General features: G+C 39.1%; 1 protein-coding gene and 1 long non-coding RNA gene across 5 annotated transcripts; one reads left to right on the top strand and one right to left on the bottom strand.

Moving 5' to 3' along the window:
- The first annotated feature begins 11,755 nt into the window (after nucleotides 1-11,755).
- PCDH10 (protocadherin 10) lies at nucleotides 11,756-50,265 on the top strand. 4 transcript variants are annotated; one of them, XM_031588794.2, is made up of 5 exons: nucleotides 11,756-15,415; nucleotides 16,753-16,811; nucleotides 17,371-17,477; nucleotides 25,982-26,287; nucleotides 46,199-50,265. In XM_031588794.2, exons 1-5 carry the CDS (start codon nucleotides 12,812-12,814, stop codon nucleotides 46,279-46,281), a joined length of 3,159 nt encoding a protein of 1,052 aa, XP_031444654.2. In that variant the 5' UTR covers nucleotides 11,756-12,811; the 3' UTR covers nucleotides 46,282-50,265. The 4 variants fall into 4 exon arrangements, with proteins under 4 accessions (XP_031444654.2, XP_031444652.2, XP_089994788.1 ...); XM_031588792.2 differs by lacking the exon at nucleotides 46,199-50,265 and adding an exon at nucleotides 43,252-43,831; XM_090138662.1 differs by lacking the exon at nucleotides 46,199-50,265 and adding an exon at nucleotides 42,794-43,201.
- A 9-nt stretch (nucleotides 50,266-50,274) lies between these two features.
- LOC149918068 (uncharacterized) lies at nucleotides 50,275-56,736 on the bottom strand. The gene is made up of 3 exons (XR_016465829.1): nucleotides 56,414-56,736; nucleotides 54,629-54,774; nucleotides 50,275-52,055 (listed from the first exon to the last, which is right to left on the bottom strand). It is a non-coding gene; the product is annotated as an uncharacterized LOC149918068 (long non-coding RNA).
- Between the last annotated feature and the right edge of the window lie 48,979 nt (nucleotides 56,737-105,715).

Below are 105,715 nucleotides of genomic sequence, written 5' to 3'. Positions count from 1 at the left end.
ACCATGCAGAGATGTAATGTACTTTCATACAGACTTTAGTGCATCAACCCAGGATTGTACAGTTTGTACTACCTATGAGCTAGAAGACTACTAAAGACTATTTCACCACAATAGAACATAAATATTCAGATCACAAAACAAATAAGTAAATTCAGAAAGTTAAAAGTGGCAGAAAGTTAATCCTGATATCAAACCAGCCAGATAAACTGCATATTTGCTATACAACCACCATTAGGCAAGCCCTGCATTTTTCCAGATGTTTATTACAGGATATGCCTGGACAGATCTTTCATAAAATCCCTTTGACACAAAGACATTGAATTTTAAATACCTTAATACAAAAGCAGACCTTTTAAAGGGGATTCACTTAAACTTTTATTATGCAAAAACAGCTGGAAAGGGAATAGAATGAAAATGAAGTAAAACAATACTTACAGAAAATCTGTTAGTAAATGTCTTTCTTCTTCTCCATTAGACACAAACTCAAACTCCAAACTCCATATGCAGTCAGCACCACAAACACAATAGTCCTTTTAAGCCCAGTATTTTCTAGAAGATTAAGTGCCTGATCAAAAGAATACTGAAATTGCTGGAAATCTTGCTGTTTGCTTGAACAACTCTGGATCTGGTCCATACTTATTTTGTTAAGAATAAGTACTTGTGGCAACTCAGCTTAAAGCTATAAGAAAACAACTCTGGTTATAACCTCCATAAAAAGATAATAAAAAAGGAATGCATGCTTTCTTTTTACTTACTTTGCTTTCCATAATTAGTAAAATGAAAACTTCCAGCACTTTGTTCCAATCTCTAATCAAATTCATTTAGTCTGAGGAAGAGAAAGGAAAATAGAAGGCACAGAAGTTTGGTTCCCTGTTCCAAGATGTATCATTACTTGCAGTGAAACTAATTATTATTTTATTCCTCAGTTTGATTTCAACCCAAAATGTATTTGTCAAAAAATAGAGAAGACAGCATGACATACTTTTTCTTTTTAGAAAAGGCTCTCCATGTTTCTGGTTCTAGGATTCCAGCGTGTCCTAACTGCCTATGGGCTTTTCCTCAGAATTTCACGTGTTCATTAAATGCAAAGTCTGAGTTCTGCAACTAACAGTTTTATTTCCACTTGCATGTATGTGTGTGTATGCATGTATAGACTTTAGAGAGCCAAGTTAAAAATTGGATATAGCGTCAAATTATAAACACAAAAAATATGATTCCAAAACATTTTAGCTAAAACATATGTTGGTTGGATACAGAACATTCCCAATTTCAGGCAAAACTTCTTCTGTTTGCAGAGGGTGCCAGAGAAAATAACTTTATATTGTTCCTGTAGGAGAAAAACAAACAAATACACACAATGCCACAGCCAAAGAATTGCTGTCCACTGGCTGACAAACACAGATTTGAAGGACAAACGAAGCAGTGTCTTATCTTACTCCAAATAAAAATCAGTGCAAAAAACCTCCAGCTATTTAAATGGCAAAAGAACAGATGCATAAGTTATGATGCTCTTATTGCTGGAAAGGTTAAACCATTTTGTAAATCTTTTTCTACCACTCTCACAAACTGAGAGCTGTTATTGCCTAACGTCACATTTGGTGACCAGATGGTACCGAGGAAACCTCCGTTCTAATTCAGAGGGATTTTAATACTTCTGCTGGGATTATTAGATCATTAATATGTGATTAGCATCTTCTATACATGAGTGGATAGATCATATATGTGATATCTGATCATCCAGCAAGAACAAGCTGGATCAAATTCAGGTTAATCGTATAATCACAGTTGTAGCATATTAGACAAATCAAGCGATACAGAACATCAGCTGACTTCTTCCAAGTTAAGACAGATATTATAAATGATCTAGCATAGAGTGGACAACCAGTAAACCTTGCCACTGCAAAATTAGCCTATCTAAATATTTTGAAGGCCTTTGAATGAGCCAAACACTTTTATATCAGGCCATAACTCTTTTGATGCAGCACAGGAACCTCTAACATTGCCCTTTTCAAACTGCCAAACCACACTGAGTTCCTACAAAAAGTTCTCAGACTTCTGCGTTTAGAACATCCAAAGCAGACATTTGTACTTGTGCTTCATTTCAGTAGGCAGACTTCTGGAAAACCCTTCTCACATTAGGCTCACACATGACAGTAAAGTGCAGTTCCTGTATAGAACCGTTTTTACTCACTGATCTAATGAAGTGTTTCACAGAGGAGAAATAATATTATACCCATCATGTCATTTATATAGAGAGAGGATTCAGACAGACATAGATAGATATAAAAAGACTGAGGCACAGAGTATTAAAGCAGTTCTTCCACATCACCACCACTACCAAAGCAACAGTACAAGCTGCAATCTTTGGTAATACATCAAATGTCTGTGTTTGCCTTTTCCTGAAAACATATAAGATCTGGAAGCTGCTTTATTACAGCAGTCACTTCTAGAAATATTCAGAACCAAATTCTTATACAGAAAGGTCATTTTGGCAGGAGGAAAAAAATGTGGTTACTTGTTTTTTTTCCTAGCCAAATGTTTTGTGATATTTCAGATTAGAATACCAATCAGATATTATCCTTCATGCTCCTCCAGAGACCACAACACAAAGTGGTTAAGAATATGTACCACCTATTGAAATTTAGAAGAGGAGCATTAATATTTAGAAATTTATGTACACAATTCTGTAGATAAAGGCTTTTGATAATGTGAAAATCTTCCAAATTCTGCCCTGTAAGCCTACAGTTACACTGCAAAATCAATGTATACAACTATTATTTGGCTTTTCTATCTTCGGCTGCAATAAGAGCAGCATTTCTGAAGCTATTTATTGGCACTTTGGTAATATCATAAAGGTTACTTCTTCCTTCCTAATTATGTTATGTTCCTTTCTGTGCTAAGCAAAACATGGCAAAGGGTCAAAAGTGTGTATCCCCCCCCTCCCCTCCTCCTTCCTCCCCCCTGGGAAACTGAGCGTTACAGTTTCTGTTCACCTTCAGATTCTTCTTAGAAACTACGGTCAGACTAAAACTGTGGGACACCAGTGCTCCCTGGGTCCCTACTGCCAGACATTACAGCTCCAGGGGAGAGCTGCAGACAACCTTCTAATCCCTTATTACAGATGAGACTTTCCCAATTAAAGCCTCTGATAGAACACAACTAGTAATGGTGATAAATCATTACAAAAATATTCCCACTCTGCACTTGACCCCACTGTTTGCAGGAAACAATTCACTTTTACTGTGTCCTGCAGTAACGGGAATCTGTGATAATCAATGAAAGCCTGCAAACTCCTGAATGCTCTTCAAAGCTAAGAAAATCCGGGCTTTCCTACAACATGTCCAAGAACTTCCCACTCTACACTAAATCACATTTACATGCTTCATTCTTCCCATTTCACTCTTCCCTCTATTTGAGTCTTTCCTGTCTCAGCCCCTTTTCCCTTCTTTTTCTGCATACCCTTTTGCTTTCATGCCCAGCTTGTGCAGAGCTATCACAGTGCCTGAGTTACATTTTCCTCCACCAAACTGTCTCCTGCTCTGTGTTCGGGGGACAAAGAATCCTGTCGCAACTGTACAGCAGTGCAAATTACTATGCAACAGTGCGCTGCATCGCTGCTTTTATGGGCAGAGCTCTTTGCATGGCATTACGCCGATTGCTTACAATCCAGCTGCTGCCTCCCCCAGCTGCAAAATGTGCAGGATCATCCCCTGGAAGCAACAGCTGCTGGGAGAGATGCTGGTGACACACTGGTATTTGGTAGCAGTATCCAAGCTCGGACAGTACTGAGCTTTGCCTGTGTGGAACTCCAAGAGGTTGCCCTTGACTCAAGGCAGGGTCCTCTGCTCCTGCTGAACTCCATGACAGCTGCGCTCCCCTCTCCTACGCACACGCATCTTGCAGCATCTTTCCAAGCTCAACATCAAGGTCTGTGTAATTACATATAAGCATATGTACAGGATTGTATATGCATGTGGTACTTCAAAAAGATTTGCATAGTAAAGCCTGCAAAACAAGAAAACGCCAGAATTAAAGGAAGCAGGTGTGATTCAGCAGCTTGCTTGTGGGCATATTATGAGACAGTCACATGTGGCTGCAAGCTGCTTTGGTGCTAATCATGCCAGCCCCCCGCACCCCATAAAGCTGCAATCACCCCCTCAACTCACCCCAGTGCTTTGTTAGCATTTGTGTCAAAATACATGTGGTGATAGTGCTGCAGCCCCTCCCAAAAGTGGGGAGCTGGGGCACACTTTGCATACATTAACACACAACAGCATAGGGCATGCAAGACATTTAATTGTAAGATCATCTTTTCCTACTTGGTGCTGCGTGCCTTGTGCCATGCTACTGTACCCAGAGAGGCTGAAGTCCTGCAGGCACCAGCCAGCTCAGATCCAACACCCGCAGCACTGCTCGTCGTGCTCACTGATCCAACAGAAGCTGTCCTGAAAAAGACCCTATCCCAGAACAGACCTCTGGTACTGTCTGAGTGCCTCACTCCAGTGAACAAATTGCAGGACCGCTGGGCAGCGGGGAGAGATCTTTTAATAGCAGACAGCCACAAAGCATAGGCACACGAGGAGCAGCAACACGAGCAATTTGAAAATCAAGCATTTATTATGCGTCTTTCATACTTAGGGAATAACATTTCCCCAGCGCTGCTGAGCGAGGCACAGCACTCGATGCCCCTCGCTGCGAGGTTCTGCTGAGCAGGGCACAGCCCTGGGGTGCCCAGGGATTGCTGCTGGCACAGCCGTGGTCATGCTTTGATTTCTTAATTGAAAAGCTGAGGCTGTAGCAACACCAGGCCCCAACACCCGCAACAGCAGACTGCAGACCGTTGAGATCTATAGCATGGGCTACTCCTACTTCACCTAATTAAGCGATAGCTAGCAGTTCTGAGCTCTTCTGAGAAGCTTTAAAGCCTGTTGATAAAAGGGGGAAAGGGAACGCTAGCAGTTTTAGTTAGATTGCAATAGCTCAGGATGATAAAAAGCCTGGTAGGGTATTTACCTACGTTATTATGGTCTAGTTGCTTTTGTTTTCACGTCTAATTTGTTTGTTTGTTTGTTTGTATTTAATTTTTCTCTTGCTACTTCTGTTGCGTTGATATGTTTTTAGTTATTTTTCTGTGCCTTAGCTCTCTTGACTTTCCTTTCCTTCCACTCTACATGTTTTTCTCTGTATGTGCCATTTTTTTTCCCTACTTTCTCCTGTTCCCTGCCACCAATGGAAGTAGTAAATGTGTGGATAAGTGTACACATGCTTTGAATCTATATCCAGCTCTGCACAACCCCAGAAATAATTACTTTGAGAAAAATGGTGTTCATCCTCCACAGCAATTGTGTGGAACTTATGAACTCACACAGCTGTTGTCATGCAGGCTGCCCTCTAAGCAGGAGTTGTGAGAGAATCTGTCTAGCATAGATTCTTCAAGGACCAGCTTATAAACTTCAGAGTGTGTAAACTGAAGCATTTTAAGGACTTCCCACTCTTATGCATCTTCCTGACGATGGCAAAAACCACTTGAGGACTCCATCTGCTAAGATTCGCTCTTCCAAAAAGAAGAGTGAATGGCAAAAGTTTTGAATCGAGCACTAGTTTTTTTTTCTTACATAGGCAAATAACATATCTTCCCTGGTTATTCTTATACATTTCTGACCAGCTGGAACTTCCTCAAGGTTGAAACATTGAAACGGGGTCCCTTCCATAGCACTATGGGAAGGCCAACCCTGCCCACCTGCAACTTAAAGATGAAAGGCAAGCAGCTGAGCGTATGGTCTAATGGGAAGATTCATATAGAAAAAATGCAGGCTTACCCACTGGTAGTGCATGTAGCTTCACATAGAATAGTTATAAAAATACAGATGTGCACTCTATTCTTGAGTGATTAAATAACTTTAACATCGCTTTCCCCATCTTACTTCTTTCCCTTCCTAGTCAGTATTATTATTACCTGTTGTGTAGCTGGCAAGGTTACTCAGGAAAGAATTATGCTGATGGCTATACATGCAGAAAACTGAGGCCTACGAATGTAAATGCTCCTGGGGAACCTGCTTCTTTGTATTTATTCTGTCAAGCATCATAGGTACAATATTATAAGGATAAGAATAAAATTTCTATGTTCTTAAATACTGCTTTCAAGCTGAACCTCAAAACAAGCCATACTTTAGTTCAAGGCTTGAACTTTCTTTTGAAAAGAAAATCAACAGAACAAGTTTCTTTATCATGAGTAGCTATATTTACCTACAACTTCAAGTGTATAATAAGAAGCTTAACAGTATCCCAAGCTACCGGAGCTTTTCACTGTACTTTTGTCCTCGTTTGCACCAGTAATCATTCAAGCTTAGCAGAATTTGTTAAATTCAAATACACGTCAACTGGATTCCCATAAACTTAAAAAAAAATAAATAAAATGAGTGCGGCTGATTGAGCCATAGCAGAGAGACAGGGATGTATACAGAAAATAGTGGCTTGATGATGCCTGCCTTGATAAAGGGGATAATGTTTTGATTCTCAGCTGATGCGATACCTGGTTTCTACCCATGGACTAAACTATATTTCTGAAAATTCTAGTTAAATGTTAGATAATTTGCCTTATTGAAGAATGTTGTAAGAAACATCTTTATCAGGTAAGTTAGATGCAGGGACATCGTCTCCCTCCTGCAAGTAAATAGATGAATTAAAAGGAGTATGTGCTTTAAACTGATTGCCTTCTGTAATGTTATTTCCATGGGTTTAGAGTGAACCTGTAATGCTACCATAAAAATAAATTCAATATAGTCAGATTTCCCATCATGTAGAGAACAGATAAAAAATAACACAACATGAGGCAAGCTTATAGGAATTGGACCCCATGTATCTTAGTTAGCATAAGCCAGTCATGCAGAAGTGAGTGCTCTGAAGTGACCAGGACTTCAGGTGCTCTGATATGGTTGCTCTAATAATGCCTGGTGACAGGAAAATGTTGAGAGTTTAACTATAGAATATCAGAGGGTTTTTTTGTTTTGTTTTGTTTTGTTTTTGTTTTTGTAGTTATCTCAACACAGGTTTAAATCAGCTAAGACCACGAGTCATTAAAGCAGGCTGGCATTATTTCTAATAGACATTATAATGAAACTGTTTGAAAGCTGGAGAAAGTGAGATAGGAGAAATGGACTATACCCACTTACTGCATCATGCTGAGCAGCCTCTTGCTGCTTGAGCTGTCACCTTGAAATCTGTACGAATGCTTAGGGACAAAGAAAAGGAGGCAGAAGCTGGCCTTAAATCCCTAAAGGATGCACCCAGTGCAACTCCATTCCGGACAGCAGTGTATCCACTATAATCCTTACAAAAACTCCCAGCACCTTCTGGAGATCAGATCTGATCACTGGCACAGTACAGAGTGTGTAATGGAGTATACTTTTTCTTCATTTATTAAAACAGCTGTCTAAGGTCATAAATACAACAAGTTGTTTTTATCACCGGGAGTCCTCCCATAAGCATAAGGATGATGATTAACATCGTAGCTCCAATTCTGCTTACATCTACAAGCTTGCAGCAGATGCTTGGCTCTGGTGTTGTTTAAAAGCCATCAGAGAATGTCTCGATTGCTGGTGACCTCTGTGAGAACTTTGGTGGCTGTGTATTGATCTGACCCAAGGAGAGCTCCTCAGGCAAACATGAAGGCAGGCTTTTTTATTGATTAGCCAAATGGGGTAGCCTTCCTGTTTTGTCTCCTCATTGGCAATTAAGAAAGAAATCCATTGAGGGAGTGGTGGCAGTGAACCTTTCCCTCTGACACAAATAACCTTAATCAGGCCTCTTAGTTAATTTCTGAAATTGTGCAGTATCGACCTCTGTTTGAAGCAGAATTTTCATCCTATGGCCCTTTCAGTAACACATACACATCTTCCAGTTAGCAGAGCAGGCTTTTTCAAATGGTGACATCTTTTAGATCTTATTTACAGTCCTAATCACATCATTGATTCCAGTAATCTTTCTGGCACTAAGAGCTGTTATTAATTCTCTCAAAGGGGTCCTGGGTGGGGTTTGTATATATTTTTTAAAACCCAGATAATTCAAATTCCACCAAGCAACAGCAATCTAAGATTAGGGGTAGAAGAGAGAAGAGGGGGGAAAATCCACTATTCTCAGTGTTTTTAACACACAGACAGTAAAGAGGCCACAATGTTTCTCAGACAAAGGCCAATACCTGAAATTCGTTTTGGTAACTGAAATAAACAGTTGGGAGCAGCATTCTACTCCCCAAACCATGTTAGGAAAGCATTTGCTGAATCCAAAATACAGCACTTGGGTATTTCTGACCTATGTGACTCTTTCTGTTTTAAAACAACTGAAATACTGCAATTGGGTAATGAAAAATAATCGGTTAACCCCCAAATGAGCACAAAAATCCTCTACCTCATCTTCCCCAACTCTGTTTTAAACCAATTCAAACAAGTGCAGGTCTTGTTTGTCCTTAGTGTCGAGATTTTAGCCTAGGGACCACTGAAATAATTGGGAATATTCATTGCTCGTGTCGCTATGACTTCATCAATCACTGCCCTGTGTTGAAGGGCAAGAGAATGCGGCTACGAGGCTGGAAGCCTTGGGCTTGGGGCACTGTAATGAAGCTGAATCTGGGGCTCAGCCACCCCGTGAGTGACAGCTATTCTCACCCCTTGTACACATGCACTCATCTTTTCATGCTGCTTTACTCCCAGTGTGCATGAGTTAAATGAGAAGTTTCTTCTCTTTAAGAAATTCAGTGCAAGGAGATGCTAGCAAAGTCCTGGTTGAGCAAGAGCATTATTTATTTTATGTTCTCCTCACGAGAAAAATGCCCCCCCTGGCAGCCACAGCAGTTGGAGTGCCAAGGAGGCACCTGAGGATGCTGGCAGAGAGCAGGGCTTCCCAAGGTGCTACTATCCCTGCCTGCACCACAGGTATACAAACCTGATGCCATCTATTTACATCTCTGGACCGCAGCATGGGGTGAAGCGTGGCGATACGAGAGATATCTCTTCATTTGGTAAAGTAACTGCCAAATTAAGCGATGACAGATAGAAAAGCTGAAAGCCGCGGTGCCAGAGGTCCGGTGGCAGCCGTCTGTGTTAGCGATGGGTAAACACACAAACCTCGGCCGGTGCCTGCAGCAGATACGCACCCAGTTTAAAGATAGCCCTCTGAATTTTCATTTAATCAATACCCCCTATCGAAGAGAGCGGCGTAGAGCATTAGAACTAAAGCAGTGTTATTAGAAAATGATATACTGCACATTAGGATGTATAATTCACGTCGCCTTCATTTGCTCAGACCGTCGCGAAAATCCATAAATCATTTTCTCGTTCATGTTATCGCCCAAATGCAATTTGTCATTCCGCATTAGAGGGCTGCCTCAGATCAACGGCGCTTTTAATTCACCGCTCGGGGTTTAACACGGCGCAGCCCGACGAGCCACCAGCGGAGCGCACCCACAAAATGGAGGCGCCCGGGGAGCGGGCGGGGGTCTGAGCGCCGAGCCGCGGCCCCGCCCGGAGCCCCGCGGCAGCGCCCACTGGGGGCGGCGGGACCGGGACGGCTCGCACCGCGCATAGAGGCATAGATATGCATCTATCCGCGTTCCCGTGCGGGTTCTGCCCCGAGCATCGTGCCCTGCCGGCCGCCCTCACCTCGGCCGCCCCGCCGCTCCTCGGTCCCGATTTCCTCGACGGCCGCTGCCGGTCGAGTCCCGCCGCCCCCGCCCCACGCGTAGGTGACGCCCGGCCGCAGGGTGCCGGGGGCTCCGAGCCGCTCCCCCGTCTGCGGCTGCTGAGCGGCGGCCCCGCACCGCCCGCCCGCAGTCGCCGGCTTTTCCCGAGGAAAACCAATGTACGGCAAACGCCGGCCGGGGCTGCGGGGGCAGCGCGGCGCTCGGGGGCGCACCGCACCGACGGTTCCCCGCTCCCGGCCGCTGCCTTTCCGCACCCGCTTCACGCGGCCCCTTCATCACCGCGGGCCTGGAGTAGCGGCCGGCGCGGGGCCGCGCCTGACTGTCGGTAGAGCGACGTGCATCCCCCGCCCGCAGCGGGCAGGGAGGGGACGGGGCGAAGCGCCGCGGGGAACGAGAGGCCGAGCCCTCCGCTTCCCCCCGCGGGGCCGGCGGGCGGGGCTGGGAGGCGCAGTGCGGCGCTGCCGCCGCTGGGGGGCGCCCGACGCCCGCGATTGCGGCCGGGCCGGCGGCGGCGCGGGGGCGGCCGCTGGCCGCTGGGAGGGCTCCGCCAACGGCCGTCGCGCAGGACGCGGAGCCCTCCGCCCCCAACGCGCTGAGCCCCGCGGGAACCCGGAGGCCGTGAGCGGCTGTCATCGCCCCGCGCGTCCCGCTGCCAACCGCCGCGTCCTCGCGCCGGGCGTGACGCCGGGGTCGCGCAGCTGCCGGCGGCTGCTCTGACCGCGGCTCGCCTCCACGCGGCCCCATCGCTCCCCAGGGCGGCGGGGATGCGTCTGCTGTGCGGGGAGCGACGCGTTGCTGCGCGACCGCAACGGAAAGTGCGGAGAACAGCAGAGTGTGCGCGGAGAGCGCTCGCTGCCCGGCTGGGTCGGGGTCACCGCTCTGCGGTGCAGAAGCCGTTCCCACCTGCTGCGTGATGTCCTTTAGAAACAATAAAATAACATTTTTTGGGGGGGAGAGGGGGGGAAGTTATATTTAATCTTCTGTTCTCTTTTGTTATTTTGTAACGTTACAAGAGGTAACTTGAGCTGTACAAAACGCACGGTCCGGACCGTAACGGAACCCGTCAGGGCCGCCAGCACCGCCCCGCTCTGCCTCCTGCCCTCTGCCCGAACCCGGGCAGCCTCCGGTGGAAGGAGTGAGTTTATTTGGCGCTGTCTGGGTGCCAGGAGGAGGGCTGTGAGCCTTGGAGCACAGAACCGGAGCGTTCCCGTCCCGAGCCCTCGGCGGAATCCACGCAGCGGCACCGGGGAACGCCGAGGACAGCGCTGCCTGGGATGGAGCCCCTCGCTGGGAAACGAGCACATCGCAGCTCTCGGTTCGCCGCTTCTCGCTGCCCTACCGCGCACACGCAGAGCGAGGCGCTGCCCTTTCCCTGTGAGGCACGGGGCTCCTTTCCATCCCACCCGCACCCGTTTCTGTTCCGCGAGGGGAAATTCCAAAGATAAAGCGGGGGAAAAAGGCACGGAGCCGTGGCACCAGGGGTTGGACGGAGCTGGAAACACAGCGCGGATGGAAGGAAAGTCGCGCTTTTTCCACTGTCACACAAACTAATTAACTAAGGCAGCCCAAGGGGAGGGGAGGAGGGAGGAATTTTCTCAAGTTTCCCTTTGTTTACGGTTTTTCTAACAACGCTGCCGCGCTCGGTCTGGGAAAGGAAAGTTGGTGGCTGGTGGAAACTCCCTCTCTAAGGAGATGGCTGTTTACCATTAGCCGTGTGTGCGCGCTGATGACGAGCAGTGATTTCCCTTACTGCGCCAGGGGAATAGCTGCCTAGTTAGATAGATAGATGGATGGATAGATAGATAGATAGATAGATAGCTGCCTGCTTGCCTGCTCGTCCGTCCGCCCGCGCTGCCCGCCCTGTCTCCACTGCCTGCCTGCCTGCCTACGCTGCCCGCTTTGCCTGCGCTGCTTCGCCTGCCTGCCTGCCCGCCTCTGATGCAGCCAACCTGACGTGCAGCGCGGCCAATAGGGTGCCGCCCCCGGGGGCGTTGCTACCAGCCGATTGGTTGGCAGGAGCCGAGCGCTGCGCAAAAACAGCAAAGCCGAGCGCTCTGGGCTCAGAAACTGCCGGCAGAGATCAGAGGAGCGGAGCCGGGCTGGAGCCGGGACGGGAGGAGAGCGGCGGCGGCGGCGGCGGCAGCAGCAGCAGCAGCAGCAGCAGCAGCAGCAGCAGCAAGCAAAGAGAGGGGGTTAGGCGCAAAAGCAGCAAGAGAGGAGAGGAGAAAAAAAAAAAAAAAAAGCAAAACTGATCGGCACGTCCATAAAGCGCAGAGTGATGATGATGAACGTAATAATAGCAATAAAAGAAGAAAATGAAAGACTGTTGACAGAAGAGAGAAAAATCTAAGATCTTGAAATAAAAAGAGGAAATCCCAGAGAAATCAGGGAATGAAAGTTTGGGTAGAGAAGCTGCTCTCTGCCGTTTTTGATATCAAACGTTTTTGCGGGTTATAATTTTTTTTTTTTTTTTTTTTTTTTTTTTTTTTAATTTCGTGATTTTCTGCCTTTTTCTCGCCTCCGAAGAGGGCATGTCCACCGGCTCCGCCAGCAGCTTCTCCCCCTCCGGCTCCCACCAGGAAGACAAACCGAGGACAATCCTGAAATACAAAAATTTCTTCCCTGGGATTTGCTGCTGCTGCCGCTGTTGCTGCCGCGGTGCAGTGCCAAGACTCTCGGAATAAATAAAAGCGGGCTACTGTGTGTCTGTAGATGCGGGCAGCTAATAGCTATTATTAGTTGGCCATTGATTTCGAAGATCACAGATGAAGTGGGGACGCCTTTCTTCTTCATTTGGTCAGCGTGTGAAACAATAATACTCGTAACAAATAGGGGGGAGATGGGGGTGAAAAAAATCTTGACATGATTCAGAAGAAATAATACCTAGCGCACTCCCCCCTAAGCCGGAGCCCCCCTTCCTTCCCCCTCCCCGCTCCCTCTCTCGCCACACGCTCGCAGGCGCGGACACACACACACACACAGAGTCGCGCACACACATCCACACACAGGCGCACGCACTGTGCTGTGTGCTTTCGGAGGAGGAGGTGGTGGAGGCTTTTGGAAAAGGAGGAAGAGGTGGCGTTGGGGAGGGGGGGATCTCTTTCCCCGTTGGAGATGATCGTGCTATTCCTCTTTGCCTCGCTCTGGATGCTGGAGGGGGCCCTCGGCCAGCTCCATTACACGGTGCAGGAAGAACAGGAGCATGGCACGTTCGTGGGGAATATCGCCGAAGACCTGGGCTTGGACATTACAAAACTTTCGGCTCGCCGCTTCCAGACGGCGTCCAACTCCCGCAGCCCTTACCTGGAGCTCAACCTGGAAACCGGGGTGCTCTACGTGAACGAGAAGATCGACCGCGAGCAGATCTGCAAGCAGAGCCCCTCCTGCTTGCTGCACCTGGAGGTCTTCCTGGAGAACCCCCTTGAGCTGTTCCGGGTGGAGATCGAGGTGCTGGACATCAACGACAACCCACCCTCCTTTCCCGAGCCCGACCTCACCGTGGAGATCTCGGAGAGCGCCACGCCGGGCACCCGCTTCCCCCTGGAGAGCGCCTTCGACCCCGACGTGGGCACCAACTCTCTGCGCACCTACGAGATCACTCCCAACAGCTACTTCTCACTCGACGTGCAGACGCAGGGCGACGGCAACCGCTTCGCCGAGCTGGTGCTGGACAAGCCGCTGGACCGCGAGCAGCAGGCGGTGCACCGCTACGTGCTGACCGCTGTGGACGGCGGGCAGCCCCAGCAGCGCACCGGTACCGCCCTGCTCACCATCAGGGTGCTGGACTCCAACGACAACGTCCCCGCCTTCGAGCAGCCCGTCTATACCGTGTCGCTGCCGGAGGACTCGCCGCCGGGCACGTTGGTGCTGCAGCTCAACGCCAGCGACCCCGACGAGGGGCAGAACGGCGAGGTCATCTACTCCTTCAGCAGCCACATATCGGCCCGCGCACGGGAGCTCTTCGGCATCGCGCCGCGCACTGGGCGCCTGGAGGTAAGCGGCGAGCTGGACTACGAGGAGAGCAGCGTGTACCAGGTGTACGTGCAAGCGAAGGACCTGGGGCCCAACGCCGTACCGGCGCACTGTAAGGTGCTGGTGCGGGTGCTGGACGCCAACGACAACGCGCCCGAGATCAGCTTCTCCACCGTGAAGGAGGCGGTGAGCGAAGCGGCGGCGCCGGGCACCGTGGTGGCCCTCTTCAGCGTCTCGGACCGCGACTCGGAGGAGAACGGGCAGGTGCAGTGCGAGCTGCTGCAGGGCGACGCGCCCTTCCGCCTCAAGAGCTCGTTCAAAAACTACTACACCATCGTCACCGAGGGGCCGCTGGACCGCGAGCAGCCGGGAGGCGACGCCTACACGCTGACGGTGGTGGCTCGGGACCGCGGCGAACCGCCGCTCAGCACCAGCAAGTCCATCCAGGTGCGGGTGAGCGACGTGAACGACAACGCTCCGCGCTTCAGCCAGCCCGTCTACCAGGTGTACGTGAGCGAGAACAACGTGCCCGGCGCCTACATCTACGCCGTCAGCGCCACCGACCGGGACCAGGGCGCCAACGCCCAGCTCGCCTACTCCATCCTTGAGAGCCAGATCCAGGGCATGTCCGTCTTCACCTACGTCTCCATCAACTCCGAGAACGGCTTCCTCTACGCGCTCCGCTCCTTCGACTACGAGCAGCTCAAGGAGTTCAGCTTCCAAGTGGAGGCTCGCGACGCCGGCGAGGAGCCGCAGCCGCTGGCCGGCAACGCCACCGTCAATATCATCGTCGTGGACCAAAACGACAACGCTCCCGCCATCGTCAGTCCGCTGCCCGGCCGCAACGGCACCCCGGCGCGGGAGGTGCTGCCGCGCGGCGCCGAGCCGGGCTACCTGGTCAGCCGCGTGGCGGCGGTGGACGCCGACGACGGCGACAACGCCCGCCTCACCTACAGCATCGTGCGGGGCAACGAGGCCAGCCTCTTCCGCATGGACTGGCGAACGGGCGAGCTGCGTACGGCGCGCAGGGTGCCGGCCAAGCGCGACCCTCAGCGGCCCTACGAGCTGGTGGTCGAGGTGCGCGACCACGGGCAGCCGCCGCTCTCCTCCACCGCCGCCATTCAGGTGGTGCTGGTGGACGGCGCGGCCGAGCGGCCTGGCGGCGGCGGCGGCGGAGGAGCGCTGGGTGCGGGGGTGGGCGCGGGGGGCGGCGGAGGTGGCGGAGAGCATCGGCCCAGCCGCTCCGGGGGGGACACCTCGCTCGACCTCACCCTCATCCTCATCATCGCCCTGGGCTCCGTCTCGTTCATCTTCCTGCTGGCCATGATCGTGCTGGCCGTGCGCTGCCAGAAGGAGAAGAAGCTCAACATCTACACCTGCCTGGCCAGCGACTGCTGCCTGGGCTGCTGCTGCTGCTGCCCCTGCTGCAGCCGCCAAGCGCGGGCCCGCAAGAAGAAACTCAGCAAGTCGGACATCATGCTGGTGCAGAGCTCCAACGCGCCCAGCAACCCGGCGCAGGTGCCGGTGGAGGAGTCGGGCAGCTTCGGCTCCCACCACCACAACCAGAACTACTGCTACCAGGTCTGCCTCACTCCCGAGTCCGCCAAGACCGACCTGATGTTCCTCAAACCCTGCAGCCCCTCCCGCAGCACCGACGCCGAACACAACCCTTGCGGGGCCATCGTGACCGGCTACGCCGACCAGCAGCCCGACATCATCTCCAACGGCAGCATCCTGTCCAGCGAGGTAAGGCCGGGCCGCGCGCCAAGCCCTTGGTGGCCTTTGGGGGACCCTCGGGCACCGGCCGCACCGCTACCCCGCGCCGCTGCGCTCCCGCGTCGGCCAACGAAGCCGCTGCCCGGCGGGGAAGGCGCTTCGCCCGCCTCCCCGTTCTGATTCACCTGCCGGCTGCAGGAGTGGGAGGGGTGAGGGCTGGGAGCCCCCGCACCGAAGGGCGGCTCGGTCGGGCCGGCCCCCGCCCCTTTAGAGCAGCGCTGGGGCTCTCCGAGCCATTGGCTGCAAGCGCTTCTGAGTTTCTTAAAACTGCGCTTTCCTCCCACGCCTCCTCCCCCAGCACTCCCCCCTGGAACCTTAGCATGTGCGAGAAAGGCTATGGGGGAACCCCCTTCTGGGAGTGTGAAAATCTCTGCAGTTAGCAGGAGCTTTAATTAATGTGTGAATTAGGGCCTATTAATTGACTCTTCTTTCCTCTCTTGCTTTGTAACTCAAAGCCTTGTTTGCAAAGAAAAGCATCTTGAAAGACTTGCCATGAAATTATACTCAGAGATTTACAGTTTCCTCTCGTTAAACACGTTGTCTATGTTGTGTTGCCCAGTGTGTAGAGAATTTCTGTCCCAGCATATGGCTGTCATAATGCTCTCCTGTTAATCATTTTCTCTGTGTTAGCTCCTACATGCTATTGGTGGCTCTCTGCTTGTGTGCTGCGGGAAACAAAACTCTCTTAATGTGGATACTGAAACCTGAACTCTGTCCAGGCTGGCTGACGCGGTTTGCATGATATTTTCTAAAGCTGGACTAAGTTCTGCAGTGCAGTGTCTCGTATTGGCTTTTAACATTGACTTTCCCTCAAAATGTCTGTAAAGCTCTTCCTTCTGTTGCTGTTCTGAGGAGTCAAGGCCGTCTTGATGTATTTTCTTCCTTAGTGTGCAATAACGATATTGTCTCTCCCTATTTTTATACACTGGAATTGAAAATGGGCTGAAAATCAGATTACAATAAGTTTTGTCTCAGAGCAAGTGATACACAACTCTAGAAATAGTTTGGCTGATTTTTGTGGGAGTCCTTGTGATGCTTGACAGCATGCACTGTGAGAAAACGTGTCAGAATCTCATCCCAAAGAACTTGGGGGGAAAAAAATCCCTCACACTTTCCCATGTGTGTGAAGAAGAGTATTTGGCTGTTTTTATTTCTTCATACATCCCAGAAATAGATTGTGTAGGCCTACTTGCAGCTAAACATTACCATTTACAGTGAATATGAAGAGCTGCTCTTGTGCGTTTTCTGATGTTGGTTACAGAAATACCAAGTGTTCAAATATTTCTCAATATATTTTTTTCTCCTAGACGAAACATCAGCGTGCTGAGCTCAGTTATCTAGTTGACAGACCCCGACGGGTAAACAGGTATGAGCTCCTTAGTCATGTTTTCATAATGCATGCTTTAGCAAGTGTGAATGTGATGCAGAAATGTGTTCACTGCAGATGTAAAACAGTAGCAAAGCAGTGGGAAAATGGATGTATGTAGACATATGAAATAAAACGCTGTCAAGTAAATGAGTACGAATTACTGCTTTTTTGAATTGGTTTCAAAGTCATCTGAAAAGAAAACAAAATCTCATGTTTTATTAGTCTAAAACATCCTTTAAATACTTGTGAATCCTTCCATAGAGTCTTCCTTATAACATTGGCCTCTCTAAGTCAAAGTTTTGCCATCCAGCTTACATCAGTGATGCCCAATTTATACCAATTACATGAAAAACAGAGTGGCAATGCCTGCTTGGGCTAGGCTACCCATGTCTGAAAAAGAAGTTTTGTTCACGGTGGACAGAGCTGTGCTGCTCTGCAGTGGTACAAGGCAGGGGTGAGTGACTGCAGCACCTTGTTTGGCCATGTGATGGCAGAAGAATGTTTTACGAGTTCCTCTTTAATGTTTATTCTAATGTAAAGATGTTTCTGTGTCTAGTTCTGCATTCCAGGAAGCAGACATAGTAAGCTCTAAGGACAGTGGTCATGGAGACAGTGAGCAAGGAGACAGTGATCATGATGCCACTAATCGAGGTCAATCCTCTGGTAAGTCTGATAAGAAAGTGGAAATAGTCGATCTGTAAGTAGGGAGACTGGAAGGAAGAGTAACCTGTAGGAATGTAAAACATGAGTGGCACAAAATCATGTGAGCATATTGCATGGAAGGCTGGGTTGAGGTCAGCTTGCCATTATGGTGATCTAAACAAGGAGACAATTTTGAACACTGTGTATTCAAGGGGCAGAACTTAATTCTTTTGATCTTGGGGGTTTGGGGTGTGTTATTCTATGTCACTGGCTGTAGCAAAACTTCCTGCCTGTAAAAACAAAGTTCTTGTACATTTTATTATGGGTTGTTTTTTGTTTTTTGGGTTTTTTTCCCCTCAACTGTAGATTTCAATGCACTAGGCAACTCTGTTTAGTAGGCACTTCAGCTGGCATGGCAGCGTGAAGTGCAAGGGGAGTTCCCAGGGGAAAGAATGAACCAGCTGACTGAATGACAGCCAGACTCTGAGGATTTTTGCTCAGAGAAACTGGAGACACATTGGGTGTTCTGAATGTGTAATACCTTAGCATTTTTAGAGGACTGTTTTTTAATTCAAATTAATGAACCGTATAATATAAGTGATCTCCATGCTAATAAGGCCAGAGTATTCTTAAATACATTTCTTTCAATCCATACAAAGGAAATAAATGCTTTAAGAGATAATAATACAGCTGTGATTTGAACCATTTAGAAACTGTGTGTATTGCAGTGTTATTCCCGCGTGTATAGCTTGCTGTCTTTGCTCTCTTACTGTCAGATTTCCTTTGAAAGGGAAGTTTTTTGTTCAGAGCCTATGTACTGGAATTCATTCTTGCCCCCACACTGCATTTTGGCTACAAATGCTTTTCCTTTCCTCCCTACTGCAGCTTCCAAAGGTCTGGTATGTGTTGATTCAGTGATTCAATACAGTGATTCTTTCCCCTTATTTCTTCTATTCTCTGTCATGTGTCAGGATTTGCTACCAATATGTCATACAAAATACTGCCTGAGTTTCTCCAGTTTTCCTGTTTTTATTTATCTTTTTTGTTGGTGGTGGTGTTTTGTTTTTTCCTGACCCCTGTCTTAAAGATTTCAGGGCAAGGAACTCAGTGCTGTCATAGCAGTGCAGCATCTCCTGCATGTTAGTATCCTCTATTTTCCTTCTGCTATAGTCACTGTTCCCTTAATGATGGGAAACCCAGGAACCAGGGGGAAGAGGAGGCTGCTACAGGGCCCCTTTATATTGCTGCAAGTCATTAATATGCAGACCTAATGAGACTGAGAAGAGCCAAGAGTCTCCGGAGCTCCCTGCTTCTTGCAGGGCTTCATGCTAAATGAACAGAGTGCCTATTTTGTGTCTGGGAACCTGACAACAAACCATGTCTTGCCAGAAGTTTACATCTGAACACAGAGCCTCTTTCATTTTTGGCCTATATATGGCGTATGATTTATTGTTGTCTTAAAAAGCCATGCATTTAGCCTTCCCCACCCATTCTTTTGCACTGTTTCTGATACAGCAACCAGCTACTCCATGATAAAAAACTCCCTCTCCTCCTGCCCTCCCTGCATTCCATTTCTTTTTTCTTTTACGCATTTTACTGCAGCAGTCATCTCAATGAAATTTTCAATCAGTTTAGTCCCTCAACATAATGAACCATAATAACCAAACAGGAGAGAAAAGTACAAACATCTGCAGAAGGGATTGGATTTGACTGATGGTGGGAATATAATCATACAGTTGCACATCAACTGAAAGCTATTTTCTTTTAGTTCCATCCAGTACTGTTATTGTTGTGCCTCTGCTCTTTATTCTTTCTTCCAATTTTACAAGTAGTCTGTCTCAGATATGAACACTGCAACTATTGTCAGACTTGACATTTATTTCCTAAATGGCCAAATTCCTTATTTTTATTACTCCCATTTTACTAAATAGGGAGGAAAAAAAACTATATTTGCAAAATAACTTTAAATCATTTAAGATTATGGTGTGATTTATGAACTGTAACTTAAACGGTGAATACATATGAAGCAATGAAAGCTGACAGTCTTAGGCTGCTCACAATTAATAGTTTTAACTGAAACCTCAAATGTACAGAATTTCCAATTTAATATATTGGTGCTGTGCTTTTGGAGTAATTAGCATGAGGAATTTATAGAGTGCTGGTTCCAAGTAAATATTTAAATACAACCATCTGAAGAAACTGCTCTTATTTTCTATCAGCGTGTGATATAGTTTTTCTGTAAGTTTTGAGCTAAACTGTGCTGTCATGATTCAAAGAATGTGCCCTTTGACGTATGTGATGGCAAGATATTTTGATATCAAGACTTCAGTCTTGCTATTAGCTTTTAGTGATTAATGTTATTTAAAAAAAAAAAGCATACATCTTGTTTGATCTTGAATGTCTAGAGAAAATGTCTGAGGGAATCCCTTCTCAGTTTTTCAGTCATTGCTGTATAATCAATTCTATCTAAATTATTAAAAGAAAACACAGTTGTTGATAATTTTTTAAGTCACTAATACCATACAGAATAATGTTTGTTCTCAAAAGCGGTGTATATTCTTATCTGAAAATGTTTAGTTGGCAAGACCCATCAAACAATATAACTTCCTACCAATTTTTATTCAGCAATGTTTTAATCTCAAAACAAACTTTTCATCTCCTGTGCACTACTTCTGTTATTGTTACCAACGGACAGTCCTGTGGCATACACGTAGCTATTCCATAGTAGTCATTGCTAGGCAAGCTGACTGTCAAAAGCATGATGAATTATTAGCTGGAAAGGTAAACATGCAGGATGGAAATCTATCACAGTGTCATAGATGACTCTTACAAAATTATTGACAGAAATTCTGCACTAAGCTGATCTCTGTGTCATAAAATGCCCTATTATGTTTTGAAATAAGATTCTAGGTCACCTTTTGGCAGAGGATGTTTTCTTGATAGTGATTTAATCATGATTTAAAATGTTCTGAATGCTTGTAAGGGATTCATACTGTTCCCATCAAGGTAGCACTTGAATGCATTAATACTATCTACATTCTCAGCTACCTTCATATCCATGAACTAGGACAGGACTGTCGTCTGTGTTTAGCAGAGAATGCCATGTAATGGGATATTAAAAAATGGTCAAGAACCTCATTTTTCTGGTTTGAATAATCATTTCATTTAGGTAGGGTAAGAATCTGAGCTTGCTGGGGGGAAAAAAAATGGCTTTCCTAGGGTCATGCAACAAGTTTTGGCTACTGGAGTAAAGGTTTCTCTAACTCCAAATGAGTGTGCTAATTACTTGTGCTCTTCTTTTCTACCTGAAAATTGTTGAGACAAAAGCAGTTATTTTGTTGTGGAACAAATGCAACTAATGCAACACTGCTACCTATTATTAACACACAGTATTTCAATCGTGTTCTGTAGGAGTCATTTCTAAGCTTGAGGTTAGTTTATTTCCCATGGTTGATTAAATTCTTGGCCTCCCATGTGAAATTGCCGACTTGGGTGCCAATTAGTACTCTCTGTGTGTATGTTTAAATTGTGTGATTAGACACCTGTCCTGTAAGATCTGGACTTTTGCCATCAATTTATTTCGTTTGGTTGGTCAGTAGCTACTCAGCTTTCTCACATCAGACACACTGAGTTCTTTACAGTATTACCTTCATTTCCTTATTTTCACTGAATAGGCATGATCTCTGAGGTATACTTCAGGAAGGAATATCCAAGATGAGAAGCTAAGTATAGATTCTGTACGTTATGTATTAGGAAATGCATCAACTTTTTTTTTTTTTTTTTTTTTAACCATCTACTCAGTAGATAGTACTGCTCTGGGCAGTATGCATTGGTGATTGCCTGAGATCTGAAATCAGATCTCTGTTATTGAACTTTATGAAGAGAATTTTTAGGGGTCTAATGCAAGGACACAGAGTGAAACTTTAGCTCACACCTTTTCTGTCTAGACTTAGTAAACCTCGAGAGGGTTAGTAGGCATTACTGCTAGGATGTAGAATAGCTATGGTATTTCATTTTTCATGGAAACAAGAACTTGAGAAGTCTAAATGAGAATTTTGGTAGTAAAAGGACAGAAAAAAACAGCATTCCTTCGAAGTCTGTTCAGAGTGACAGGTAAATCCTGTTTTGAAGATCACTTGGGCTAACAGTCTGTCTTGGATAAAGTGAGAGTTAAACATTAAACATTAAGATGGCTTAGAAAAGTACTTTGACTTGAACTGAGGTGAGGGTTTTTGTTTTGTTTTGTTTTGTTTCTTTTTTTTCTTCTGCTTTCTTCGTGTTTCATGCTTAGTAATGTTCACATCTCAATGGTTCAGACAGGGCTTTGAAGTTGAGATTTAGAAGAGCTGAATATCGAAGATCTTTAAGTCTTTTTTTCATGTTCTCATGCAGATGAAGTCATCTTTATCCAAGGCAGCACACCAATTACTTATCAAGTAAGAATGATAATAACTGTGTTTCATGAAGTCAGCTTCTTCAGTGGAGAGAGTCTTCCACAAAGAAGGTTAAAATAATTATCCTTATTTACAGACATGAAAACATGACTCACAGATAAATTACTAACTTGCTCAGGGATAATCCAACCAAACAGGCATCTGATCTGCTAATGGAGTTTCAAAAAGAAGAGTTTCCCTATATCACACCTACCTCCCAAATAATGTTTAAAAAACTGAAGAAGCAACAAATGTATTTAGTTTTGCAGAAAAGACAAATTTATGAGGGGCGGAAAAAAAAGACAAACTTTGTGAAAAGTCTCTCAATAACAAAACTACAAAAACAGTTTGTCAACATTTAATTTACATTTTTTCTTTTTTTTTTTCTTTTGAATTTATCAGTTACTCAGTAATGTATATTTGAATGTGTTCACTCATTACTCTAAAGGCTCGGTATATGGCTTTTCTCCTTTATTTAAATTAAGAAAAAATAAATTATTTAAAAATGGTTGTAGGCTTACTTTTCACTTTGATCTTAAATCATCTTTCAAATCAATTAGAATTCATGCACAGAATTTTTGCTTTTCTTCTTTAGAAATATGAAAAGGAAGCAAATTGGGAATATGCTTTAGAAAAGCAACGCTGCCAAGTATCGGATTCAAAGCACCTGAGCTCAGGAAATTCAGATGCAGATATAAATCTTAGTATTTAACTCCTTTCTTTCTTTTTAGTTTTCCTTGAGGGAAGGGCAGAGGCTTGTTTGGCTTCAAAATCTGCAAAGTTATGTTATGCAGAAGCTCGTATTGCCCGCTGCCTATCTAGATAAATATTCACCTTTGCCACGAGCTTTTATGTGTATATATGCTGTATTTGGAATAGCTCAAAGCTTATCAGTTCTCAGCTCTTCAGTACTCTATACTATCTATTTTTATCTTCAAAGGACATTTAAAATTCATAATGCAGAGTCACCTTTAAAATCTCAGTTTATCTGCATGCAACGTCTAATGTAACTAAGTGAAAAATATAAAGCATTTTTCTTTAATGTGGATTTTAAAATAGTTCAATGCATACTATGTATATGTAAGCAGATTTATGAGAAAGATGAGATGGAAGTATTACACTGCTAAACATTCCTTTTTGTTATGAATCAAAAATATGATTCTTGGTTTATAAGGGAGTTCTGTGCTGTATGTCTTATTAATTTACCACTTTATATTCTTCCTTCTATAAATTTAGCAAGCGGCTTTTCCTCCCCTCTCATCATCCACCCTATTAGAAATGTTTTTTAATTAAAAAAAAAAATAAATTCTATACTGTGACCCACAGGAAGAAGGTGGAGGAAGAATAACCTATATCCTAGTTCAGTGAAAATAAACGTAGGTGCCCAGGGATTTCAGAATCAGCCTGATATTTTGAATTTATTTTCATTCAAAATATTAAAACTAACTGCTTAGTTCTGCACCCATTAACCTCTTAGGGAATGTTGTGACTGATTCAAGGAAGAGCAATATTCAACCCAGTCATCCTTGAACATTTGTTATCAAATTTTTACTTTCTAGGTATGTATTAGTGGATATTGAAATCTGGGGGCTGAGGGGGGTGGGGGGGGGAGATTATACGTATATTTTCTTTTAAAAGTTCTCATTTGCTTTAGCAGAGGGAAACTTTGAGCTTACATTTTTATATCCCCTACATTCATTACATTGTTTATTCAAAATCCTGATTTATGGAGGTTATAACATCTCTTTTATAAGCTGTTATGTAATACTATGCTGTGCACTGTCATAGACAAGCAGTGTTCAAAAGCAAACTAAAAAGTAACATTTGGGTAGAGGATTTTTGCCATTTAGCAACTGACGTGAAAACAAAATAGTGAAAAGAAGGCTAATTTTCCAGGAGAAGTAAAACCTCAAGAAGAGGAAAAAAAAGTGTCTATCCTTGAATATCTATCTATCTTGAAGGCAATATTATCATAATATCTCCCTCCCCACTGACATAAGCAAGTAATTTAACATTCATTCTTTCTTTTTTTCTGTATTTCCCCTGCTCTTTCAGAATGGGTATGGTCAGTGATGTATTGTTAGCAAAATGTAATTGTAATCAATTCTCTTTTAGATCCAGGGCTATTTCTAGTGCATGTGGAACTGCTAGATAGCCTGAAAAAAAGAGAAGACTCATTTTAGTGTTGTCGCTAAAATGTTCTGAACAGCAAAAATGTTTGCTGTTTTTTAAAGTATGTCTTTTCTTGCATGAGAAAGATTTTTTATCAAATACTTCTGTTCATAAGATACATGTGAACACATACACACTTTTAGAGATATGGTTATTTAAACATTTCTCCCCAGGAAGTGTGCATCTTTTCAGTCTTTGATAGCTACTACCATTACAGAATGTAGAACGATACAGTTTCTACATCTTGTATAATGATCTTCATCTGATTGTTTAATCATACCTGCAGTTCAAGTTTACATTCTTCAGCAGTTCACTGATCAGTAATTTATTTCTGCTTGCCAATTATCAATGCAAGTTGCTAATCAAAACAGGACCTGACATTGTATTTCACTTAATTTAAAATTAATAAGTTGATGCACTGAGATTAATCTGAAGTAAAAAGCTTTTTTTCCCCTTCTTTCTTTTTTCTTTAGTCTGTCTAGAAGACAGATTTTATTTCTCAAGCGCTTGTTGGTGGCTGAAAAGGGGTCTTGCTTGCTGAAGAGTTTGTTTCCTTTACTGCAAGATAACACAATAATATTATGAATAGAAAACAAATCAACAGTTTAAAACAGTGATAGCATTCTTAATACCCTAATCCTCACAAGGGAGATCAAACTAATCAAGTTCTTTGTGGTGTATGCTGGTGAACGACCTACAGTGCACAAATCTTATTAAAGCTTTTCTATTTTTTTTCTATTTCTCGTGCAAGTTGAGTCTTTTTTTTTTTTGTAATTCTAATGAAATGCTTGTAAATGCAATACTTATAACAGATTTAGTTCAGTCTTGACATATTCCCATTCTAAGACATATCTTTCTAAGTTCAAGAAAGAGACATTTCTTCACTGTTTTGCTTTTCTGTGTGATGTTGAACAATGACTTGGACACCTTAATATTTGTTTTACTTTATGCCTATGATTTCCTACACTATTCCTTTCAAAACAAGTACAATCCAACAGCTTAGTGAATCACTGTCAGGAAATATTCTTTTGGACTGCTCGTCTTACGGTAGTCAATGGAAGCATTTGCTTGTCATATGAAATTTTAATGGCATTAAAGCATTTATAAGCAAACAGTTTTATGTTGGCAGGGATAGGTGTTTGCTGAAGGGAAGCACTAACTGTCTGTTCTGTCAGTAGTATCCATGGCTGTGTTGCACTGCACTACAGCTACCTTCAGACTGCTAATTAAGGTACTGCTAATTTAACATAGGATTCCATCCCTTTACTTGAATGACAAGATAGTAAGAACTGTTGCTGTAGCAGTGAAAACTCATAGTGATTGATTTAGTAAGCCATCTCGACTGCTTACAGGCTGGACTCCAACTCTCTAAGATCTGCTTTTAATAACAATAGGCTCTATCTGTATGCATATATTTACAGATAATTAATTTATAAGACTAATACTTCATTTTCATAATTGAGATCTGTGATTACTCAATCAGGTCATATAATTTCTTTGGTCAGGGATAGGTTTATGTACACAAACAATTCCTTCAATTGCTCTTAAATGCTTGTTGTTAAACAAGTATTTATGACGGGTGAAGCACAGATATTGTCTGCAAGTAGAACTGATCTTCAACGAAATGAGTTCTAAACAGAAAGATCTACAAGTTATTTTGTGAGATAGATCCTTTCTTCTCGTGACACATATGTGTATGTGTGACATTCTAGCATTTATTTATGCTTATTAAAAAGTGTTAAATGCTGAAGACTGGACGTTCAAGTTTCTTTTTATTTCATTTTTTGAGATGAAGGTAGTAGAAGAAGTTCTAATAAGATCTCTTTTTCTCTCAGCGTAATTTGTTTTTTTAATCTGTCAGCTGTCAATTCATGATGCTGAGGCTTATATCTGTAGTTTCATTTTCTCTCATGCTTTCAGGCATGGATCTCTTCTCCAATTGCACAGAGGAATGTAAAGCACTGGGCCACTCAGATCGGTGCTGGATGCCTTCCTTTGTCCCATCTGATGGACGCCAAGCTGCAGATTACCGCAGCAATCTGCATGTACCTGGCATGGACTCCGTTCCAGACACTGAAGTGTTTGAAACACCAGAAGCCCAGCCGGGGGCAGAAAGGTCCTTCTCCACCTTCGGCAAAGAGAAGTCTCTTCACAACACTCTGGAGAGGAAGGAGTTGGATGGACTGCTGTCTAATACACGAGCGCCTTACAAACCACCATATTTGAGTAAGTACTATTCAAAAGGCTGTATGAAAGTGTTCCCTTTGAGGGAATAAAAATTAGCTCTTTCTCCTATTCATTGTAAAAATAATACAAATGCAATCTTAGAAACAGTAGGGGAAAGTGGCTTCTCTTGGACTGAGGCACCACTGAAGAAGGTGTTGTTCAATGTTTTTTTAAAAAAAACAAAACCTTGATTCTTGTTAGTATGACATAATTGTCAACATCAAAAGCATCAACTGATCAGTCAGGGATCAGTTGCTCAAATTTGTTTTTGGATCCTGAATTACTTCATGATTAGATTTTTTGCATATAGATATTGCCAGGGTGACATTTTCAAAGAAGAAAATTAAGTCAAGTGAAGGGTGGTTTTTCTGTTTACTTCTTTTTTCAACTGTCCCAGGAACTTCTCTTTATTTTTGAGCAGTGTCCTCAGAATTATTTTAAAGTAACTGTTCCAGCACATGAAGGGAGCTTATAAGCAGAAGACTTTCTACATGATCTGATATTGATAAGGCGGAGTACCTTTAAACTCAGAGGGGAAATATAGGTAAGATATTAGGCAGAAATTCTTTACTCAGAGGCACGGGAAGTGTTCAAAGCCAGGCTGGATAGGACTCTGATCTAATAGCTGACAACCCAGCCCATAGCAGAGGAGTTGGGACTAGATAGTCTTTAAAGTCCCTTCCAACCTATGCCATTCTATGATTTACATAGTTTGGAAGTAAGGGTTTGGAAGGAAGAAGAAAAAAATTTTGCCTTCCTTCTGATCATCTTTCAACCGACATGATATTGGTGTTTGCCAGAGTTCTTCCATGCTTTGTCTTGTTCCAAAATGTTACCTCTTCAGTCAACTTTTGACTGTGATTTGCTGACATGAAGGAGCGCGATAGATCTCAGAAAGACATTCGTAATTCATTTGGAATCTGAGCTAGATGTAGAACTCTTGAGCAATACACTGGTTTAGTAAGTCTTTTCATTCTATTCAGTAGCCCTCTATATTTTATCAAAGACTGTAATCTCCTTGCCTTCAAGAGTTTATGATGTTTATCTCATCCAAACAAGCCAAAGACATTAACATTACAATACTAACAAGGCAATAGAAGTCTTCTAGGACTGTAGATCTGGAAAAAAATATCTCACTGAATGATATTTATTTTTCCTAAAGCATTTAGTTTTTCTTAAAGGTGCTGCACCGGCAGTTTTAGAGTATGAAGGATCTTTGCTACAGATCCTTCTCCAGCAACTCAATTATTTCTTTTTAATTAGCTGTGTGGGTATTTCAATCACTCAAGTGTCAGTCATTTGGTCCTACACTAAAGACCAATGTAAAGTTTCACTGTGCTATGACGTAATGACTCATGTCTCTGACTTTGCCTAGATGGTCTTCTACCACTTAATCTAAGAAATACTCTTCAGAACTGAACTGTAATTTAGCAGTACTACTAACATATCTATTGCTGCAGTTTAAACACTCAGATTTTACAGCAACAACAATTCTGATGCAATGTGTGTGTTATAGTGATATATCCAGTGACATCAAGGAATAGCAATGTATATATATTTAATTCATAGTTTAGGAATTTCAAATTTTGTTCAGCCAACAGAACTAGTTTGAGCATGTATAATATATAGACCTTGGTTCATGTTTTACCTTTATCTGATAGAGTGGCATAAAAAAATAGAGGTAAAATGTTGGAGGTAAACAATGTAAATGAATGATACAAAATAATATACATCTGAGAATCCAGATTTAATATTGCTTTTCTTCTTTGGCCCTCAATCCAGACACTGTCAGAAAACCATGTAATACTTCTTTGTTTTATTTTCTCCTACTGAATATTTTCTTTACTAAAATTTTTGGTTAAAATTGTATATTAAATAACAGGAGCAAAGAAAATAAAATGAGCCCAACAGTTGTATCAGTGATTGAGTAAGTCAGTTATAATACCGTGTTCAGTGAATAAGGCAAGAGGAATGTGTAAGGGGAAGTTGATTCCGGAAGGAATTGTAGTTGAGCCACTGAGTAATTGCAACTGTAATAAAATTTGAATTTAGTCTCTTAGCAAAGAAGATGGTATCAAAAACAGTTTGTCAGTTGGACAATTTTTTTAAAAAGAAATGATTAAAGTGTGTGAAACAGAATTCTCATATTCAGCAAAATTGCTGTATAAAAAGTTAGAGCATGTAAGAAAATGTCTATATGAAAAAGGAAACAGTAGCAAAGAAGAAAAAGTGTATTAAAGGATACAAAAGCTATTTAAACTGAAAAAAAACAAAAACAAAAACAAAAACAAAAAACAGTGTCAAGTGAAATGGTCAGAAAAAGGGAGCTATTCTAGTAGGTAAGCTTCAGGTCAGAAAATAAGAAAGTTGAGTGACTCTTTGGAGCAAACACCCAAAGGAATGCAAATAAACAGAGACAATTTTTAAAAAGTCAAGTGTAAGAAGTGTAAGAGAAAACTGGAGGACATCCCAATCTGCATTTAGTAAGAAGAACATTGCAGAGGGGCTAAGCAGTTTCTTTGAATTACTCTTTATAGGAGGAAGGTGGGATGGAGGAAGGGAGAAAGAAAGAAAGGTATTTTTATAAGAAGCTACCCATCTCAGGTAACCTTGTGAAATAAATGTGCAAGATTGCTTCATAGAAGAGGACGCTGTTGAAAAATTGGCTAAAATAAATAGGAAGAAGATGGGATTAGCTGTTCTTTATTTTCAGTTCTTAACAAAAGCAAGTGACCATAGAAAGTCAGAAGTTCTGTTTATCATTTAAAAAAAAAAAAAAAGTAGTAGAAAATTTTGTAAATTTGAGGCCAGGTAGAAACTTTAGCATAAGGCATAAAATTGTGACCAGAGAGTTTTAGAAATAAGGTAACTGGCATTTGTCCAAGAAAACAGCGCAGAAAGATTGTCAATCTATTAGAATTTTGACAGAGTGGGTGAGAGTTAATCAATACAACATATTTGAACTGTCAAAAAAAGTCTTTAGCCGTGTTTCTGTGTAGTAGAAACTACTAAAGTAAACAAGTGTTGTTGGGGGGGAAGCATTATCAGATTCTGTGCATCTAAGAGACAGAAAAAGTCTTTTGGATAAATGGCATGTTTTAACAGAAGCAAAGTTCTCCCTGTGGCTGTGTGGAAATCCACGGAGTTTAAAAAATTTTTCCTCTTTCTGGAAGAGGAAATATGGAAGAAAAAAAACACCATAAAAGACTATATTTGCAGATGACATAAAGCAATTTAGGACAGCCAAGTCCCTAGTAAGACCATGTATGGCCACGTTGTGTGCTGAAGAATGATCCAGAAAACCCAGTCTGCTTCTGACTTAGCTTGCTCTGGCGTTCAAAGCTGCACAGCAATATCAGAGCAGTGGAACAGCTGAGCTTTCTTAGTTCAATCTGTGCCATTAGCACAAAAGGTTTGTGTGTAAACTGATAGCTCTACATGGAGCTTTCACTGTGCTACATGAGAGTATCTGCTCAAGTACGTGTCTTTGTGGTGATTCCTGCCATGCGTTCCAATGAGTACGTTTAACGCGGAGGCTTAGAAGAGACAAATGAAGAAGGCAGTGTAAGTTATCATGAGAAATTTGAACTCTTTCTGAGAAAAGGACCATGAAACAATTCCCTGAAAAGCATCTCCTGATGTGCAGAGCCAGCAAGTAAGAAATGAAATGTCAAGTTGTAAAAGGGAATGGAATTGAAAATATACTAACACAGTATCAAATCATTACACAAAACATCTCGCTATGTTACTCTAGTCAGGTTATTCATTCTGTAAAAACACATAGCTTAAGAGCAAAAATATTGAAAACTGCTAATATGCAAAGCCACATCAAAAGATAGCACTAATTTAGGCAAACAATGATAGGGATGTGAATAAAACAGGAGAACGAAAAAAAAAACAGGAGTTAAGCTGGCGCTTCTATTTGCCATTTGCAATAACGAGACCATCAAGTCAGCAAAACAGCTGAAGGGCTACCAGGTCATGAACTGATAAAGAAATAAATGTTTGATAAGATTATATACATCTAGCAGAAATATTCTTGAACTCATGGTTATGGGGGTCAGTAGAAACAAAGGGCTTCATAGTAAGGAAAAGGCAAGCAAGAGGTTTGCTTGTTTGCTTTTCATGGCTTAGGACATTGCATGGATAAAAGAAAACAGCAGTAGCTGTATTGTAAAGTAAATGAATGTAGAAATAGATACAGATCCTCATACATTAGAGTATTTCTTTAAGTCTCATTAAAAAATTTTCATCTTACTGATGTAAGCCATTGGACTTACATGCCAATTTCCACAGAATCACAGAAAGTAAGTCTCTCTACACCTAATATATTTTGAAGTATATATTTTTAATGTTCTTACATGTGTTTGTCATGAATACAGTTAGGATTGATGATTTGTAGGATTTTTCAAAATTGTCTTCTCAGAGTGACTCCGGAATACTTCTAACTTGCAGTGTTCTTCTCACTGCGTAAGTTAGACTCATTTTCTTCTTATTCATCCATGTGATTTCAACAATGACTTTCTGCGAACAGTTAAGAAATTCTCATAATGACTAGAATGTTTGTAAAACATAAGGGATTCTGGACTTGACTAGGAAAATTTAAATAAGTGAGAAGCACTGGTGAGGAAAATAAAATGTAGCTTTTGGACGATTTATAGATATTTTAAAATTAACAGCAACCATTTTGGTATAATTTTTCACTCAATAGTTGTTATTCTAGGACTTATTTATAATATTTTTACTATAGTCACCAAAAACTCTAATCCAGGATTTCAACTCTGATGTACCAGATACTGTAGGCTTTCTAGCAGAGAACATCTTCACAGTGCATGCCTTATCTGACAGATCTATTCCTACTACTTTGGGCAAGGTGCTAAAGTGATTACAGTGTGAGCAGCACCATCTTATCTATCCCAGTAGAGGGCTGGTCTACAACTGATGATAAGAGGTATTTTTTAAATTTTTCTTCTGTTTTGTTTCATTATTTTCCTCCATCACTGTGGGTCATTCTGAGATACTTTAATAATGCCTTGGAATTTTCCTAAATCCACTGACATTTTTTTCTGGTTTTGTTTTTGTTTTTTGTTTTTTTTTCCTTCTTTCTGATATATGAAAAGAGTCAGACACTGCCATAATACCTTAATTTTCTGTATGGGAATGATTATTTTGCTCTAAAAATTACTTAGGCATAGCTTAATCTACTGTGGAAGCAAGTTAAGTAAATACATACAGGCGCTATTTACTGCACAAGATAACAGTGTCTAAGGAGATATTGTAGAATAACAATTGTGTTCTAAAGTAGCCCCTTAATTAACTCTACAGTATTTTCTGTGTACACAAAAGCATCTTCACTGACAAAACCTTATCATTATCATGATAATTATTGCCAACACCATATTAGGTTTGATAGGGAAAGAGAGAAAGAATATAAAAACCCGATCCCTTTCCCACATAGCCGGTAGCCTAACCAAGGTGAAGTGGAACAAGAAAAATTCCCTTCTTTGGCTGTTTCATATTGCATAGCATGGATACTAAACATTTTCACTGCCTTTGATGGATGCACATAAGTCTAGGTTTATGGAGTCAAATGACTTCATCAGTTTTGTTTTTACCAACCGAAAAATGTATCTGTAAGCTTGTCCTCACTGTGCTTCTGTTTCTTAGCCTGGATAGTCATTGCCTCATTCTGCAGTAGAGGCACAATGGAGATGTGTATGTGATCAGGGAAATCAGGCTTGGGTCTGAGCACAAGTATCTATGTTTATGTGAAAGCGTAGACGTGGTTCAAGGTTCTGGTTCTATGAAATGTTTGTCATTTTTTCAAATCAACATACCCAAGTCAGCTTTACAAATAAAATTGAAAAGCTCTCAGAAGTCTTTGCAGGGCTGAATGTTTAAGAACTGGACTATCTATTTATTTCAAGTAATGTACCACAGAGCTAACGTAAACACTCTCTGAATTAGATTAGAACAAATAGGAGAAAAATGTTCATGTCTTTGATTATATTTCAAAAGAATAAAAGCAAGGACACCGAAGGATATGTGTGGAGATACGTATTTGGGATTATGAAGGGTATTTCCTGTGTGGCAGGGGAATGTCACACAATTTTCTGCTATTATTTAACATAAATATATGAAAGATGTATTAAGCATGAAGTCTTTACTATTTTAGAAAAGTTTCCAAGATTAAGTGAGCTAAGTATCGTGGAGTAAGAACTGTATCATAAAATAAGTACTTCCTCATGTCTTATTTAGTTGCATCTTACTTCTGAAATCATTTCTGTGGTTTTACCACAGCAGCAATAGAAATTATAGCATTGCATTTACACCGATGTAAATAATTATTTTGAATGGAATACTTGATTCATTTCTAAAAAATATTATCCCTGTCTACATTTATGTGTTTAAAATTAGTCAACTTGATTTCTAATACCAATCAGGCAAGCTTGTAAGCTGGCTATTCCTGTCATTAAGTCTCTTTAAACTCAATTTAAGATTCCCACACATACTTTAAGTAAATATGCACGTAAGATAAGCAAATGAATTAGTACCAGTAAGTTACATCTTAGATATAATTCTTGGGCTCAGAAGAAATAAAATATTCTAAAGCTGAATTAAAAGAAAAAGTTGCATTGAAGTACCATGGAAGAGCTGTTCATTTGTGATTAGAACAGTTTCAAGCAGTAAAACAGTTGTTAAAATTGTATCTTTCAACTTCAATTCTGATCTGCAAAATTCAGCATCCCGCTTGTCCTGTAACAGGCAGTGGAACTCAACTTATAGTCAGGAATTTATTTGCATAACAGAGTACAACTCTCATTTCTGCGCAAATGAAAATGATACCGCACATGCAGGATTGCTCAGCAAAAATGGAGGCTGAGATGGAAAGTCACCATATAATGCTAAGAAACATACTTTCTACAAAATCTAGTAGAGCGTTCCCGTTTATGCTGATGTATGTTTGTCTCTGCAATGCTAAGAAATTTATTCTAAAATAAATGTAGAAGTTTGCCAGTTCAGATATGTCTATATTAGGTCAATAAAGCCTACTAAATAAAGAAATAAAATAATAATTAAAAAATTACATAGGTAATTATAATTAAACAATTAAACTACGATCAAGGGAGAGCAAGTCTATGATGCTTTTACTCATTATTGTCAGTATGGTTTTGAATAAATCATTTAGGATGTTTTACTGTTCAATGATTATTGCATAACTTCTGAAAGGTATTTCTGCCTTACATTCCTGACTGGTTTGCATTCTTCATCTGAATGTATTCCTCTTGCAGCTATCACTCAAAGGGATGAGCACTTACAAGATATTACTGTAATAATAGAAAGGAAATCGATAATTCAGAAAGGAAAATTAGGAATATATAAATATGCAAAGATAACTTGGCTTCAACTCCATAAAACATAAAAATGCTTTTAAAAAATAATTTAAAAATAAAATAAAATTAAAAAAAAAAGAAAAAAGAAAAAAAATTTCTTCTAATTTTAAAGCACAGGTGATAGCTGTTATATTTAGATATAATTTGTTTGAATCCCATTAAGCCACCATGGTCTCAGAACTCACTGTATCCTGTGCTACTCAAAGAACTGATGAAAAAACCACCAGTTAGTTGGTTTATATAGCATTTTTTCTCTAGGTAGACTATAGTGCCCTTTGCATCTATAACAAAGAAAAATAAATAGAAAAAAATAAGGGAACGTGAGTAACTTCTATCTGAAATAATACTGAACTTTCGGTTTGTCTTAATATATACATATTTCAACATTTTTTCCCCTTTCAATAGCTGTAAAAGCCTCTACGTGCCACTTTTCTTCTATGTGATTGCAACACACAGAACTCGTGCAAATCTAGCAGTCTCAGTCTGGTGCTGTACTTACTCAGTTTTGAGAGTGCTTGTGTTTGTTGTGAACATACCATCTCTAGTCAGTTTTTTAAAAAATAATAATAACCAAATGCTATTTTCTGCATTCTTACCAGTAGAATATGGGAGGAATTGGAGGAAAAAAAATTATTTAACACTTCAGGACTCATATTTGAAATTCTCCTCTTATAATTGTAAATCCTATGTCAAAAGTAACTTAGTCAGTTATGGACATGAGTTTCTCTGGAAAGCAATGAGGTGTTTTTCAGTTAAAATGTTCAAAGCCCTGAAGTTATTTATTTTTGATAGGCAACGTTGTTCTTACATGTACAAATCTTAATGTGACAGTCAGGATCCGGAGCACTGAATATGTAACTAATCTTGGGTCTACATGCTGAAAAGTGTTTTCCTCTCTGTTTGCCTCTCTTAGGAACTACTTGGGCTGCATGGCAGAGGGGATGATTCTTGTTTCTCGCTCTTTCCCTGCACACAGAGACTCTGACTTTCTGCTTTCATTTTCACTGCCTTAATTTTAGAGGGCTTTCCTTCCTAATTTTTTTCTTGACCAAAACAGAAAGAATAGGAAAAGCTGTTTAAAGAATGCAATATATAGCCTGTAAGAAAAGAAACCACATCTATCATTTTTGAACAAGCACACTATAGGGATCAGTGTTGCTATTTGTCTAGCAAGCCTACAAACAGCTCTATTTGTACACTAGACACTGAGAATCCACAGTTCCAGGTAAGCAGTAAGATGATTGCTGCTGGGAAATACCTGTCAGCGTGTTTAATTTGTTTTAGAAACACAGAAAGGTGAAGTCAGAAGAATGAGAAATTATATGGTTGGTACCTTCTTATAAGGCAGGAAATAGAAGATAAAGAAAATTAGAGTATAATTTTTAACTTCTATACCTAATATCTGGAAGAATTAAATACCGTGAATGATAAGCAATGTGATTTCACTGAAAATTCAACCTAAGATAATTTAATCATTTTCTTTGATAGGGTGCTGTCCTCATTGGTTGAAGAAAATACCGTGCACTTGTTGAACTTGCTTCCTAGATTCTAAATGAAAATTTTGTGCATGTATGGGTTGCAAGACTAAATCAAACACTTCTTGTATGCACGTGAATCTTTCATATGAGTAAATGATACCATTTTACATGATGTTTTTACAGAAGTCATGTGGGTTAGAAAAAATTGGAAGCAGACTAGATTCACCAAAGAAGTTATGGGGATGACAGCCTCCTGTTAAGTCCTTTGACTTTTCACTTCCAGCTTCATGGCTGCATTCAGCACCATAAAAGGATTTAGTCTGAAACTTCTTGAACACAGCCTGTCTTTATTCATAAGAAATGTTGGAGATGATGATACTGTGGATTCATCTAATGTCAGAATAACATTCTATGACTTTGTTACTTTTCTTGGTCTCCTATTTGTGCTTTAATTTTACATCTATCTGTTCTCATTGGGCATTTAGATGACAAATGAATATAGCTGTGTATAGCTATGAGTACTGATAGGAAATGCAAATGAAATGCAGTGACAACTTTTTTTTTCCCATTCTACTTGAAACAATGTGCTTTGTGTTTTATATTTGCAGTATATTTTATGTCCAATAGGGCTTATATCTTCTCATTAGTTAGCATGATCCTTTCTAACACTGGGATGTTATGGTCAATAATGCCTTATGCTCCCTGGTGTCCTTTTGGCCTGTGCAACTGGGCATGGTGCAGGTTAGAACACCAGCCAGGAACCATTCCTGAAGGCGGAATGAATTTAATCACAGTGTATAGCTCCCATATATGACAGGATAGGGCTGAGAAATTTTAATAATGGGGACGTAAATCATTCCATTCTAGTGGTATTTTGAGAAAGAATGGTTAAGGGCACATTTCATTTATAGACAGAAACTGTGCCAATGTGTCTTTTTGAAGTTTATATTATACACTTAAATATATTATCTTGGCAAACCGGGAAGAACTCTCTGAAATCTGAATCTATGCTACTCATAAAAGACAATGTAAAGTACTGTGCTTAGTGAAATAGAAAAGAAAATGCTCACAAAAAGAGAGGAACATCATTCTTGCCAAATCCTAATGACATCAGGAGGGAGGGTTGGTAGAAAAAAGGTAATGACAAAGATAAATTGCACAGAGATACACAGTGTGATGCTGATGTAATGCTGTAATGCATGTTGCCTATTGTAAGAAGAAGTACGTTTAATTATTTTAGGCTCGAGTCAGTGTGAATAATTTAGATGCCTCTGAAGACCACCATATGGTGACCTTTATATATGTATATATATATATATACACGCGTGTGTGTGTATGTCTACTTCTCTCTTGAATCTAAGGGGAACTTAGGCACTTAAGGGCAATTTAGGAGGACTTGTTCATATCCTCCCTTTTCTCCCCAGGGCACTGAAAATTTTAAGTCACATTGTAGCTAACCTTCAGTGCATTCTGCATTAACTCTCTGCTTAACTCTCAAACTGACGTGTTCATTTTCAGGCTTGTCAGCTTAAAGAGATGTATAGTATAGATTTCAGATGAGTACAATAAAATGTTGATGTTTTTTTTTAAGCGATGGAAGAAAAGAAGATCTGAGAAGAAATGATAGTTGCATACGAATACATGAGGAATACTTACAAAAATGAAAAGAATCAAATACTAGGATTACTAAGAGTGGTACCAAAATTATTAGCTTAAAGTGAATGTGAATATGGAGAATGTGAATTTGCTACAAGAATATGTATGTAATTAGAATGAATTCTTGATGAGGAAATTGGCAATATTCTTAGGGAGTATGTATGACTTACATGAAGGATAATTTAGGAGTTACTTAATCAGAACTAATACAGTACTTAATTATAAGAGCTCTTTCAAAATGAAATGTTTCATGGTTCTCTGACTAGAAGAGTGATGTCATGTATTATTCTTAGTGTATTCAGGTAGATAATACAGTTGCAATAATACAGAAAGATGAAGATATTTTCGTATTCTTATTCTACTCATGGGAAAACTGACTTTGGTATTTCTATGGTACATTATAGAGTGAACCTTGGCACTTTTTATACTGTGTTGTAATAATGAAAAAGCTTTGTTTCTGTAGTAAATAACAGCAACCAGAGATAGAGTGGCAACTTTGACACACTATGCCACGGGGCTGTTCCTGGCAGTGAAAAAAATAATCAACACTTAGCACAGAAATCCAAATACAAGTGAATTATTTGCCACAGAAAGCTGATGACAAAAAGCTTGCTTGATTCAAAAGAAAATCCTTGTCAATCACATGTTTAATGTAAAACGTGTTGGTTATGGTCAGTGCTTAAACTGACTTAAACTTTCATATAAAGAAAAAATATTGTCTATATAAAGAAAGAAATTGTCTATGCTTAGGGCTATCCTTTGAGTTGAGACTTGAATACCTGTTCTTAAGAACTGTAATTCTTTTTTCAGAGAAACGGCTGATTCCAGGTGGAATATAGATCTCAGAGCACTCAATAGCACAAAGGAATTATGATTTCAATGGCTGTCACAAGGTGTCAACAATTGTATCATTGCCATACGAAAATATTTACCGAGGCACATTCAATGTGAACTCCTGGTGGGATCAGCATACCTCCAGAAGCACATAGGCACCAAACATCAGTAACATCTTAAAAATAGAAAACATATTTTTATTTGGCGTGCACTTTCATATTTTGAAATTAAGCTAACAAAAGTGACAATATGCATCAATGAATAAAATTTTTTTCAAAGAAATGTTCAAGTTGTTGATATGGAACTCAGCACTGTGTTCAAATTTGAAAAGTGATGCTTTTGTACTTAAGGGCAAAGGGCAAAACCCTTTTTCCCTAAGTAATATTATTTCACCTAAGGTAGTATTATTCGTTGTGTCCACTAGGTTATGGTCAGTGCAATTTCCACCACTGTCAAATTTGGCTTGGCTGGTAATCAGCATCTCTTATATTGTCTTAAATGAATATGGTCAGGGAAGTGTATAATGCACTTAATACAAGACAAAAGGAAAAGACAATGTTTGGGACTACATTGTTTATTTTGTATGGAAGATAGGTCTTTGTTCTAGAAGTAAAGACAAAGTCTCCAAAGAAGGATTTTAATGGTCTGTGGTATGTGTGTATTTTAATAAAATCTTATAGAAAAGATTCACTGCAATAATTTCTAAACCCTTGCATTTTGGCCTGAGCCTCAGGACCTAATGCAATTTTTTTTTTTATTTTTGGTGAAATCTGGGTAATTGTACACATCAGTTCAAATGCTGCTGATTTGTTTTAGAAACTACATTTTATGTTTTGCAGACCTCATAAAAGGTATTTAAGTAATGAAAACACAATTTATATCTTTGTTAGAAACATATTCTGCTCTGATCCAGCTGTTTACATGCGTGAGGTTCTTCTCTATTCCATTAGATGCCAGCACTGGCTAGGCAGAAATTGACCTCATTTTTACCTAACTCCCTTGATGTGGCCTTCAAGAGCCTTCAGACCTATCACATATTTTACATATGCACATATGAATAAGCCCATAAGCAGTCACCACCATAACCAACTGAATCACTATCATTAAGTGCTTTCCCCCCTCCCCCACTTTTAAGGGACATAAGTAAGTATATTCCATTTTCCTTTTTTCAATTACATGATAGAGTTAACAAAACTGTATGAAATGGGTAAGAAGTAGCGTGGGCATCTGGAACACAAGTTATTTCATCCAAGTGTGCTGTATGGGGTACACAGGTATGAAGCACAGTTAACTAAAGATTCATTCAGCTAAAAGAACAGTTCATGAGAAATAGATATGATAAAATTATTTTCCTGGTTTTGTACCAACGTACAATGGAATTGAAGAAGTCAATCTCTTATAATGCTGCTAATAGAATTTTTATGAAATTTTATTAGCAACGTTTTAAAATAGTTGTTTGAATAATAGTTTGTTTAAAAAAAAAAAAAACAAAAAAAGACAAAACAAACAAATAAAAAACCATAATGGATTGCAAAAGATGCTGAACTGGGACCTGCAATGACTGGCATACTTTTTTATCCACAGAACACGAGTGGCAGCAAAGTAGTCTTCCCCATCCTACATCCCCCAGCCATGTGTCTCACCCTTTACCTGGATACACCACTACAAAGGGTGAGGGAGCTGTAATAGTTTACTCTGCGTTTCCATTCACTTGTTGACCTCTTTCCTAAAGTCTGGTTTCTTATAGCTAAATTAGAGCTCCACTAAAGCTGACAAGTTACTTAACGTAGGGTACATCCTGCTGCTACTGAAAGCATGATCACTATTCAATGGGGCTGAGTTAAAACAAGAATGTTTAAAAAAGAAGAAGAAGAAGAAGAAGATAAAGAAACATACATTGAATATTTGCATAGAAGCTTATCTGAAAGCACATGGAAAGATAAATAGTATCAAGAGATTACTTGCACTGACTAAAGAGAATTTAGAGCTGAAATAGAAAGATGAGAGTTCATATATAGTTTTCCCCATTCTCCTGTTGCAGAGCTTTCTTTGATGTAGAGGAGAGTCTTTTAGGTTATGGTGTCTTCTTTCTCTTAAGTGGAGGGGTATCAGTAGTATTTCTGCAGAAGCACACACAGAATTCCATGTTCTTTGGAGATCTTACTGGTTATGGATTCTCTAGATTGGTGGCACTTAGAAGAAGTCTGCAGTCATTCTGTTACAGCAGATAGAATGCTGTGGGACATTTTGGAGCTCCTAAATATAGTACAGAGAAAGTGACAATAATTATAAAAGGTACAGCATGTGTCTTCTTTTTCTGCTTTGATTGCCAGCAGTGGAGGAAAGCAGTGGGCCTTCTCTCTTGCGCTAGTTCGATTAGCTAGCAATGCTAAGCACGAGAACTCTTTTTATTCTGAGAGTTTGAAGGTCTTCCAAGTACATGCAATACTTTCCAGGGTTTGCCAGAAGAAGAAATGTATATTGCTTTAGTCCTGGCTGTGAGGTAATAGTCTGACAACGTTTGGATGCAATAGGATGATTCACTACGTTGTGGAAGGAAGATTTATTTATAAGAGCTTTACAGTATTTTCTGTTCATTTCTGATTCATAAGCTAGGAATAATCAAGGCATATTTTATTTTCTACTTTCTGTTTCTTATGTTAGCATTTTTCTGTTCACCTACCACTGATGTATTTTCATGTCTTCTCTCATCAACCTACAGAGAACTAGCTCATCACTGTGAATGGGAGGCTTACTAATGAGTATGGCGGGATAAGTGAACCTTATTATATTTTTGCTGTGTTTATTTCCTGTTTTTATTGAAATTCTGTATAAATTTCATGCATTAAACATCTTTACTGTAATGCTCAAAACCTTAGTTAAGGTCTTTGGAGAAGAATCAATAGTCAGTACAGCATAAATCATGTATCCTAAGAATTTTAATTGGAATACATGTGATTATTTAATAATCCTGTTCACCTCAACCACTGTGAGAATGCATACGTATATACAAATAGTACAATTACATTAAAAGTATTAGGAAATGGCTCATCATTAAAACCCTCTTTCTAACATCCATACTCACACAGACTTGAAGCTTCCCTATGCACTTGGTCTGAGAATTTGCAACAGGAAATAAAATAAAGATGAAAGAGAGAGCTGAGATCTTGAAGGAGAATTAGGCACCAGAAACTATGGTGTTCTTGTTCCAGCTCTTACACTGACTCTGATACTTCCATTTCTGTAGCATTTGCCATCTCTGGATCTCAAAGTGGATTATAAAGAATAGTGATTTAAACCTTCCTGCACCTCTAGGAGATAGGTAAGCAATATTATTCCCATTTTACAGATGGAGAAATTGTGATACAGAGAGGCTTAGTGTTTATACTTGGAGTTTACTTATGAACACACACACGCACACACACAGCACCAGAATTAGTTGTCAGAACTTTTATTGCCCTGTTTTAAACTACTTCCATCCTCCTTTCCATTTAACCTCTCTGACTTATATTCCCCATCTGTAAAAAGACGGAAAATGGTATAGACGTGGAGAGATCTCCCTGCACACAGATCTCTGTGCAAATACAGAGGAAAAAAAAAAAAAAAAACAGACAAACAAACAAACAAAAAACCACCATGGAGGACAAAACTTACTTTTGAAATCCAAAGTATTTTGTATGTTGGCAGAGGATATCTGAGGATTTGGGACAAGGATTTTTGTAGGTGGGGAGAGTTGCATGTGTTCTGCACCCTGACTCGTAATATTTAGTTATTACTATAAAATGGCCTGATATAAGCACATTAATAAAAGTTTAAAATAATACAAAAAAGTACTGATTTTCATTGCAAAAGATTAGACTCAGGCAGCAGCTCAGACTGTATTATCTGAAAGAATATCTTTAACAAATGTTGTGTGCCTCAAGTGCCACGCTAATAACACCAGTGCGCTGTTAGACAGGAATAGAAAGAAAGTAGTGCTTTGTGTCTGTATAGTTTTGTCTCATGAAAGTCCTGTGTATGTACTGCAGTATGAATTTCTCAATGGCAGACAACAATCAAGACTACTGTACTTACGTATTTACAAGAGCATTGAAATTATTATTGAACTTTTGGTGTTGAAGATCAAATATAGATCTTGTTATTATTATTGGAATTATTGTTTCTTATTGTATTTAAAATATATTCTTATAAAGTTGTCTAGAAACTTGATTGGTCTGATCCTATACTCCCTCAAAAGATCATGAAGATTCTGATCTCATTAATCTTAACTACCAATTTAAAAAACTCTTGCTGGAGCTTTTAAAAATTCTTTTGCATTCTGCTGCTAATTTGCTACAGAATGAAACTTCAAAACAGTAATAGATATTTTAATGTTAGTGTTAATAACAGATCTGGCAGGTGTCTGTGCATTGAACAAGTAGCTTATGAATAAATGTTTGTAACATTTTTCTGTATGCATCCCATGGGATAGGTAAGCTAGATCAAACAAACAATGCCCATGTTAACTTTTTTCTGTGAGTAAACTAAAGTCATTGTGATACAGTGATAAACCTCATATGTTTATTAGTGCGTGTATCTATAGGTAATAAATATGGTTCATGTGTATATTTGTTAAATGGAATGGAGACTGGATCTGTTTGTTACATGCAGGCATGTATATATGTATGGCTCAGTTCAAGCTAAGTTTCCTTTTATTTTAGTTGTAACACTTCATGGTCAGGAATACACAGAATTTCAGGTAGAGAATTTAGTTGATTTGGAGCTAAGGTAAAAGCTGATTTTAACATTTCAGCTTTACTAAACAATAACAACAATGAAGACGATGGTAGTAATGGTACTAATAATGCTTCAGCAACTGAGCCAGTTCCTTGTCTCAACTTTGCGTGCAACTGAGATCAGAATTTAACCCAGGGTCTTTCTGAGTGCTATACAAATCATTTGTTACCTTTGCTCCCAATTACAGTTAAAATAAGCAGTGTCTTGAGATAAAATAGCTAGCACAGCTGGTGGATTAGGATATGGGTTTGCTAATGCATTGACCTTTTTCATTTGTGTAACACGAGTTAATTTCCAGCCTAACAGTAAATGCTGAAATTTTAATTGTAGCACTAATGTACCATTTTTTCATCTCTCTGTCAAACCAGACTAAAGGGTCATTTGGTGATGAGGATAATGGTTCACTTTGAAAGGAAGGAAAACCAGCTTCTGAATCTGGGGGATTCTAGATCTTGCTTCAAATAACAAGACGAACTAGGAAAAAATAGGCTTGGAAATTCCTATAATATTGAACCTACAAGTCTGACTATTTGCCTTGTTCTTGTACTGTTTCTATAGAGGCACACTGGAATACTTGCCATGATGTGTTAGACAGAATAATAAAACAACATGAGAAGTTTGGTTTTCAGACTATCAAGCCTCAAAAAGACTTTTCTCTGAAAAAATGAATCAACATTAAACTGTTTGCTACAATGGGAATTTTAAGCAACAGTTTGTGACAAGTTCTGATTATCTCTCTACACTTTAAGAAATACTAAACCTAAGAACTGTTGGGGACTGATTTTTTCCTTTTTCTCTCAGAAGTGTCTTTTTTTCTTTCCTGCAGCACGGAAAAGGATATGCTAGTCACTTCTACAGGACTTACCTGAAGCAGCATGATTTGCACAAAAGTCGACCAACAAAAAGCATCAACTTTCAACTTCATTATCTTGGCCATCCAGTTCTGTCTAACTGAAGGATTTGTGTGCTGTTGGAGACATCATGGCCAACAATAGGACCTAATTGCTCTCAGCAGGCCTGAGAAATGAGTTGAAATGTGTAGAACTGTAGAAACTTCAGAGGCAACTGATCTTGCCTCTCTGATCAGTGTGTGCCTGTTTACAGCACTATATATCTTTCTCTCTCCAAAATGTCACTGAGCCCTTTAGATGTTTATAATCACCACAAGAAGCCAATCGTACAGATAAAAGAAATGTGCATTATAAATGCAATATCACTGTTTTAAACTTGACTGTTTTATATTATTTTTGTGTGATCAAGTGTTCCCCAAACTATTCCAACTTTACAAGAGAGATTGTGATCATGTTCTTTTCACCCGTGGGTCACAAAAATGTTGTTAATCTGAAGACCCACCAAATTATCGAAGACATTCTGTAGTTTATACACCGTGTTGCAAAGTGTTTACTGTACTATTTCAAAGCTTCTAAATAAATATAAAATATATATATATTATATTATATATAATTTTGAGAAAAATGTGGTACAACTTAGTTGATTTTTAAATGGATTCATACAGTCTACACCATACACTAAAATGAGAAGGTAATTCAGGGTTCCTAAGCTATCCTTGCTAAAAACAAATATAAAATAAACCTTTAATAGTACTTCCCCAATATTCGTATCTTGGTCAATCCTGTTTTTCTTGTTTAAAAAAAAAAAAAAAAAAAAAAAAAGAGCTGTAAGCAACAACATTTTGTCTAAAAGTTGTAATGAATTTTCAATGCCAAAGATGCAGCTGTCAATATTACCAGAATGAGCGCTATGTACTATCAGAGGTATAATTCACTCTCCATTATTTTGATGATATTTCTATGCTTTTTAATTTGGAATCATAAAACCTTTTATAAGGCTCTATAAGCTCACCTATATATGTTGTTGAAAAGAACACTGAGTGTCTGTACATTTTGCAATGTAAGATATATGTAAGTGAAGTATTTTAAGAAAATCATCCCAAACTCATAAATATGCATACGTACATACACACACACACAAACACACGCACATCTCTCTGACATACTTTTGTGAAGCTATACAAATATATTGCCTAAAAATATTTCTCTTGTGGCTAGGAATAGTTATTGATAGAATTCAAACTACAAAGGCAAAGTATATGCCAAAATATCAACTCTTTTATCACAAAGGATGTTTGAAATTAGGAACACAGCACATTCTCATCTGACCCTTCTCCCATAGGAGTTTAAAAGGGGCTGATTACCATCTCAGCTTGGAAAAGGATCAAGCCCTTTCCTATGATCTTTATGTTCTGTAATAATTGTATGGTTGGAAATGGTATATTAGAGCAATTTTTTTTCTATGAAATACTGAAAATAGTAAACTTCTAAAGGTAAATTCATCTCCATGGAGCTTAAGTACCATTTACTAAATGTAAAAATGTAGTAAAGTGCTTTTCTTCTTTTTTTTTTTCTTTTTGTATTGGGTTGTTGCTTTTTTTTCCTCCCCACTGTATCTTAATATCTGTCAAGTACTGAAAAGAAATGATAGAACACTGTGTTATCAAGCAACATCTACCCAAATTTGAACAAATGCCTGGGGACGATCCAATATTAAGACAACAGAAAACCTTTCATTGATTGCAGTTGAATTTGGATCATGCTGTTATACAGGAATTCTGATACCCCCACTAGTGCTGCCACAGGAGGAATGCATGAGAAGCTGAATTTAGTCACTGCTATGTGGTTATTCAGTCTGGTTTTCTTCCCTCTGTCATTATTTTTGTTTATAATGGCAGTTTCTAGAAGACAGATTCCACCCATATGGAAACCATCCTGCTGAGGATTCAGACAAGATTCCTGATCAATTCCTGATCATTCTGGCTGCTGGACTGAGCTCTGAAATTAATTTAACTACTCTGAACAAACATTATTAAACACTTCTAATGGATATTTCTAGCCGATCTGTATAACTCAAATATATTTCGGGGATCCTTTTAAAAATATGTATATTGTATAAAACACAATCAGAAGGGAGTGAAAACAGTGGTTACTGATTTGAACAAACACCAACCATGGAATGTTTCTCTAGCTGTAGACAGTGGGACTTATAGTCACCGATACGCCTTTTTAGTTTTCTGAAGAACAACAACGAAATTTGTGACATCACTTTCACTTAAAGGATTATGTTAAATGCTTGTTTCTGCTTTTAAAGGCCTCCGAGGAATTTGTTTTTCTTTGTTTCCAAGTACCTCATTAATATTAGATGTAAAGTAAGTTTGTTTTCAGGTTTTGGGAAGAAAAGAAATATTTTTTCTTTCTTTTTCAGAGACAGTGAAGTATTTTTATTTAATAAATCTTCCTTCACAATTTGCATGCATTTTTTTTTCTGAAAAACTTAACTGTATCATATCATGTCATTCTTTTCCATAACTGAACATTTTCAGTGAACTGTGTATTTGATACACACATCTTTTTTTCTTTTTTTTTTCTTAAATTAATGTTAGATAATACAGATATTGATCCGTGTATGCACAGAAATCCTTCTAAGTTCGTAGGGAGAGTCCCAGAAGGAATTGGGATAGGATGTGGAACTCTTGAGGAACAGAAAGTTTTTAACTACTACATCCTGGGCTCCCAAAATATTTAAATACTTCTGTGGATTTCCCTAGCTCACTGTGAATTTCAGTATGCTAGTGTTTGATGACATGATATTTAGGTTACATTAAGTAACAGTACCTATCTGTTATGACCCAAGAAAATTACTGAGAAGTACATTTGGCCGTACAGAGGTTCAATCCCTTCCCTGTTTCTGTGTTGTAGTGGGGAAGATACGTGTTGCATCCAGCCACCTCCCATTGAAATTGAGTTGTTCAGCATCTCCATGTATTTCATCATGCTACTAGGTGCCTATCTGCAGTGATAGGTATGTAAATGCCTTTAAACATTAGCTTTTTTGTATTTGCCTCTTCCTTTAAGTGTATGTGCTACTAATGTCTAAGGACTCCGATTTGCATATTGGGCAAAAAAATAAAATGAAGTAGTTGGAAAATATTTAGGATGCATATTAAGGAGAAGTATCTACATCCGTAAGCTGGAGTAGGGAAGGTTCTGATACCTCCTTCTTTAAAGATTTTCGAGAGTTCAAAAAATACCTGTCAGGGATGATATAAGTGTACTTAAACTTGCCTCAGAGAAATAGCATGGACTAGTCTCTCAGTCCTGTTCTGTAATTTTCATCATAAGGCATACTGAGCTTCAGAGGATGTTATATGTAAACAGCTGTAGGAGTAAAGTTCTATCCTTCAATTAGGTATCAGAAGCAATATTTAATGTTTAAATTTACATAAAAACTGCGAGCATAGTAGAACAAGCTGTCTTTGTGAAGAACTTTCTTTAGAGTAAATGAAAGTTCCAGTACAAGACAGTGTCTTACAGAGAATAACAAAATGAAACCAGATGTGTGATTTATTTATTTATTTGATAATTCCTGGTTTAGATGTGTAGCAATGGATATCTAAGCAACTTGCCTATTAAATTTCTTCCGTTTCTTCCAGACTGATTATTGCAAAACTCTAAAATACTAAAATGTTTCACTACTCGAAACAAAATTACCATTATTTCATGCAGGTTTTAATTAATCTGCCCACTGAGAAGGGAAAAAAAGAAGTATTCCCATTAAATATTCTCAGCTGATTTGAACAAGGTGTAGTAATTTTTCAACATTATTGTTGCAAAACTAAGTGGAATGTCAGTGCACAGATATATATTATTTGTAAAGATTATGCTTCATGCATTATAATCACTATATATGTGTGTGTTGGGGGGGTATGTGTGTGTATATAATTATAGTTCAAAATCTGGTAAGTTGCCTCTGGATTTTTTTCTTACAGGAGTATGCTCCTATCAGTAAATTCAAAGAGAAGGGTAGAAACACATTTATGATACTAGAAAATTAGACTTGTTCTTTAGTGTAGAATGGAGTTTTGTATTCAACATTTGAATTCAGCCCCTTCCTCATGCGTCACACCCACAATCAAACACACATTTCATTGTTTGACTTTAAAACTTTTACCTGCTCACAGCAGACTTTTTTTTTTCCTTCTTTTTTTTTAAGTGCTATCATTCCTCAGGGTAAAAGGTGGATAAATAGATAGTCTTCCTAGGCTGATAAATTGTCATTGCAATTTTGCAAGGCTGTTAAATATTTATATGTCTTATGTGGAGAAAGCTGATCATATCCTGCCATTGTTCCTTGTTCAAGTCTTCAGTTGTTTGACATTAAGACTTTTTAATTAAAATTTATACAGAGGTGTAGGGGCCAAAGTAAGCAAGCATCACTGATATACAATTAGACATAGCAATTTGAACATTGGTACCAGATGTCTATGAAGATCAGAAAAGTTATTCTATTTGAAGCAAAGTGAAAGGCACCCAGTAAGACTTTATTACGTTATGCTATGAAAAAATCTGAAACAGTGAGTTAAATCCATTGCACTGACCCCTACAATCAGAGCTCAGATTCATCTTAAAGGTCTCCTTCACTTTTTTTTCTTCCTCTGATCTGCTGATCTGTCTTGATATGAAATGGATACATATACATGAACAAATACAGCCATTAAAATCCATTGCTGAAGCATCTGTGTTTTTGTAGATATCCTCATATGTAAGAAACGAGCAAGAACTAACGTGGACAGCTTTCTTGAATTGAAATTGTTTTTGAATTTGAATTTGTTAATAAAGATCATGATATTGTATGTTGGCTGAGACATCAGGAAAAATGAAATCTATGTGGGTGTAGTTCTCCAGAAGGCAAATGCTTCATTTAGGAAGCATCCTGTCAAAAATGTGTAAATGTGAGTGCTGGAAATCTTGCTGAGTCAAGATGAAACACACTGTGCCAAAACTTTCTTGTTCTCTGTGTCAGCACTGATTAAAATGTCCTCTGGATGGTTAACCATGGTAGTCATTCAGAAGATACCCAGAATGGCAAAAGAGATTCAGATAACATTACTATTCTTTCTAATGAGAGGTGAAGACAAGAAGTAGAATTTGTATTAAAATACTTATTTATATTATACAATAGGTAAAATTCAGTTAAGCCATGCGATTCGTGAAACAGTATGCTTCCAAATACATGCACTGCAATGATTAAAGTTCACCTCATCATCAGCTTAAAAGCATATTTTGGGCAACTCATCTATGAGTTGCACTAAGAGTGAAGAGTAATGTATTGTATGACAATGCCTTACAACAACACGATAAAGTGAATGTAACCAAACCAACCTTAAGTTTTAGAAGCCTTGGATTCAAACATTCAGGTTCCAAAACTGAACTGTATTTTGTATGCATCAGAGCCTAATTCCATTAAAGGCAGTGGTCCAAGCTGCAGTGATTTGAAGGGGAACAAAAGAAAGTTCCCCTTTCTTTATGCACATGCATTTTTGAGCAAGAGCAATTTGCAATAAAAATATTTGACACCAAAAGATGAGAAACTTTACTAGCTCTGTTTTTAATGAGCTGTGAAATCAAGTTCAGAAATTTGGATGTGGCTATATGTCAGTTTAAAATGGACAAGTTTTGAGTGAACGCAAAGCTGAATGACATCTCTGTAGAGATTTTCTTAGAAGACCATAACAGAAATGCAGTCCTGAAAACATATATTAATGTTTTTACAAATGGGAAGATAATCAAAAATTCACTGGAGAAGAGTGGTGGTTAAAAGTGTGAACAAAGCCAGCAAAGAAATACCAGCCCCAATGATGACTATTTAACATTTTGCTTTGGAAGGTAACAAATGTCCTAATGACCTTATCTCTTTTCAGATTTACTCTGAAAGATGTTTCCTATCACATTTTCTGGTCTAAGTTTTACTTGGGATATAGAAGCAGGGTGTATATAGAAGGATCTCCATGTGTGTGGATGTTTGCTGAGAATAAAATAGAAAAAAAAGACCTAAATGAAGCCTGATGTCAAAACTACATAGTAATTCCATCTCCAACATTACAGCTTTTCTAGATGGATTTCAGAATAATTTAGAGCAAGAACTTTATGGGATGCTGGCAGGAGAGCAGTGGTGTGGGACTGTTCAGCCATCAAGAAGAAAGAGAGTACTCTGCTTTTCCTAGTCTTACAGATGACATTAATTGGTATTTAAGTAGTGCTCTGCTCAGGAACATAAATATCACAAAAAAAGAAAGATTTCACCATGAGAGCAATACATTTGTTATGGCTTTATGCTATCTACAAAAAAAAAAAAAAAAAAAAAAGATGAATGCAAGGAAACATTAGTCTGCTCAAACCCCCAAAGATGAGACTAAATGATGCCCTTGGAGCTCATGGCCATTCACTTTTTGTTACAGGCTTGGCTTGATTTATATTCTGACTAGCAACAAAGAAAGAAGACAGAGAGTGAGTGCTGGAAGTAAAAGCCAGTTAATTAATGCAATCTAGGGAGAAAATGCAGTATACCTTGAATTGAAATCATTAAACCTCACTGAGCTTCTGGAAAAAAACAAAACAAAACAAAATAAAAAAAACCCCACAACAATAAAAAGAAACAAATCATCTCCTTGATGATTAGATGATCTTAGAGGTCTTTTCTAACCTTTATGATTCTATGATGCTATGCCCTGTACACGTTTAAATAAGATCAGTCACAGCTGAATTGAAAAACAGTGGCTGGTGACATATCATAGTCTTTCTTACGCTATGGGGGGGGCAGCAGGGGCCAGTCCTCAGCACTAGCAGCTCCTGGGAGACAGGAATGAAGCTCAGAGTAGGAGTCAGGATCAGGTCTAGTGAGGGGAAGTGGGGTCAGAGATACCATATAGAAACTTAAATTAAGCTTGCTGGGTTTAAATTTGCTAACTGAGTTGTCATCATCAGTTCCTGTTTTAGTTTGAGGTTTTTTTCATTTTACTTAGAAAATCTGATCCAAGAAGTAAGAGTAACGCAGAAACAATTCCAGGCCAAAGCAGGAAGTTTACCTATTCTTTTTTATATAATTCATTTTCAGACCTACAATGTTCAGTGATAAAGGCATGAAAACTAGTAACAAAAAATATTGGAAGCCTGCACGGTGTTTTACTGGACTGGGGAAATTTCTTTCCTGTTTCTGTTCTATCTGGAGTAAACTGTAAGCCGCCATTTGCAGTTGTTGTTGTTAGTTTTTCAATTCTTTATTTGCACAGTGAAATCTAAAACTCCATTGAACATGCTGCTAATATTCACAGATCTAAAGATTCAGGAAAAACAAAAACAGAAATCGTCTTATTTTTCTCATCCAAAAGAGAACCTTTTATAGTGCAAAATCTATGAGTAGCTGGAAATTGAAAAAACATTCATTTCAAAGTCAGATTTCTATTGACTGCTGTTCTGTGTGCTTTATATCCTTTATTGGTAAGCAAAATGTACTCCAGTGTTACAGCAGATGCCTGTATTACTATCCTTATTTTACTGAAACATAACAGAAATTTCATAATGCTGTTTATTGTAGAGGTGGGAATAGAATCTAGTTCCTAAATCAAAATAATAAGAAAACCAACCAACAACAGTGATTATAATATAAAATAATGTAAGCCCACATGGGTGCTACAATATCAGGATCTCCCCACATGCAGGTTAATGAGCTAACTAGCAGTCTAGAGAGCAATATGTAATTTGGTGCCCTTGGTCTCTCTGTCAAAAGAATATATAATTATTCTTTGTAAAATGGGACAGCTTCAAAGAAAGCAATGAAGAGCTCTTCATCTTTCCACTCAGAACCTAAATCCTTCTGGATTTGATGATTAGAAAGGGCTGGGAAAAGAAAATTGGGTCTAGATCCCATCATATAAAAGAAGCATTTGTCCTCAGGGGCCAAAATTATGGGCAAATATTATGATCAGTATGGTATAAAAAGGGCCTCCTACAGTACTTCTTTCTCTGGCAGTGTTCTGTTCAATACGTGCCTTCTCAGAACACTTAAAAATAGGATCCTTCAGAAAACCCAAGGTGTTAAAGGCTGGGTACAAAAGATTTCCAGAGCAGGTGGTATGACGAGAGTATTTTTTCAGGACTTGAGAAATCTTTATTCAGTTCTCCCTTTCTCAGATAATCCAACTTAGAGCCATTTCTAAAATTAGAGTGTTGTCTCCTATTTTGCTTTTTCATTTTACAAAAACAATTAAACATTTATTACTGCAGGAATTATGTACATGTGCTACCTTATACAGATTACCACTCACTAAATGCAGACTCATTTGCCTGCTCCCCAGTGAATAATATTTTATACAAAGTTTTTGCTCAATAGATATTTGTAGTTTGGTGTACAAAATGATACTAGGCATATTATGGAACCATTAGAGAGCTTGCTTTCTTGCCAGAGGGAGAGAGCAAGAGAGCAAACCGCATCTGAACATGTTAGTCATATAAACGAATGTTTTATTGGAAAACACTCAGACATAATGGTGGTAAGGGCAGTCTAAAAATCTGATACTAACAGAAAGCATTACTGGGAAGGACTTACCTGGCACTTACCTGGCAGATGTTAAAAAGATCAGAGGTTTTGGACAATTGGCTAAGTTCCCAGAAAGGAAATCTTTCTTAAGTCATCCCCTTGAGGACAACAGAATTACTGTACCAGTTAGGTTGGGAGAAGTCACTTCTTTGCTGTTTTCCTGGCTGAAGTATCTGCACACTAGCATGATAGGTTGGAAAGACAAAACAAAAACAAAACAGTAAGAATGGGACTTTTGGAATTGCTGGTTTAAAAAGAGGATTTACTCAGCCCTCTAACTCCCTTGAACTATTTTGATGGCCTCAGATATCCTAAGGCTGTGTCTGGACCTGATTTCCCTGGCTGAGCCTGATCTGACCTCTACCAAGGGGCAAGGTCCCAGCCTCAGCTCCTCTGCACCCAGACAGCAGCCAACGCTCCCAGTTTTCCTGCCTGATTGCAGGACCAGCATTGGCAATGCCTTCACCAGTACGTGTTCATTCAGTTTTTTCCTACAGACTGTACTGATGCCAGGCACAACATGCCTTTGTTGTAAGAGATATTCCAGAGAGTGCGGAAAAAGGAATATTTCACTTTGAGATGAAGTTTTGATAGGTTTTTTTTTTTTTTTTTTCCTTATTGCTATGGTACTGTAAAATAATAGAGTATTTAGACTGCAGAAAATAGCTGTTTCAAATAAAGAACATTTCCTACGCATTTGTTGTCACTAATATTTCCCAAGGCCCTTCTTCTGTCTTCTTGGTCTTGGTTTGCTCTTGCAAAGAAAAAATTTGTATCTACAAAAGTTCTGCCTCTCCTTTTCCCCAGTTTACTTTCCATTCCAAGATGCTTAAATTGGTCTGAGAGTATCATGAGCAAGCAAAGGTGATTGATCAGCCTTTGCTCATAGGAGAGAAATGAATATAAATTTATTTGAAGAATTTTCTATTCATTGGTGTGAAGCTAAAATCCTCCTGCAATACTTTTGTTTAAAAAGTTTAATCTAAATATTTAAATCCAAATTAAAATAGTTTAATCTAAATAATCAATAAGAATAAAGGTAGGTTTGTAGTCTAGTGTGTACTAGCGTGATTCCTTCTACAACAAGTGAATATCTTGCTCTGTCATCTATCATAAAGGTACACTGGCCCATTAATCAAAATACCAAACAACTATTTAGAACTACATTTTTATAACTGAGTAACTATACATAAAGAATCCATGAGTGCAAATGTTTAAAAAGTGTGATACTGGTCCCTCTAAAAGCTAAGTTACAGAATACATGAGATGATATTAAAGTGTATCTGAATTAACCTGTTTGTACTACTGAAGCATATTGGTCCATCACTTTTTTGGCAGCCACTCAGTGCTTTTAGACTGTTGCTAGAACTGAAAACCTATCCCTACTCCCATTCTATTTCCAGGATTGGTGTTCCTCTTGGGTCTTTGAAGAAGGAGGAAAGGTATGACAGAGACTGTTATTTCTCCCTGCTGGTGAGAACACCTCTTTGGATTGATTTTGTATTTTAACACCCTACTCTATTCCCCCTGCAATTTATCTCAACATATAGAAGCAAAATTGGGAGAAAATAGCCAAAAATCTCAGAAGGCTTTGAACTCTTAAACAATATGGAAGATCACAAGAAGCTCATTCAAGTTAGAAGAATCTGCTCGTCACCTTGAATTATATCAGCACCATCCTTCTCTTTATTCCCCTTAGAGTGTGTGGAGTCAAAGGCAAAATGGTATAACAAATGACACTCTGTGGCCTGCTGATTTCTGGCTGCCATTTGTATGTTAAATCACCAGCAGCTGTCATGATCAAAAGGAGAAAGTAAGTCAGAGTTGGAGGGGAAAAACACACTCACACACACACAAATGAGGGCTTCATTCCTTAGGGGAGGAAAGTAATATGAAGTGCAGATGGAGTGCTATAGACAATACAGGTGATGAATGAGTAACTCACAATGTTGTAAAAAGAAAGTGGGGTAAGTGCTTTATAAGCGTCATTTACATGTCTCAGTACTTGTGACCAAATTTGTATTGTGCTTTGCCTCTCAAAATGTGAATGGAAAATGCCTTTAAATGTCAAGCATTTTTATTAGGGTTGTTTATGTGCACTTATGCTGTACAATAGTTAATAAAAGCAGCAAAGGTTTGGAGCCTCGTAAGGTTACAGCTAGTTGTCGTATTCTTGCTGTTGTGCCATCTGCTTCTTAGCACAATTAATTTACCTAACTTGGACATCACCAAGAAGCCACTTTTGGGTTATCTCTCTTTGGACAAGCTGGGGAGCCCTAGAGAGCAGACTATTGCTGCTGAAGCACCATCTGGTCCTTACCCTGGCTGAGGAGAGGTTCCTACACAACTTGAGACAAAAGGGAATTTGTTGCTTTTATGCCTAAAAAGCCTTATTTTATGAATTTTTGAGCATCCAGAGCTCCTGTTTGGGTCAAAGGGTGCTGGATATTTACACTCAGTATTTTTCAAAAGTAAGTTAGTACATCAAAAAACAGTCTGACTTCCTTTCTCTCATAATTATGTATGCAGTTTTTCCATCAACTGTATTTCAGTGTTAAGTATTCTTTGTTCAACAAACACAGAATACACTTACAGATGTCTGCTGGGAAGGTATAGTGAATCTTTCTTCCTCCTTTAGATGCATAATTATGCAATCCATGCTGAGCACTGTTTTGCAGGTAGAAAGTTATGCATGAAACAGTGTTGAATTCCTCATTTGTAGATTGGATACCTTTCAACTGATTGCATCTCACCTGCTACAGCTGTTAGCACTTCACTAGAAAGTGTCTTTCCACGATGGCCTGTCACTCTTCAAGAGGCATCCTCCCTGCTTGTTCATGGTCTCTGCACAGCATTGCTTTCTCTTTGTTAGATGGATCACTTCTCCAGAATTCACAACCTTTAATAAACACATCATCAACAAAATGCTTTCATCTATTCTTTAGATTTTATAACATCTCTAGAAACTATTTTTCTCCTTTTGCATGTTTTGCATAAACTTGTCAGCAAATCTATTTGCATCATTTTCAAGGAACTAATTTTTTTTTTTTTTTTTTTTTTTCAAATCTTTGTTCTTCCCCCAGCTCAGTATCTATTCATCAGGTGACTTGCAATATTTGGCACAGTTTTTTAACCACTCACCATGACAATTGAATTGATCATATCTCAGCTCAGGGCTTAGATATGCCACTGGTATTAGCATAAGAGAGCATCTGAATTTTTATGACAAATATCTATAGCAGAGTTTTAAGTTCAGTCTGTGTTATGCATTGACATCTGATTGTGTAAATTCTCTGCTAAAATACACTATTTCTCAACATAGTCACCATCATTAGCTATGCATTTTCACAAGTGATGAACAGGAGCCTGCATGCCACGTTCATATTGCTGTAGCAAAAAGCTTGTATTTCACACTGCTATCATCACTGCTGAAATTCACTTCCCACTGCCTCTCTGTGCTCACATCCATTGTTTGGTCAGCAAGTGTTGATGAATGTCAATGAGTGCAATTTTTTATTGCTTGAAGGAATTCAATTCCACACCTTCGTTTCATAAGTGCTTCCACATGTGTGATATGATGCCATTTTTGTCCGACTGTCCCTCTGCTGCCATCTGTCACATGACAACAAAATACAATGGAATGTTGGTGAGAAGGTTCAAACTACTGCCACGTCACCAGCATCCACCCCTGACATCATGGGCCAACATAATAAAATAGGATCATATTTGATCTATTAATGGGCAAAATATATGTAGTATATGAATTCAAGGACAAAATACTCTTTCCTGCTCATACTTGGTTTTGGACATTAGATTTTTATTTGTCTATCAATAAAGGTAAAACAATAGCACATAGGATTCGTATTCATAGGTGGAGCACTTGTACAAGTGAAAGTGTGTTTAAAATCCATTTGGATGTGGTGCTCAGGGACATGATTTAGTGGAGGGTTGTTAGAGTTAGGTTAGTATGGTTAGATTGTGGTTGGACTTGATGATCTTTAAGGTCTTTTTCAACCTGAGCAATTCCATGATTCTATGATTCTAATTATTAGAGTCCAAGGCAGAGCTTAGAGATACAAACAGAGGATCACAAGGGAAAACATCCAACAATGAGAAGTGGGAACCTGATCTACACAGTACTGAAATTTGGTGGTGGTACAAATCAAATGCATTCAGGAAAGATGGCCAGCTGGCAAAGCATGAGTAGGGATGCAAAAAGTTGAAGATTAGAGTTTTTCTCAGAAAAATATAAGCCCAGAATTTCAGTCAAAGATTCAGAGGTCTACCTGGAGACTCACAGCCTTGAGAAGTAATGAAGACAAAACCCTGAATTTAAGGTGTAGCAGGCCTTTCTGAAGATCTCAGGTTTGTGTTGTGGTTGCATATTATAGCCCATATCCATCCCATGCAAATTTAGGTGCTGCCGTAAGGTGATTACATTGGGATATAGCAGTAAGGTGCTAAATAACTCAGGGAAAGAGATTATCAGGGAGAACTGAAACTGACGCAGCACTGAAACAACTCCTGGATCTGCTTACCTGGCCAAGAGGGAGCTGATGACAGCTGTGCTCCAAATTTTCATGCTTCACTTAAGTGCCAGAAATTCGACAAAATAAACTCAAGCCTAGGAGCTCTGTCTTCGTAAGTTCCAAGATATAGAGTCCTCTGTACAGGCTGTGCATGAATCAGAGAAAGCTGCATTTTTAAAACCTTGAACTGTGTCCATATGTTGCATTTGGGTGCCGGTGCCATGATCAGAGCCTTCACTTGGGAAGCAGCATGCACTTGGTCTGCCCTCATCTGTGGATGGCCTTTTGGGGGCTGCCTTCACATCACTGCTGTGCATGCAGGACACAGAGCGGTGACTGCACACTGGCCCATTTTGGAGAATAGGGAAGTACATTTAACCTATCTTTTCTCTTGGGACCCAGAACCCAACAGAGGTCTCAGATCCTAATTAGGCAGCCAATAGTACTTGAAACTGTAACCTGATGTGTGGCTAGTAATGAAGCTGGAGCTTTCTTACTGGTACAAAAATATATCTTGTTTTTAAATACATTTTAATTGCTGGTTACCATTATTTTAAAATAGTAGAAAGCAGCTGAAGTTTTAAATCAACAATACATACTCAAATAGCACTGCAGTTCATTATTAGCTTGGAAGAAAACAGAGCAACGATTATTTCCCTAATTGTCCTTAAAGTCATTATTACATATGCAAGTACAATTTGGTACTCTCCAGAGTCTTTCCCTCATTACACTGTGTGATTCACTAAATTACACGATTGTGATTAGTGCGGCAATCGGTGTCCAAGTGGTATCAGGCAACTACTGGGCTCCTTTTGCGGAGGTCAATTTAATTACATTGTGCATGACAGAAACCAGGCCAACTGAGTATTGCCTTTGCCACCAGCAATTGACACCTGAGTGTTAATGAGGTGGTAATTAAGAGTTGGCACAGACAGGCACATCTTAGTGTTTGGGACTGGGATTACCATATGCTTCAGTGCTTCTCTGCTAAAAGCCTGAAGTTATTCATTTTCTAAAATATACTGGATTTTAAAATAAAGGCAAATTATTACTTTTCCAAATAACAAGCAAGAAAACACTCCTAATCAGGACTGAGGGTTATCTCTCGTGAACTTCTGAGAAACCCTGTCTTTCTAATTGCAATCTTTTCACCAGCATTTTATTTTTTGTAATACATGTTCTCACACTAGAATTGCCTATAATCAAGATGTTTTAAAGTTTGTTTAAAAATGAAAACTTACTGTTATGAATTTTACTGTAGATTTTCCTAGGAAATGCAATCAGAACTAAACCATACTGAAAGTTTTCTTATAATTTAGAAAGCAGTACAACATCGTTCTCATAGAAGAGAATAAAGATGAAAAACAATAACACTAACAAACAGGTATTTTACTAATAAAAGGCTCCAGAGACAGAGACGGTAGCTGTACATTTCCTGCTTTTGTTGATTTACCTGAACTGTTCCAATACCTTTGAGAGTCCAAACTCCTGTCACCTTCCATTACTAAAATGAAACGTTCCATAATATAAGTGCATAGAAAAAAATCATATATCTGTAATTCTAAACATCCTGGATGCAAACTTTCTGATTATTGATCCTATTAATGAGATTGGTTTTAAATCTTCTGGGAGGTTTTTCTCAGCCAATCAGTGACTACTAGTGTTTCAAGCTTGTCTTAGAAAAACAGGAAGGAGTGGGGTTTTCTGCAGTATGTCACCTACAGTGGGTGACAGGGGTGACTGCTTTTGCAGAAGTTATTGTGAGAAAGAACAGCAGCTCACCTGCAGTGGCTTTCTCAGTACCTTTATGCTGCTCCAAAAACAACCTGTAGATTTATGATGGAAAAAGGAGAAACTGAGGAAGAATACTAAGCTTAAGGGGAACTGAAAAGGGAATGGCCTAGAGAGTGTGATGGCAGGTCAGTGGAGAAGAGTGGAAAATTAGAGAAGCCTGGAAAATTAGAAAGAAAGAGAAGAAAAAGTTGTATGGTAGAGAAACCATAAGTTCTTTACTATGAGAGTGGTGAGGTGCTGGAACAGGCTGCCCAGAGAGATTGTGGATGGCCTGTCCCTGGAGGTGTTCAAGGCCAGGTTGGATGGGACAGCCTGGTCTAGTATTAAATGTGGAGGTTGGCGGCCCTGAATGTGGCAGAGAGGTTGGAAATTCATGATCCTTGAGATTCCTTCCAACCTGGGCCATGCTGTGATTCTGTGTGAAACCACCTCTAAACTAAAATCTCAGAAAAGCAGTATTACAGATAATCATTATTAAGCTGCAAATATTCCAATTCAAACTGATAACGTTCCTTAAATCTGGTTACTATGTGCAACATCAGACGTATTTTAAGCCACATAAGTAAAGCAAGCAAGGTAAACTAAAAACATTCTAATGATTTTTAAGCGTTTTAAGGAGTTTGATGTGGTTAACCCTTCATGTTCAGTAAGTCTAAAGAATATTATGACTCACCTGATTTCAGTAGCATATACAACATTTGTGGCTATAATTCCCATATATCACCTTTTGCCATATAAAAGGGCAGCATGATACAATCAAAGCAAAACCATTTTATACAATTCATTTTCAAAGTATAGTTTTTAGAGAAGGCCTCTTGATGGATTTGCCCATTTAAAAGGCCTCTTCTTTATCTTTCACGACATCTTTAGCCAGTGAAGTTGCTTCAGAATGCTCCTTCCTCGAGAGCTGGCAGCAGCCTATGGGTAGGACGGTGGGGAAGATCTCAATCCCTTCAAAGCTCACTTAAACAACTGGGCCTTGCAACATGCCTTAAGGTCAATAAGGCGCAGGGCAGCACAGGAGGGGAGAGTGAGCTTTGAAGCGATGGTCCCCTTGTAACAGTTACATTATTTTATAGAGGAAGACTGACTCAGTACAGTGGCTTAGACAATTTTCCAGTGGCTTTACAAATCCACAGACTGTTCACATCAGATGAAAAATGTATTAACTTTACTGAATCTTAGTTGTGGGATTTACTTCTAATTTTCTTCTTTTGAGGAGTCTGCTTTTTTTCCGCTGAACCCTCTGTAGGACATATAGCCTTTTATATGCAGATTGCTATAATTATGCTTTGAAATAGCTTTGAATTCCCAGTGGCTTAAACTGAGAACATGAAAGGGCAAATGTTACGCTGAGCTGAAGGATATGAAAGTGGTACGTACATCAATCTAAAATGAGATATAGGGACGAACAGCTCTTTACACAGGGATGCCCGCTCTTGACAGGTTATTGAAGGATCTCTGCAGCCACAGAGGCTGTCTTGGGCAGAACGAAAATGATGCCTGGGGAGAGCTTATCAGCTTACATTTAATACCGAAAGGTGAGTCAGTGCTACATGAGGCAGAAGGAGCAGGCCACCACAGAAGCTGTCATCCTCTCTGCTGGGCCAGCACTGCCTCCTGGCTCCAGAAGAGAAAAATGGAAACATATTTGTATTGCAATGAAAGTATAAACAGTGAGAACCCCCTGGGGTGTATCGGTTCCCACTGTGGCTGGAGTGGCCTGGGATAAGAAATGAAGGCCCAGGTGCAGACACCCCAGTGGGCTTCTGATTTGGGAAGAAGAGGCGGAAGCCACAGAGCAGCCCTTGCTACCATGCCAGGTGAGCTGGGGTCTGTGGAAGCAGCTCCCATCTCCTCTCCTTGCAGGGGCTCTGTGGGGCTGACAGACCATCATTGTGGCTGAGCTGCTGCTGCACCCCTGTCCTGCCTGCCCTCTTCATCACCACTTCACCTCTGAGAAAGCCCACAACAGAGTGTTGACGTATTTTTTACTTTATCTTTGATTGATCTATGCAAGTCCAGGCTTGCATTTGCTGCGTATCACAGTGCTCTTCCCCATGTTTCTCCTTCTCTGGAGACATTTAAAACCCACCTGGACTCCTACCTGTGCAGTCTGCAGGAGGGAGCCTGCTTTACAGGGGGGGTTGCACTTGATCTCTAGAGGTCCCTTCCAACCCCTGCAGTTCTACAGTGATTCTATGTGCCAGGGCAAGAAGAACAGGAAAGCTAAACACAACTATTTTAAGTGCTGCTGTTGTACCAGCATAAAAAATTACGTTGCAAAAGTTGCTACTGATCTGCGTTTGAAAAGCTGTACATGCTTTTTTTTTTTTTTTTTTTTTTTCCTGAGAATGAAAATGCATCAGTTCCTTTCACAGGTAAAGTGTTTTCTTGTGTCTGTTTTAATGCAGCAAGCTAAATTATGTGGACATATATTCCACTTTTGTTTAAAAGGCACTATCTACAGAATTGTTAAGGGTTTTGTTGTTGTGTTTTGTTTTTTTTTTTAATTCACATAGGAAGATTTGCATTCACACCCTCAAAAACATTGTACACTTCCTAAAATTCATTTGTTGCATGGTACAGCAGGAGGAAGTCCGGGATTCCTTTTGAAGTCTTGAAGGTCTACAGGCTCCGCCTGCAGCCAGGCGGACAAAGCGAGGCCACGAGGAAGCTTCTGGAAAGGAAGACGGGCACTATAAGAAGTGCCATCAGCCAGCCAGGCTTGGGTGAGGAGGGGATGGCTGTTGGGGGAGCGGACTGCGCTGGGAGCGTTTGCGGTGCTGCTGTGTAAAAAGGTAAAAATACGTGAGAGGCAATTAAATCAAGGAAGGGAGGGGGCTGGAAGGCTGTTGTGAGGCTTGGTTCTGTGCGTGGTGTGGTAGCGAGCTAACTGCGGGGCTCTGGAGCTGGTGGTGGCGTGGGTGCATCTGTGCTCGGGGTGAGAGGCAGGCTGCGGCTTGGGGCTGTGCAGCGATGGGCTGAGCACGTGTCCTCAGCTCACCGGCCTTTGTGGCTTTGTTCAGAGGCAATGAAAATAAGCTAGAAGCAAAACAAGCAAACAAAAAAACAAAATAAGAATTTTGGGTTGTTTGATATCACCTGGGCTGCATCAGTCAGGCTGGCTTCGTGTGTTAGAGTAAGGTGTGAGGGATTCAGTTGGTAACTGTGAGTCTGAATGTGCTAACGTGCTGTAAAAACCTTCAGTAAAACCCTGTCCTGAGATAGGATTAAAAAACAAAACAAACAAACCACAAAAAAAACCACGAGGAAAGGGTGAGATAGTGTAATCAATGGTTGGGGGATAGGTTTGGAGTCCTGTAGGATGCTATTTCTGATTGTTACTCTAGATGCATTTCCCTTCAAGGCTGTAACGGGAGTTGGACCTCAGTGTTTTGTTTTTTTTTTTTTTTTTTGAGGGGGGGGCCTTAATCAGCAGAAACCAACCTCTGTGTTCATCTTATTGATGTTGCTCTAAAAATAGAGGCATAATAAATAATGAAATAGAGCTGAGTGAAAAATAACTGCTTTGGAGGTAGTAATTTCTGAATCTTGTAATTATTTATGTATATTGATGAAAGCCTGCTTTTTGTTTGTTTCTTTTGACTAAGCGTGGAATGAAATCTAAGAATGTCAGAATCTTTCTCTGTAGTGGTCAAGTGGTTACACACGAGCTCAAAAAGTAGCCCTCCTGCCCTCTTCACTTTCATTCTGCCTCCATTTAAAAGTCTGTCTTGATTGAGCCAGCTAGCTTGAAAACTAATGGATCAGCTAGTTGAAAACCTTATTTCTCTTTTGGTACTTGAAAATGGATTATATTCAGAAGCTATAAAGGATAAAAGAGAAAACTTCATGTGCATTAAGATTTTGTAATGTAATGGCTAGATGCAGTTACTGAGTTTTTTTTGTTTGTTTGTTTGATATGGCTTAGAGCTTGAGCACGAAATTGTAGTTAGAGATGCTTGAGAGAGGTTTAAATACTTCACGGATATTCAGAGTGCTACTCTTAGATGGATATGTTATGTAGAGCAGTTCCTCAAGTTTTTTTTTTTTTTTTTCGATTGTTCACCTCTGCTAGTAAAAAACACCTTTGAGTATGCACTTCCAATGTTTTGATTTCTGTTTATAAATTAAATACATGTCCTACATACTCATATTATGTATGTTACAAAACGTACAAAAATAGAAACTAAAAGAGATAATGATGAAATAAACAGTATTTAAAAGTATTTTTATGCATTAATGATGTAGAATGTTTTTTTTTCCTGTGCTTCTGTGAATTGATTTGCTGTATGGGAACTGTTGAGTCACAGCCTGAATCACTGATTGATCACCTGGGGAAAGGACTGGGTCAGCCCTGGGAGCACAGGTGAAGGCAATTCAGCTGTGTGATCAGAGAGAGTGGAGCCTGGCTGCGCCTCTAATAGATCTCATTTAAGGGCTGTCTGTCACTGGGGAAGGATCTCTGGTTGGAGATTCCTCCTTTGTGGAGTCCTTTTTGCGAGCCCAGATCTTTAGAGATAGGTGCACGTGTTTACTTTCCTGTGAAATACCTATTTGTGTCGATCCCTTTGTTGTTACATTTTTGTAACACTTCAGCTGTGCTAATCTTTCTCATTGTAACACTTGCACACTCCATGGGCTCACAGCCTGCTTTGGAGGCCACTGATTTAGCTCATTTTGAAAGCTGGTCAACTAAAAACCAGCTTAGAGATGTTGGTTTTTTTAAAAACAAAAACAAAAAAAAACAAAAAACAAAAAACAAAAAAAACAAAAAAAAAAACCAAAAAAACCCCAGTAATTAATGTTGTTTAAAGCAAACGTTTTTACTACTGTAGAATTCATTGTCCTGTTCCTATCATCCTCTTTTCCTTCTCCCTTTCTCTGCATTCAGATTCTTCCTTAGGTTATCAGCTTCATGAGGTCACGTATCCTAATTCAAATGCACTGGCTGTGAGCACTGCATTTGGATCGGCTGTGGAAATACATAATGTACTTAGTTATACCCTTTGCTGATAGTCTTTGCAGCGATTGTATCTTGCAACTTCTTTAAGAGTTGAAGTTTTGCGAAGGCTAGGGAAGTTTTAATGAAGTTCTTAGATTGCTGAGAACCTGAATATTTTAAAGCTTTTGATGGGATCTGGAGATCAAGACCTCGTAATTTCTGGGAAATGGGAGTCAAGTTTGTATTGAAGCTCATGTGTATGTTCCACTTATTATTTTATTTTATGCTGTAACTGGTTTCTCAGCTGAAAGCTTTTCTTCTGCAGTGAAAAAAGTGATGAGAATGCCACTATGAACAATTCATTTTCTTCTTTGTAATGGACAAATTTCAGGCAGTGGGAAGCGAGAGAGAACTTAATGAGAAGTCTGATTTAGCTGATAAGATCTTCTGTCTTAGAAATTACTTGGTGTAGACAACGGGGTTGTCTCTTGCTTTTCAGTGGAGGAAATTATTTAAAAAAGAGAAGTTGTGCTTAGTCTACCACTTCAAAAATTACATGAAGCTCCTCAAGGAAATGAGGAAAAGCAGGACGTGTATTCTCATTCTGAAATCAAATCCTTGCTTTCAACAGGCAGATATGCAGTAACTTCACACGCTATCGCATGAAGAGGCCACGTTTATCATTGTTTATTAAGAATAATGCTGTTTTTATCAGCTCACTGGTTCTGTAACATCACAGAAAAAAATTATCCAGTGTCAAACTTGAAATGGCTTTTTTTAATGCAGCATATTGTGAAGGTTTTTGGATGAGAGAGGTGCAAGTGCCTCCAGCAGGAAATTCTGTCCTGTCTTCTGTTGCTTCAGTTAAATTTTCAGCAGAATTTTTAGATAGTCTATAGATTCTTGTAGAAAAATGAGTGCACTGAATGCAAGGCCAATCCCATTTGTTGATGAGAAATGCTGCCTGAAAACAGGGTGCCAGCATCTACCTGAATCTCATTTCTGAGCTGGTGATAAAACTTATATTTATTTACTGTATTGGATACCTGGAAGACAAAGTTCAGAGTTAGGCAATTATCATACAAACTGACATCAAGTGTACAGATAAGTGCGTTTGAAAGTATAGTAGGATAAATATTCAAGAATGTGTTAAGTGAGTGTTCAGAGTTTAGAGTAGTGCACTAATAAGGGTGGTATGAGAAGTGTTGTGTTGATCAGGCAAGCTGAATGGTGAATGCCACATTAAGTTGCCTCTGGAAGGGGAGGATGATCTGTTTACAGTGTCCTGGCTGCTGCTGTGCTCTTTACTATGTCATACTTTCTCTAGAAGGGGAAGAGGGGGGAAGGTGCTGCTTTCCTAGCATACTCAGTCTGAGGGAGGTTGTGGTCAGCTAGTGAGATGAGCTGCAAATGGAGATTCTGCTTTCAACAGTTCAGGGGACTGCTGGCCAAGCCAGACTTCAGGAGTGATGAAAGACTTGGCACAGACCCGAGGGAGGATTGTCTGATGTTTGCTTAACTTGGGGAAGTGCTGAAAGCTGCTGGACTGGTAACTGGGACTGCAAGGGACCCCTTTCCTTGTTTCAGAGATGTGAGTAGTGGGAGGGAGACATTCTGCCTCAGCAGATTCTTTAATCTGATCATCCACTAGATTTAAGATTTTTCCGCTTAGGTGCATCTTGCAAAATGATGTCTGAAAGCATTTTAATAAAGCACAGTTAGAGTCTGTAAGCCTGTTCTCTTTGAGGAAAAAACATAAAAAGATTAGGCAGTCACCCCTTCAAGCCTTGTTGAGCTGAACTCTCAGTGTGGTTCTGGACTTTGTTTCAACTTGAACTCTTTCAGTTAAAGTAGTAATAGAGAAGAAATTTGAATGAAGGAGAAAAAAGGCAGGAGATGATTTCTTGGAATAATAACTGTCAGCTTTTCAAAGTTGCAAATGCTTGACCGTTTAGTTCTTAGCACTGGGTTTTTTGTGTGTTGTCTTCTGATGCATAAGAATCTTTTCAGTTAAGAAAGATGGTATCGGGAAAGACGAATCTATAGTCAATTTAATTTGTAGAGTGTAAGGTTTGTGAACTTGTCTGATCACAGTAACCTCACTCAATTTGAAAGAAATTGGTCACTGTTGTTGCATACAGCAGAACTACTGCTTAGAAGTCTACTCTTGTGGCAAGTCCTTTAATCGTGTTACGGTGAAAGTAATTTTTCCTTGTACTATTTTTTGCCTTACATACACACACCTTCCCTACTGTATTTGTGAGTACAGATATATTTAAGTAGGGATGCCTTCGGAAGATTCAAGAAGTGAATTAATGATTACACCTCTTATCATGATCTTGAAGGTGTTTTCTGACCTAGATGATTCTATTTTATTTAAAATAGGTTGTTCAGTGGTTGTCAGACCACATCTCAAATGTTTCTAAGATTTAAGATGCTAACGTGTAGTGCATGCTGTATTGTTCAGCCCTTGAGCTTCTGTTTCTTGCAGATGCTGTAGAAGAAATGAGGAAATGAGGGGAAAAAAAATTTTGAAAACAGAAATGGGACTTCATAATTTTGCTATTATTAGCCTGAATTATGTAGATAGAAGAAACAGATGTGCAAACTTGCAAATCATGCTCCTATCCCTTTTGACCCTCTTACTGTTCTTTTACAACAATAAGCTTATATCTAAATCTGAGGTCTTGACTCCCTCCCATTAAATCCATTTAATCTCTCTTACCCTCTTGTGCTTTTGGTAAAGCATGACAAAGCATCCTTCCTTTTTCTTCGTATCCAAAGGAGTGATTATCTTTGATATGGGAAGTTGTGTGTGATGAGAAGGGTGAGTCAGAAGGCAGCTCCATGCATTCATTGAGCCACAAACCTTTCTCTCCCTGTTGATTTTTTTCCTTCCCCCTCCTCCCTTGGCATGACACTATGCAGGTTAAGAAGATACCCTCTGCAGTTTGCTCAGAAACATATGGGATTGTCAAATGCCCATGACATGCTTAGTTTTAACTTTTTGCGAATGAGGAAGTATTAGTTCTGTTGATTTAAGCATCTCACTAGTTGAGCTGTGGTATTTAGTGATTCAGATCCTGGAACAAGACCTGTGAAAGAATATACGTGCATTTGTGTGCAAGTGAGAGTATCATGATTTTTCATTTGTAACTCTTCCCTGAGGGAGCCAGACTAAAGTGCTGCAATAGGAAATCAGGGGATGCCTTAACTGTATAGTTCTTAGAAGACTAGAAACTACAGCTGTTTGGATCGGACCACTCCTCTTTGTTTAACCTCAATTCTCAGGAATCATTGAACCGGTGTATACTTGACATCCAGGAAAGATGGATTTACCTGAATCTGTTCTGTCAGTATCCAGGACAAGTGGACTTGTCTTGTACTCTGCAGTTGCTGGGAATTAAGTCATATCTTGCCCTGATCTTGAGCCTTGCACTCATCCGTCTGTGGTGGTATTGCTTTCAAGAGATGTCCCTCCTTTGAAAACCTGCCTTCTCTTAGCTTGTTCCCCAAGCATTTCAAACTACTGCATGGTTGGATGATGATCGCTGTTCAGTTGAGCTGGGTTAGAATTAATGCCCAAATTGACTTTTCATGCATGAATTTGGGCATAACAGTGAAGAATTACTTCTGAACTTTGCAATAAATATGATAATTATAACAATAGTTATATTATGGATAGGAGAGAACTGGAAGAAAATCATTTGATGGTTAACTACATCCCATTTCCTCCTGTATTGCTGTAGGTTAAGCAGGCAGATAACATTTGAGGGTGGGTCTCTTATGGATTTTGTCTTAAACTCAGGTACAAGGGAGGCTGAGCTCATCCAGTACATGCTTTGAGTGACTTGATAGATAGTTCATCTTGATGGTGGTAGTTTGAAAAGTATCTTTATAGGAGATTCTGTGCTAGATATTTCAAAACTGTTATAAATTTCATAAAACGAGTGAAAGGTTAAGTTCTTCAGAGTGAGTGTTCTGGGCTGACTTTAGTAGGTGTCTATAAAAACATGAAAGCACACAGAATGAGTTCTAGGTAAAGTCTCTTTTCCGGGGATTTCTTTATATATTTGATGGAAAAAATGAGAAGGTAACAGTTGTCTACTTTATGAATTGGATTTTAATTAATGTGTAATGAGAGGAACTGAATGTAAACTTTGGGTTAGTTCTTTGTTTTCACCTGTGTTTTAGCTGAAAACAGCTTGAAATGCATCACTTCTGTGGAGCAAAATAGATTATTATTGTAATAGTGTGTGTGTGGGGGAAAAAGCATACTAGGGCAAAGAGGAAAACACTTATATTGTGATCTGACTCATACGTATACCTGACATTGCAGGAGAAGCATTAATAGAAGCAGAACAATTAGTGATTTACCTACATAATTTTACAATACTTCCTATCTCAGGAAACATGTTGGCACGAAAGAAGTTGCGATTTATGTGATGTGACAGAACAAAAATCTTGCTGTTCCTGAAAATAGGAGGTAAAAATACAGAATGGACGGATGATATTTAATGAACAGTAGCAGTGCATTATTGAACATCAGAAAGGGATCTATATAGCCAGATTAAAGACAGGTGACCTTTTCAGAGTTTAGTTAACCTTTTGGTCACTTTTGAGAGTTATCACTTATGAAGATAAAGGTCAAGCTACAGCTTAGTCTTCATGTGTGATCTTTTCTCTGTGAGGAAAGTTAGGCTTCTCTCACTTTTGCTTTCCTGAGGAGCTGTAAGAGTTGCTCAATTTAACAAGACTAAAGTAGCACAAATATTTTTTTTTCATTTGTCTTCAAAATAATTCTAAAGGGGAAATCCCTTTGTATGAAGTAGATGACTAAAGGCTGGGGAATCATCTCTATCTCCTTGTTAGTGTGAAAAAATATTGTGAAATGCTTCAATGTAAATTGATGCACTGCCTCTGAAATCCGTAAAATTATGCAAAATTGCACTGAATAGTCTTTGTTTCTAAGGATAGCTTTTAGTGGCAAGAAAAGCTATTGCACTCAAGAACTTGATATTTAAAAAGGAAAAACAACAGTGATTGTGTTGCAGATATTGACAGGTTAATAGCAGTTCAGACTGCTGATGGTGAACACGGCAATCCTTGGTACATTCTTTTGGTGCTACGCTCACTTCAGCTGCACTGAGGGAAACCTTGGCTAGTTCTTGACTAGGAAACCTGTCAGCAATTGCTAAGTCTCTGGCTGAACCTACATTATGTTCCCCAAACTATCACTCCTTTGTATAGGGGGGTGTGTGTGTGTGTGTTAAATCATGTGGTTAAACATTGTCTGAAATTGGAAGGTCTCTTCAGGCAGCTGTTTGACTAGTTTCAGCATATAGGTTACTGTGTTACAAAACTTCTTCCCTTCTGTGATCTCTTCTTTCTATCCAACCCTTATTTAGCTAATGTAGTTAATATCATTAAAGTAAAATGAGTTTTTATATCTTGCAGGAAACACTTGCATATATCTGGTTACCTAATCATATATGATTTGGTGGTTTCAGGGGAAACTTAGTAGTTCTCTGTCAGACTGAAGTCCATACCAAGAGAACAGGAGCAATGAGTGAGGGGGAAAAAAAACAAACAAACAAAAAAAACAACTGCCAGTCCTGTTCTCTCTGTCTTGTGAGAGTAGCAGGTAGGGAACTGAAAGGGTTCTTAGAGGATTGTCAATAGTTCTAAGCATGTGGTTTCATAGAAAATGACTGCTTTGTAAGTGCAAATAGTGAAAAATTTGTCAGTGACCAGTTTTCTTTCTTTTTTCCCTCCAGAAGTGTAGCTTAGCATTTGCAGTGATCAAATAGGTCTTGTGCTAAAATTAATTTTAGTCAAAACTTCAGGAAATAGAATTGAATAGGAAAATAGCTCTTCTACAATCCTCCTTGGAACGTGATTGGAATGAGGTTCTGTAAACTACACAAGAATTAACCATGTGGAAGTACTTCCCTGGGTGAGACTGTGTGGGAGAACAATTAAATAACCGGGGGGGGGAAAAAAACATTCCCAAGAAACTGCACTTAACAGAGATGTAATATAAATGAAATTGATAGTTTTACAGACTACATGTTTGTGTACACAAAGACTCCTTACAGAATTGGAGATACAACACATATTGTATGAATAATGAATTGGAGATTGAAAATAAGAAAGGGTTGAGGGCTCCTTAGTCTTTTCTTTGATCAAGCCTTGAACAAGGCTGACTTAGAAAGATTTAATTGGCTTTCCATTTGTGCCTGATCACTCACTCTACCAAGTCTAACTGAAGACCATCTTAGCCTGCTGCCTGAGAGCATGCATAATTCACCAAATTGTTCAAGGTGGTACAAAGTCTGTGTCACGTAGGTTTCGCTCTGCTATACTTTCCAAGTGTTTGGCCCTCTGGAAGTTGTCTGAGCATTCATGTTGTAATGGCTACAGATGAGGCCAACTAATGAAAACTGACCTAACCTCAGATTTACTATTCTTTGGCAGCAAATGTATACAATATGTACAGCAGAGATATACAACTCATTATGATTTTTATAAAGCAGAATTACTTTTGGCTTAATTTTCAAATTCTTTTGCAATGACTGTTGAGAGCTGCCTAGTATCCTTAGTATTGTAGAGTTGTTTGAGTTGAAAGGAACCATTAGTGGCCTCTTTAGTCCAACTCCCTGCAGTGAATGTGGACACCTACAGCTAGATCAGGTTGCTTGGATAGCCTCCCTTTACATACTGGAGGGCTGCTTTCAGTTCTCCCTGGAACTTTCTCATCTCCAGGCTGAACAGCCCAAGCTCTCTCAGCCTGTTCTTGTAGGAGTGGTGTTCCATCACTTGAATCATCTTTGTGGTTCTCTTCTGGACATGTTCCAACAGGTCCATGTCTCTCTTGTACAGAGGGCTCCACAGCTGGATGCAGTACTCCAGGTGAGGTCTCACCAGTGCAGAGTAGAAGGGCAGGATCATCTCCTTCATCTTGCTGACACTTTTTTTTCTTTATGCAGCCTGAGATACATTTGGCTTTCTAGGCTGTGATGGCATATTGCTGGCTCACATCTGGCTTGCCATCCACAAGTATTCCTGAGTCCTTTTTGGCAGGGCCATGCTCAATTCTTTCATTCTCCAGCTTGTATTGATAGTGGAGGTTGTTGTAACCCAGGTGCAGCATAATCTCCTTCCCAGCTTCTATAGGCTATGCATAATCTTGTGGACTACTACTATTTCTCTTAGTTTTCTCTTTAAATGGCAAATTAATCTGCTTAATTCCTTAATAAAGAAGATTTTCACATAACTTTGTCCTTACAACATTTAGCATCCTTTCTCATTCTTACACCTGTCTTTTGTCATAGGATTAATAAAACTGTATGAAATTCGAATTCATAAATGGGTATATGTGGCCTTTTGAAGTGATGTCACAATGCTTTCTGGCTTACTGTTTCTTTCTTAACAACTTCTAGCTTTCTTTTGGTCTGTTTCTACATAGTGAGTCAATTCTGGTGTCTTTCATTGGTGGTAACTGTCCCATGACAAATGTTAGTATGAAAGAAGGCGAATAATTTTACTTTCTTCATGTGCTTCTTTGCATTCATCTTTGATTTTGTTCATCTGCTTAATGCATTGTACAATCTGTCACAGTAATCCTCAGCTAGCTCATCTGCAAGCTTTGTGGCCTGCTTTTATTAATTTCATTTTGTCATCTTCCCACCATTCCATCCTGATCACTTGAGTTTTTTGAACCCAATATGTATGTTTCAAGTACTGTCTTGGCAACTGCTTAGAAAGGACAGTTTTACTTTTTCATAAATCAGTAAGTGGACAGAGGTTTGGAAAAGAAGAGTAGAATCTTCTTTCATCTAATTACAGTTGTTTCTTTAAGAGCCTTTAATGAGGAGTTGTGACAAAAGCATTTAGGTGATGTGAGTATATTTCAAAATTGCGCGTTTCCTGGCCCTTTCAAAGGGCTTCAGATATAACTATGAGAAATGCTTTCTTAGCCTATACAAATCACTCTTTTCCTGGTATTTGTTAACCTGTCTTCTAATTTTCATTTGTTCATGGGTTTTACGTTTTGTTTTGCACACAAGTAATGGATTAAAACTTACTGCTCACTTGAAATTGTTGTAAAGGTTTTTAGGTGGCAAATGTACAGTGTTCCTCTTGCATATATGCTGATGGAAGTGGTGAGTTATGGGCTACAGTTTTTTGTAATCTCTGTATGCAAATTCCATTAGGACTACTTGGTTGTACAGTTGATTGACTGTCCCAATTATTCTTGTTTTATTTTAATCTTATCAACTTACTCTAAGATGTTCTGCCAGTGACTGGATCAGGAACTCGCATTCAATCCTTGAAATTACATGAAAAGGTAATAAAAAATGGGAGTGAATGGTTTTGAGGGAGTGGTTTGAAATACCACATCTGGCCACTGGCTTTTGCAGGCTAATGACTCTTCCTATGTGTATCTTTATAATGCAGATCAGTATAATGAAGCTTTGGTTAGATTGGAAAAGGCAGCTCATGTTTCAGAAAGTAAGGCTCATGCAGGACAGATATAGTCCCTGGGACACCATTTTAAAGAAGCTTTGAAAGTGAACATTCTGAAGAAACCTCTTCCTCTTGGATGCTGAAAAATAAAACTTAATATGGAAAGAATGAGCTGATTATATCAGTTCTTCATATTAGACTTTTGTGCTTGGTTGGAAAAGCAATAAGGTTATAAACTCATCTAATAATGAAAAGGTCTGGAATGATTTACATCAAATGTTTTTTCAATATTAGGAAAGTGAACATGCATCTAAATGAAGATTCTAATGCTGGGCTTCACAATGATGGAAATCAACTTGGATAAGTTTTTAATTGCTTCAAAACAGGTTTTATAATGGAAGCATGAATAGACATTTGAATCCATATCATGGATATGGTATAAATACCATGGTATTTATACTGGTAGTATAAACTTTATTTGTTTAAATATAACTTAGTCTAATTCTTGCACTTTAATAGTGTTTATGCTTTAAGTGTCTGCTTTACTATCCTAGTATGTATTTGATGACTTAGTGTAAATTAATATCACAGAATCAAAAAATTGAAGGGGTTGGAAAGGACCTCTAGAGATCATCTGGTGCAACCCTGTTGTGACAGCAGGTCGCACAGTTAGCTGTCCAAACAGGTCTTAAATAGAGGAGGATACTCCACAAGCTCTTAGAACATTTTGTTCCAGTGCTCCATCACTCCTGACAGTGAGAAAGTTCTTCCTTGTGGTGGTATGGAATTTCCTGTGTTCCAGTTTCTGCCTCTTGTTCTACTGTTGCCCAGCACCAAAAAGAGTCTGCCTCCATTGATTTGACTTGCTTCAAATATTTATAAACAGTGATAAGATCCCGTTCTCAGCATTCTCCAATGGAAGAGTCCCGGGTCTATCACTCAAACACCAATGTCTACTGCTTAAAATTAGTTTGGGAACTTTGTAAATACTAAGTCTAGCATAAACAAGTATCCATTGTTTTTATGTTCATTGACTTCTCTAAAAAAGCAAACAAACTTAACAGGGTGCATTCTGAAATCTTCAAACTGAAGATCTGCTGAAATAAAAAGGAAAAAGAAATGAAAGAATGCACAGGTCTTAGTATATTAAAAACCTGTATAAATTGAAAAGTTTTCATAGAATAAAATATTCTGTACTTCATGGCTTTTTAGACCTTTGGAAGGCACTTAAAATAGCAGAAGTACAAGCATTGGCATTTTGAGGTTAAAAAACACTACTGCCTTCTAGGATCTGATGGTCAGACTTTATATAAAATAACGAGGACCCTGCTAGAATGAGTGTTAGAGTTCTTTGTGTTACTTTTGTGTTCTGAAAGCTCTTCATACTCAGAAGTGAACATGACATTGCTTATGCAGGCACAATGTAGATGTGTGGATGTGAATATTCGGTAATCAGCAAGTATGTTATGTCAGGTAAAGAAATTATTTTCAGTAAGCAGCAGTTTCAGCTGTAAGGGATGGGCATAGTATTTGTAATAGCATGCAATATCTTTTAACCTATTCCCTCATATATAGTACCTCAAAATGGGGACTAAGTGCTGCATTAAGAAGGAGTGTTCTGAAGTTACATTTTTGTGCCACTAACTTAAATCTTGTGCAATGATTCAGGAAGAGCTCATTGTAGTAAAAATCTGTCAGTACTGATCGCACAGACCTCTTTAATTCAAGTTGGTCTGAATTAGGAGTGTCTTTAAATAAAACATCTGTATCTTAATGAAAGTTGAACAGATTTATGCCCTTTATCTATCCTTTGACCTTAATCCGTATAACTCATCTATGTGTCCAATTCAGACATTCCCATTAAGTCACTTATTCTGTCTTTCCCTTTTCTTTGCAGTTTGAGTGAACTAGGGTAAATAATGTATGATACAATTTTTCCTATGTAGACAGTTTCTCCCCTCCTTCCCCTAACTTCCCAAATCATCATTATCAGTTTAACACTTTTATTAATAAAGACACTCTAGTCTTTCTAAAATAAAAGATATTATGGAGAATAATTGAAAAGTAGGGTAATTGAAACTGTTCCTATTACATCCAGCGGAAATTACATTAATTATCTTGGACTTTGTAGGAGCAAGTAATAGTTGTTTTCATGGAACTTAGTTTGAGGAAAATTATTTTTGAATAAAGGCCATCAAACTTATTAATGAGTTTAACTCTTGAAGTGCCATTATTTTCCAAACAATGGCTGGAATTTACATTCTAAGTGTCTTCTAACAAAGAAACTTAATGAAAACGTTTTTCTCTGCTCTGAGAGAGATAAGGAATGCTACAGAAGAGATTGCCAGCTGCACTGTGACAGCAGTTGCTTCACTGAGGTGTTATCTGGCTCCTGGATCAGCTTTCTCCATGAAGTGAAGTACTTCACTCAACACTCTTTATCTTACACTGTTTGCTTGTTGTCTTATTCTGTTCAGGAAAGATAAACAATTTGCACGAGGAACGTTACTTTAAAATTATCCCTTGCATAGGGTCTTGTTAAGAGAGACTTAGTATTTCAAAATCTGACAGCTGTTTCTATCTCAAGACGTTGATGGTTTGAATTATGCTGAGTCCTGATGTACAACTCTGTGATGACTGGGGGAAGCTCCATAGAAGGGCAAGGGCATAAATAACTTTGTCAGCCTTCATTGCTGGATCTGTGTATGTGAGGAGATATCTTCTGCCTCTTAAGCTTGCTTTGCATTTCAAGTGGGGGTGTCAAATGGGAAAGGATGCATTGAACAGTGTAATAAAGTATCGTAGTTGGTGTGCAGGTCTTTACCAACTAGTAGAAGTGATTTTGAAATAAGTGCATTGGTGGTGAGTTCCAAAAGAATTAATGAAGGCCAGCTGCAGAAATGAAATACAAGTCTGCATCACAAGGAATAAAGTCAAAGTCACATGAAGCCATCTGTAAATTCTTCTTATCCTAGTTCTCCAGTCAGTGGCAATGGTTGCAAAGGGTTAACTCTTGGTTTTGTAAACTGCCTGCAGTCCACGAAGAGGCTGGCAATTACTTGTGTTAACATCCTGGTGGCTTTTTCTGTGCCTCTATGACTTTCAGATAAGATTACAGGAAAAGCCTGTATAGTATTTTCCTCTTTGACTTAACTGATTTTTGTCTGATTTTATGAGCAACCAGAAAAAAATCTGTGGTAGGATTTCCAAGTTTCAGTGAACTGAAGAAAATCTTGATGGTAATCTCTGATAGTGGGCCAAGTTGCATGAGAAGAATTTGAACTGAATAGTAGTTTTACTCCCCCTCCACCCTGCATGTGTGCTTATCCTCCCTACTAATCTAACTTGTCACCCTAGAACAGCTGACTCTTGAGTGGTGGAGCAGCACTAACACATTTTATCTTTCATAATTCACTTGTCCTTTCACTCACCTGAGTGAAGGGCCAGAGGGAGGCCTCATAGTATTTAATATCTGCTAAAGGTGAAATACAGTGCTATGTGGAAACAATCAGAGTAGAGGTAGGATATTCCTATAGCATGCTGTTGCAGCAGAGTTTGTAGGTTTCATGTGCTAGCACAGCTAGGCTGTATTTTTTTTTTTTTTTTGGTGAAGCTTACAGATTGCATAGTCTGGTGAAGTGGGACTTAAAAACTCAAGTGTGGTGCAAAGATTCTCTGACATAGGTACAACCTAGGAAGTCTTGGATGCCATGTTTCTTAGGCAGGCTCCCTTGTGGCTAATGCAAGACTCACTATCTGAAACGCTTTGGAGTAAGAAGCAGTATGCAGTTGAGCTTAGAGTGTCACTGCATAAAATACTTGGATTAAATGGGAAACTGATTTTCAGGTTCCTCTGAGCAGGATAGCATGTTGATACCAGACATCTGTTCTCTTTTTATAGTGACTCAAATACTATTTTGGTTTCCTGTGCTGTGGGAAAGGGTAGAGAATGTATCCATTGCTTAAACTGAGAATGACGTCAAGAGAAGGGAAATAGCTTTTACCAGATTGAGAAACGTCCTACCAGAGCCATTCCTGTGTCTCCTTTATAGTTGGCTTTTGAAGTCCAACTGCATGCATGTCTTTAGAGGTGGAGTTTGGTGTGTGTGTTTTTTTTTTAATGCACAACTCTTCTTTTAAGTTAAAATAAAATCCAAATGGACAGTGTTAGTTTCCTGTTAATGAAAATTACATTTATCCTTTTGGTTGATGAGAAATACTTCTCACTTTGACTGGTTACTTATGTCCCCTGAAGAATCTTTCTGGAGTAGTTAGCTTTCCCACTTGTTTTAATTATGCTCTGGAGAGTCAATCAACAAAAGGAACAAAGTGGTAACATCAGCTTCATTATGAAGTCTGGAGTATCACTGTAGTGGAAATGCAAGTCAAGGTTTGAAACAGTGATTGAGCACCTGGTAGGAGGGCAGGGCCAACCCAGGGGAGCTCAGGTGCAATTCAGTGCACCTGACTGGCTGGAATGGGTGGATCCTGGCTTCTCTGACCTCATTTAAGGGTTGGCAGTGGAGGCAAGGGTATCTTGCTAGAGATCCCTATGTATATGAAGCATTCTGGAGGTAAGCAGCTTCCTTCCTTTATTTCTATGCCTGCAGCTGTTGCATTTGAGCAAATCCTTACTTGTTGCAGCCTGGGACCTTGCTCTCTGCTGTCATTGCTGCACTTTCCATTGTATTGCAATCATGTAACAATTAAGTTTGCTTCATGCAAGGGAGCTAGAGTGAAGAATTCCATTTTGTTGTATTCTGTGGCAGGTGAAGAACAAGGAGGATTTGGGAATTAGTGTTTGTTAATGCTAAACCTTTGGAGTTAAGCTCACCAGGTCTTGTCAGTGAGAAACAGCTCCTGTTGTTGTGGGATGACTGCTGTGTACTCCTGAACCTGAAGTACCTTCAAGTTTTATTCATCTGAATAGGCTAACTACTTGGGCAGTAATGAGCTAACTTTTGAATGGGCATCTGAATGTTTGTAAGAAGGACCCTCTGAGGGAGTGAGTACAGTACGCTCCTGTCTGGGAGAACTACAAAATTCAGGGATTTTAAGTGACAATGCTTTGCTGTGTGTGGAAGTTTTTGGGGGTTATGTTAACATCTACATTAAGATGAGCACAAGCATCATGAAAGTGTTGAAATTACCCTGCTTAAAAGCTACTTAGAATTTATTGGAACTTTTAGTGGCTTTTTTTTTTTTCAGATAAAATGTTTCTGGAGAATCCAAAACAAACCTCATTAAACAAGTCACAGGAGAAATCCCATTTAGTGCTTTTTTTCTTTTTCTCTTCCTCACTATCACCAGTAGTATGATGAGAGATATGATCAAAACCATTCATTGTTCAGAACTGGACAATTTATTAGGCAAGAGCTTTTGCCTTATCTGTATTCTCAGTGTATTGCTTACACAGATGCTTTCCCATCCTCCTTTCCATATATATATTTGTGGTGGGGGGGAATGATTGTGGACTAGTTTGTTTCTTTGAATAAGTACAGGTCTTACATTTCTCTCTGTTTGGTGTCTGTATTTCAGACAGTGGATGGATGGTGAAGTCTTAATTTCTGAATTGGGGCAGTTGTCTGGGTTTATGTGGACCTCAAAGATCATCTAGTCCAGCTGGCTACCTACTACCAATATTGCCCACTAAACCATATCTCTGAGTAGCACATCTGTGTGGTTCTTGAACACCTCCAGGAACAATGACTCTATGACCTCCTGGGCAGCTTACTGCTTTTTTGGAGAAGTTTTTTCTGATATCTGACTTAACTCTGCTGTAGCACAAATTGAGCTCATTCCTTCTTGTCCTATCTCTAGTTGCCTGACAGAGAATGCTGACCCCTAGCTTGCCACCACCTACTTTCAAGCCATTGTAGAGAGCAATAATGGCTCTCCTGAGCCTCCTTTCCTCCAGACTTAACAGTTGCTGTTCCCTTAGCAGCTCCTTGTAAGACATGTGTTCTAGACCCTTCAATGTTTTTATTACCCTTCTCTGGGCATGCTCTAAGCTTTGATGTCTGTCTTGTAGTGAGGGGCCCAAAACTGAACACAGTGTTTGAGATGCAGCCTCACCAGGGCCGAGTACAGGAAGGCAGTCACCTCTAATTCTGCTGGCTACAGGCCAGGATGCCACCCTGAACAATAATTCTAAGAACTTTAAGTGATAACTATTTTTGACATCATAACTTTGGGAAATGCTTCTCTGCTGCTCAAGACTGCAACATTTTGGTGATGCTTGAAGCATTGGCATGCTTCCCAATGGAATGATAAATTTTTTGGCTTTCGTTTTCTTTTCTGACTAACACCTTGGCTAAGGTCTGCTGCAATCAAGCACCTTGCCTGTGATGCCTTTCATCTTGCTGAGAGACATGCCAAGCAATTTTCAGCCTGAACTGCAGAATGCTACTGTAATGTGAGGTGCAGCATGGAGAATAGTATTGCAGGGCTAGGTATGATTTGTGACTACAGTTGTCTCAAAGAGACTGAAAGAGGGGAGAGGGAATGGATTTTTGGGTCATTATCTAGTATGTTTATTAGTTAGACTTGAGAGATTTTTATTAAGTTGCGCTTAAGAGTTATTCGCACCAAAGAGCAAAGAAGCTGTGTGTATTGGATCACAGAAGGGAATTTGAGATCAGAAGTAATCATTAATTCTTGTGTGTACTAAATTTTTTCACAAAGAAGATAGAACTCTGTAAACGTTGAGTCAAATCTAGAGGGAGGTCACAGGTGTTATGACAAGATATATTGCAAAATTGCATTTTTAAATCACCGGAATCCAGTTAGGGCCTCTGAGCAAGGCACCTGGATAGTCTATAATGCATATAGAGAGCCTTGCTGCTGGGCTTTCAGTGCAGTGCATAGTTACAATGCAGATCAACCGTCTAGATTGCCAGGCAGTAAGCAAAGCTGTAAGGAAATACTTCTTCCATGCAAATTAGAACTTTATGGGGAGGAGTATGTATGTATTAACATAGTAAAATACAGTTGTAGTAGCCTGTAAACATAGCTGCGATAATTCTTTCTTAATAAGTAACTGACTAATTTAAATACAGCGGAGCTCAAAAGGGGAGTTTAATAGACTTGGATTTGTTCTTCTTTGGTGTGTTGTTTGGTTCAGATAGGTATGTGCACGTGTAGAGGTCACTTGTTGTCAGTATCAGTTTTCTTCTGTTTGGTCCTATAGTCAACTGTGATACTTAATTTTTTGATTAAAACTCTGCTTCTTTCCTTGATATAACAAGAAAGATGTTTTGTTATGCTAGGTTTCTTTTTTTTTTTTTTGGCATTCTCTCTTCACAGTCAGCTTAAATAGCATACTCATAAAATACCATGGGAAAACTGAGATCATGGACACGTGTAGCTAATAGAGCTCCCTACAGAAATGTTTAGCAAGGGAGTATTTATCACTTACCTAGATGTCCAAAATAGTGCATGAGTGTGTTTCAATGGGCAGCTGTAGATCTGCAGCAAGTTTACATGTGTTGATGTTGCAGCTCCTGTTTTAGTGTGTAACAGAGTGCCTCTAAGGCTCTATTTGTGGAGTTCCTTTGGCTTTTACATGCGAGAACTTTTGCTTTGTTTTGAGGAACTTAAGGATCTGTGTTTTGTGGGGGCTGGCTGATTTTTGTATTTCTTCTCTGAAATTGCAGTTTTAATTTGGGAAGCTGACATCTAAGGCTCCCACAATTGCTTCCTTGATTTAGTAATACCCTTCAGTAATTCTTCTAACTGGCATTCTTGCCAAAGCTTGAATGTATTTCTGCTTCCAAGCTGCAGCTTAATGTAGAAACAAAGAAACTAGCTTTTACATGTTAAAACAACTGGGGGAGAGAACTAAGTTATCATGCTTTGTAGGCTTAGAAGAAAATTATTGTTTTTTTGAAACACAGTGGTTGCTATTTGAAAGTCTTAACAACTTCCTGGTATGTGTTTTCTTGCCACTCAACTCAAAATTAAGTTGGTACATTCTGTATGTGAATGCTTTCAACCTGGGGAAAAGACAACTGAGGGAGGATCTGATTAATGTTCAAAAATATCTAAAGGGATGTGGAAAGCAGGTGGATGAGGTCAGCCTCTTCTCTGTGATGTGTAGCAATGAGACAAGGAGTAATGGCCTCAAACTTGAACATAGGAAGTTCCATACAAAATGCAGAAGAACTTCTTTATGGTAAGGGTGATGGAGCACTAGAACAGGTTGCCCAGAGAGGTTGTGGAGTCGTCTTCTGTGGAGATACTCGAGCCATTCAGCCACTTACCTGTGAGACCTATTTTGCCTATTTTGGGGTACATGCTTTAGCAGTGAAGTTGACTCGACCTTTTGAGGTCCCTTCCAACCCCTGCAATTCTGTGATTCTGGGATTTTTACCAAAGATTTAAGACTTTGTACATGGATTTAAAGCTCAACTCTATATATTGAAGTGCAGAAGCAGCAGGGGCGTTGAAGAGATGTAGATGCTCCAGAAGTGTAGGAATGTTTTGGTTTTTTTTTTCTGAAAGATTGTAATGCTTTCAGAAGTTGCATTTTTAATTTATCTGTTCCTTAGAGAATGGAGCATGATCAGTTCTGAGGATCTCTATATAACTCTCTAGCCAATACAACTCCAAGTGCAACTATTCACTCTGGGTATTTCATCAAAGTGGTTCCATGTGACAGTTGTCTTAGGATGAACTGAATTTGAACTTCTCAAAGTGAATGTTTTTTTCTAATATATCACTGCTATAAGTTCCTATGTTTGTGTGTTCCATGTTAGCCTGTCTTGAATGCGTGAGGACTGTTTTAATGTTATAGCTGTGTGATAACTTTTTTCACCACTCAAGAAAGTCTGGAGTGAGGTGTCTGGCATGCTGTTTTTCTCCTCCAAGAGACTGAAAAGTAACCAAGCTCAGTGAACTTGTTCTGCAGTGATGATTCAAGTACTTGGAAGATTCTCCTTGAAGTGGTGTTTCATTTTGATACTGACAGCCTTTGGGTAGAACTCATTTTGTAGGAAAAACAAGAAAGGAGTAGTCCCACACTTTCTATTTTCTTTTTTTAATTTTTAATTTCTCCTTTGACGTCAGTACAACCAGATGCATGAGCTTAAGAAAAAGACTGCTTAAAAAAGCATTTTTTTTTTTCCTGAGGTTTGGAAATATCTTCTTTCAAGCATCCTGATTCGTTATTGTTGTTCAGAGCACCAGAAACCCACTGGAGATCTGGGAGGACTTCTGAAAAGAGCTCAGATTTCTTTAATTTATCCTTGTTACTCACCAGAGTTGGGTGCTTGTGTCCTTCTCTTGTTTTCTAAACTTGGATATATAAATTGCATATGCTGACCTTAACAAAGCCCCCCTTTTTCTTATTCACTGAGAGAGATCAATTATTCTTTGTTTTTCTTCATATCAGATCATCTTAATATGCTGATTCATGCTTTGGCTTGTTTTGTTGTTTAAAAAGTAATGATTTCCTTTACTAGATAATCAAAAGAACTCAGGCTTTAATTTCATGTATGTATTTGTGTTAAAGGACTGCTGGGAGAGAATAGGAAAGTAGCCTCATGGCAAAGAGGCCTGAGCTTTTGGTGACATACAGAATCCTGCTCCTCCTTGGTTATGTTTTTTTCTACTGATATATTAATCACTTACAGTATGGTTTCTTTCTACAGTATGGCTGAAGCTCAACAAATAGTATAAATGTTCAAGCTCGCATATGGCTTACGTGCTAGGGGCCTGTCCTCAGATATGGAGCTCTTGCAGCAAAGCCATCTCTTATGTGGGTCTACAGTTCAAGAGCTGTGGCAAATAAGGCTCTCAAAGCCTAACTGAGCTGCTTCAATATGTTGCTAGTCTCAGCTGGCTGCCTCAAGTTACATATGTTCTTGTGCCTCAGTTGCTGTGAATTCTAGTCCAGTGACCCTCCTCAGGCTGTGTTAATGTGTATTTATGGTGCCAAGCTCTGTGGCAAAGCCTTGGAGTTGAGGAGCTGATTGTGTGGTGGGGCAGTAGAGATGTCATGCAGCTGGATGAGGCTGAGTAAAATCTTTGGTCAGTGTTTACAATATGATTTGCTGCATTTGGGCCTGGGGCATTGCACTCCTGTTCCATTGCTAATGGCTTTCCTGCAGTAGAAGAGTATAAAAGCATCTCCTTAAACTATGAATTTATAATTGAAACTCATTGCAAACCTCTCTTTTAGTGAATCTTCTTTCTAGTGCAGCTGTGTGTTTATTTGTAACAGGAAAGTTTCTCTTATATACAAGCTTCTTCTGAATCGTTTCTTAATCTTTTCTCTGCTACCTTGCACATGGTGGTCATTCATGAAAATGTCCTTCTAGATTTTCGATATCTTGATCTTCACTTGTGTGAATATAATTTATGTACGTGTGTATGTATGTATATCATCTGTTTCAGGGTGATTAATGTTTCAAAATCAAGCTCTTCTAAGGTGGAGCTTCACAAAGCAGCTGTCCTACTCTACCTTTTTGTCTCTACAATCCCTCTCTAACTCACTATGATCAAAAAGTACAGTGTTAAGATGTTGTACATATTGCCTTATCAATAGAGTGCCAGTTATATCAAATGGATATATTTCAAAATCTGAAAAATACAGTACCTTTCTGTCATTCCACATCTGAACATAATGTGGGCTGCTTTTAGGAAGAACTTACTGAATTTAAACTTAAACAATTGGAATAGTCCCTTAGTTTTATTTCTAGATTCAGTGCTAAATTAATTAGTTTCATTTTTTTCCCCTCTAGATTTATTTCCCTCCTGCAAAGAGTTTCTTTAAGAAGACTCTTAGCCTTGAAATAGAACTAGAGTCCAAGTAAGGATCTCTGAATTGTACTGTTGTATGCGAAGGTCTGTGTGATGTCAGCGTATATCAACACCAGATACTTGCCAGCCTGCTCAATCACACTTCTATTTTCTTGTTCTGGCAGACTGAACACCATTCTGTTGCTTTTGGTCTTTGCTGAATATCTCTTAATCTACTAATCAAACTGCAAGTAATGGTTCTTTCTTCTAAAGAAGCTCTAGGATAATAACCTGTTTTGTCTTACAAGGATTTCTATCAGGTATGCCTTCTGTTGCTTTTCAGTTTTTTCTGTAGATACATCACTTCTTAAATGCTTAAGCAAGGGATACAGTGATTAGAATACAATGCTGAATATCTTATGCATCTTTTAATTTGTCTTCGTATTTAGTTATAAGTCATGTTTGTTTCTTGGTTCCTACTTCTTGCAGTTCACTTCTTCACAACATCTGCAGACAAGAAAAGGAACAATGCTAAATTCACTAATTTCCCGAAGCTTTTGATTTTTCTTGGATGCTGTTTGGTGTTGAAATGTTCATATCTGCCTCTTTTTAGACTGCTTTTTGTACATCAGAAACAAGTTACTGTTTCACTACACAATAAAATCCACTACTTCCACAGCAGAAATTGTTTGAGTATGTCATCTCTGAAGATAAAGCAAAAACATCTGTGGTATGTACTTAGCCTTACACTTGCTTCGTGTGTTTGCCTGCCTGGGGACCTTTCTTTGTGAATGGCTTTGAGGGAGTGAAGTGCTATGTATCGTTTGAGAGAAAACGATGAACAACAGGGAATCCTGAGTACGGACACAAACCTAACTTCTCATGCTTAGTTCTAAGGAGATGAACACAATCATGTCTCTCACCTGGGTTTTCAAGAGACCAAAATCCTTGCCATATGTTTGAGAGAGACTAAATGACAGTTTGAAGACATTCTCTGTATCTAAGGGAAGGATCCTCAGTTTTGCCTTCTGCTGTCATCAGATAATTCTCCTTTCTGTTCCGTTGTGAGTTTTTTTTTTAAGCCTGGTGTATTTTTTCCCCTCATTGCTGAAAGTTGTATGAACACATTTGAATAGCTGTGTTCAAAGTTGGAAAGAACTTCTACCTCTTTCTGATGATATAAAACTAATCCATGTTCTTGGAAAGAGCATGCACTGAACATGGTCTGCATGCATGATGTTCCTTTATTGCCAATTGCCTGCTGTTGGTAAGTAGCTGATAACTTACCTTCCTTATGTTTTAACCCTCGGGACATCTTTCTCCTCTGTGGAACAACTAATGTTTAGGCAGTTTAGCAGAAGTGTGTTCTGTTGTCAGCATTAAAGCATCAATAGTACTTGCTGGTGAAACAATTATACAGTAACACGGAGAAGTGTGACAACAGAGATAATCAGGCTATCAGGGTTATAATCTCTTCCCTGTATTCATGGTTACAATTCAGAGTGACAGAGGAGGATAGTAGGGCTAATGCCCAGGGCACCTGCTGTTACAAATGCAGAGATATGAAATCACTTCAGCATCATTTAGTAAATGGAAAGCGTAGTTATTTCATCAAGTTCATATATAATTGTTTTAGCCTTTGGCTTGCATAATCATGTTGCTGAATCAGCAATAATAGGAATGCGATCCAGGCATTCTGAGTCTATGAAAGAGAAATTACAGGAAGTGTACACGTGCCTCATGTTAGAAACAAGTGAGTGTTTGCAAAAGTAACTTCTGCCAAAATATGCTAAATACTTAACAGGGAGAATCCCAGAGAAGCAATACAGTTCTGTTTTGCTACTGATGTTTAAAGATGGTGAGTCAGAATTTTAATGGAGGGTTATATCTATTAACACACTTCTTAGAATGCTGCTTCTGTGAAGGGAAGTCAGGAAGATCTTTCTATTCATAGGTTTGCTTTTTAAATGAGTTTAGTGCTGAGGTCAGTTGTCAAAATCATGATTTAGATCTCTTCCCGAGAATCTCATGATTGATTTTTTTTTTTTTTTCAATATATACATATTGAAAAAAGTGTTTATGCATATTCTTGCTTTCACTAACAAGTCAATTTAGAAGACCTTTTAACAAAATTTCATGATAGTTCTTAATGTTTGCTATGAATAATATGGAGTTCACCATTCATAAAATCTTTTTATGAATGGAGACAGACATATTTTGTAGTTACCCTAAATGACAATGTGTATTTCTAGTAAGTTAGGAAAGTGTAGTTAGTTTCCTTGTGAATGACATTCCTAAAGCTCTAATGCATTATCTCTAATGAAAGCAGAAGAGGAAAAACCCATAAATCTTGCTAGCAATTGCAGAAGTAATCTTAGGGACTTCTGTGTTGATGCAGGATGCTATAAATGCAATTGCACTTGAGTTTGCTGACTTGTATGTCTTAAGCAGTATGTTGTAAAGACAGTATTTCTCAGTAGGACATGGCAGGTATCCCTACTGCTTTGCTGAACAAATTGGAGGACAAGCTGCTGTCAGAACCTTTCAGAAGTGGGTAAAGTTCAACTTCTGGTTGATACCCAGTGGTAAGTGCAGTAGAAAGCATGGTCCTTGGGTTATGTGGTTATCTTTTTGTTTTTTTTCCTCGAAGTCCATGTAGTAAATTTTAGAAAAGAAGCTGTAACTTTCTTGGCACTAAAAGTTGTAACTAGACAGCAGCTTTTTATGTCAAACGTGCTTGTAACAAAAAACAAATGTGGTGCAACTCCAGGCTGTTTTATTTTTAATATATTCAACTGTTGGAATGCATAGATTTGATGACTAAAGGATACGTGGTAAATTCTACCCTCCCTGTTTATGGATGCCGATTTCAACTATGTGCTTTTAATCTGATGTCTGTAAGCTAAATACAGGCATTCTCATTATTCTCATTAGCAGCAAGATCAGCAGTGTGTACAGGATGTGATTATGATGTATTCGTGAAGAAAGGTGCTGCCATGCTGTGCGGGAGCATGATAGAATCAGAGGGATTTGTTTGTTCTTGCATAAGGGTGAAACTGCACACCCACCTAACTCAGATAGTATGAGTCTCCATCTGTGCCATTCAGAGAGGTAGCTCATTATTTAATGCTTTGGCTTTAGCTGGCTTCACGTGTTGCTCGGTCAGTGTATCGGAGTATCTTGGAGATGTTGCTGTGTGGTTGTTCTTTGTGAAGACCATCTGCATGGATATTTAATTTTCAGTGTAGGCAAATACCAAATGTGCTAGAGTGTTCCAGTTATTATTAGTCATATGAGTCTTTTTAAGAGAAATGAAATTGCTGTGTGCAAACTCACGTAATGTAACTTTACTTGGTATCAGCAGACTTGATGAGGCTTGATGGAGATGCTTTCAGGAAGTTGTAAAGAGGGAAGATCTTGAAAGGATGCTGGACGTTTGCAAGATGATGCTCTAGAGATAGTCCAGCACTTCTTTTTATCTTTCTTTTTAAATTGGGTGCAGTTTGATCTCATAAAAAGCTGGGGTGAAAGAGAAGAACTTGGAAGAGAAAGCTCTTGCATGAGCACAGATCTTCATAAATAATTGCTGCTGCTTTCTCAAAGTCTTTTTGGCCATCATTTGAATGTTTAATTCTACACTGTCCACCTGAGGAAGACTGGTTATGTTGCCTTCTATTTAGTAAAATTCATTCAGATGTGTCCTGCTCTCTGAATTGGAGAAGGCTTCAAATGTGACTGTGGTCTCATCCTGAATGATACAGGAATTCACTTGAGTCTTTATTTAAGCTGAAGGATGTTGAGAGTAAATACATGATTATATAAAATCTGGATTTTAATGCCCTAGAAATAGGGAAAAAAAATAATTTCTAGGATATTTCAGTTAAAGGCTACCACAGTAAGATTGGTAGAAGTAGAAAGAGAAATCAGTCTGCTAGATTAAATAATGATGGGCTCTAACTGCTTGACTTCTGTCAGCTTTAATGTCATAGCAGGTGATTTGATAATGCAAAATATTTCCCCAGCTCTTCATTCAACAGAGCACATGAGGTGAAGTAAGAACAAATGTGCTGCTGTTAATTACCAATCCCTGCTGGGGAAGGGGAGTGCAAGGGGGAAAACTACCACATGTATCTTGATAGGACCCAAGATGCTTCCTGCTCAGTAATGTTTTATTTAGGCCTGTAGATAATAAGTGTTTTATTTCGTTGTAGTTTTTGTTTTTTCCAATATGAGCAAATGCAGAATGCAATGCTAGATCTTGGGGAAAATATTTAGTCATGCAATAAGTAATTTCTCAGGAGAAAACAATTAGATTCCACAGGAATTTAACCCTATGTTTAACAACATAGATATGATAAATGGTGGAACTGTAAGCTGCTTCCACTAGTTTGGCAAATAGCATGGCTCAGTGTGTAACTCAGTCTACAGTGCTATCTTGTAGTTCTTCACAGCATATCAAATGATTTGTAAAGAGCCCAAAGAACTAACCCAAAATAATAAAATTTGTTGCTGTTCTTTGCAATTGTTTTTTCTCTTTCCTCTGTACTATCTAAATTGTCTAGATTGATGAGAAGATATGGATAAGATGGTGCTAAAAAATAATGTATATTTTTGGGGAAAAACAATTTTTAGAGAAGATAAGGTTAGGGGCTGGGAGAATAGTTTACCTGAAAATGTATCTACACTTTGCATGGTATGGTTACAGTGATAGTAACTTTCTTCACGTTTGCCTCCAGATCATTTCATGACACTGCGGGCCTAGGAGTGTGGGACCCTCACTGACAGCAGGTGTAGTCCAGATCTCATGTATTTGAGCAGTGCTTTTAGCTTGTTTGTAACCTATGACAAAGTGTAAATTGAAGTAACAATAGCATTATATTATTAGAGGCAAATACAAAGTCTGAAGTAAATATTTGTCTAAATATTTAAATTTGGCTTCTGTGTCTAAAGAAAAAAGCAAGGCAAACTTCATTTGCTGCTTCTAAGTTCTACCCACTGCTATTCTAATTTCTCAAAAAAGACATCATGAGAAAAAAGCCATGTTGGTCTGCAGATAGCTGATGAATAGGAATCTTAATATGAGCAGAATTTGTTTTGGGATATTTTCTTCCTGCCATCCGGATCTCAATCAGTTTGTAGTACAAGCTAGCACTTTTGCTTGGGAAAAATGTTTTGAAAAGCAAACAAAATACTTTTCTGTATTAAAGTGTTAGTCAGCATATAGCTCTGAAAAAGGCTGCCATAAAGAGTCATATTGGTTGAGTTTAATAGTTCATGCATTGTAAACGCTGAAATTGGATATGTCACTGAAAGCTGCTCCTGGGCAGTTTTAGCTTGCATGAGCAGCATTTACTCAGCACATCACTGCAGGTCTTGCTGATCTTCCCCTAGCAGCGCTTTTTATAATGGAAGCATTCTTCTTGTATTTTATTTTTTTTAACTCTTCCAACCCCTGCCATGCATTAGGCATTAACATGCTTTCCTTGGAAACTGGAGCGTGTATTTCATCTCCTACTGCCTGTTTCCTTCTTTAGCAAATTTATTTCAGCGCCACTGCAAGGGAATTCTGTCTTGTACTGCTCAGTTCTGTAATATCCCAGCGGACAGTATGTTTGAAGTTGCCATATTGTGCATTGCCAAAAACAGTAAAGGATATAAAGGATCTTATTTTTTGGTGAGAATTCTGCCCTTAAGATACTCTGTATTCTTGTTGTTGCTCTGGTCTATCAAGGGGAGGTTAGCAATAAAATATCATCTTAAAACTCAGATGACTGGAAAGAGTCTGACCCATAACAGAAGGCAGCAGCTTCTTGAGTTTTAGGATTGGCATAATCTGGTTTATGAGTTTGGGCAGATGCTGCTAAGCAGCTCTTTCCAAGCCTGCTGCTAATGTGCAGAGCACCAGCCTCCTCTGTGCAGCTGGAAGGGGTCTCTAGGGATGATGGCATTAGAAGTGTGTGCAGGGAATGTTTCTGTGCCAGAACTTTTATTTTTCAATTGTGCAGTTATGTTTTAAATTTGCTTTCGGATCAATTCAGTGCCCCATTCAGACTTAAAAGATACATTCCTGAAACCATTCTACTTGTGTGAGGTTTTTAAATATTCCATGAAGTAAGAATGCAATGCTGTTAGAAAATTAAATTACCACATTAATTTACAGGGTCAAGAGAGGAAGAAAACAGTATAACTGTAGAGTTACTAAAGAGTGCTACTGTTCAACTGTTTTGAGCACTGTGAAAGCCTTTATGGGCTTTGGATATTATCAGCTTGCTGATGGCCGGTGGCCCTGCTGTGATACACAGTATGGTGGTCAAAAAGCCACAGCAGAGTCTGCATTTCTCTTGTATGAATAACCATAGGTTTTTTTCCTCCTATTTCTCCAGTAAATGTGGATATCATAAAATATCTTTGCTATTACTTCACAGCATAAGCTTTTGTCTATTGAATGTAGTTAATAGTATCAGTGAAATGTGATGTGAGAGAAATTTCTGCAAGCTGCCAGCAATATGAGGTCAGAATCAGGTAAATAGACCTCTGGTGCATTGGTACTGGGCTTGGAGGTTTGAAGCTGTCCTCTACAGGAGGACAACAGCTTGAAATGTTTTGGCTTTGGCTTTTTAGGTTACTATCTATGGTAGTATACATGTTGTGGGCCAGGGGAAAATGCTTCTGTGATTAAAACAATCTTAGTATGTTTTCAGGCTCATGTTTAAGAACATAAGAGGTTTGTGTCCTGTCTTGCCTTGTGAACAAGATGCCAGCATGTGGAGGTCCGTGCAAGCCAAAGGTTAAGTGTTTTTTGGTATGGCTGGCATGGATGTTGTATAAATGTGAAAGAAAGAATGAAAAAAAGAATCACCTTCAACAAGTACTATCCTTGTTTCATTCTGTGTCCATAAGTGTTGTTCTTGTTTGTTCTGTGTGTCCATAACTTAATACATAACAGACCTTCTTTTTGGTTATGTCCAATGTGTTTCTTCTCCTGCCTAAGCAGTATTCATTCTGCTGCTGTGTGTTCATCACTGGCATAGCTTTTTTTTTTTAATACACAGTTACACAGACTGAAGTGTTGCTTGTCCTAGTCAGATCAGTATCCTGTCTGTAAATCCAGGGTAAGCATTGGTTACATAATTGCAGGTTTTGCTAACTGGATGAAGGAATTGCTTGTAGATTGACCTAGCTTTCATGTGTCAGTATCTCATTTCAGCCGTATCACTTTTGATGTGAAAGGTGGTACAGGATGCTTAGCTCTGGACTTAAAAACACAGCAAAACTTTCAATGAGCTATTGGCATTGATCTTTGGCATTCTTTGTGATATTCTCTTCTCTACCAGCAATGGGAGATTGATCTCTCTGAGTTTCAATAATGAAATGCGTCTTACATATGGAATAATTTACTCAGATATACTTTAACATTGGTTCGTACTGTTTTTAGATTCTTTTTATGCTATTTTTGGATGCATCAAATTTGGATGGCATGATTAATGTATTACTACTGTTCCAGTAGAGATGTTGCGTAGATCTGTTTTCAAAAGCCAAGTGTTTGCTACTGTGATAAATATTCAAAGATATTGCAACAGTTCATAAAGCCGTAAAACAATTTAAGTTAAAGAATGTTTATAAATAACAAGCAGATAAAGATCCAGGAACTCGTACTGTTGAAATAAATCATTAGAGGACAGGGAATGCAATACTGAAAGCTTTGCTTTTAACATTTTAAATGGAAGCATGATCCTACGAAGATGCTTGATTTTTTTTTTTATTATTATTTTTTTATTTTTTTTATTATTTTGAAGTGAATTTACAGCAGTAGTTGGCATATGTATCCATATAAATAGTAGCAAATACATGTAAATGGCTATATTCAGCTTAGGAAGTGCATATATTCCTATATTCAGGAGGAAGTGCAGAATGTTTTTCCTCTATTTATTTCCTTTGAAATCATGCTTTATGTAAAAAGTTCCTCTCTTTAGATTGTTCTGTTAATTTCCTTCCATATGTATCTCTCTTTAGCCCTAGGCTGCTGAAAATTAGACAGTTTTGGAATGAATAATGCTTATGAGATATTTTTATATGATTAAAGAAAATGTGGGATGATATTTTTGGTATCTTTTTTTCCTTCACAAATGATTAATGTATGGACTGCAAGTTTTCACAGGGAAGAAAGAAGAAACAATGAAATCTGTTTGATTTCGTTCACTGTTAGGATGCAATTCCTGTTCTGCCTTCGTGCATTTGGGTTCAGCTTTTTCTTTTTGTTGGATGACTGGTACATGCCTTATTATTAATTCAATCTGAGGAAAAAATATTACCTCTATTTTTGCTAAATTAAAAGTATCTTATAACTTGAGTGTGTGGGAAGAAATGGAGAAAATGTGGTTAGCTTAAAAACCTTAATTTTTTTTAAGCGCTTAATATCCCTTAATTTAGTATCAGATTATGATTAATAATGGTGTGTTTTTACTGCTGAACTCAGATGTACTATTAATACTGCAAGCACGTTCAACAGAAGCCACCTTTCAACAGTGCTGCTTGTAAAACACTTCAATTGACACCATTTGTGATTATTGCTTAATATATAAGAAAATGAATAGTTTTTTCAAAACTACTTGTAGTTCATCTGTTGGGCCTATCAACTATTCAAGCAACAAATGAGATAAAAATTAGTTGTTTAATGGAACAAGCTTTCAAGGGTTTTAATTATTCAAAGGATAATTAAGGAAGTAATCAGAAAATATGATGTTAAACAATGGATCGACTTCATCCTACTTGACACCTTATGAAGTTGTTTTGAAGTTAACAAACTTGCTGCTGTTCCACCCTTCTCTGCCTAAATGAGAAAAGCATGGACTAACTTCAAAACCTTTCATGTAATAAATAGTTCCATTGGCTCTAATGGAGTTGTTGGCATGAGTAGAGCAACTCTGAATTAATGAATTAACAGTTCTTGCTATCTGTGCTACCCAATTAGTTGTTAATAAAGATCAAGCATCTGGGCAACTAAAGCTTTAGACTAGTGAATTATATGTGTAAAGTAGTTGGAATTTTTTTATTGGTTGCTTTTTTGTACAATCAAAAGAAATAATGCATCAGAAGCTGGAAGTCTGCTGTCTTTGGGTTGGAGAGCATCTAGAGTATTCTATAACTGTGAAATAAATCCTACCTTTGTATTTTAATTAAAACCCTTACTTGCACTTGATAGATGTAATTGAGTACAGGCTGTAATTTAAGGTGTTGGTCAGGACTTAAACTAAATCCTAAATGAGAAATGTAGATGCTTTAGAATCCCTTAGCTATTGCAGTGAAATTCCAGTATCCCACACTCCTGTTGAACTTCTGGATCTGACCTACAGAACTGACTGTGGCCTGCTGGACCCCCTCCTGGCAACAGAAAGATATGGAGCTGTTGGAGCAGTTCCAGAGGTGGCTGCAAAGATAAGTCTGGAGTACTTCTCCTATATAAAGAAATGTGGAGGGAGTTGAGCTTATTTAGCTTGGAGAAGAGAAGGCTCTGGAAGGAATTCCCTTGCAGCCTTCCAGTACTTGAAAGGAGTTTATAAACAGGAGGGAGACCACCTCTGTACATGATTTGATAGTGACAGGGCAAAGGGGGATGGCTTTAACTAAAAGAGAAGAGATTTACGTTAGATATTGGGGGGGGGGGGGGGGAAATAGTGAGTCGCTGGCACAAGTTGTCCAGAGAAGCTGTGGATACCCCATCTGAGGAGGCATTTAAGGCCAGGTTGGCTGGGGCTCATAGCAGCCTAATCTGGTGGGTGGCAACCCTAACCATGTCAGGAGGGTTGGATCATCTGTAAGGTCCCCTCCAACCTAAGCCATTCTGTGATTCTTGACACCATGCTTATTGGGCAGTGTAGTCAGGCCAAGTAAGTTAGATGGAGCACAAAGTGATCTTTGTGTTCACTTCAGCAAAACAAAATAGGTAGGTGACTGGTGTAATAATGAAACTAGTTCACTGATTGGTCTGAAGTTACCTGTAGTAAGTGTTGAAGTGCATATGTATGTATAGCTGCTCATTGAGAAAGATCCTGAAGTGTCTTCAGGTTGCCTGTGTGTAAGAGTGGGGTTTTGCCAGCCCTGTGAAGGAGCAGTGGTCAGTGGGGCTTTACAAAGAGTGTTTTTATGCCAGCAAACTTTGACTAAAGAAACAGCAGTACAGTTAGGAATAGCAAAGCAAGTATAATGATTGCTCTTTCTATGAAGAGTGATAACTCTTTATTTTAAAATAATCAGGAGTAAATCTATACTTATATGTAAGTGTATGCTTGTCTCCTGTTATCTGGTAATTGCATTGAGGCAGTAGAAATGTATATACATTTCTTGAAGCATATCAAGCAGGCTATTAAAATGTTCTTAGTTTATAACTGTCTTAGTAACTGTTCCTGATGTACTTTCTTGAAATACAAAAGGTTAAGACTGCTTTTTTTAAAGACAGCTTCCTTCTAAAATTGTACAGTGTTATTTGGGAATTAAAGTTACAAATGGAACAGAATTATTGATGTCTTTCAATATGTACTGTATATTTTTGTTTTATAACTTTGGTGAGTAAGTAGCATGCCCGTTTTGGACTTCTCAACACATCTCCTACTGGTCCTCCATGACACCTGCTGTGCTGCCATCAGCCACTAATGTTCAGATAAAGCTAGCAGCATGTTAGGATGTGCTTGAGACATTCAGCAGTGCAGATTGCTTGTTCTGTCTGCCTGTGCCTATAACATCTGGCAGCCATCAGGTGTGAGAAACCCCAAATGAGAAGGAGGAAAATATTTTTTAATTTGAAATGAACTGGTGTGGTTTTTTTAGACAAATTATTGCAGATTGCTTGAGATCATAAAAAAAAAAAAAAGCAAATGAAAACAACACAGATGGGGAGCAGAATTAGGTTTGCTAAATTGAATGCATGTATTGTGTTACCTTAAAGAATTTCTCAAAAATTCAATTGGAAGTTGGTTAAGAGATTAATGGATTCATGTTATACTGTTTAGGAAGATTTCTCTGTGACAGTCCCCAGTCTATCAAACTTCATCAGACAGATGGTTGTGAACTTTCTTTCCTATTGCCTGAGTTTTGCCATTGATCTTGGTGCAATTTTAAGTACAGATTCTAATTGTATTTACAACTGTGCAGATAAGATGAGAATGTTTTTCCTTCAACATGACCTTGTTTTTGTTAGGAAGCTCATGACAGGAGGATGACTTACTTTGCCATCTGATGTTTGCACAGCCAAGAAGCTTGGTCAAACTTTATTTTTCTGAATCAGATGCTTTTTTATACCTCCTAAAAATCCTTAGTGTAATAAAATGTGATGTAATTTCTTCACAAAGCATGCCTTGTGTGATAAGCACAGTGGTAAATACTAGTCAATTAAATATGGAAGTAGAAGCTGTGCCTCAAACAACAGCCTGTGTTACTCTTGATGATCTGTTTTCTGACTGGAAACAATTTGGTGTTCTTGATGGACTTTGTTACTTTTGCCAATACATGGCTGAACACTGCAAAATGAACAAAATTTTCAGATACTGTGTACCTGAAGCTTTACAGTCTGAAGTAACTCTTATTCTTTAGTCTCCTTCATTTCCTTCAAAGATTCCTTATCTTCTGCTTTCGTGTCTATGGGTCTGAAGCTTTTCCTGAACACATTCTTCCAGACAAGAGCAGATCATCATGCAGTGCTAGGAGGAACACAGAAATTCTGCAAGTTATTAAGTCTGGCGATACTATTTTCAGTTGTGGTGGAAAATAGACTAAAAAACTTGCCCCACCTATATTCTTTTAGTGCCAGCCTTTAACTCCCAGTGGTCTAGTTCTGTGTGAAATAGCAAGCACTATTGTTACCTGCAAGGAGGAGGAGAGGTGAGGATGGATGGCATGAGAGACTGGATGCCTCTAAAGATCATTCCTGAGGCAGAATGAAAGGAGAACCACTGATCTTTGGCTTCTTGTTATGAAGTGCTTGCTTATACCTCCTGCCCACCAGAAGAAAATTACCACCTCAAGTTCTGTGAATGTCACACCCCAAAGATATTGCAGCCTAGACTGAAAATAGAGCAACAAAGACAAGAGAAATCTCTGCTTCCTTCATCCAAGTTATTCTTACCCCCAGCTGATGCAGCGTGAAGAGGGCAGAGTTGGAAAAAGACAATCTTGTGCTGTGTAAGCACTACTTAGTATTGGCTAGAACACTGTTGCTATCAACACTTTTAGCCACAAACCCAAAATACAGTAGCATGTGGCCTGTTATGCAAATAATCAACCCCTTCCTGGCCAGGCTGAGTGCATACAAGAATGCATGTTCTAGTTAATGATAGATAAATATCTTCTAGATGTAATAAGGATTTTTCCTCTTATATAGACAAAACGTGCCAGAAACTACTGTGGAAAAGAAATGAACAGCATTACAGTGCAGTGAAAATGATAAAGTTTTAAAAAATGTGTTTTATAAAGTGAGAGAAAATGTAATAGATCTAGAAAATGGATCGTGTCAGTCAATCGTAATAATCACTGGCCTCCCAGAGGAGGAGGAGAATAATATAGCTTTTCACCTACTGCTATTTCTGACAGTGCTAATGAGTGCAGAATAAGAAGTGAGAAGGACTCTGATTTCTGCTATCAAAACCAGCTCCTAGGCAAAGGCCTTGTCATGTGCAAAGGCCCTTTGCTTTCTGAATAAATAATACATACTTTTAAAATCTCATCTTTGCCTGACTGTGCAGAGGGATCTTGACAACAGTAACATGAAATGTAGCTGCATTAGTCACTGTTAAACTTTGAAGAGCTGTTGTAGAAAGGCATACTTTGCATTTGGTTTTATATTATTTTGTGTGGATGAAAAACTGCTTGAAACTCCGATGTCCATTTTTTTCATTTTTGCAATTAGGCTTCTAAGACTTCCTGATGATTAAAAGTCAGTAGGTAATTCTTAAGTCCTGTGGTCTGAGAGATATAGTTTTAATTGAAGCATCAGTAACAAAAATGCATCAGTATGCTATGTGTTTTGCATCTTCAAAATTATTGTCTTTGTTCTTGTTTAAATTGTGCTTTGCTGCTTCTTATGACTTATTTCCTTCGGTTTGCATTAGGAACAGTGGCAGCTTATCACCTGAAGTAAGGCATGCAGGAAACTGTGGAGTTTTGAACTGCTGACCTATTTAGAGGCCTCATTCTTCATCAGCTCTTCCCTCATTGACGAGCTCTAAAAATGCTTGTTTGTAACCTTATGGTTACTAAAAAGAGAAATTGAAAGTGTATACAGTAGGATACCAGATCTCTTTCTGTCTGTGTAGCTGAATATGAAACTATTGCCAGTTGAGTGGATGCTAGTGTTATTAAACCTACAAACCTTACAAACATCAGGTTTGACTTTAATGATTCTCTCATTAAAGTCAAGTATTTGCCATTCTGTGAGTGGAGAAGTTTGACAGATACTAATTAAAAGCAATGGAAAGAGTAGGACACCTGGCACGTTCTTAGAAATGAGATGCTAGGGGGAAGAAAAAAACAACAAAGAAATTCTTGTGACAGCGATCTTAGTCAATTGTGTTTTGCTTCTATTGCATAACCCATAGACTTGTCACATCTTGACTAACTTGTAGAAGTGCAGGTGAAGGAGGTCACAGGCTGCCCCACCAGCACTCAGGAGGGGCCTGAAGACAGGCCTGTAAGACCAACAGCTGTCAGGAAGTGAGCAAGTGTGCCATGTGCTGCTGGACTGTGAGGCTTCTTATCTCATTTAAGTAATCACAGCCAACTAGATGATGTGCTAGGTTTTGTTCTGATAATGGTTCACTATTCTGCAGACACACGTTGATTCAGAATGACATTGCCTTCTATAAACAGGTGTCATGTAAAATATGAATACCTACCACATGCAGACAGTGCAATTAAATAAAAATCTACATGCTGTTTTTTTCTGACTGTAGAAGAATGCAGTATCTGCCAAATGACTGATCACTTCTGGTAAGTATTTTGAACCATTTAAGAATGCTTCTGAAAACATATATAGATCATCACAATCTGTGACAATTAGCAGATAAATAACAATTGACTCTACATGCTGGAAATGCAGTAAAGCTGAGTTTAATAATGGCAGCAAGCGCAAGATTTCCCTTTCTGGCACATGTTTGAGTTCAGCTGTGATGGAAAGCAAGCAAGAATAAAACTGATGTTGGGGCTACAGTTTAATGATGCAGCATTTAAAATATTGTCTTTGCTATAGTTATTTATTATGAGAAGTAATGGTTTTCATCTAAAGGGGAGGAATTTCTTACTAGTTGTTTGTTATCAGATGGATGTCAATATGCTGCTTCAGGAAAAAAAAAGCACATAGTTTTAAGTAGAGATTGTTTTGTTTGATTTACAGTGCCACCTGTTAAAGAGTAGCGGACAATCAATTAAATGCTGTCATTTAATGCTGTTCTCCCAGGAGTATGCTTTCACTGATAGAACCTGGAGCTTCTCCTACCTAACCTATACATGCTTTTCTTAGGGTCTGGAGTCAGAGTAGTAACTTGAACTCACTGTTTTGGCTGTGACCTTTGAGCAAGCTCTTTCAGATTCTGACCCAAAGAAGGATTTAAATGTTTAGAAATCCATATATTGAGCTACAACAGTTGATTCTGTTCCATTCTCTCTGAATCTTGCCTCCTTGAAAAAATTGCCACCCAGTGGTTTATTTCTGTGTGTGTCTATCTTTTAATTAAAAAGCTGTACTTTTTTTATTTTAAATTTCGATCTGGAAAATATCTTTTTCTGTGTACTAGAAGTATGGTAGAATAAGTCAGTTTTATATATATACACACATGCATACATGTGAACTATATAAGTAGGTCACTCTGAAAGTAATGCTACCTATTTACTTCCATAGAAAGAAAAGTATTTGAGTGGAGAAAAAACATATCCTCTTTGAAAGATTGTCTGGCAGAATACAGAGAAATGCAAGGCTTTCAAGAAGAGTTCACCATGAGCAATTTTGTAGCTGTAGCTGAAATGCTAAGTCAAGGCTTGAAACAGTGATTGAGCACCTGGTGGGAAGGCAGAGCCAACCTTGGCGAGCTCAGGTGTAAGTAGTGCACCTGAGTGACCAAAAGGGATTGAGCCAGGATCAGTGTCTCTCAAGGACTTCATTTAAGGGGTTGGCAGTGGAGTTAAGAGTTTCTTGCTGGAGACCCTGGAAACCAGAGGCCTTCTGAAGGTATGCAACTTTTTTCCTTTATTTCTGTGCACACAGCTGTTACTTTTGAGCAATTCCTCACTTACTGCAGCCTGGGACCTGGCTGCTCTGCTGTCATTGTTGTGCTTTCCATCATGTTACAGTAGCATAATGGGAATTGAAGAATTAGGTCCGTGCTTCTGCCCAGAGGGTTTGTGAGTAAATAGCTGGTGTGTGCACATTCCTTGTGCCAATTCTTAGCAGTCCTGATTTTTTGGGACATCTGGAGTTTGATGAAAGTCAGCTGATGAAAAATGCTAGTGACCTCTGACTCTGGGAAGCTATCAAGCTATTTGCTATGTAACTGTAAGGGAATTTCTTCTTTTACGTAGAGTAGTTTTGTGTAATTTTTAGCAAGACTTATTTCCTAAATGTGGTAGAGCTCTTAAGTGCCATAATCCAGCACTTTATTTTATTCTGAAGTCATCACTCTAATGTGATCATGCAGTGAGCAGAAACTGCAGCAGAATTCGAACTTTGAGCTTGCTGCGTTTTCCCCCCCTGTAATGAAGCTTGTAATTAGCATGTTCAAGATGCTAAAGAGAATGTGTGCATGTTAACAACTCTCCAAATGTCAAAATGATTTTGTGGTTGTCACTGGTTGTTCACGGTAAGAAAGTGAAGATGCTTTTTACTACTCAGTAAGTTTCTTACTGTCACAAAGTAGAGCAGAGAAATATTGATGAAGGACATCATTCAAATCTGCAAACCAGCAGGGGTTTATGCAAAAGGCCATGGCTGTCTGCAGCTGTTCAAAGCATCAATTCATGGCAGTCAGTGCATATACTACTTGCTCCCAACAAATTTATTTATAGGTCTCTTAAGGTATGTATTAGAGGATAACGAAATGAGCCTTTAAAATAAACTTCTGAAAATAAAACAAAATAAACTACTGAAAAGGGATGTAGAAAATACCATGTTTTAAACAAGGAGTATAAATGCTGGTCACTCCCAAAGTAATGCCTCCTAATTCCATAGCAACTACAACAGATACAAAGAGCACAATAACACTACTTGATAAAACAAACTTCCAGCTACAAGACATTCTTTTTGACATAATCATCCACCTTTAGCTATGCGTTTTCACCAGCAATGAGCAGAAGCCTATATGTCAATGTGTGAAAATAGGCACCAGTAGAGTTGACCCAGTGTTTCCACTGCTGAAACATACCACCCACCATTTCACTTCACATCCACTGTTTGGTCTCCATAAACATTCAGCAAGCATCAATGAATGTCAGCGGGTGCCATTTTTTCCACATAGAGGAATTCAGTGATGCACCTTTGCTTCATATGCACTTCAGTATCAGATGCCGTTTTGTCACGCCGCCACTCTGTTGTCATCTGTCACACAGCAACAAATTCTAATGGGATATCAGCAGGAAGGTTTAACCACCACTGCTATACAACCAATATACACCTCTAGGACATAAAGTAGTAGGCATTAATTTTGGAGAAGCCCTTGTATGACTAGACTTTTCTTGAAGCAAGAAAAACAAATGTTCAGGATGGGCTCAGGACAGTTCATGTGCTGGATCAAAGTCTCTTCAACTCGTAAGAAAGTCTTGAATCAGAGGAATGAAACTAGGAGAAGTGGAAGTCTAAATTGTTCACTTCATAGAAGTGAAACATTGTAAATATGTTGTCCCAAGACAGTTGAATTATTATTTGAAAAGATTATATAAGGTGGAAGAGAGAACAATGGAAAAGCCAATAAAACCATGGCCAGAACTTGGAAAAACATCTTTCAAATGAAGAATCTAAAGCTTTTTGCTGTCCTAGGACAAAATTTATTTTCCCTCTTGTTTTGGTTCATGTATTTCTTTGTTGAATACAAGGGCATACTTGTAGTAATAGAAATTGGAAAGCTATGAAGCCTGATACACCAGTTGCTTCACTGTAAGAGCTTTGGAGTATTGTGACCATGTCTGCAACCTAACAGATGAGCAGCTCCTGCTATTGTAACTCAAGCTGTTAAGACAGCCCCTCAGCTAGCAGAGTGGTAACTTTCTGCTCTGCTGGAGTAACTACTTGAGCATAGTTTGTCTTCTGCACTAAAGCCACTTAATCTATGGTAAGATACTGCGTTAAATCCAGTAATTTGTAATATCATCAATCAAGACCATCTGTACTATTCTGAAGCTTTCTACAGATGCTGAATGTGTAGGATCCAAATATGTTTGGCCAAATCCTAGTATATGCCTTCTTTCCAAAATCAAAAGATAGATAACTCCTTAGCTTAAAGTATGTCCTCTAAACTAATTATCTTGCTACTTGAAAATGGGACCTTTTTAAACAGTACTAAGGACTTTCATTTCTTCAAGTTACAGTTTGTTTACTAAAATGTTGTAATGACAAAATGAAGCTATTAAACATCCAAATTCCCTTACTATTTTTAAGGGATTCTTGTTCCTAAGGACGAGACTGTCTTTCTATTATTGAGCTTCTAATCAATTCCATACAATGTTGTTAAGCACCAACATAATTACTTATGTTTATCAAGGAATGACTTTAAGATATTTTATCCATTTCAGTGGAGTCTGGAAATAACCCTTAATTTTTCTACATCGATTTTTTTTTTTTTTTAATGGTTTCTGAGCTTTGTTTGGAGGAGGTTTCACTGGGATTGACTGTATTGCAGTAGATGATGTTGAAGGTTCATAGCTGCCACTTGGTGTATCTTAATGCTTGGACAGCATCAGATGCGTCTGAAGACTAACTCTGCATTACTTTCATTTTTTTTTTGTCAGAAGTCTGTCAGAGCATGTTGCAGCTAATGCTATGAAATTAGAAGCTACTTTAAGTGGAACTACGCAGTGAGGGCAGGGGAGGTAAAGTGTTATTACTAGCTTGTGGCTGATTGTGACTACCCACTTGTAGGATATCAGGTTTGGAAGGAAGATTGTCAGTCTCTATGGGATAATAACTTTTCTCACATAACATAATGGTCAAGAAGAAGGTAGTTCTGTGTAAGACTTATTACTGAAAATAAGTGAAAAATCTTTGGCACCGAATGGCGGTGATGCAGTCTTAACTTCAGAGGGCTGTAGAAGAAAGTGATTCAATGTATTTTTCTGTTACTTATAATCAGTGAGTGTTGATAATGCTGTATGTTCAGTGGATTAAGAGTGTATGCTAACAAGAATACATAGGAAAAGTGCTAATATTAACAAAGTTTTTTTGTTTGTCATGTCCAAGATAAATTTCCTGGCAAAGACATGAAAGCAAGCAACTATCTATACAAACCATGTGTTTTAGAATACAGGTGCTATACTGGAAACACTTGAAAAGCCATCATTTTGTCTTCCAACTCTTCTTATTCAAGCAGTTGCTAGTAAGTTGTGAGGATCAATGTCCTTGATCCTCCAGTCCTCAAACAATGCACTTTTCTATCTTGGGTAGAAATATGTTGGAAAGGAGTAGGGATGGGGACGAGTTTAAAGGAGCAAGTAATTTAATTCTGGCATGGAGGCAAGCAAGGGTTTAGCAAAGTAGCAATGCTTTTGCTTTGCATTCTATTTTTACTGTATGCTTTCTTTTAACGTGAAGATGTCTGCAAATATGTAAAATGCTCAAAAATTATTTTAAAATGGAGATGTACATCATCTGAACCACTTGCAAATAAACTTGAGCTTAATTTATTCTTCAGTATATTAATTCAGTTCTAATCACTGAATTCCACATGGCTGAGTTCAAAAGAAGATCACGCACCCCTGCTCCTTCCCTAAATTTTAATTTCTTCTTAGTTTGCTTCAAACACTGAACTGCTTAGAAATACCCTACTTGACCTTTAAATCTACAGTGTCAGGAGAATCATGATAATTAGATGAATCCATACAGTTATATGTCTAGAGTGTGCCAGTATAAACACTGGAAGCCACATGCAAGCAGTTTGTGAGAATATTGCATCTTCACGGGCATCTGTTTGGGCCACTGTTGTAAGCTGTATCTTTATTCGTGATGCTAATACTGAAGATGTTTGCTGAATTTTAGGCCTGCACTTAGCAGTAGTCGTTTCTTTTTTTACTTATGACATTTGAAAATAATTAGCTTTACTTAGCTGGCTGTGTCCTGTACTCTTTTTGCATGGTTCAAGGTTGGGAATAAATATATGCTTAAAAACACTTGTTCTAAGTACACGTTATTGGTTCCTCTTTCCCCATTCCTCCTCATATCCACTGTTGTCAGACTGTGGTTCCTCCTAGTGGTATGCCACTTTTTAAAGGAAAAAAAAGTCCAGTGCTCAATATTTTCTGAACAGTGTCTGCTGTAAAGATAAATACATTGCATGTTACATACAGAAGACCTACGCCTACAAAACAATTTCAAATAGCAGCTGTGCTACATTGAATTTGGCACACAATAGCTATGTTGCAGCCCTCTGAATTGCCAGTAAAAATAGCAGTTAACCATTAGACTATGTTAATTCTTCTGAGCTGGAATACTTAGTGTGGCAGCATAGCAGGGGGTTGGACTTGATGATCTCTAGAAGTCACTTCCAAGCCCTGCAATTCTGTGATTAGTAACTTTTGTAAGGGGAATAGAGCAGTTTTCTTTCTATCAGTGTAGATGTAAACCAATAGTAAAAAATTAGTGTGCCTAATCCATTAATTCCATGGAAGCCATTTGATAAGGGTTTTAGGATTTTCTACGCATTTGCTAAATCTCAGGAATGTGTAACTAGAGGGACCTAGCAGGATGACGAGCTCAAGAAAATATAGCAGTTAAAAAAAAAAAAAAAGCAAAACAAAAAACAACCCTAAAAATACCCCCCCCCCCCAAAAAAAAAAAAAACAAACAACCAAGTACAATAATTAGTGCTTAGTATAGAATATGCTTCTTAGTGTTCAGCTCAGCAGCTTGGTGTAAATACATGGAGAGTTTTGCTCATCTCATCAGATTAAATGTAAAATATGTTCCAGGAAGAACTCTCTTTTCCTTCAGTCTTAACCTTCTGCTTCTATTAAAGGGCTACGATAGTGGATACACCATAGTGCTGGGCTGTGGTGTTGATACTTATCCTGCTTTAAAGAATTTTAACTCAAAGAAGTTGCATCATGAGGAGTAACTTAAATGAGCAACAAAATGTATTATTTTAAACCATCTGAGTTGACCAATACATTTGTGCCTAAATTTTTGAAGAGCATTTTCAAATTACTGTCGTAGAATTCTTCCTTGCGTAGTTTTCTTTTAAAGCATCTCAAATTAATTTAAAAAATAGGGCTGCTTCAAATCACTAGCCAGCATCAAAAATGTGCAACGGGACTTCTTAATGTGAGACTGGGTAGCAGTCAGTTCTTGCAGGTTTATTGTCAAAGTCTCAAAGTACAAAAAATGCTAAGAAGGATGTAGATAGTTCCCTTGGCCTGTCTATGGACAACTGGATCTTTCCTCTTACCCTGTGTTCTGAGGACAGTGGAACATCATCCCACAAACATGCTTAGGGAAAGCAGTGGATCAGCCACAAGCGCGTGTCCTAGAGTGATACTTTTGCCTGCAAGCCCAGCTATGGACATGAAGGGTAGAAACAGCATGAGCAACTTTCAAAACTTTTTGATAATTTTTGTTACAGCATCTTTCAAATGTGCATGCTAAATAGACTTGGTGATCTGTAATTGAGTTGAAACAAGAAAAAACGAGGGGGGAAAAACATCAAATGAAGCCAAATATAGCCTGCTGTGAGTAATCTGAAAACTGGAGTATGGTGAGCTGTGGTCACCCATACTATACTCCTCTATGAAAGACCTGCTTATTAATTAGCTTTGTTACTGAAGGCAAGGATGCTCTGATAATGCAGAGCTTCTGGAGCAGACTGAATCTGCTGCTTTGTAGTGAAGGGAGGTGGGTGACGATCAGCAATTGCTTGTACTTGACCATGTATGCTGTGAGATGCTGTCATTTTTATATTGCTTTAATAACTGATGAAATTCATGTATAGGAATATTAAATTGTAGGACAGGGCTGAAATCTTTTCTTCTGTGCTAGTATAGTTGAAATAAGGGAATTACCAGTACGGTTTCATAACTTCCCATGAATTTCTGGGCATATCTTAATGCTAGTCAAACTCTTTTTTTTTTTTAAAAAAAAACTTTATTTGACTCTTTTCTTGAATTTGAGCATTTTATAAAGAAAGGCAGTTGAAATTGAGAAGGCCAAGCTGTGAGGAAAAAATGGACACAATATAAAAACTGCTTCAGAAATGGAGAGTAGTTGAGGGAAAATGACATGCTTTGGTATGGATCAAAAATAGCTTCTTTTGTCCTTAGTATATGCAGCTATGTCTTCATTGCCATGATATCTGTTACAAAACATAACTCTTTGTGTCTCTCGTTAAATAGGATTTTCCTATCAGTAGAAACAGAACACTGTAGTGGAGGAGAGTCAAAAGACAGCTACTGTCCCAGTGTTCCTTTTGACGTTTTTTCCTTGCACCCCTTCAACGAAGAGAGCTGCCTATAGGACAAACTTGCATGCCAAGATAGTGTCCAATTCTGTCAAAGCACTTTTGAGATTAAAAAGTCATTAAGATGATCTAAGTTTAAAAATAAGTTATTTGTAAAAACAACAACAACAACAACAAACAAACAACGAAAACAAACAAACAAAAAACTGTGGCTGTCTGTCTTCCTTAGGTAGGTTGCCTTTTGCATTTATTTATAGCTTCTTTTCTTACTATGAGCAGCAGGGATCTAATGAAATGTAATTCCCACCTCTGTCCCCTCAACCCGGAATACAGATCCTGGAGTAGGATTTTGGTCTTCTGGGGAAGCAATCTACCAAATGTTCTAGCACTCAACTTTGGGCTTAAAGTTTGCTTGAGTACCTTTGTCTTTAATGGCTGAAAAGGTGGGGGAGCGCGCACAGCCCCTACTACATTGGGGTCATAGGGAGTTATGGTTTGTGAATTTCTAATCATGCATAGAAAACAATTAAGCAAAACAAAACAAACAAAAAAAAAACAACAGCAAATAACGAAGCAACTCTGTATCTTTAGAATGGTTTAGACTCATGGCATATGTCATCCTTAGCTCGCTATTTGACAAATATGAAATGGAGACTGCTAAACTGAGCAAAGAGTTTTCCCGAGACAGTTTTAATGCTAGCAAGACAGACTGGGGGAGGGGGGGGTAGTATGAAATCAGTTAGGGATGCGTGACTAAGATTTGGTTTTGTAGTGTATGTGAGCAGCGTATTGAATAATGTCAGAAGTTGGAGTTGCACGTGGTAATTAACTAAATCTTCCTTATTTGAATTGCATAAATGACTGAAGCTTCAGAGTTTTTTCCAAACAAAACTTTGACAGAACAGTTTATTTCATAGCTATTTCACTGTGCCACTCAAAGGCTGTACTTTGAAATCCTTTGCTCAAGTAAATCACTTTCTTCTTACGGATCTTCAGTAGAATGTGAAACTGACCCTTGCAAAACCAAAACTCCTCTCTTGGCCTCACTGATTTAGGCTAAAATCTGAATAAAAGCTTATGTCTGGCAACTAGTTGAAAATGTTCTGATGACAAAAGACATAATTTGTGGGTGTTATGAATGTTTTTCTTCCATGTGAGTCAGGGAAAAAATATGCTAGATCCTGCTAGTGTCAAAAGATCCATTTCTAAATATGCAGAAATATATAAATAGATATAATTAAGAGCAAAATATGTTTGAGATTGGATTCATGTTAATGAATCATCAAATAGCAAAATGTATTGCATCAGGTGTAGATTACATGTGTTTGTTGCGCACATGCACTTCTATACTTATTACTTATGCTATGTTTATGAAACCTAGGAAGCCTTCTGAAGCATTAAAATTCACTGTAAGCGATAGATTGGCCCTTTCTGAAAGAGCTGATGCTAAATATAAGCTCACAATAACACCAAGGTCACTACAGTCTATAAATTCACTAGTGCAATTTGTGGAGGCCATGCTAAACAGTGCTGGGAAGAAATTTTCTGCTGCTGCTTTTCCACAGAGCTCATGGGTGCTGCCTGCAGCAGGAGCATAGCTGTGAGGGCACAGCAGGATTGCTGTGCTGAGCTTTTCTCCTCAGCCTGAGTGAGCTGTCTGAAGGACACCAAGTGCTTCCTGCAAGCAGCGGAAGCAGAGATTTCACACCTTGTCCATTGACTCTGGCT

The sequence above is a fragment of the Phasianus colchicus genome, chromosome 4, assembly GCF_987193195.1.
Source record: "Phasianus colchicus chromosome 4, bPhaCol1.hap1.1, whole genome shotgun sequence".
Classification (NCBI taxonomy): domain Eukaryota; kingdom Metazoa; phylum Chordata; class Aves; order Galliformes; family Phasianidae; genus Phasianus; species Phasianus colchicus.
This window is presented reverse-complemented; position numbering and strand designations above follow the sequence as displayed.

Excerpts from the sequence above, each read along its gene's own strand:
- PCDH10 (XM_031588794.2), top strand. The coding sequence starts at position 12,812 with ATGATCGTGCTATTCCTCTTTGCCTCGCTCTGGATGCTGGAGGGGGCC. Across the intron at positions 16,812-17,370 it reads AGACCCCGACGGGTAAACAG|TTCTGCATTCCAGGAAGCAG; the intron begins GTATGAGCTCCT and ends TTCTGTGTCTAG. Across the intron at positions 17,478-25,981 it reads TAATCGAGGTCAATCCTCTG|GCATGGATCTCTTCTCCAAT; the intron begins GTAAGTCTGATA and ends TCATGCTTTCAG.